The sequence below is a fragment of the Meles meles genome, chromosome 16, assembly GCF_922984935.1.
Source record: "Meles meles chromosome 16, mMelMel3.1 paternal haplotype, whole genome shotgun sequence".
NCBI lineage: Eukaryota > Metazoa > Chordata > Mammalia > Carnivora > Mustelidae > Meles > Meles meles.
The window spans coordinates 77,822,466-77,962,373 of record NC_060081.1 but is presented as its reverse complement, the minus strand read 5'-3'; the positions used below and the strand labels follow the sequence as shown (position 1 = coordinate 77,962,373).

General features: G+C 56.1%; 2 protein-coding genes across 7 annotated transcripts; both read left to right on the top strand.

Annotated features, from left to right (window-relative positions):
• Nucleotides 1-53,597: 53,597 nt before the first annotated feature.
• PMEPA1 (prostate transmembrane protein, androgen induced 1) lies at nt 53,598-108,253 on the top strand. Of its 4 annotated transcripts, none has more exons than XM_045980804.1 (4): nt 53,598-54,195; nt 98,494-98,645; nt 103,617-103,670; nt 104,146-108,253. In XM_045980804.1, exons 1-4 carry the CDS (start codon nt 54,087-54,089, stop codon nt 104,692-104,694), a joined length of 864 nt encoding a protein of 287 aa, XP_045836760.1. In that variant the 5' UTR covers nt 53,598-54,086; the 3' UTR covers nt 104,695-108,253. The 4 variants fall into 4 exon arrangements, with proteins under 4 accessions (XP_045836760.1, XP_045836758.1, XP_045836762.1 ...); XM_045980802.1 differs by having other exon boundaries at nt 53,599-54,195; nt 98,491-98,645; XM_045980806.1 differs by lacking the exon at nt 53,598-54,195 and adding an exon at nt 59,006-59,244 and having other exon boundaries at nt 98,491-98,645.
• Nucleotides 108,254-117,943: 9,690 nt separating this feature from the next.
• Nucleotides 117,944-130,225, top strand: ZBP1 (Z-DNA binding protein 1). 3 transcript variants are annotated; one of them, XM_045981895.1, is made up of 8 exons: nt 117,944-118,172; nt 120,720-120,941; nt 121,475-121,537; nt 121,903-122,076; nt 123,339-123,503; nt 124,697-124,903; nt 125,860-126,093; nt 129,237-130,225. In XM_045981895.1, the coding sequence occupies exons 1-8, from the start codon at nt 118,139-118,141 to the stop codon at nt 129,467-129,469; spliced, it is 1,332 nt and encodes a 443-aa protein (XP_045837851.1). In that variant the 5' UTR covers nt 117,944-118,138; the 3' UTR covers nt 129,470-130,225. The 3 variants fall into 3 exon arrangements, with proteins under 3 accessions (XP_045837851.1, XP_045837852.1, XP_045837850.1); XM_045981896.1 differs by having other exon boundaries at nt 121,472-121,537; nt 125,917-126,093; XM_045981894.1 differs by having other exon boundaries at nt 121,472-121,537.
• The last annotated feature ends 9,683 nt before the right edge of the window (nt 130,226-139,908 follow it).

Here is a 139,908-nt window from a genome sequence, read left to right as displayed (position 1 = left end):
GCAATCCAGGGGCGCCTGGGTGGGCACAGTCGGTTGCTTCTGACTTGATTTCTGCTCAGGTTGTGATCTCTGGGTCGTGAGATCGAGCTCCACAGCGGGCTCTGTGCTCAGTGGGGAGCCTGCTTGGGATTCTCTCTCTCTCTCTCCCCCTTTGCCACTCCCCTGCCCTCTCTCTCTCTAACAATAAGTAAATCTTAAAAAAAAAAAAAAAAAAAAAAAGTACCCAGTCCAGATAAACTCAGAAAGCACAGAATAATCCTCTAGGATGGAAGGTCTGCCCTAGGGTCTCCCAACCAGCTCAGGGACCCAAAGTCAGGGCTCCCGAGAAACAGGCTAAATGGGGCCACCCTAAGGCCAGGCCACCCTGGAACCTATGCTGTTTTTAAAAAAAAACAAAAAACTATTATTAAAGTACAGTGGACATACCATATTGTATTAATTTCCAGTGCACAGCGTAGCGACTCCACAATTCTATACGTTACTCAGTGCTCACCACACTCGGTGGGGTCACCCTCTGTCACCATCCACCATTATTACAACATCATTGGCCAGATTCCCTGTGCGGTACTTTCCTCTCGGTGACGTACGTGTTTTAGAACTGGAACCTTGTACCATCCCTTTTCAAACTGGGTCCTAGGATCTTGATTCCTGCTAGAGAAGACAATGTAGGGTCATACTCCTTGCAGCAATCACACCGCCGTTCAAGTGTTCGGTGGGCAAAGGGAGAAAGATTGATCGCAGGCAGGGCTGGTGACGAGCAGGAGACCGGCCCTCCCATCCACTCGTGGTGGACGGCACAGCTGTCCGGGAGGGCACCTGGCCCAAAACCCCAGAAACACACAGCCCTTGCAGACAACATGATCTGTTTGCAGGAATTTATTTTAAGAAATAAAGGAAACAAGTCCATAAATGTGTACAAGGACATTCATTCCCGGCTCTCTCTGTAAGAACAAAAGGCAGAGACTACCTAACTGCCCACGAGTAGGGAAATACAGAACAAAGTAAGATTCATCCAGACCACGGGATGCTGTGACACCGTTAACAATGGCGACGTGGTCAAATTGTGGTAAGCGTGAAAACATGTTCACTGTAGATCGTTAATGCAAAAAAAAAAAAAAAAAAAGTTGACAATGTCATACGGGGTAGAATAAGCCTCTGGCTTAAAATGTGTATGAGGGTATATTTTTGCATGCAAAGGAAAGTATTAGGAAGATGTGTGCAGCCCCACGATGGAAGGTCATCCAGCTGTCATTAAAAATCAGGGAACTTGGGATGCTTGGGTGGCTCCGTGACTTAAACCTCTGCCTTCAGCTCAGGTCATGATCTTGGGGTCCTGGGATTAAGCCCCACATCGGACTCCTTGCTCAGCGGGAAGTCTGCTTGTCTTCTGCCTCTGCCTCTCCCCCCTGCTTGTGTGATCTCTTTCTCTCTCTCTCTGACAAATAAAATCTTAAAAAAAAAACAAGGAAACGCTAACATGCCCACGTAGGAAAGTCTCTAGGACTCATTGTTGGTGTAGCCCCGAGGTAGAGAACGTTATGCAAATATGACTCCTTTGTGTAAAAAATGGGATTAAATATGTATTTGCATTTGTCTGTAACTACAGAGAGATCCTTGCCGTAAAAATAAAAAAGAGACATGCTCGGCTGGGTGTAAATAATGGGCCGGGGGGATCAGAGATGGGAACGAGACTTCACACCACTTGCCTCTCATTCGGTTTGGTTTTGAACCATGTGACTACATCTCCTCTTCGAAACTTTTTTCTTCTTGATTAAGATATCATGAAATAATTCTGTAAAGACATACGCTAAAATTATGCTAGTGGTCCTTTCCAATTAATAAGATTCCCAGTAATTTTCATTTTGTCTTTCATGGCTTTTTAAACATCAGATTTTTTTTTTTACAATGAGCATGAATTACTTTTATATCTAAAAATTTTTCAGAAGTTTCCATCCTGAAATAAAATTACGAAAGCAGCCACGCTTGCTTTTTTCCTTCTCCATTTCCCAGTCCGAGCATGCTCTCCCCCTTCCGCTCAACAGACCCTCCCTCGGGTCTCCCTCTACAAACACACTCACACACCCATATTCACACACTCATCCATGTACCACACACACTCACATCTACACACTCACATAGACACACACAACCCACTCACATCTATACATTCACTTATCTCCACGCTCTCGCTCACACGCTCACATCCACACACGTACACACTCACACACACACGTGCTCCACTGACAGCTCCCCATCTCAGGTCCCCTCGTTTTTTTGCAGGATTTCACCCGCACCTTCCTCCCTGAGCAAGCAGCGGGGGGCCCACTCACCCAGGGACAAAGCAGAACCCTTTCTCAGGGCACAGGGACGCGGGCCAGACTAGACGGTCCCAAGCCTGCAAAGTAAATAGGAAATGATCACCTCCAGACAGAAAGCAAAGCGAGTCCCAAACCATGTCGGCCGCGTTCCCAAAACTAATCATGGTGACCAGGTACTTTCAAAATAGGAAAACACTTTTTCCAGGTCAAAGTAAAGTGCAGCTTCCCCTCAACCCTCAACCGTGAGAGACGGAGGCAGAGAGACAGACAGACAGACGTGCAGCTTCTTCTCTCGTCCAATGAGCACACACAAGTACACGCTAGAACCGGACAACAATAATAATAGCTAACTCGAATACGGGGCTTACTCTGTGCCAGGCTCCCGTCCGGTGTCTCTAGGTAGAAAACGGTGCCATCCACCTGCAAAGGAAGGGCACAGTGGCCCGAGGTTGGACCACCCAGACCTTCCTGCGAAGGTCTTTTCCCGCCAGGCCTTGAAGGGGCCATGACCGGCCGTGCCATTCCCCGGATGACAGATAGGACTCAGCCCCGGGTCAGTCCCTGTCCGTGCCCAGTCTCAGCCTAAGTGAGAATCCCGCAGTAGTTCCCCAGACCCGGTCACTTCCTTGGAGCCGCGGCCTCGGCAGGTACAGGTACACACAGATCGGGTGACCCTGTTCCCTCTTTACGTCCCCGATGCGTGTGTCCTGCGCACAGTGGCGTCCGTGGGGCCCAGCCTGGGGACTGGCACATAGAAGATGCTGGATTAATACGAGCGAGACTAAATGAACAGAATAAGGAGGATTTCGAATCTCCGCTATGCAGAGAGTGAGTGAAATAGCAAACAAATCGGGCCCCCCCCCCCCCCCGTGGGGCTGATGGCCGTGGCGGCTCGGGAGCACACCCAGCCCTGCTGCCGACCCCGCTGTGCGCGAGGTCCTCCTGGCCCCGCCACTCGCAGGGAGTCAGCACGCGAGTGCCCGCGCACCAGCGCCTTCCCGGCAGACGGGAGGTGTGCGACTGACTTTGAAATCACTTTGGCCTTTGAGTTTTGAAAGAGGCTGATGCTCATAAACCACCTGAATGTTAACGGCGTGGAAGTTTAATTTGTATTCAGAAGGGAAGCACCTCAGCCGCTCTGAGGAGATGATGCTGTTTAATTAGGTTCTGTAGTTAACTCCGAATAAAGGCGACGTGCTGCTGGGAACCGGGAAGGGAAGCGAAATCCCCTGGGACCACACAGACTTCACAGGAGCGCAGAATAAGAAGCCAGTGGGTTAGAAATGGTGAATTCCCCTCCTGAAAGAAGCAGACCCAAGCCTTCCAGTCAGGCGCAGTGAGCAATCACTCTCCAGGCCCCTGAAAAGTCAAGGCTGAGGAGGAGGAAGAGTCGAGAATGGGCCAGAGAGGATACCGGCACCCGTGAGTGTACATGACATGCGCGTGCACAGGGGACGAGCCCGCTTTTAATACGAGCAGCACAGACCTCCCGACTGGGTTGCTAGCGGCCAGAGATGCAGAAACACCTGGAATAGCCACCCGCAGCAGACTGTTGGACCCGCTGTGACCTAACCACGTGATGGAATATTACGCAGCAAGGAACAAGAGTGCATTCCCACAATGCACCAGACCCGGAAGCAACGTAGAAAAATAACGATGAGTGGCTTTAAAAAGATGGCGAAGACCCCATGTCCTACCACTCCCTTGGTACAAAGTTCAAGAGCAAGAAAAACTCATCTGCAAGGACAGAAGGCAGGAGAAATGCCCCATGTCTTAATCACAGTGAGGGTCACATAGGCATGCATAGATACAAAATACAAAATGTATATGGGCCAGGTGCAAAAATGCATCAGGGGGCATGCATTCTCCGTATTTAAATCCATGTGCATTTCCAGAAAACCCTATTCCAAGTGGCACGGCAGCGAGGCGTGCTTCTCTGCCGGGCGTCACACTCCTGACACGTGCAAGCTCGGCACCCCGCCGCCCTCCCCACGCAGCAGACAACCACCGCTCAGTAATGGGAGTGATTATCCTCACAATTATAGGTTGGATTCTTTGCGGTTGTCTTTCCAGTTCAGCAAATAAATTATACATCTTCCCTGCACTCCTTTGCCCCCACGGTTTAGTAAAGTGGGGAGACTTGGCATTTCTTGCTTTTATTTAAGGGCTCAGAGGGGTGCAGAGTCCCGGAGACGCTGCGGATGACTGATTTGTTCCTCGGGAAAGACACCGCAAAGGCAAAGCCGTCCCATCTCCACGCAAGCACAAGGCGGAGAGGTGAATTACGCTTCGAAGTTAGAGGGTGTGAAAATTGATTCAGGAATGCTAGCTGTTTTCAATTTTATATTGCCATTTAGTTCAAGAATACCCAAGCTCTTGCAAACAGGAGAGTATAGGCAGACAGGGAAATATATTGAACAAGGACAGCGGTGCTCACGGTCCTGGGGAGGCAGCTTTGACCCACGCAGCCAAGGCAAACGGATCCAAGCCAGGCTGAGGCAAGGGCACAACGGAAGACTAATGATAAATAAACCATGAAAAGCTGTCGCTTCTTTTCAACCTCTCCTCCCCTTCCTGTAGCTTTCTGAACTTTTATGTGACACTTCTCTGAGTTGGTGACAGGATGCCAGGGCCTTCTGGAAGCAAAGTCTGAGAAGAAAGAGATCTTGCAAAGCAAAGAGCCCACGTGACGGAATTTTGTTTGCCCATCTGCAAAATGGGACGACAGGGCAGGAGGGAATGACTGGGGTTTCGGGACGGATATGCATGTCCGCTTGTCCCCTACCGGCCGGCGCAAGCCATTCTACCTCTAGAGCCTCACTTTCTTCATCTGTAAATTGGGGATAACAGCAGCTCCCACTTCCTGGTGCTCTTGGGAATGTTCAGTGACGTGATTCTTTTTTTTTTTTTTAAGATTTTATTTATTTGACAGACAGAGATCACAAGTAGGCAGAGAGGCAGGCAGGGGGCAATGGGGGAAGCAGGCTCCCTGCCGAGCAGAGACCCCAATGTGGGGCTCCATCCCGGGACCATGAGATTGTGACCTGAGCTGAAGGCAGAGGCTTTAACCCACTGAGCCACCCAGGCGCCCCCAGTGACGTGATTCTTGCCAAACACATGCCATGGCCCCGGGGCTCGCAGTGAGAGCTGGTTCTTCATCCTTACCCGCCAGTGCCTGGTTTCCAACAGCAAACAGGGCAGGGGTCTGGTCACAGAAGAAGCAGTTCCCTGCTTTGCCTGGAAGCAGGGCAGCTACACAATTTGTGGGAGCCTGCGTGAGATGGAAATGTGGGGCACCCCGTTCCAAAGGCAGAGACAAGCGCCAGGAAAACAGCCACACCGCAGTGCTCACTCCTCTTCTGGGCAGCCTTCCCCTCGCCTCGCCTCTCCATGGTTCTTTCCATTTGCCGTTCAAAGCAGGCCTAAGTAAGGAAAATTCCTCCACGTACTGCCATGAATTTTATCATTCATCTTTCTATTAGCCAACGACAGCTTTAAATACAAATACAAGGGGCGCCTGGGTGGCTCAGTGGGTTAAGCCACTGCCTTCGGCTCAGGTCATGATCTCGGGGTCCTGGGATCGAGTCCCACATCGGGCTCTCTGCTCGGCGGGGAGCCTGCTTCCCTCTCTCTCTCTCTCTACCTGCCTCTCTGTCTACTTGTGATCTCTGTCAAATAAATAAATAAAATCTTTAAAAAAAATAAATAAATAAATAAATACAAATACAAGAACACTGAACTCGTGTGCGGATTCACCAGAATCACACAGTTTGCAGGTCCCGCCCGAAGCCGCGCGTGTGTTTTGTTCTTCCCAGAACACGAGAAACGCGACGCAGAACTCAGAGGCTGTAATGTTGCCTCTCGACGGGCTCACCTTCTACCCCCGCTCTGTCTCCGGCTCCCTGGTGAGCCTGGGAGGACAGGAGGGGAAGACGCGGGGCTGCCTGGTCTCAACCTTTCCTTCCACCGTGTTCTTTTCAGCAAAACGGTTGGCGGGCACAGGGAAGTCACAGAGGAAAGGCAGGACAGGGTTCCTCGGTTGTCAGCTTCTCTTAGAACAACACTGCCTTCTTTCTGTGTTAGAAGTGTGTTCTGACTCGGGGGGAAGCATGGCCTCTTGCAGTGTCCACGCTGCTACTTACGCGGTCAGAGACAGAACACACTCACCTTGTCCTTGCCACAGATTTGTCGAGGTCCCTTTCACATGGGTCCCCAGAATCCTGTGTTCCTGGGGCCTCGTGAGCGCCTTCAAGCAGGGCGGCAGGGAAAGGACACATTCCCCAGTGGGGAGGCCGAGCCTGGAGCCTTGATCCAGCCATCACTGACCTCCCACTCATACAAGTTGTGCCCTGGGAGGCTCCCAGCCTTATTGCTCCCAGGGACTCACAGAGGAAGGTGGCAGGGGCAGGCAAGTGACCCAGGATGGGGCTGGCCCATGCTCGAGCTACCTCAGAGCCCAAGGCTCATGCCTTGATTTGGGGAACATGGTGGAGAACCACAGAGAAGGCCAGAGCAGGGGGTCTGACGCTGGCCCAATCAGGATTTGCCTCTAGACTCTAGCACTTAACTCTGTGACCTACCCTCTCTGAGTCGCAGCTTCCTTACCTGTAAAATGGGCTAGGATGTGCCTTGTGGAGCCTTTGGGAGAATGGAAAAAGCAAGAACAAAACTCTCAGCTAGTGTCAGCCAACACTGATCACTCAGAGAAATGTGTCCGTGGTGACCACCCAGAGCCTCAGGCCGGGCGGGGGAGCCACGCTGTTCCCAGAGAAGCCAGCAGCGGTCAGGGGCACCAACACGCCTGGATGACACACTCCCTCCCCAGCGACTGACAGCGCTTCTCAGCTCATCAGGAGATCATTTCAAGCTCTGGAGGCTGGCTCCTCGCTCCTCATGGTTCCCGTGCTTTTTTCTCTGATGAGGAATGTTTTGCTTTCCCTTCTCTCTCCTGGGGACAAACCCATTTCCCTCTCCACGTTGCAGGCAGCAAACCGGGAGGGAAGAGAAAAAGCCTGCCTGGCCCTGAGGAGGCTGTTGTAAACTCATGATTTAATTATCTCCAGTTGATAACTGGGAAGCTGTCCACAGTTTTCCTGCAAAGGCGGCCCGATGGTTTCCCTTTGTTGAGCGTTAATGATGTTTTGGGAAACCTTTGAACTGGACTCTTAATGAAAAAATGGCTCTTTGTGTTGCAGAGATGGGAAAGGGGGGCTGTCTGGGAAACGGGCTGGAGGCACCATTGTGGGAGCCCAGGATGACCCTGGCTGGCCAGTCACTGCCTGCCAGACCCTCTCCCATCTCCTTGTGAGTTTCAGAGCTTTTGCACACGCTGTTCCCACTGATAAGAACACTGTTCCCAGATGTCCTCAGAGCTGCTCACCTTCACCTCCTCAGGAAACCCTTCCCAGACTCTGCTCTCTAAAGACGGACTCCTCCGCACACATTTGCTTGTTTCCTGCAAAGCACCCACTTCAACCTGCAAGTATCGTACATGTCGCCTCGTTATTTGTCTCATCGGCTACAGTGTAAGTCTACAAGGTCGGGCAGGGCTTTCACCTCACTCCATGCTCTCAATGCCTAGCACAATGCCTGGGGGCTGGGGGGACAGGTCCCCAGTGAGTGAATGGATGAATGGCCACGGTATTTAAGAAAGAAAGAAAGGGAACAAAGAAAGAATCTGTCCCCTTCCCTAACCTCAGCTTCCCCCGGGAACACCTACTTTGATCAAGTGACTAGACCAAGTGCCACCTTCTCTACTCCCACAACAAGCATCCTGACTCACTTTTCCCCAGAGTATGGATGATGGGGGGATAGATGGACACATGGCTGGCCGGGTAGATACACAGATAGATGGATGGGCGGATGAGAGGATGGATGGACGGACGGACGGATGGATGGATGGATGGATGGACGGATGGTAGGAAGGAAAGAAGGATGGATGGATGGATGGATGGACAGATGAGAGGATGGATGAATGGATGGATGGATGGAGGGACGGATGGATGGATGGACGGATGGATGGATGGACAGATGAGAGGATGGATGGATGGAGGGACGGACGGATGGATGGATGGATGGATGGATGGATGGATGGACGGATGGTAGGAAGGAAAGAAGGATGGATGGATGGATGGATGGACAGATGAGAGGATGGATGGATGGATGGAGGGACGGATGGATGGATGGACGGATGGATGGATGGACAGATGAGAGGATGGATGGATGGATGGATGGATGGATGGATGGATGGATGGATGGACGGACGTTTGGATGGGAAGGTGTGGGACTACACGGATGAACAGACGAGTAGAGACCGACGTAAGTTTTCTGATTTGGTCTCCTCTGGTGGAAACGAGCACTCCCTGTGCAGGGATAGTCCCACAGCAATTGTGTCCTGTGCCCTCTGTTGCCTGTGCCCCTCCCCCCACCGTGGCACACTCACCCCCCTTGCTGCGCTGCAGGACACACTTATCCGCCTATTGCCTTCTTGCTGTGATTTAATGTCAATATTTCCTTTTAGGGCCTTTTCTGCTAAGTAAGTGGTTGCTGCCCCATGAGCCTTGTCTTGCCAGCTGAGCCCCAGACAGCGTGTCTGAGGCCTTCACCTGCGCTGTAGGTGCGGGGAAGAGGGGAAAGGGCACCTAGAGGGAAGCTGAAGCCGTCCCGGGGACAGTTCTCACTGGTCTCAGGCCAGAAACCTGGAGAGGGTCTCCCCATCCCGGCGGCAGCCCAATCTCGAGAGGGCAGAGCCGTCTTGAGGTGGGTGTTGGTGCGTCGCCCGTGGTGCGTGGGGCACTTCACGGGCACTTACGACTGGAGCTACCTGTCAACCGAGTTCTGCTAAAGTCCTCATTGTTTCCCAAGGTTCTGCGCCCCACCTCCATGGAAAGGTGGAGACTTTGTCTTTCCCACAGCAGATCGAGCAGAACCTTGACTTCCGCTTCACATTTGCCGAGGCTGAGCTCAAGTGCGAACATCAGCGGCAGGAGCACCGGGGCGAGGCGCAGACGTTGTCCCGACGCCCTCCCCCGTGGTGCCCGCTGGTCGTCCCTGCAGCCCAGGGAAGAGGAGAGGGACTGAACCCTGCCAATGGCACGTGGGGGGCGTGGGGCTCAGATGGTTGAGCAAAAAGCAACTACCTGTTCTCCTGAGCTGGCACACTGTGACCGGGGCCATCCATCCCCAGTCCCTCATTCGTCCCGTTACTCTTCTGTTCACCAAGCACTCATTAAGCACCAGCTGTTGCCCCGGCCGCCTGCTAGATGAACAGAAGAGAGCCCTGCCGTGTGGGCTTGCCGCCATCCGTGAGCAAGGGGAAACAATCCCCATCTCGGAGCTGATGGTCTGTTGGGGAAAATACTACACGCACAGGCAGAAATCCCCAGCCGTGAACCCTCATCGGGGTGACTGGAAGAAACCAAAACAGGGCCCCAAGTTCCATGGTGCTGGTGGGAACACGGGGTCCTTTATACAGAGGGATGAAATCGTGTTTCTGGCTGACTGCACACAGGTGTGCTCCGGGCAAAATGAAGACCCAGACGTGGAAGGAAAGCCGGCGTGAGAGGAGGGAGCCTTGGGATGGGGCAAAGTCCTGGGCAAGGGACACCACGTGAGGGTCCAGCCAAGCTGCGTCCAGCCCTATCTGGCTGAGCGAACATCCCACCTTCCTATCTCTCTGAACACTTGGCTCTCCGGGTTCGGGCACTGAGCCCTCCAGCTCCAGTGTTCTCAGTAACATGAACTCCCTTCTTTACATGGAGGTGTTCTTGCCAGTGTAGACAGGTCCCTCAAGGATGCTCCCATGCCCTACACTTTGGCTCCAGGTGGGGACACAGTGTGTAAGGGGCTCCTCACAACACCTGGCACAGGGCAGCTCCCCAAACCTCCAGAGCAAATAACAGAAATCAGGAGAAAAGTCAGCAAAACTCAAAAAGGCGCCTCTATACCACCAGTCAGCAACTGGAAACCAGAAAGGTATCTTTTACAAGAGCAATTGAAACCAGAAAGTGGGGCACCTGGATAGCTTGGTTGGTTGAGCATCTGCGTTGGGCTCAGGTCATGATCTCAGGGTCCTGGGATGGAGTTCCAGATCTGGTCTAGGTCCCTGCTCAGCCAGGAGTCTGCTTCTCCCTCTCCTGCTGCCCCTCCCCTCTGTTCATGTGCTCTCTCTCTCTCTCTCTCCCCTTCTCTCTCTTCTGCTCTCAAATAAATAAAATCTAAACAAACAAACAAAACACTCAAAAGTATCTAGGAATTGATTCCACCAGGAACTTGCAAGAGCTGTTGCGAAAAACTTTCGTATGTGACAAAGAATGATCTGAACGGAAACACGTCATGCTCTGAGAAGGGACATTGTCGCCTTGTGGAGACTCCTGGGCTCACCAGTCCCAGAGGTCGGGAGAACTGGGGTCCCTGTCAGCAAGGGCCCAGAGGGGTGGGTGCAGGCTGGCCAGCGTCACCTGGTACGAGCAGAGCTACAGTCAAGTGACATTAATGAGCACCTGCTGTATCCCAAGCCTCTCTCAGTTCGTCCTCCAGCGGCCCCCAAAGGAGGCACTATTATCATCCCTGTTTTATAAGCAAGAAAACTAGGTTTCAAAAAGATGAGATAATCAGATGCCAAGAGTGAGAACTCACACACGGGACTGTCTGGCTCAGGGGCCTTTGGGTCTCTTGTACTTGAACGAACTGACATACAGACAGAAGGCTGGTTCTGAACCCCCCAGCCTCGGAGACCCCCACCGCCTCCCTCCTCCCAGCCACACTCCCTCACCTCCCAGCCACCACCGCCCCTCCCGCCATCACCCTCCCCACTCCCAGCCATCACCACCTCCCGGCCTCCCAGCCTCGGCAAAAGCCCTGGGCACACTCTTGCCTGGAGTGGGTGACTCATTTTTGAATCACAAAAGCAAACAGAGTGTAAGATGTTTGTCTGGGCCGAGATGCCATGCAGGGTGACGGCTCCTGGGGACACAAAGCAAGGGTGACGGCTCCTGGGGTCACGAAGCAAGGGTCGTGGCCCAGCTGCTTCGTCATCACTGCATCCCATCCCGACACCCGGTGAGTAACGGCCTCCTCACCCAGCGCGGCCTCCCGTCCAAACAACTGGTGGGGAAAAGCAGACATGGCAGTACTTTCTGGTCCCTGGAGCAGAGTTGGCCAGGACATGCTACCAGAACACAGCAGCGCCTGGCTTTTCCTCCGAGAGCCTCAGGTGCCAGGCAGGGTCCCGCCTGGGCACTGCAACAGCTCCGTCCTGGCCACCTGCTGCCCCCTGGCCGCTCCCGTCCCTTCTCCCTCCGCTGGCAGCTGACCGGCTCAAAATGCCACCCAGCTCATGCTGCTCCTGGCTGACATCCTGCCTTCGCTCATGGTTCGGGAACAAGTTCCTTGCCTGACCTGCAAGGTCTTGCCCATAACTTTGCCAGAAAAAAATTCAGGACACCCAGTTCAGCTGGAATTTCAAACAAACAACAAATAATTATTTTTAGTATAAGTATATCCTCTCCAATACTCCAATACTTGGGATATACTTATACCAAGAACATTTCTTCGGTGCTTACCTAAAATTCAAATTGAACTGGGCATCCTGTATTTTCACTTGCTAAATCCGGCAGCTCAACTGCACACCTCTATGGCTTCACCTCCCCTGCCCATCTCCCCAGAGCATTGGCCCCCACCAACCCCACATCTGTTCTGGAACTTACCATGCCCCACCCACCACAGGTCCAGTGCCTCATCCTTGTTAAATTCCACTCATCCTCCAGACCTCAGCTCAAATGTCACTTCCCCAGGGCATCCCACCAGCCTCCCAGGCAAATCAAGTTCCCGCCTTAGACACACACACTGCCATGCCCACCCCCCAGAACCCACCACCTCCTTAGTACATCTGTGGCTTTACACCGGGGTGGGGGGGTGCCACAGTGGGGCTCACATCCAGACCTCTGAACGGGCGCCCACTCTGTAAAGGCAGGACCTGTCTGTCTTGTTTACTCCTGTGGCCCCAGCAAGTGTCCAATAGAGAAATGAGCCAGTCTCCGAAGCAAGGGAGTGCAGCTGCTGCGGGAGCCTGCCTGGGTCCCGGGCCCGAGTCTCTGGCATCTTGCATGGCTTCCAGAGCTTTGCCCACACCCCGGATGGCACTCTGGGTCCCTCCTTGTCTGCGTGGCCGTGGCTTAGGAGCAGAGCCCACTTAGCAGAGCCGGACTGGGGAAATCTAACGTGAAGATTCCCAGTAACACCTTGTGTCCCAGCAGTGCACTGGGTTTTAAAGTTCCTTTTCCTAGCAGGAAATGAAAAGATGCCTTTGCCACTTGGAGGAACTGCTGGGCTGAAAACCCGGCCAGCATCAGCTTTAAGTTTCTTCTTCCACGAGCACCAACGAGATCCCTGTGAAAGCAGTGATGAGACTAAGCTTGGACCCAGCACTGTCCAAAATGCATGCCTTTGGTCCTTTTTCTGGTGCTCCTATGGCACCAGGCTCCAAAGGCAGGAAAACTGAGCTGACAGGGGTCACCTGCCCAAGGACATGCAGCTGGTAAGGAAGAGAACCAGCCGGAACCCAGTGCTGGAAAAGTCCTCCTCTCTTCCCTTCTCCTTCCAAGAACCAGTTAGGAGATAAAGGGACACTCAAAGGACCTGGGATTCAACCAGAGGACTTCCACATCTAGCAATTAGGGACTGATTCCCTTGCAGGATAGGATAACAAAACCTGACCATAATGTTAAAAGAGAACACCTGAAGTTTCTGGACAGTGAGCAGAAGCGGATCTGCAGGGGAGGGGCAGGAGGGGACTGGACAAAGCAGCCTCTGGCTGGGGCTAGGTGCAGGGGGCACAGCATGGGGCACAAGACAACAGAGACCCCGGGGGGAGGGGGGGAGCTTGGTCTCTCTGGCCCTCAGGACGGGGAATACAGAAGCTGGTGAACCATAGCAGTTGAAGACGGCAGGGCATCCTGGATGGGAAAGATCCAGAAGGGAGAGCCCCAAATTCTGTTCATGCACGTCTCTGATGGAGCCCTGGGCACACCTGGAGCAAACCCAAGGCAGCCCAGGTAAGACAAAGAGGCGAACTGACACTGCAGCTGCCCCTAGAAACATAGTTTGAAGTTCAAATTCAGCCGCATCCCTGCCTGCTGACACACAAGAACAGCACTCATCAGAGGAAAATAACAAAATCCCAGAATCTTCACAACTCTGCGTTCGTTATAGCCAGCCGTGTTCTGAGCTATTGGCGATGCAACAAACCTTCCACAAATGTAGTGACTTAAAAACCACTGTTACTATGCCACGGTTCCACAGGTCAGAAGTCAAAAGTGGGTCAGCAGAACTACTCCTTCTGGAGGGCCCGCGTCATCAGCTTTTTTTTCTTTTTCCAAGAATTCATTTATTATATCTAAATTTGTTTCTAAAAATGTTTGAAGCTAAGCTATATTGTTTATTACAACACAAAAACAAATGTTCAGAAGTAGATCTTAAGACAAATAAAATAACTCCCATAATAATGGATTTTTTTTTTTTTAAGACATTCAGGACCCCTTCCTGCCATCACTCAGACTTCTGCTTCCACTGGTACATCTCCCCATTGTGAAGACCCTTGTCATTACACTGAGGGCACTAGGAGAATCCAGAAAAATCTCCCCATCTCAAAACCCTCAATCACATCTGCAAAGTCCTTTTGTTATGCAAGGTAACATACACACAGTTTCCTGGGAGGAGGAAGTGGACACCTTTGAGGCTAGAAGGGGATTTATTCTTATTATCACAACAGAATACAATCCAAAAATTACACAATTTATTAAAAAAAAAAAAAGAAAGAAAACGGGGATGCCTGGGTGGCTCAGTCATTTAAGCGTCTGCCTTTGGCTCAGGTCATGATCCCAGGGTCCTGGGTTCAAGCCCTTCATCAGGTTCCCAGCTCAACAGGGAGTCTGCTTCTCCCTCTCCCTCTTCCCCCTCCCTGCTCATGTTCACTCTCCCTCACTGTCTCTCTCTCTCTGAAATAAATAAATAAAATCTTCAAAAATTTTTTAAAAAATAAGAAATGGAGAAATTCTCCAGACAAAATGAAGTCAACCAAGACAAATCCCAAGATGAACCAGATATTGGAGCTAGAATACCCGGCTTTCATGGCAGCTATTAAAATGGCTCTCATAAAGTTATATGTACTCACAAGTAAAGAAAAGATAGAAAATCTCTGCAGAGAATCAGAAGCAATAGAAAAAGGACGGAATGGGAATTCCAGACCTGAAAAGTACAATATCTGAAATGAAAAATGCAAGGGCTGGACTTTTAACAGCCAAATGGAGAAGTCTGAGCAAAGAGTCGGTGAACTTGAAGATGGGTTCATAGAAATTATTTAATGTGGAGACAACAATGATTTAAAGAAACATGAACAGGGCCTCAGGAACCTGTTTAAATAATGTGAAAGAGTTCCATATACATGCAAACAGAATCCTAGAGGAAGAGAGAGAGAAAACGGAACATAAATAATATTGGGGGCAAAGACAGTCAAAGTTTTTCCAAATTTGGCGAAAAAAAAGAAATGTACTGAATCAAGATGCTCAGTGAACACCAAGCAAAATAAAAATCCCAGAGCCAAGCACATTGTAGTAGAGCTGTTGAAAGCCAGCCACTGCAACCTGAAAGCCACGAGAGACAGTGGCACATTGCATGCAGGAGAATGACGACCCAGTTAACGGCGGACTTCACATCAGAAGTCATGGAGGCCAGAAGGTATGGAACAGCATCTTCCAAGGGATGAAAGTTTAGAAGAAAAACCTGTCAGCCAAGAATTATACATCTAGTGAAAATATCCTTCGAAAATGAAGGCAAAATAAAGACATCCTCAGATAAAAGAAAATGAAAGGCATTTGCTGCCAGCAGGTCTTCACTACACGAAATTCTGAAGGGAGTCCTTCGTCCGGAAGGGAAATGATGCCTGGCTGGGAACTGAGATCCTCAGAAATGAGCAATGATAAATATGTGGGTATCTGCAAAGGATTGTCTTCTTTTCCCTCTTAAAAACCATAGAACCACTTAAAGGAAGAATTATAACATTGTCTTGTGGGTTTTAAGATGTGTATATATGAAAAATAAAAATTAAAATAAAATAACATGTATATATATGGAATACATAAATTGTAACATAAAGGATGTGCACGTATGAACTTACACAATTGCATGATTTCTATACTTTACATGAAGTTGTACAAAATCAAGTGTCAGCATATGAAAAGTCAAAGATGTATATTCTAGCCTCTACAACAACCATTAAAAGATAATGCAGAGGTGACTCAGTCATTAAACATCCACCTTCGGCTCAGGTCATGATCTCAGGATATCCTCCATCAGGGTCCCTACTCCCTGCTCAGTGGGAAGCCTGCTTCTCCCTCTCCCACTCCCCCTGCTGTGTTCCCCCTCTCAGTGTGTCTCAGTATGTCTCTCTCTGTCAAATAAATAAAATCTTTTTAAAAATGCAAAGAGGGACACCTGAGTGACTCCATTGGTTAAACATCTGACTTAATTTTGGCTCAGATCATGATCTCAGGGTCGTAAGATTGAGCCCTACATCTGGCTCTGCGCTGAGCATGGAGTCTGCTTAAGATTCTCTCTCTCGGGCACCTGGGTGGCTCAGTTGGTTAAGCAACTGTCTTCAGCTCAGGTCAGGATCCTGGAGTCGCAGGATCAAGTCCCACATTGGGCTCCCAGCTCCATGGGGAGTCTGCTTCTCCCTCTGACCTTCTCACTTCCCATGCTCTCTCTCACCGTCTCTCTCTCTCAAATAAATAAATAAAATCTTTAAAAAAAAAAAAAAGATTCTCTCTCTCCCTCTGCTCTGCCCCCCTTCCCCCCACTTGCACACTCTCTAGCTCTAAAAATAAATAAATAAATAAATAAATAAGAGTTTAAAAAAATAATGCAAAGAAGTATAGCTTTAAAAATCAACAGGAAAATTGAAATGGAATTCTAATCAAAACTTCAGAAAATCCAGGGGCACCTGGCTGGTTGTCAGGGGTGGGTGTGACTCTTGATCTTGGGGTCATGAGTTTGAGCCCTGTGTAGTGTGTAGAGATTACTTAAATAAATAAAACTTCAACCAAACAAAGAAACAAACCTCAGATAATCCAAACACCAAAAAGTAAAAAGGAAGAAGCAAAGAAACAATGACAAAAGCAAATTTTAAAAAACGGAGGAAGCAAATAGAACAGAAAAATGATAAAATGTGTGATCCCAAATCTAACTCTATCAGTACTTACTTACATTAAATATTAATGTAATACACACTTGAATTAAAAGACAGAGACCATCAGAGGCACATGGGTGGTTCAATCAGTTCAATGTCTGACTCTTGATCTCGGCTCAGATCTTGATCTCAGGGTCTTGAGTGCGAACCCCGTGTTGGGCTCCACACTGGGCATGAAGCCTACTTAAAAAGAAAAAAAAAAAAAAAAAAGACAGAGATCATTGGAATGGATTGGGGGTGGGGGGGAAAGGATGAAACGCTATACTGTCCTCAAGAAACCCAATATGCCAGAGGTGACTGATAGCAAATGGACACCAAAAATATGTACCACACAAGTAGTAACCATTAGGGCACAGCTATAGTAATATCAGATAAAATAGGCTCTGAGATGAAAAGTATTGTCAGAGAGAAACATTTCCCAAGAATTTTTCTCATTTCTTGTGCTCTACTCTGTGCCAGGCCCACTACCCGGAGCTTCCCTTTACTATAACAAGCCTATGAGGCAAATGCTGTTATTTTTTTTCCCCATTTCATAGCTGAGAAAAATTTTCTCAAAAAAATTAAGTGACTGGCCAAAGATGACACAACTAAGCCCAGACTGCTGGACGTTAGAACCTTAATTCTCGGTCACCCTGCTGTCCAACCCACGGCGCTATGGGGGGCTGCCCAGGCACAAGACTTGGCCAGAAGAGAATTCTTGGCTCCCCTCCTCAGAATAACCTGCTTTCTCCCAATCTCGCCCATCTCGGAAATGGCACCAACATCCACTGAGCTGCATGGCTCAGACCTCGCAGCCATGCTTACCCCTCCGTGTGCCTGGGAGCCATTGGCCAGTCCTAGTGGCTGCACCCCCAAATTATGATCTAAATCTGACCACGTCTCACCACCTCCATTGCAACCACCACAGTCCGGGCCACCCCACTCTATCCTGCCTCCGACAGACCAGACTCCCTGCAGCCACTCCTGCCTGCGTCCCAGTCATCCTCCACACAGCAGCCCCCGACCTTTAGAAGGTGTGAATCATATCTCCCCCACCTCCAGTCCCCACTAAAAGCCCTTTAAAGGCCTCACATCACACTGAACAAAATCCTCTCCTCTGACCCTATCTGACAAGCTGCTCTGACGCCTCTCTGCACCTCCACTTGGCCCTCCTCCTCTAATTCACTGTCTCCTGCCGCAAGCCTGCTCCTGCCTCAGGACCCTTGCATAGACGGTTTCCTCTGCTTAGATCACTTTCCCCCCAGGATGGTCCCACAAACACAGAGGTGTCAACTCCAGGATCACCTTCTCAGAGGGGCTCTCCCTGGCCACTCCAGCCAAGGCATCCTCTCCAACCCACAGTCACATAAACCCTTTTTAAAGGTTTTGCCATAGTCCTTCAGTGCAGAGGTGGTTTATTTCTTTGTGCAACTTTCACAGGGAACAAGCGCAGCTCGAGATGTACTCATAAATTGTATTATTTTTGTCACCCAGTCTCTGTGAAAATTGATTCAGTGTCACCATTTTTCACCCTGGATGAAAACTTGGACAGACCCCGTGACTTTCTGGTCCTCTTATGTGACCAGATACAAGATCCTGCCGCCAATAATTCAAGCATCAGGACCCACGTAAGAATCAAAACTCTGGCCTTGCTTTCCCGTGAAGCTTCGCCCCCTCCCTTGCCCTGGGTTTGCTGCAGATGGAGACTCAGCACACTTAAGTGGGTCTCCCTTCATGGCTCTTCCCGACCTGGGGTCTTATCTCCTCCTACATCTTGCCCAACAGGCTTTGCCCCCCAGGACAGGGATGCAGGGAGGAGAGACAAGAGTGTACAGTCCTCACTCCCCTGGGAGCCCAGCACCCCTGCCCTCTTGGACAGACAGAGGTTTAACCTGATTCTGCCTGGTGGCCCTTTGGAGTCACCACCCTCCAATGGCTGGGGGGGTCTAACCTGCGGTTCTGCAGAGGGTCTGGTTATCTTCGTTCTAATGGGGGCCTCCTCCTATGAGAAAGCCCAACAGACCCCGGGCTTACTTCTTGGGAAGCCTGTGCACTGACCTCCACCCGAGTGGTGTTTTGTTATGGACATAAAATGGCCCGCTCCAGTTCTCATGTGTGTGTGGGGGGGGGTCACTGTCAAGGCCCCGGGACACGCTCCAACAGGACAGGTTCAGAAGCGTGGTTTACACTGACATCAGGCAGGGCAGGACCTCTGCTGGGAGCACACCTTCACTCCCCGCGGTGCTTCTCTTCCCTGCCTGCCCCCTCCCGGGAGTGCTTCCCTAATAAATCCCATTCTGCGTACTCTTGCCTTTGGGCAGAAAGCAAGAAAGTTGAGAACGAAGGTGTAGAGCACGGCTCTCCAACACAGAAGCCACTTGGGCGGGCAGCTGTGTCCGGTTTCGTGTAGATTACGTAACAACATATGTAAAACTGAAAATTCGGTTCTCAGCCGCACTGTTGCAAGCACTCAGTAGCCCCCGGTGGCCGGTAGCTACAGCTTTAGAGGGGAAAGAGCATTTTCATTAACCGAAGATCCAGGGGACTGGGCTTGTCCAGTGCTCAGGAAAGAGGGCAGGGCTGGGGGCTGGAGGAGGTGGTCATCAGGGTCTGCGGAACAGGATGAAGGCATAAGGGCAGCCTGGCCACCCCATGCATGCATCACGGCCCTGTGGTGTCTGGCCATGCTCCCTCCGGCCCCGCTCAGAGAGCACGAGAGTTCCAGAAGCCCAGTCCAGCCGCAGCACGCCCACCTCTGCGTGAGCTGGGAACCCCTGCCTTCTGCCAAGATGAAATAGATCACGGGCGATGAATGAAACCCTCGAAGGAAAGATGTATAATTTCCCCCTCTGGCCTGTCAGTCACATGATTAATATAGATGTGGTTTAGGAAGGCAACCTTTTTCTCATTCCTGAGAGCTGATGGAGCGCGGGCGCAAGCTGACAGCCGCCGCTCCCCACCGACCGCATCGGCATCAGGCTGAGGCTGTCCGCGGGCATCGGCCATGGCCTCGGGATGAGGTACTGCGTGCTGTGGTCTCCGCGGCCATGGACCTGCTTATGGGGCAGCCGTCGGGAGCTCGCCTGGGGCCCGGATCCAAGGTGACCTGGACAAATGCCCTGGCTGGGCCACTCGGTGGCGGCGACGCTGTGGGCAACCTGCTGGACATCTCTGGGACTCAGACACCGCCCCTCTGGTGAGGGGTTCTCGAAAGCCCTTCCTCAGCAACCCCTGGTGTGGGGACTAGATGAGACCACTCAGGACCGACCAGCCATCCCACCAAGGATAGCCCTAGTCCCACAGAGACAGTGGCCGTCACCCACACTGTTCCGGCAAAAGAGGGGTTTGTGTACCACCTGTCCCCTCCCGCCCAGAAGTCCAGATATGACATGGCTACTTTGAGCAGAATTCAATTCTTCTAGGGTATTTCCCCCTAAACACAGACCTTCCCCCTGGAGAAAGAGATGTTGGGGAGAGGACGTGGGTTTGGCATCACACAGCCCAAAAACTCTGGGTGGACCACCTGGCCTGTGTCCCAGTCTCTTCAGGGACGATGACCGTGCACCCCCTAAGGGCAGGGGGGAGTGCGGGGGGGATCAGTGTGCAAACCACCAGGCCCATGACGGCACTTCCTTATTGAATTTCCTCAGAGCTTTCCTGAGAGAACAGAAAGCTGGCCTTTGGCAAATGGACACAAGAAAGTCCCCAGGAAGAGCCCCATGGAAACGTCTGTGGTTTCCAGCGGCAAAGCTTGAGGGAAACGTGCTACATAACACTAGATAACTAACGCGGGCCCTTGAGTGAATGCAAGAATGTTGGTTTTATTCTTACACATTAACAAGAGACGTAATGTGAAGAGTAACAGAGTGGGTGTTATCAGCTGCCTACGAGTTACCACTGCCCTCTCCTCTTTCCCAACACCTTCATTTTGTTCAAGTCTCTACTGTTCCCAGGCACCTCTGTTTTGGGGGAAAGCTGACTCCCTTCAATATAGTAATTGGCCTAGCTAAGGCAGTCAAGGTCATCCCTTGCTCGGAGTTGGTTCACTGACAGCACCCTGGGTGTAAGGGGAGCCTTCGAACAAAGCCAACATGTGGAAGAGGGCAAATCCAAGAAGCTCGCAGCATAATGGAGGCAGAACCTTGATCACAACATGCCTGAAGCCCTCCTTCTCAGCTTCCCATGATGTCAGATACCAAGTCTCTTTTATCACTTGGATCTTGTTCAGGTTTTCTATTTCTATGCAGGTTGCTAACTGATTTCTTTCCTTCATTTGCTCAAAACAAAACTTTATTGAGCAACCACTCTGTGCCTGCTCCCTGGGGAAGAAAGACTTAGGGCCTGACCTCAAGACTTACAGTCTATGGGGCCCGAAATGACCCTTGACCTTTTCCAATATGATAGAGGGTGAGAGACCAAAGTCATCTCAGTGAACTTGACCACAGTCATGACCAAAGGCTATGAGGATGACCTAATATCAGAAGCACCCTTACTGCCTAGTGAGCTGTGCTGTGTTGGAGTTGGAGACACAGATCCAGGTCAGCCCCTAGGATCCCCAAAGGGGAGGTTGACAAGAGGTACCAAGAGGCCTCCAGGCCTAAGTCTCTGGCTCAAGCTTTGGAGCCAGAAAGTCCTGGGTCCACTGGCCGCTTCTACCACCGGACAATTTGTGACCCTGAGCAGACAGCCTAACCCTACCGAGCCTCAGTCTTGTCATCTGTCAGATGGAGCCAATATTGGGCTTCACCCCAGCACAACCCTATGAAAAGTCAATAACCACAATGCAGCCACCAGGGAGGCTAGGGAAGTAAGGATCTTGTCTGCAGAGCATGAAAGTTGGAGGAGCAATCTGCCTCCCGCCAAGATTTCTAATGTGGGGGCCTCTCCAAGATAAGGGAAGGGTTCAGACTCTGGGCAGTCAAAAGATGACCCACGTCCACAGCCCCCTGTCAGGACTCAGGGCTCTGGGACAAGAAGCTTGCACATCTGAAAGGTACCTATGGCATCACCCATGCACATGGCCAAAATTTAAAAGATAGACAATAGCAAGTGTTGGCAAGTGTGGGGTAGCCAGACCCGCATCCGAGCTCTGAGTGTGACCGGTCCGGGCACCTGGGAGGACGGGGCAGCAGGATGTGTTGAAGCTCCGTGCTGTCCAGCCAAGCATCCAATCCCAGGAATGTGCTCGAGAGAACGGCACACGGGTGCGCCCAGAGGTGTGTGCGAGGGTACTCATGGCACGCCCCACGTGATAGCCGGACATGGCCCCCGTGCCCCTCAGCAGCAGGTAGGATGAACACATCATCGTCTCTTCATACAGGGAAATGCTGCAGATAAGAACTTCTCGGCCTCGGGGCTGCTGGTACTGGGCCAGGTCATTCTCCGCTGGGAGCCGTCCTGGGCACTGGAGGGTGTGAGCAGTGTTCCCGACCTCTGCCCACTAGATGCCAGAGGCACCCACCCAGTCCTGATGATTGGAAATGTCTCTGGAGGTTACCCAATGTCCCCTAGGCAGGGACCACCAACCCCCCAGAAGCAGCGCAGCAGAACTATGGAAAGAGAAGAAAGGCAATGCTGCAGGCAAGCCCGGGGATAAATCTCAGAAACGAGAAGCCGGACCCAGAACAGGACCCCGGGCGGCGTGCACAGACCTGCATATGAAGTTTGAGAACAGGCAAAACTGACCCGCGGTGATTCAGTAGGACCATGGTTATCTGGGGAGGGCCCGCTGCCTGGGAATGGGCGTGAGGTCTTCTGGGGTCTGGGACATGCTTACGTGGTGCGCACATGCGTAAAAATTCATCAAACTGTGCAAATAAAATTAATTAAGTTTACTCTAGGTTTGTTAGACCTCAATTAAAAAGTGCTTAAAGAAGAGATGGTGGCAGGTGCCAGCCGTCTGGCTCCTGGGGCTGCCTCTTCATCCCGGAGCCCGCCTGCTGGCAGGGACCCGGCCCTCCCTACCGCAGAAACTGTCTCCGCCTCCTCTCCCCTCACGCCCATCTTGGGGCAGCCCCCCACTCGTACCCGCACACAGCAGCCCAGGGCTCCCACCTGACATTGATGCGGCTCAGGGGGTCTCAGCTCGGGCTGTGGTTCCCTCCCAGGGATGCCCACAAGCTCTGTGGAGCCCATTTGGGCCCTTGGCTCTGGGCCATCCTCTTGGCAGCCAGGGGATGGGGGAGGAGAGGCGGGGAGGATGTCCCGTCTTGTTTTCAACAGTCCCAGACCAAACCACAACCGACCCTGGTGGGATCCAGTGTTGGCAGAGCCCTAAGCGACAGGGGTGCACCAGCAAAGGGGACTCTCTTGCCCCAGCGGGGTGCCTTGGAAGAATGCAGGAGGACCAGCACATGGTAGTGGAACAGAGGCTCCAACCGCTTCTATGGACTCCTGGAGCCACAGGGAGCACGGCGTGGACAGGAAGTCTGGAAGAACCCCTTGCTTCTGCTTCCTCCCTTTCGTCCCACGAGGGGCATGGAGCCCGAGTCCCTACCAGGTCAGGTAACATCACTCTGGCCAAATGCCATTGGCAGAAACATTCCTAAGAACACAGACATTCAAGAGAGGGAACAGGCACCTGGCCTCTTCGTGGGAGCCACGGCAGAGAATTTAGGGATGTGTGTTAAAATCTCCGCGCCCATCCCTGGGGCCTGAATAGCTCTTGGCCCCTGGGTACCACGGAATAGTACGCATCCAGCGGAAGGAAGGAGACTGCTGTGTGGTCAGTGATGGCTGGTGTTCCGAGGTGCAGGTTTCAGTGGGGCAAGCGAGGGCAGAGCACTGTGTATGACATGTCCCAGCACGGATGTGCCAAGGAAAGAGGCCAGAGATTGAACCCACATTTGTGTGTGCCGACAATCTCTGCAAGGTTGCGGGGGAGAAGGGCAGGGAGCCCCAGTGGGGCTGGGGCTACAGACCAAGGACAGGCTCTTCATTTGCACTTTCAATCCTGGTGCACGACTTTTCTGTACCATGTGTCTGTATCATAGTTTGCAGGAAAATATTTATAAAAATTAAAAATAAGAGAATAATTAGATTAGCAGTGCGGGGGAGAGATGCCAAGACATCGTCTTGAAGCTCACTTGCTTTGCTAAATGTGCGTGTACGTGCACATTACAACCACACCTACAGACGAAGCACCGTAGCACACACGCGGGCTCACCATCTCCCTCCTGCAGGTCGGGAAGGACACACAGCAGACTGGGTGAGACCTCCTCATTTACCCCCATGCTTCTGGATTAAAAAAAAAAAAATTTTTTTTTTATAATGAGAATCTTTGCAAAAATGCTTATGAAACTGTTTTGAGTAAGAAAACTTAAAACAAGAGACATCATCATACTGTGATTTGCTAAGCGGGAGCCGAGGGTGGCAGGAAGTTAGAAGAGGGCAGCTGAAGTTGCTGGTGGTCAGGGAAGGCTTCCTGGAGAAGGAGGCATCTGAGCTCTCAGAGGATGTCTCTCCTTGAGTCATGGACCTCTCTGCTTTGTCTCACCTGCTTCTCTGACCTCCTGGGACGACCACCTCTCCTCCCCCCACTGACACTTCCTGGGCCAAGAGGAATGAAGGAGCCATTTGTTTGCAGTGGAGCCCTTGCCTCACTTTTCTGCCTCCTTTATAATAATAAATTCAGATGAATTAATAACCATCACTTTGTTCCAAGTGCTGCTGGAGCATTTTGTCTTAACTGAGAGAGGAGTACTGCTGTGATCAATGTTCCAATTTTCCAGGTAAGGAAATGGAGGCACAGAGAGGTTGGGTGACCTGCCCAAGGTCACACAGCCACTGAAGAGTGGCACAGCCAGGATTCTGAACCCACACAGACACTTACCCTCTTCCCGGGCTGCAAGTCCTGCCAGGTGCTCACCCACACCTCCCCCCGTGAGCCCCAGTCCTCCCCCAACCTGTTACATTTCTCGCTGCCTCCCCACCCTCCTCCCTCATGGCAGGCCTGACATCGAAGAAGGCCAGCTTCTTTTGGCCAACAAAGCACATTCCAGCTCCTCGAGCTCCTGAAGGCGATTCACCTCTCAAAGCCTTTGGAATTTATTTATCTAATTCAAATGTCTAGGGAGCCCCGCATGCTGGAAGCGTTCCTATTTAACCAAAACCACGGCCGCCCCAGCCCATCCAGGCAGGACAGCCCCATCCCCGGGCGCCTCACCCTGCGGGGCACCAGGGACCCAGGTGACCACCAGAGCAGCCATCCATCCCCTCGGAGTCAGGCCCAGCCAGCTGCGCTTCCGGCCAATGAACCTGCCGCTCCGAGCCTCCTTTTAATTAATTCCATGTCTCAGGCGGCCGGAGCACGTGGGCAAACTTCTGTCTGACTTCACTGCGAAGCCCGAGCACATCCCAGTTTGCTTTCTAAGAATAGAAGCGGGAGATGGGGGAGGGCGGAGGCCGGGATCTAAAAATGAATTTGCAGCCCAGAGCAAAACAACCCAGCGAGGAGAGGGGAGAGAAAGCAGCGCCCGCCAGCGGCCCAGCCCGGCGGGGGCTGTCTGCTGCCCTCCCGGGTGTGAGTCACAGACCTGGCAGTCTGCCCAACTGTCTGGCGGGGATGGGGGAGGGGTGGCGCTGCTCATGTCAGGAGCAGGCAGCTGGGGACGCCCATGGGAGTCTGGATTTTTTTCTGGGCTGGTAGGTTCTCCCCAGTAGACAGAAGTGACTCATGGGTTTGGGGGGCTGGGCCCCGGGGTGCGGGAGAGCCCCAGATGTGGCACGCAGTTTCGGGAACTGGGGACCCAAATGTTTGGGGGGCCAGTGGCAAGGTTCTCCACCAGTGAACCTCCACCCCCACCAGGAAAGGAGAGAGAAGAGGAAGTCTGAGGCCCACTGCTCGGGGGCGGGCGCACTAAGGAGTTGATCAGGCTGGTTATTTAGCTGCTAATGCTAACAAGACCAGCTACAATGACAACAAGAAAGTAAGAGATTTCGCTCCGTCCTTCGCTGCTCTAGATACTGTACCTAAAATAGCTCACTTGAGCCTCACCACAGCCACGTGTGGTGCTGTTCTTGCCCCCATCCCACCGGCAAAGAAACTGAGGCCCGAGAGTTTCTCCCACATCCAAGTCCCATGTTTAGGGAGGAACCCAGCAGCATCGGGAGGCGGGTGGGGCTCCTGTGTGGCCCAGGCGCGCCTCCGTACCAGTATCTCCCCAACATCCTCATCTCTGCTTGTCTGACATCATCCCCGTCTCTGTTTGTCCGACGGCATCCCTGTCTCTGCTTGTCCGACGGCATCCCTGTCTCTGCTTGTCCGATGGCATCCCCGTCTCTGCTTGTCCGATGGCATCCCCGTCTCTGCTTGTCCGTTGCAGAGACAGTGACATCTAGGTGTGTCCCGTGTCACCCGGGACAGGGGACTGGGCAGGTGTGAGGTGATGAGGGGTCCTTGGACCCAGCAGCAACTAACAAGCTGCACAGAGAAGGTTTTTCCCTTTGCATTCGCTGTTAACCTTTCCAGGGAGATCTGTCATGGAGAAAGTCTCCGCTGGGGGCTAACTTGCCCTTAACGCCCCCACCCCCCCAGCAGCACTCGCTAGTCCCCCTTTTGAGCCAAGAGAGGAGGCAAGCGCCCGCCTGGAAGTCAATAACACCGTTTTGTTCTCTTTGTGTTTATTTTTCCTTCTTTATAGAAAGTGACCCAGATTTTCCTTTTAACATAGTGATACAGAGTTCACTTTTAAGATAAACTCAGTTTTAAAAGTAAGCTGAACCCTTTAGAGACAAATACTGAAATATTTATGGATGAAATGACATGATGTCTAGGATTTGCTTCCAAATAATCTGGAGAGGGGGCAGGGGATCGATATATAGAAGAAGTGAGATTGGCCACGAGCTGAGATTTTTTGGAGCTGGTTGATGGGGATTACATCATACTGCATTATATTATAAATAATTTTAATATAATCTTATATATAATTTTGTGTATCATATTATAAATTATATATAATGAAGTGTTACATTATATATTACATATTTTTTATATTTAAGTGATTATATATAATATGTATTGGAATATATTTTACATCATACATTATATCACATAGATACTTTGCCTTATATTACTCCAGTTACTCTCATTGAAATTCTCCCTCATGAAAAGGATTTTTTAATGCTGTATAAAAAATTCTTAAGTAAGTTATTTAAAAAAATGGAAGGTGAGGTAATTGTATGAGTGGCGTCCGGATACGACAAAAACCATGACGATGAAATACAAAGGAGCAAGGCAGGCAGAACGCTGGTAGACCACGTGTTTCCCACATTTACAAGTTTATTTTCCTTCCTTGGGGAGGGGAGAGCCCCCTATCCTCTTCCAGGACCTCCTCCCTCCGGCTGTACGGTGGGCCCCTGAGGAGGTCAGCGGTTGGCTTCATCCTTATCGACCTTGAGAGGGAGGGCGGGAGGAAAGCAGTGCCTTTTTGTCTTTGCCTTCAGCGATTATAAAAGCACAGTATTGCAGGAATGACTGCCGTCCGGGAATCTAACCGCATCAGGAGTAAGCAGGCCTGGGTCAGGGGAGGGGGTCTTGCGGGGCTCTGTGCTGGGGTCACCCCCGGGCCAGGCTGCAGGCTCTGCCCACAGCCCCTTGTGTTCAGAGCCTGTGAGAGCCAGGACCGGATGGGCCCGCAGGTCGACCCAGAGCCCAGCTCTGGAAAGGATGCGCCCTCTCGGAGTAGCTTGGGGGAGACCCTGAGATGCATTGGGCTTTGGTAATTGGCCGGAAGGTATGTCACGAGAAGAGACCCTGAGCCCATCAAAGGCATGAGGGGCTTCAAAGTCCCCGCTCAGAGTCCCACACCTGCACCGCTCCCCAGCTGGGCCTCACCCAAGCAGGGCTCCAACTGTAACTTCAAACCACAAACAACAGCAGAACGCCTCCCTTCTTGGGGCCTTCGTGTATGCATGCACTCGTTGGTTAAGTTATTTACCTAACACTTATGAAGTGCCTACTGCATACTAGGGATAGTTCTAGAAGCTGAAAATACAAGAGGGATAATGACACTTCCCAAGAGGCCTAACACTGCCAGGTTAGAACACTTTCATAACCTCCACTTGCAGATGGGGAGTCTGGGGCATTCACAGAAGGGGACAGGGAAAGGGTATAGACAGAAGAAAACACAGATGTCCAAACCACAGTAGGTGACCTTTACTGAGCACCGACTGCATACCGTGCCGTATCCTTCCTCTATGAAGCTGTACAGTTGGTAGACAGCCTCCACTCACTGAGCTAGAGACTTGCCCGAGGTCACCCAGCTGGCACGCGGCCAGGCAGCCATTCCAGCCCGAGGGCAGTGGTGGACGGACTCCCGGACACTGGGCCACACACATCGTGCGTCACACATCAGGGAGCTGAAAATGGTCCTGCCGACTCTTGTTACAGGAAGACTGCTTGGTAACTGAGAAAACCGAGACACAGAAAGAAATGAACAGGACTCCGAAGTTAATGAGTGCCTGCATGTCACAGACACGGTGCTTTATGTGACGTGTGTTGCCCAAGATGACGGCTACTAGCCGCGTGTGGCTGTCAAGCACCTGGGTGGTCCCAAAGGAGATGCGTCATACGTGTCAAACGCGTGCTGTTTTACATGAAGTTACATGAAAAACAAAAGGTAAAATATTTCCATGGTAATTTTTTTTATTTGATTACATGCCAGAATGATGGTATTTTGGATGTATTCCGTCAAACATAACTTTTAAATACATTGTTAAAATTAGTATCACCTGTTCCTACTTTTTCTCGAGTGTTTACTAGAAATTTTTAAATCACATACATGTCTGAGTCCATTTTACAGACATGGAAGCTAAGGACGCAGAAGGGGCAGCCTCATGGGAGTGCAACCACGCCCTCACACGGGGCGGCTCCAGAGGCCCAGCACCAGGTTCAAGGCCATGGGCCCGCCATCTCGCCGTCTTGGCATCTCGGAATTCTCAACTTCCCAACAAGGGGCCAAGCATTTGATTCCTCACTGGTGCACACAGAGGAATGGAAGCTCCCTCTCTCATTCGGGGAGAAGGTAGCAGCCTGGGTGCTGGGCCCGGAAGCCCCACCTCTGCTGTGTGGGTTTTGTGGCTGAGCGGCCCCTGCAGACCCAGCTCTGAGCGGCCCCTCGGACGCGGGGCCACACAGGCGCCCCCTCTACCAAGTCCTTACGGTTGCCCCGCCAGGTTCCTCTTTCTGAAAAGCCTGAAGTGAGCTCTCGTCTCAAACGCACGGGCACATTTCCCCAGGCTTGCTGTTCAATCTTCTGGAACTGGGCGCCGCTCCCCTCTGTTCCAGAAGGCTCCGTCCAGCCTTCCGGCCTTCCAGCCACCTCCTCACTCATTCCTTGGGTAAAGAGAAGTGGAGAGGCCTAATTGGGGCGTTTATGATAGGCGGGAATATTACTGAGGCACTTAAGAGGTTATTAACACCTTTTATGAACCTCATTGTTTAAAAGCCTGCCATGCTTAATCATTTTAGCACCATTAAATCAGTATTAACAACAACCCCGCGACTTGCACTCCAGAATGTCACCATTTGATAACACTCATGAAATGCGGTGCCTTCTGGGCAGAACAGGTGAGTTCCCAGCTTCCCCCACAAACACGTGTCCTCAGCTTGGTAGGCCCCCAATTAAAAGGAGGTGATCCTCCTCCCTGGGGGCGCAGGATCTGCCCCCTGTTCTCCTACTTCCCACCCATTCACCCATCACTAGAACTGGTCTGGGATCCTGCTCAAGACCTTCCTGAGAAATTACCTGTCAGTCCCCTCTCCTACCTCCCAGTGTGTTCTTCCAAGTGCGGCTCACAGCTAACGGTGCAAATCAAGGCAAGTTTCATCTTTTTCACGCTTGCCCAACCATAGAGACATTTGTAAGGTAAGAAGCGCTGTCCTTCTCCCCCCGCTTGAATCCCAGCTTCACCCCTTGAAAGCTGTGTGACCTTGGGCAAGTGACTTCACCTCTCTGTGCCTTCATCTTCCCACTTGTAAAAGGGGCCTCAGAATAGCACCTACCTTTCGTTGTAAGATTAAGTGAGAAAACATGTGTATTCAGCATAGTGTTTAGCACCTAGCTAATGCTCAGTAAAATATATTACCTCTTAAATTCCAGAGGAAACAGTCTTAAAAGATTGGGGTATAACCTTGTAGAGTTGGTGTACCTATAAAATGCATCTGTGGGCATGTTTCTCCAGTTTTGCTTTTCATTGTTCTTAACAAAACTGAAACTACCCTATTTATACCATTGTGCCTCCCCTCCCCACTTTCTGGTGTTTCCGCATGAGCCAGTAAGTCACGGAGAGCCTTTTATCCCAGTGTTTGTTGATGGAGCAACATTCCTCTGAAAAGGGTCAAATAAATATTTTGGGCTCTGCAGGCCATCTGGTCTCTCTTGAACCTACTCAACTCTGGCATTATAGCTTGAAAGCAGCCATAGACAGTATGTAAACAAATGGCTGTGTTCCAATAAAACTTTATTTGCAAAGCAAGCAGTGGGCCACAGTGGGCCAGAGTGCTATTCGAGCCCCACCCTTGTGAATAGCTCCCTGGTACGTCCGTACAGCTGTGCTGCCACTCACTCAGTTTCCTGTTACAGGGCATTAAGGCGGTTTCCCAGGTTTGACTTATTAGACAATGTTTTCAGGTCTCACACCCAGATCCCTGGCACCAATGCCAGGAGGCCAAGGGGATGCATTCCTCCCACGGGGATTGCCCAGTGACAGGAGAGGAGCCCCTTGAATGTTACCACGTTGTATTTTTAATGCACAAAGGTTAAAAGGCTCATCCAGGGAGGAACTGGTTGTTTTCTGAGCAAAGGCAGAGAAGATTCTAGGAACGTAACCTCAAGGTCACTGAGCAAGGTGGAAGGGAGCAAGGAGATAGGAGCCGTATTTCATGAGCGGGTGCTCAGCCCGGGACTGACGGACACAGACCCCTTGGGTCCACTATGGCCCGGTTCTAATGATGCTCCCCTGGAGTGTGGTCTACACTGCCAGATGAGGGGACCCTGGTTCAGCAAGGGGATGGTGCGCTAAGTCATGGCCCACACGTGTATTCATATCTCCATATCACTTACTTTAATTCACTTCTTAATTGGTTGCCAAAATGTAAACATCAGGAACTTGCCCATAAAAATCAGGATTTCGCTCCTCTTGAACCCTCAGAAGGCTGAGTGAAGGCGGCCCACGTCCCCCAGTCAGGGCACAGACTTGGGCACAGGACCATCCCGGTTGGCATCCCGGCCCCCGGAGCTTGGGCTTCAAGCTACTGACCTCTTCGTCCTCCGCAGCAGTGTGGGGACACTGAGAGCACACAATTCCCCCTTCTTGGGCTCCAGAACAGGCTCCTTCGGGCTCCTCAGACTCACCCGGGTCCTGCCCAGCTCAGGCCCTGCCTGGGCCGGATGCACCTCGCACCTAGCTCCTTCCCCAACGGGGCTGCTCGGCTCCTCTCTGGTCTCAGCACAGAGGTCTCGTCCGTGGGAAGGTCCTCCCAGGCCTGCACACCTAAAGCCCCCGCCCACCCTTTCTCAGCTCCTCTCCTGTCCTCCCCAGATCAAGATCTACAATTGTTTGACACTATTTGTGTAATTGCTCCTTGACTGTCTGTCTCCTCCCCACCGCACCCCTCACTGCCCGCAACGGCCTCATTCAGTCTGTGAGCAGGTGGAGTCGGGATCTGAACCCCGTTCCTCCGCCCAAAGGGTTCTTTCCTCTGCCCGCGTATTTCACCTTCCTCTGCAGGGAGCGCGGTGACCATGCCCCGCTCCTGGGCCTGTCCAAGCATTAGCGGAGTCTGTGAGGTCAGAACAGTGCCCTGTGCCGGCGAGACAGACACATGTGTTAGCCGTTGGCTATATCATTGCAATCTCCCACTTCCCAGCTCATGACTCCTCCTTGAAGCCCCAGGAGACACGTGGGTTATAATTCCCATTTTAGAGATGAGCAGACTGAGGCACAGAGAGGTTAAGGAGCATGTTCCAGATAAAACAGCTGGTGAGGGGAAGAGGCCAGATTCGCCCTCATGCCCGTGAATCCAGGGCCCGCCATCACAGCCTCGTGAGGCACTGTCCTTTGGGTACCCCCTTGGAGGCAGCAATCCCTCCGATGACAAACTTATCTCTAGACAAGAATCAGATGGTTACACAACGGGCGATGTGCAGAGACGTTCTCCGCAGCATCACGTACTGGGGATGAAACCCAGCAACAACCTCGGGTGTCCATCCCCAGGGGATTGCTCAGCCAGGGAAGGAGGCGACTAGCGTGGATGCGACCAGGAACGGTGAGGATAGATCTACGTTCATTAGCATGGAAGGCACGACAGCCACGTGGAGAAAGGCAAACCACTAAACAGCGTTCCTAGTGTGAGTCTATTTTTGCTTCAATATATTGAAATATGTGTGTGTGTATTTTATATATACATATATATGTGTGTGTGTGTGTATATATATCCCCGTGTGTGCAAATATGCATAGAAATGAGGCTAGAAGAAAAGGCATCAAAATGTTAAAAGTAGTGTTTCTGGGCAGTCGGAGTCTGGATACTTTCCACTTTCTTTCTCCTTATAATTTTCTGTTTTCTCTATTTTTTTCCCATGAGCATGTATTGCTTTTATAATTGGGGGCGAGTAGAGATGTAAAAAATGATTTAGCTATTTTCATTTTGAAAAATGTACAACTCGCCTTCTGTACTTAAAGATAAGTCCTGGGCACCTCTCTCCATCCCCGGATCAGTCACAGCCTTCTTCACAGTCGCTGTACTTTCTCTCCAGTATGGAGGCATCGTTACTGAGCCGGCTGCGCCTCTGGGGACGGTCAAGGGGATGGGAGGTCACTCCTGTGATTCCTTGTGGCTGTGGCCACGCTGATGGCCATCATTCCCCTGTTTGCCTTCTGCGGTCAGGCCCGGTCCCGCGGCTCTAGACTCTGGCTCTTCCCACTGTCTTTAAAGAAGGGAACGGCCCAAAGTCCCGCAGCTCCAAGCTTAATAGATTCGACCAACCGCCCGAGGGAACTTGGGAGCTCGTTCTTTTCCAGCCCTGTACCTTGATTTCAGATGAGACCGCAGCCCAGCCCACACTGGCCAGCTGAGCCATGCCCCTGGCCCACAGACACTGTGAGCTACTGAATGTGTGTGTGTGTGTGTGTGTGTGTGTGTGTGTGTTTAAGATTTATTTATTTCAGAAAGAGGGTGCATACACGCATGCATGGGAGGAGAGGTAGAGAGGGATAGAGAGAGGGAGAGAGCTTTTTTTAAAAGATTTTATTTATTTATTTGACAGAGAGAGATTGAGAGAGACAGAGAGAGCACAAGCAGGAGGAAAGTCAGAGGGAGAGGGAGAAGCAGGTTCCCCGCTGAGCAAGGAGCCTGATGTAGGGCTTGATCCCAGGACCCCGGGATCATGACCCGAGCCAAAAGCAGACGCTTCACCGACTGATCCCCCCAGGTGCCCTGAGATGGAGCGAGTCTTAACCGGACTCCCATCGGGTGATGTGGGGGCTGAGCCCGTGACCCTGAGATCACAACCTAAGCCAAAGCCGAGAGTCAGATGCCTAACTTACTGAGCCACCCAGCTGCCACTGAACGTGTGTTGTTTTCAGCTGCTAAGTTTATAGTAATCTCGTGGACGAGGACAAAAAATCAAAAGAAATTCATTAATTCGTTCCTCCAACTCAGTTCTGCTAGATAGAGCTGCTGGGTACAGCAGACGAAAATGCAGGATTCCCAGTCAAATCTGGGTCTCAGTTAAACCACGAAGCATGCTTTAGGATAAGTGTGTCTTATGTAATATTGGGGATATATTTATACTAAAAATCTCCATTGTTTACCTGAAATTCAAATTTAACTAGGCATCCTTTATTTTATCTGGCAATCCTACCGCTGGGCGTCACGGAGAAGATACAGAGCAGAGAGCCACAAATACCCTAGGCTCTGCAGGAAAGGTCCGTACAGCAAACCCAGGGGGCACCCCAGAAACAAATCCACAAGGCCTGTTTGGCAAACATAAGAACTAAGTCCCACGGTCCTTCTTTGTAACCCCAGACTTCCACACCATTCGCTGCCCCTAAATTGAAGGGTCCCTTCATTTTGCCCGTCCTGGGCCTGCACCTGCCCAGGACACGCCTCCAGGATTCCCAGCAAAGGACAGTGGAGGGCTGGAGCTCTTCACACTCATGGAGAGAAGCCGCCCTTCCCAGCAGCCTGGTTGAGGGCTGGAGTCTCCGGTTCTTGGCACCAAGTTACAAAGGTAAGAAAGAGGTTATGGCCTAGTAGGAGACAGGGATGAAGGAAGGAAGGAAAGAAGGAAGGAAGGAAGAGAGGGAGGAAGGGAGAGAGGGAGGGGACAGGGAGGGCAGGAAGGGAGGAAAGAAGGACCGGACACAGTGAGGAAGAAAGGAAAGGATTTCGTACATGCGCAAGAGTCCGTGAAAGCGTGGTTCATAATGGCCAAATGCCGGGAACAGCGCAGATGTCCCTGGACAGGAGATGGGGAAACACCGGCATGCGTCTGCACAACGGAATGCCACCCCGCAGAGAAGGAACAAGGTACGACACGCCCAAGAACAGAAGCGAGAGTAGTCATCGCAGTGTTGAGTGAAGAAGCTGGACACACAGACAGGACGTGTCGTACGATCCATTCAGCTCCAGTTGCAGAGGCACCAGGGTGATCTCTGCATTAGAAAACAGGCTGGGGGCTTCCCTGAAGGGGAGCGGTGACCTGCGGGGGCACAGGGGTTTCTGAGGTGCTGGTCATGTCCTGTTTCTCGCCCTGGGGGCTAGTGTGCTCACCTGGTGAAAATTCCCTCGCCATGTACGGTTTGTGCGCTCTTCTGAATGTGTGTGATACCCCGATAAATAACCACTTTGTTAAAAAAGGGGGAAAAGCTCTACTAACAGGTGAGCGGGTAACTGAGCGGGGCACCTTCACGAGGAGGAGAGCTACCCAGAAATGAAAAGCAGTCAACTATTGCTACTCACAACAACATGCACAAATCTCAAAATAATTATGTCGGGTGAAAAAAGCAAGACCAAAAAAAGCACATACTGTATGATTCCATTTATACAAAACTCTAGAAAATGCAAAGTAATCTATAGTGACAGAAGCAGATCAGCGGCTGCCGGGGGGGTGGGGGCAGCAGAGAGGTTACCAGGGGGCACGGGAAGCTTCTGCGGGGACGGAGCGTCCAGTATCATGATTGCGACGAGGGTTTCATGAGGGTGTGCAAAGGTCAAAATTGATCAAACTGTACGTTTTAAATATGTGCGTGTCATTTCATGTACGTCAACCCCTTCATAAAGCTGTTTTTTAAAACAGATGGGATGTGGGGGTTAGGGACAGGAGGGGGGGTGTCAGGGGGACCCCAGACTCACGGACCAAGGAAGTGAGGAGGTGGAGCCTTCCGGCACTGCCCCTGCGCCACCCCAGCTCCTGGAAGGCGGGGCATGTGTCTGTGTTTGGGCTCCATTGGCCCCTGGCACTCAGCACAGGGCCAGACCCAGGGAGAACCCGCACTGGGTGATGTGTGCTGACCCCCCGGGAGAGGGCGATCTCTTCTAAAGATGCGTGTCCGTTGCGAGGCCTGGCCCCTCCTGCCCATCCCTGGGGGTGCATTCGCCCTTGTGTGTTTCCTTGGTTAAAGAGACACCCAGGGGAGACAGGGACAGAGAACAGAAGAAAGTCGGGAAGCTGGCATCATGAACCCCCACCGTGTCTAAAAGAACAGCAGTGGACATTGGCTGGGTGACTCCGCCCTCCCGTGCGACCACGCTGCCTGCCTCTGCTCCCTTAGCGCCAAACACCCTGACAAGTTCTGCGCTGCTCGTCTACACATTGTCCAGGTGAGGAAACAGGTGTGGGGGTCACGAACCCAGGCTCCAGAGTGCTGGTTCCCAACCTGGGCTGATTTTGCCCCCAAGTGAGGGTTGGCCGAGTTACTGGATAAAAATACAGCACAGCCAGTTAAAAGTGAACAAATAACTTTTTAATAGAAGTGTGTCCTAAACATCGAATGGACGCACTCACGCTAAAAATAATTCATCATTCGCCTGAAATCCAAACATAACTGGGTCCTGTGTTTTGTCAGGCAATCCTATCCTGAGCAGATACGTGGCGATGTCTGGGGGCACTCTGGAGTGTCCCAACAAGGGGAGAGGGCCGCTGGCATCTGGTAGGTAGACACCTGCTACACATGGGGAAAGACCCTGCCACAGTTTCATGGCCCCAGACGCCCATAGTGACAACACTGAGCCGCCTTGATCAAGAGCCAGACCCCGGGGGGTGGGAAGGGGTTTGAAGTTCCGGATCTGCCCTGTGGGCCAAGAAGAGGCCGGGGGTGGGGTGGAGACCGACGCCAGATCGCGCCTCCCATGGGAAGCTTGCAAACGAGAAGCAGGAGCTAACCTCCCCCAGAAAAGAACAGGCCGATCGTCGTGTGCCTTGGACACGTGTGTCACACGGTCGCATTTGTGGGGAGAGGGTGTAAAACGATCCACGGGGGTCTAAAAATAAATAAATAACTAGAGAAGCCCGAATTAGCCGTCTGATGGTTTTAGCATGGAGAGTGGGTACAGCTTGCTCCTAGCATCCCGGTTTCCTTGGATACGTTGGCCGAGCATTAGCTGTCTCAGGCCAAAAATAAAAGATTTTCGAGAAAGAAGCCACAGGACGTTGCCGCCACGGGCTCTAGCGCTCGCCTGGGCTCCGGGACAGAGAAGTGCTGCATTCTTCTCCCGTTGCAACACAGCGCCCTGGGTCTGAGTTCAAATTCTGCCCCATGTAGTCCCAAGGCGGTTTTGAGCACCTTTCTGAACTTCCCCAAGCCTCAGAGGGGTTGCCGTCTCTGTTCAGCTAAAGGCAAAACGCTCCCGGCCTCGTAGGATGGTACAAGGTATTGGACACACGACAAGCAGAGCGGGACCCGGCACCTGAGAGCCACCTCCAATGCTGCTAGAGGGGATGGGGCCCAGGCGGTCAGCCTGCACCCCGAGACCCACAAAGATGGCCGTTGGCCAGTAAAGGAGACTCACCGCAGTGCCCCATCCTCCCAAGCCCACCCTGGCTGGAGCTGAGGGGTATGGAATGGTAGACAGGCCTGGACCGCCTCACCTGTGCACTTGACCCATTTCTGCCCCCTCCTGCCCCCCACGCCAGCCCGAGTCTGCAAGCCTAGCCTCAGGCTCTCCTGGGGGAGCTGGCACTGGTCTCCCCAGGCCTCTGATGCTCTGCACGCACTCCGTGCCAAAATGGCAGCAAAAAGGAGGAGTCATAATTAATAGCCAGCCCCTAAAGCAGTGTTCTCAGCCCTGGCCGCCCATCGGAACCTTCTGCGGGCTCTCCAAGCACCCAGGTCTGGGCGGCCTTGTGGACCAGTCAGAATCTGAGACTAGACCCTGGGCATGGGATTTTTCAAGCTCCGCAGGTGACTCCAGTGTGCCGTCTGGATTGGGACCCACTGTCCTGGGTTGGGGGGGGGGGGGTGGAGGGTTGGTCAGCCGACTTTGTCTTAAAGGGTCAGGGAGGGAATATTGCCGGTTGCTTGGGCCATAAGGTCCCTTGCAACTACTCATGTCTGCTGTAGCCAGAAAGCCGCTGCAGAATATAAGTGAACATGTCTGGGTTCGAATAAAACTTTATTTATGGACACAGAATGTGAATTTCATATAATTTTCAGGTGTCATGGGTTATTATTCCTTTGGTCTTTTTCCAACCACGTAAAAAATATAAATACCCCTCTCAGCAGGGTATTTATATTTTTTAAGCGGTGTTGGGCTGGGTTTGGCCATGGGCTGTCCTGCTGCCATCAGCCACGCCCTGGTCTGGAAAACCAGGTTTAATCTTTAACTCCAGTTTCTTCATTGAGCATCTACTGTGCGCTGCAAACTGCCAGACCCTGGGGATGCAGCAGGAGGCACCACAAAGTTTCTCTCTCTCTCTCTCTTTTTTTTTTTAAAAGATTTATTTATTTATTTGACAGACAGAGATCACAAGTAGGCAGAGAGGCAGGCAGAGATTGAGAGAGGAGGAAGCAGGCTCTCCGCTGAGCAGAGAGCCTAATGCGGGGCTTAATCCCAGGACCCTGGGATCATGACCTGAGCCGAAGACAGAGGCTTTAACCCACTGAGCCACCCAGGCGCCCCCAAAGTCTTATTTATAAGTAAGAAGGGATCACATTTTCAGCTCTGAACAACGCAGGGAGGGGGTGTCAGAGCCTCCAGCGATGAGCGGTGCGGCGGCAGTCAGTCCAAGACTAAACGGATACCAGAGCTCGGATTTTGTGAACTGGTCTCAGAAGCTCCCCTCTCCACTGACCCCTGTGTGCCCGGCCCTGTGCGGGGTGCTGGGATGGGACACACAGGGAACGCGATCCAGCTCCTTCCCTCCTGTGGAGGAGAATCAGCCCTGACCCCTGGCTTTGAACTTCTCAGCATTGCCTGAGAAGTCATTTTTCTTCTTTCACCCACTTTATAGAGGAGACCACTGAGCCCAGAAACATGAAGTCATCTGCCTAAGGGCCTCACCTAGATGGGTCCCTGCTCTCAGGAAACCAACCCCACCGAAGGAGCTGAAATGATCCAGTTTCCAAATAAGCGAAACCGGCCCAGGAAGCCCACAAGGCGCCCCCAACCTTGGGGCTGGGCCTGCCCCCCTCCCACCCCTGCAGCCCTCGCTTCACCCAGCCCAGAGGTGCTTGTCCAGAGCCCAGCACAGAGCCCCCTTGTATTCTTATTTATTTTCAGCGTTGGGACTTTCGATGACAAATCGTGCATGTACGTACGTCAGTATTTTTTGTTTTGTTTTGTTGTTGCCAGACGTGTAAGCCCTCTGCGTCTCCGTCTCCGTTTGTCTCCAGTTCCCACCCCACAGGCATTCCTTCTGGGCAAACACACTGGCTTCTTCTCCCTCCCTCTCCACTTCTCTATGGGTCAGCTTGGGGGCGTTTCTAAGCCCCCTCACACACACACACGGGTTCTGGGATTGCAGGAGCGTGAAGCCAGGAGAGGGCTTTTTCCAAGCTCGTCTCATCCAGCTTCTCAATAACTCCTCAGGGTGGGTCCTGGCGATCCCCAGCATGGCTGGGGAGGCTGAGACAGGTGGGGACCCTGAGGTGACCCGTCTTTTGTGTCCGGGGACTGGCGTCAGAGCGTGTGTGGATGCTCACCCAGACCTGGGCTCTTGCTCTAGGGGTGCGGGAGGTGTGACCTTGGAAGCGACTCCGACCCGTGCGGTGTTGATGGACTGGCACAATTCGTTTCTGGGAGTGGGAGGAGACCCCCCTCCCCCGGCGCCGTTAGTAACTTCCAACCAGCCAACCAGCCGGGAACATCTTGAAAATTACTCTCTGCGACGGGCATTGTTTCATACCCGAAAGAACTGCTTAATGCCAGCAAAATGGGAAACCGTATCTATCCTTGCAAAAAGTTCACGCCCCCTCCCTGTGGGCCTTTCACGGTGGCCTGATGGCAATGTCACCCCTGACCTGAGGCAGCGCCAATCCTGAGTGGGACAGTCACCAGGGAAACTTGCTTCCTGGACCTCAGTCTTCCCATCTGAAGAATGGAAGGAAACAGAAGGACCATCCAGAGCAGTTTAGCGAGTTGACAAACATGTGACTAACACCATGGGGCCTCCCATGTGACAGCGGCCACAGGGCATGGCCGGGGGAGTGAGATAGTGCGGACACGCAGCTCTTGAGACAGGCTCACAAGTGGCCATTACCACGGCTGGGGGTATTTGTAGCGTCTGTGTTACTATTACTGCTGCCTTTGCTATTGTTGTCATGATCATTATCCCCTTGCCCCAGTCTCGACTTCTGATTCCAAATCCAAGTCCTTCCATTAATGGGTGAGAGAGCATCAGTCTCTGCCCACTGGGCCTATGACCTACCCATTCTGGGCATCAGATTCGACGTCTCTACAATGGGGACAACAGTGAGGTCATAGGATTCTGATAAGGATCTTGTGAAATAACTCAGGGAAGGACCTCAGAACAGCACCCAGCACGTAGGAGGCGCCAGATCCTGTGATTGTTGAACGCCTCTGGCCGACTGCAGACCCTGTACTCTTCCCAGGACGCCCCTCGGCTCTCCCCACCCTCCTCCTCACCCCTCCCCCCCAGGCTTTGATGGAGTGATTTCAGGACCGGCATGTCAGAGGGACAGGCTGTCCTCGGCCATGAACACAAGGGTGTGGACCGGCTTCTACAATGGCCAATTGAGACTTTTCCCAAAAGGAACCAGACCTTCCAGGAAACAAAGGAAGCCCTGTCCATCTGCCCTGCAGGACAAGGAAAGAAGCCCCAAATATCAAGCCAGGAAAGCAGTTTGGCTGCTGGCTGGATCCTCGGAGACCAACGGGGCAAGGGTGGTTCCAGCCAGAGAGGCGGACACGGCCCTCCCAACTTCGGACAGCTGTTTCCTGTCTCCACCCGCCGTCTGCCTCAGTCACTTTGAAGGCTGAGACCGCGCGGAAGAGGGTCAAAGAAATGGTGCTCTAAACTGCGGGCCAGCAGAAGGCCTATTTCCCTCCCTGGGGAGGAGGGCTCTGTTTGGCGGACGCATTCACGCAGTAGCTCCACGGGCTTTCCCTGAGCTGCAGGGTCCCACAGCAGACAAGCCAGACAGGTCCCTGTCGTCACGCGGCTTACAGCTGAGGGAGGCAAAGCTGGCCACAGGTCAACAAGGACACACACAGATACAGTGCTTGCTGGTGACCCAAGGGAAGAAACAGGGCGTTGGAGCAGGACAAGGCAGGGGCGGGGTGGGGAGGAAGTCTTCCGAGGGGAGGGAACATTTGTGCTGAGCCCTGAATGGCAGAGAGTACAGCAAGAGCAAAGGCCCTGGGGTGGGGTGGTCATGTCCAAGGCGGCATGGCTTTGGGTCTAGAGAAGGAGAAGCAGGAAGAAACCGGGCTGGCCAGGTGGCAGGTGGGTTTGGGGCAGCCCGTGCGGGCCTGTGGACTTTAGTCCAAAGCCGGGGGAGGTGTGTAAAGATTTCAACTGCCTCTCCCAGGTGACTCCTCACCTGGTTCACCTGGAGGCGTTTGGTGGACGGGATGTCTCCTCTGATTTGTCTGTCAGTGGGAGAGAGGTGATCTTCCCATCCAGGGTCAACAAGTTTGGAACTTCAGGGTGCTTTGTCAGGCTTTGGGAAAGAAGAAAGGTGTGAGATTTGCAATTCAGTCCAGAGTGAGCATTTTGTGTTTTTGCCTGTTTCCCTGACAACTTCTGCTCAGAGGGATGAGCAAAGAATCAGAGCCGGGGGGACTCGGGAGTCTGTTGTGATCGCCAGACTCCGTGCTTCCAGCGGTCAGGGGCTGCTTCTGTCCCACTCCAGACCAAATCAGCAGAGGCCCAAACACTGAAAGAGCTCGGGGAATGAATGGTAGAATTCTAGTGGACCTCGTGGCTGTACCTTCTTCAGAGAAAACTTGCATAGCCCTTCCGAGATTCTAAGAAGCAATCAAAGTGCCACGGATTCAGTAACTTTTCCAGGAAAGGGAGCAAGCCCTGAATTAAATGTACCTGCCCGCTGTAGCTTAAGGCCCGGTTTCGGAAACCTAAGACTGCTCACTTCTGGGAACAGGAGGTACCGGGTTGAATTGTGTCCCCCCAAATTCAGGTTCACCCGTAACCTCAGAATGTGACCGTATTTGGAAGCAGTCTTTTCGGGTATCATTAGTTAAGATGAGGTCGGACAGGATTTTGGCAGGCCTTCAGTCCAATGGGCTGGTGTCTTTATAAGGAGGTCACGTGAGGACAGAGGCAGAGATTAGCTGTATCTATAGCCAAGGGACGCCAAGGATGGCCAGCAACCCCAGAAATGGGAGAGAGGCTTGGAGCCCCAGAAGGAACCGGCCCTGCTAACATCGGGCTGCGAGACCTCTGGCCTGCTGAGCTCTGTTGCTTGAAGCTGCCCCAAAGACGAGATGCTTGATTTTCCAGACGCCTCATGGTTGCTGAAACTGGGAACCAGCCCTGCTAGCCAAGCATCAGAGAAAGAGAGTCCCAGACCTTTTGCAAATGCTCACCTTGGTGGCTTGGAACAACAGAAATACTTTCCCTCACAGTTCTGGAGGCCAGAGCCTGAAATCAGTATCCCAGAGCTGAAATCACAGTGTCTCCAGGGCCATGTCCTTCCAGAGGCTCTGGGAGAACAGCTGGGGGCGGGGGGGGGCTGTCGCCGCTCCCTGACTTTTTCCGAATCACTCCAGTGTCTGCCTCCCCGCGCAGTCACACGGCCTTCTCTGTGTCCATCTCCCTCTGACTGACGCAACCATGTGCATCAGGCCTGCCTGGATAATCCAGCAACTGCCCAACTCAAGACCCCAACTTCATCACACCTGCGAGGAGTAAATGAGCTCCACGATTTCCAAAACAAGTCCATGGTTCGCTTCCTCAATCACTTGACCATCCTAGAGTCTCTCCAGCGACATTTGAGAACAGATCCACCACAGGCCCTGTCCCCAGGGCCCAGAAAGGAAAGAGGTGAGTTCCAGGAGCCAGCAAAGGGTCACAAAGAATAATTGGCCCTTCCCCTTCCTATCACGAGACCCACCTCGCAGGCCATGTCAGTGCTCTCAGGACAGGCAAAGACAGTTAATGAAGGGAGTGGGCGATGGGGTAAGAGTTCCTCTCCTGGGGCGGACAGCACCTGCTCAGCTCCCCCTGGGTATGGTCTGATCTTTGGATTTACCAGGAACAGCCAGAAATGAAGGTCCATCCATGTGAAATAGCCTCATTATTAAATAAGCAACTACTTCTAAAAATTTGCAGTGTTCTATAAATCAAGCAAGACACAACCAATGGGCTGCCAGCTCCCAGCGTCTGCTGTGGACAGAGGCTATCAGAACTCAGCCAGTATCTGGGAGGGTGTTCTCTGGAGCAGAATGGGAGGAAGGTGAACAGCTGAGACTCTGGGGACAATGGACTTGGGTTCGAATCCGCCCCTCACCAGCTGTGGGACCTCAAGCACACTGAAACCTCCAAGTCCCAGTTTCCTTATGTGCTAATGGGGCCATAACGCCAGCCTCCTGTGGCTATTGATAATTGAGATGCTCGGGGCAGGAAGCCCAGAGCACGGGGCCTCCCAAAGGGAATGTGTTATAAGGATTGCGCTGTATTATGGCTGTGTTTCTGAAATGCATTTTTTCCTATTTTAATCATTTAGACATTTGGATGCAAACTGCAATCCCCACGTAAAATTAACCCGGTCAAACAACCGTTCTGCCGCCTTTCTCCCCGCAAGGTTGTTTTTCAACAGATTGCTTGACTTTAAAAAGATCAGATAGCTTCCTGTTCAAGGTGTGGAAATATAAGGTACACGGCACTCATGTTGGGAAAGGAGGTTAATGAGAGGCCAGACACCCCATTTGAAAGGGGATTTTCCAAGAGGAGGCCCCCGAGCTCTGCCGGTGCTGGGTCTGCCCTGTTTGCGGCTTTTCCCCAAGCACTTACAGGAAGTCTGAGAACCCACGCTTGTGACATCGGCAAGTGACCCCCAAGAGGGAGGGGCAGCTCTAGGCCGGTTGGTGAAGAAGGTCCAGGGTCTGAGGAGGTCTTGCCGGTGCTGCCTAACAGAGCAAGTGCGAGTCTCAGCGCTTGGCTTCCTTACGTCAGTTTCCAAAGTCAAGGGTGACGCCCACCATAACAGCTGCAATTAAAGGAGTGGTTATGTCAAGAGTTGGTGAGGGTGTGAAGCTAGGAGGGCTCAGATGACTGCAGGGCGGGGTGGGGGGGTCAGGGGGGCAGATAAGGGGGAGTGGGGGGGCGGGGTACAACCTCTCAGGATACTGCATGGCCAGGTATGCTGGAGCCCGAACCTCTGACCCGGCATTCCCACTCCGGCCACCAACCCAGGAGAGATGAGTGCCCACGAGTGCGTGAGCTCACAGAGACAGGCCCCAGGATGCTCGCCACAGCCCCAGCCGAAGCAGTCAACCGCTGGGAAATAAACAACGCGAACCCAAGAATCGGCAGGAGAGTGGCTAAACTGTGGTGTGTCCTGACTGCCCCAGGGCAATGAAAAGAAGTGAACCTCAAGACCACACCAAGGAGCTCATCTCCCGGACCCATGGCCTGTGAAGAAGTCACACAAAAGAGCACACACTACGGTTCTGTTTCTCTGAACTTCAAGAAGAGGCAAAGCAAACCCACAGGGCTGGTTACCTCCGCAACGGGGTGGGGGAGGCAGTCAGGGGAAGGAATGGGCGGGAACTTTCTAGAGTGATGGAAATGTTCTCTAGCTCAATGCGGGTGGGGGTTACTTGGGTGCATGCCATGGAAAAACTCATCCAGCTCTGTACTCTGGGTTTGTGTACTTTATTTAATTTTTTAAAAAGGTTTTATTTATTTGACAGAGACCAACAGTAGGCAGAGAAGCAGTGGGGGGGGGGGGGAAGCAGGCTGAGCAGAGATCCCGACATGGGGCTTGATCCCAGGACCCTGAGATCATGACCTGAGCCAACGGCAGAGACTTAGCCCACTGAGCCCCCCAGGCACCCTGTTTTGTGCACTTTAGGTAGATATTCTATCACGATGACAAACAAACAGTAAAACAAGGGCAGAGGGAGCAGCTATGGCAGGTGCGGGATAGGCTCTGTGAGCCAGGACTCCCGAGGGGAGCCGCAGAGAAACAGACCGTGCCTGCAGGTGCCTCTCCTTGGGCCCAGCTGGAAACTCTCTGGACTGGATCTGTTCTACCCTGTGCCAAACCACCCCCCCAAAGAAACACACAAGATGTGTGTGCTCCTGGAGGACATTGCAGGCCACTGGGGACCACCAGTGAGAAGCAGGGCCCCCTTCATGGACTGGGACATGTGTCAGTCACAGGGGAGTCTGCCCTCAGAAGGAGCTCTGAGCTCTGCCGTTATCACCAGGACATTATAAATAACTTTTGGACAAGCAACCCTACATTTTTGGTTTGCTCAGGCTCCATAAATTATGTAGCAGGTCTACGTCTGGGAAGCCGGGATCTTTGGCGAGGTCCGCCATTTCTCAGCACTGTGCTATGGAAAGAGGAGCACATTTATGTTGCCAGGCCCATGAATTTACGGACGTTCCAAACAGGCAGACCTCTGCTTGATGTAAGGCAGAACTACAGCCGCTTCCCGAAGAAACGCCCCCAGCCCATGAGATGAGCACCTACTTTGTGGCAGGCATCTTCCACCTTTCATCTGACTCTTGCTAAGAGCTCCATGTGGGGCAGGAGGGTGGGAGGGGGTGGGAGGAGGGACTACTACTGTCCCTATTTTGCAGAGGAGGAAACTGACGCAGGCTGAGTGATGCTTGGCAATAAAAGCTGTGATTTATGTGATTTAGGCTGAGCACTGGATGAATACTGGGATAGTGCTCTGGTTAAGACCAAGGCCTGCGGAAACAAGCAGACCTGGTTTGACTCCAGCCCTACCACGTCCCAGCCACCAGATCTTGCAACGTTACCTGGCCATTCCCTCTGCCTCAGTTTCCATGCCTGTGAAATGGTAATAAAGGCAGTAGCTAACTTGGGTTTTCTGTGAATCTTAAATCAGGTCATACATGTAAAACCGTCAGAACGCCTTGCCCGTGATCCCTGTGAGCGGCCCTTCTTCAGGACAGGAACATTACCGTCTCTCAAATTCCAGCCCTGCGCTAGTGACTGGCCTCGAAATAGTCACGCAACAAGTACGCGCTGGACGTAGGCCTCGGTGCAGACCCTCCAGGAGGCACGGGTACCTGCCCTTACCACCCCTCGCCCCATGGAGCTCATGTCCTTGCAGAGGAGACGGGGTGGGGGCTGTGACAGAGCAGAGCAGCGGGGACGCAGGGGACGCCGCCTGCCCACACGACACGCACGGACGGTGGGATTCGCCGCGTGTCCCTGGTGGGCTCCGCGCCCCGCCTGGCATGAGTAGATGCTCAGTAAACTCTCTCCCAGGGATGCATGCCCCTGGCCCCGCGCATCACCCGAAGGCACCTGCTGATACCCCAGGAGCGCGGTGAGGTGTGTACCCCACGGCGGGGGAGGTGTGGAGGGTGACACCGGCGACCGCTTCTCCGGGGAGGGGACCCTAGTCCCGGGACTCCGCCCCACCCTCCGCTCAACACGTGGATTTAAAACCCACGCGGCAGCCAGGCTCCTGCCCCTCCTCCGCCATTGGGCGAGGCCGCCCGCACTTGTGTCCAATCAAATGGCTGCTCCCGGAATCCGAACTTCGGATTGGCCCGGCCGCTGTGTCATTTCGGTCTGCTCGTGACGGCTGCCAGGCCTGGCGCCCCGCCTCCTCCGTGTCGGCTCGGAGTTAAAGGAGCCGCCGCGGAAGACCTGCGAGCTGCTTCGGGGGCAATTTGAAGTAACCTTTAATTTTTTTTTTTTTAATTAACGTTCTTTGTAGAAAATGCAGCAAATAATGTAAAGATGAAGTAAATTTCATTCAACCCATTCCACAAAGCCAACCACTGTTAACGTTTTAGCATATATCATTCCAGTCTTTTTTCTAATAACGTTATTTTATTTGTACAAAATTGGGATCAGTTCTGCAGCCTATTTTTAAATTTATTTTATGAAGGACTTTCAGATTTCCATCAAATAATCTGGAAAACACTTTTAACTAATGCATTTTCTTAGGTCTTCTTCGCCTTATTTAACCAATCCCCTCCCCCACCCCGTTTTTCCCTTAATTTAGTTACATTATTGGTATTAAAAATGAAGATACAATCAATGTTCCTGTCCTTTAATAACCAGGAACTGAGGATACCCTGTACCTTAAGGGCCTAATACACATCGCAGAATTGTTTCGCATTCATGCATTCCGTGGATCTGTCTTCCTTGTGTGGACTGATGCTGGGAGCCGTGGATGCAGCAAAGAACGGGGCAGGTGTAGACAGTGCCCCTTATAAAAATGCAGTGCCCCTCCCCCCCACTTTGGAGCCAGCTCCTGGACACCTGTTCCGAAGCCCCTATATGAGAACAGGGCTCCTTGTGCAGAGGGGAAAGGGCCCTATCTCCCATGCTAGACAGGGGGCTGCAGGGGGAGGGCCCAGGGAGTTTTCTGAGCGTCGCTCCCTTGTGGGAACTATTGGGCCCCCATGGTGCTCCATTCCTCTGGATTCCAGCAGTGCCTGTCTGGTGCTCTAGAGGCCCTGGGGACATCTGAGCATCTGTTCCCAGAACTAGACATTGAGAACACACAGGGCACAGCCCAGCTGGGGTGAAAGACGCGGAACAAAGCAACTAAAAAGTCATGAGAAATATCACTGCGGGTAATTCTCCAAAGGAAAGAAGGGACTCTAGGGTTTGTTCATATTTTATATGAGACTGGGAGTTGCCGGAGCCCGGAGCGTGCAGTAATAATGGGTTATTTTTTTTCCAGAGCTTATTCCTGTCCATGCCTGATGCTGAGTGCCAGCCAGCATGTCTCCCATTTAATCTTGCCTGTAGCCCTCTGAGTAAGTACCTTTGTGAGCCACCTTTTAAAGATGGGGAAATTGAGGTGGCCTGGGGTCAGTCATGAACTTTCCCAGTCAAGAAGTGGGGGTGTGTACTCATTTGACCTCAGTTTTGGGCATGCAGAGTTCCGTGTTTGGGGAGTAGGTCAGTGACTCAGTGAGTTCCCCAGAGGGCAAACTCTGTGAAGGCCCAGCTTGTCATGGTCACCATGAGTCCCAGGGCCTGGTGCTCAGTTATCATAGGGAACAGTCTGTGTGAACCAGGTGTGATGCCCTTGGCCGGCCCATCCCCCAGCCAGGCAGACAGCCCTCCCTCACAAACAGCCCGCTTGCATCAGCGCCCCCTCAAAACCAGCAGCAGAGCTCAGCAGCCCAGCCTGCCCCAATGCCTTTCATGCCGCCGAGAATCACAGTTTTACATTATTAATCACTCCTGACAACGGACTGTAGACTGTATCCTTTCGTGAGCACAGAGACACAGAACATTTCTGCTCTGATGTGTCTGGTCCGTGAAATCAGGTTGAACGACGCACAGTTCTTTCTGGAAGTGTTTCAGACAGGAGTTGAACATGTCTGAATGAGTGGAACCTTCTTCTCAGCCTGTGCGAGAAAGGTCTGTATATTAAGCTATTTACGGTAACCAAAGACCCCGTGGACCCCAGCCTGGAGTCTGGAACAGGATCCTGGCTCCCCTGTGCCTTTCACCAGCAGCTTGACCTTGGCCAGGTCTTGTCCTTCTCTGGGCCTCAGCTTACCCATCCACCAGAAGACAGGATTTGGCTCTAATGTTTCCTTCTGTCCTTTCCTTCTGCCCACCTTCATCTCCCTGCCTTGGTCCCAAAGTCCTATAGAAGCCAGTTCCAGGCTGGAAATAAGAAACTGGATAGGAGAAGAGGTGTCCTCCCTGCTGGAGGGTGCATCTATGACCAGTTTCGCCAGCTTTCTTTGGCTTGCTGCTGGAGAGCTCAATTGTGTGACATTTGTCCAGGAGCTAAGCTCCTTCATCAGTGAACACATGACACACAGCACACGCACACACACACTCCCGCGGCATGAGTGTGCACCAGTGCATACCACGCACACCCACAAACCCCCAGCACACAGAACACACACACACACACCCGTGCATCTTTATGGTTAAGATTTTTGGCTCTGGTCTGGTACCAGGCAAGTAGTTACTCTTATTCGTAGGTTCTGGCCCAGGCTTCTGGCTTCCAGATACTTGGTTAGAAGCTTGTCCTTAGACGGGCATCCAGGGGACTGAACACAAGAGGTGTGGGTGTGGAGGGCGTGCGTGAGCAGGGAAGAGACAATTGTCAACACGTAGCAAAGTCAGCCCAAGTGTGACTTGTACGTTATTATGTGTGGGTGCCAGGCATGTACGCCAGAGGTTTGCCAAGTGCCCGCTGCGTGCCAGACCCCGTGTGTACGCCCACCAGGGGTGTATCCAGGGACAAGCCCACCTACCCGCCTCTCTAGGGTTGCCGTGGATGTGCCAACATACGTGTTGGCTGCCGCTGGTCACTGTGCCAAGGACTTGACACTCAGGCCGCCGTGCACTGTGAAATCCTGCTCCCAGTCCCCACTTAGGGGTGGAGATGCAGGTTCAGCAAGGTGAAACCACCGGCCAAGGTCACCCCTATGGGATTCCGGCAGAGGTGCTCTCTGAGTTTCATCTTGACCTCCTCTCCTCCCAGCCCACTTCCAGGCCCCCCTGCAGAAGTCAGAGGCTCTTCCTCTTCTGAGGTGAGATGGAGCCCAGGGAGCCTCCAGGAAGCCCAGGGAAGGTACTGCCCAAGCCTAGCCGTGAAGGTCCAGGGGACTCAGGTGGAGGAGGTAAGGATGGAGGAAGGGAGCAGAAAGCACCCTTTGTCGAGGTCTGCCTATGGGTTCTGGGGCCCAAGCACCTGCATTCACATCCTGTCCCCCCTCCCTTGTGGGTCCCTGAGCCTCAGTGTCCCTGTCTGTCAAAAGGGAATAGCATTAGCTCAGACCTCATAGGGCTGTTGTAACGATCCAATGAATTCACTGTAGACCCCGATGCATTAAGTGAGTGAACATGAAGTGTCTAGAACAGGGCCCGGTATACAGGCAGTGACCAAAAATCATTAGCTGTTATTAGTGTTTGGAAACAAAACAGGATCCCCCTCCCCCCAAAATGGAAAAACACGAAGTCCAAAGATGCTAACCCGGGAATGTTGGCAGACCGATGAATCCACGGTGTTGGATTTGGGGACAGATGGACCCAGCTGGAAGGAGCTTCCAAAGGCGGTCCGTTGAGGGCAGAAGTGGTTAAACCAGCCCATGGCTGCCGAGAGCTGCGTCTGAAGAGGCAGGTCTGTGCGGCAGGCCTGGGGTGGCAGTGGGGTGAGGGGCAGGGCTGGACCTGGGGAGGCTGAGGTCTGCCACATCGCCACTGCAGGCGGCCAGCTGGGGCGGGCCCTCTGTTGACTCAGCCCGGCACTTTCCACAATGCCCAGCGGACACAGTCAGGACGCGGCCAGCCACCCTTGGCCCAGCCAAAACCCACACAGGGTGCCCTGGGTTCCCAACCAGCTGCCAACACAGGCCTGGCACCTGAGCAGCTATGGGATACGCAGGGCCCCTCGTTTCAAAATCAGTCGTTATTAAGAGTTTCAAGATGGTGGGGCACCCGGGTGGCTCAGTGGGTTAAAGCCTCTGCCTTTGGCTCGGGTCATGACCCCAGGGTCCTGGGATCGAGCCCCACGTCGGGCTCTCTGCTCAGCGGGGAGCCTGCTTCCTCCTCTCTCTGCCTGCCTCTCTGCCTGCTTGTGATCTCTGTCTGTCAAATAAAGAAATAAAATCTTTAAAAAAACAAAAGAGTTTCAAGATGCTGACAGTAGAGGATTCACCCAAGTTTGAGGCCCTTTGGGGGGAGGATCCCTGGCACCTGCATGGTCACACGCTCGTGAAGCTGGCCTTGTACCCAAACCCAGCCAGCAGGGATGTACCGTGGGGGGCCAGCCCTCCCTACTGGCACGGACAGGACCTCTTCTCTCTGAAGATCCCTGTGGTAGAGCCAACCCATGCTCAGGGCGGACAGGAGCACTATACCGTCTGGACACCCTGAAAGACCTGTCCTGGCAGTCACCTGAGGACATGCACCCGTTTCACAATCCCGTGCCCTATAACCAGGTTGGGAAATGTGTCCCGAATCCCAGACTTCCTGGGACCGTGAAAATCCCTTTGCTCTTCTTCCCTCCACCCCAACTCCAAGGGCTTTCCTTGGGCACCTGCTGTGTCTGGCCTAGGACTCCCACCCCACTGTCCCCCTTGCCCATAGAGGCCACTTCTTGGCTCCAGCTGCTTCGAGACCATGTCCCTTGGTACTGTTTCTGGCTCTATACTCGGCGCCTCTCTGAAACCATCACCTGGATTTAGATGTTTGCACATTTGCCGTCTGTTTCCCCCGCAAGCACAGGAGCCCCAGGAGGGAAGGGGCTTGTAAGCGGCTCTAGGTTGATGCCCAGCACATAGGAATGGGACAAAATGCCACCTTCTCAGGGTGGGCTCCGCTGATCGCCAACCTTGCCTCAGACCACATCTGAAGTCACCTAGTTTAACTATGGGTTTGCATGCGAGTCTCCAGTCTCTCCTGCCCCCTATCCCATGTGACCCTCCTCCCCATGTCACATGAGGATGGAGATTTTGTTTGTTGCCCTGTGCCCGGTACCCAGCACAAAGCCGGCACTGAATAGGTACACAATATTTACTGAATGAAGGAAGGAAATTTCCTTCCCTGACTTGTGGCCTCCCTCCCAGGGACTTGAGCTGGTCCAGCAGAGGTGACCTACCCGCTAGCACCCACACTCCCAGTCGGGTGAGGGCTCCCACACTGCACCGTTCACACGTTGGCCCTGTTGCATGGCCGAAGACCGAATCAGGGAGCTATGAACTCTTGTTCCTGTGCCTGGCCTGACCGCAGGCTCTGTCTTCCCCCTCCCTGAATTACCCGCACCACAGCGCAGGGTACACAGAGGACACTCAGATTCAGCAAATAAAAATGCAGGGCATCCAGTTAAATTTGGATTTCAGAGAAGAAAAGCATAATTTTTTAGTATAAGTATATTCCAAATATTGCATGGGATATACTTATACTAAAATTTGTCTGTGATATATCTGAAATTCACATTGATCTGGCAGCCCCAGGCACACACGAAGCCTCCCATGACTGTGGGTTCTTAAGCGTATGCTTCTCCCAGAGCAATTCTGTCCTTGCCTGCTACCCACCTTAGCCGGGGACACTGTCATGGGGTGACGCCTTCCCAATTGCCAGTCCTCTCATCTATAAAGCGATGCTAGTTCCTCCCTCCCCGGGTTGCGGTGAGGATTACACAACATAACCACTAGCACGTATTCAGCCTCTTACTCAGCCCTGACTCCTTCCCTACTGACTGTCACCCAGTCAAGGACACCACGAGAAGTGCCATTTGCAGAGGAGGTAGCTGCTGTGGGACAGACGAAGGGACTTGCCAAGGTCACGTGTCCCGCCCATCTTTAGAGCTGCAGTTGTGGCCACCATGCCCGACAGCCCGCTTCAGGCCTCTGGGCAGAGCCAACTTTGGAACCAGGGTCCAGACCACGCATCAGTGGCAGGTGCTGCCATTAGAGCGGTGATGTCACACCGTGGGCCTTCCGTGAGTGCGGCCAGCGCTGCTGCCCCAGGCCCATCAACCCGAGGCCAACGTTGTGGCTTAGGTGTATTTTTTTTCCTTCTTTCGTTTTTCTTTATCCATTGAATTCACTGGTTATTTTTGCCTGCTGGCCGTTCGACCTCGATTGAGTAAATGCTGCTTCATTTCCAAGGCAATCGAAGTGCGGGGTTTTTCACTGTCAGACATCCAGAGCCTCTGCCAGAGAGTCAAAGCGCAGGGGTTGTTCCTGGACTCCTGAGTTCCCGGCACACAGCGCTGGAGCTCCTGAGAGTTTGTTGATTGAGTGAAAGAAGGGATCGCTGAAAGGAGGGGCTACGAATGGTGGTCTTCTTTGGCCCAGGCGATGAGTGGGACGCACGGTCATCCCCAGGTCCAACCTACATTGTTAGGGTCCCCCAAGCAACAATCAGGAACCCCCAGGCTTTTCCTCCAAGCTGTGGGGGCCAAATGGCAGGGAGACCTCCCCCACCCCAGACCTGCAGGTAGATCAGTCCCTTCTCAAGCTAGGGTCTGAGACTGTCCTGGCCATGCCATCCCTGAGAGCTCCCCACCTCCGAGTCCCTGGGGTTGGGGACAGCTCTGAGAGTGAGCCTCTCTTCCCAAACAAAGGATGGTCAGTACCTTCGAAACTCCCTCTGTGTTGGGCACCCCCTAGGGCTCCTCCATAAACCCACCTGGAACACCCAGTCACCCCTGAGCTGGAGTCCTCCTACAGAGTTCTGGGCCTGCACTCTTAAGAGAGCAAGAGGCATGGCTGTGCCCAGCTGCCCGGAGAGGTCACATCCCCTTCCTGAGCTGGCTTCCTCTGGGTTCTGCTAGTCTCTGGTGTGGTCACCCTCTCTGAAAAGGAAATAATTTTTAAACACTTCTATGTGCCCCCGCCACCATACGAAAGGAATCTGCTCCTTACTAAGCCTCATTAACTTCCAGGACATGTTGGTATTTAAAGGAGAAAACTATGTGAGGGTGCAGAAACCCCCTGGACCTTCCTTGTGTGAGGACCAGGGTCCTCCATTGCGTGACCCTAAGCAACCAGCTCCCAGGCCAGTTCCCACGTCTGTGAAATGGGGATAACAATACTTCTGCCTCTGGGAGTAGGTATGAGGTTGAGCTAATATTTGGTAAGTTTCTGGCCCAAGGTAGTCCTCCACTAGCGCAGGGGAAACGCGTAGTTTTAGGCAAGGGTCTAGGAGGGGGCACACCAAATCGCTGAAGAGTTTGGAGGTGTGCCAGGGAGAGATCCCCTGACGTAACATTTCCATTTCTTTTTAAACCAGGAGAATGTGCTTTATAGCACTTGTGGTGTAATTAAGACTTAATGAAATAAAAGTACACCCCCGCACTTCCTGCCCCCTCTTTCCAACTCCGGAGGCGCGCCCCCCCAGCCGGTGGCCCCTCCGGCAGCAGACAAAGGGAGTGGATTCGCCCCGGGCCCCGCCGGCTGCGACAGTACACAAGTTCCCGACACGTATTTACATGACAAGGGCTCCCGGGCGTTTCTCCGAGCGGTCTGGGGCGTGTCTACCCGAATTCCAGTCTGACCCAGTCCACCTCGTCGGGGTCGGGTTAAAGGGCGGAGGGGGCGCCGGGCACTAGAAGCTTCCTGGGATTGTAGAAATGGGGGCGGCGGAGAGTTTCCCGCGAAATCAGGCGTTGGGCGATCGGGAGGACTTCCCTCATCTCCAATTCCCTCTCCTTCGGGAAGGGACAGGTTTCGCCTAAACCGGGGTCAAGGATTCCGGGGTCCCGCGACGCACCCGCACCCGAACGAGTCCCACTTCTCCCGACCCGCGTGTTCAGGTCAGGGGTTCCAGACTGACCCCCGTAGGGGCGGGGACGCAGCACCCTTCCTCCGCCCCGCTGGTCCCGGGTCTACGCGGGCCGCCTCGCTCTGGCCCTTTAAGAGCCCGCCCCCTTCCCTGTCACCCCGCCCCGCGGCCCGGGAAGGGGGTGCGGGGGAACCTCGGCGGGGATTGGCGCAGCGCGCGCCCCCTCCCCGGCCCCCGCGCGGTGGGAACCGGCAGCCCCGTCTAGCGCTGACGTCAGACCGTCTGCCTGCCTCCGACCGCGGTCTCGGAGCGAAACCCGATCTCCTTGGACTTGAATGAGGAGAAGGCGGCGGCGGCGGAGGCGCTCGGCTGCGGGAAGCCAGCAGCAGAGGCTCAGCCCCGGCGGCAGCGCGCGCCCCGGCTGCCAGCCCATTTCCCGGACGCCACCCGCGGGCACTGCCGACGCCCCCGGGGCTGCCGAGGGGCGGCCGGGGGGCGCAGGGGAGCGCGGCCCCGCGCACTGAGTCCCGCAGCGCCCCGGGAACTTGGCGGCGCCCCGAGCCCGGCGAGCCGGGGTGCGCCTTCCCTGCCGCGCGCCTCCTGCATGCGGGGCCCCAGCGCCGGGCGCCGGCCGGAACCCCCCCCGGCCGCCCCCGTGCCCCTTGCGCCCCGCGCCGAGCCGCCGCGCCGTCCATGCACCGCTTGATGGGGGTCAACAGCACCGCCGCCCTCGCCGCCGGGCAGCCCAATGTCTCCTGCACGTGCAACTGCAAACGCTCTTTGTTCCAGAGCATGGAGATCAGTGAGTGACCCCCGCACCCCCCTCCCCTGAGGCCCCGTCGGGCTCAGACCCCGAGTCCCCGCGCAGCTGCGGGCGGGGGCCCGGGCCGTGCGCGCCCCCTCGGGCCGTGCGCCCTGCGCCCCGGGCGCGCCCTCCTGGCTCGCGGCAGCTGGCGGCCGGCCCGGCTTTGTCCCGCGGCGCGGCGAGCCTGGCACGGCCCCCGCTGCCCGCGCCCCGCCCGCTGGGACTCGGACCCGGGGCCGAGCGGCGCGGAGGGCGGCGGGGCGCCCGGCGCGGGAGGGCTGGGGCGGTCGAAACCGTGAAGTTTCCATTTTATTTCCCTAAGGGGCAGTCTCGATGGAGCAATTAGGCCGGCTCTTTATCAACTTCGGCTGGGGGAAGGGGGGGTGGCGGGCGTGTGAGACACTGTCTGGCCTGCGGGGTGTCTGCGGCCCGGGGTGTGTGTCTGGAGTGTGCGTGGCGCTTCTGTCTCGGTCTGTGTGAGTGGGTCTCCTTGCGTCTGTGGAGTGTGCGTGTCTGTGTGTCTCTGTCTGGGTCTGGCGCGTCTCCGTGTCTCTCTGTGTCTGTGTGTCTGGGTCGCAGTCTGTCCCGGGAGTATGTAGTCTTCCTGCGTCTTGCTGTGTCCGCGTCTGGTGCCTCTTTAGACTGTGTGCATTGCTCTGGAGGTTGGGGGACCATTGGTGTCCGGTGTCTGCATTTAGGGCTCAGCGCTGGTGGGTCTGGCTGAAGGTGGATCCCGAGTGTGTGTCTCATTGTGTGAGTGTCTGTGTCCCCGACGCACCTATAAATAGCCTCTGTCTGGACAGCTTGGCTCAGCCTGGCTGGGACCTTGGTTACAAATGAGTCAAAGTTTGGGGCTGTCTGTGTTTGGGACTGCCTTGCCCTGAAAGGAGGAGGTAGATGGAGGGTGGGGAGGGGGTGTTGGAAGCTTGCACCAAGTCGCCCTGTACATCCAGAACTTGAGACAAATCAGCCTCGACTTCTGCCATGCATTGCCCACTCAGGTGGAGGTTGGGTTGTGTAGACGGCCTTCTGGCCTGTTATCCCTTCCCCCAGCCCATCCTTTTGGGGACCTCTTGCCTCTCGGGGCTTCAGTTTCCCTACCCTCGCCTCTAAGCACCGGAGGCACGGGAGCACACAGCCCTTCTTGCAAGGGCCAGCCTTCTTCCAGCTGGGACCAGGAGTCAGAGGCGGCCACCACGGAGCAGGGCAGTCACTGGGTGACTCATAAGCCAGTTTCCGCAGGCGGCAGCCACAGTTTGTGGCCCTTGAGCTTGTACAGTGAGGCACAGGAGGTAAAAATAACCCATGACTGGTCCTGCTGGGGCAGGCTGGCCCGCTTTGGTGGTGGGTCCTTCCATCCATGAGTGCCCCCTCCTTCCAGTCCCGGAATTGAAAGTCCGGTTCCCCCCACCGCCAACCCCCACCCCCCAGACCGCCCCATGCCAAGCCAGCGAGGTGCCAGGAGAGCCTGCCCAGAGTCACCTTTTGTGGAACTGAGTTGCATTAAACCAGATTGCTTCCCAAAGGCCCTTTGTGAACTCAGGAGGCTGATGAAATGCACGAGGATATTATTAAAATATGTTCGCACATGTTTGGAGAGGGCCACCTCAGTGCCGAGTGGATTGCTGGTGAAGGACCCTCGGTGCCTCATTTCCCCCCTTCTGTAAAGCTGCCTCAGGGGAACCCCCCACCCCAGGGTTCCACGCTGTTGTGTCGAACTTACCAGTGTGAGGACTGGGCATGGGCATTTTGCTCTTGTCCTTCCTTTGTGTTCAGGATGTTGAAAAAAAGAAAAATCATTCTTATTTCTGTCCCTTCAGCCCTGATGATGTTCTGGCTGACACCAGGGTGTTGTTAAACCCATTGCCTTCGACCTGTGTGCTTCCCCTGCCCGTGGCGCGTCTGAGCAGGACCCTCGAGGTTAGCACCTGGAACCCTGGCCTGCTCCAGCCGGCCCCGGCGTGGTACGTGACTCACCATGCACAGTGTATTTTTTACACACGGCCCCCTGCTTACTGGAAGAAAGCCCAGGGCAGGAAGGGAAGCGATCTTTAAAATGCAGGTATAATGTAACAGTTTGTTGCAAGTGCTAATCAGATTTCCGCGAAAGGCTCTGGTGAGGAAGCCTGAAGGCCTGGAGTTTCTTTGTACAAAAAGATGGGGAGGAAAATTGGAAGTGCGGAAGGAAGGCCACATTTCACGTGATGCAGACTGGGGGTTGTCTGCATGCGGAACGTCAAAGATGGATTTGGAGCTGGGCTGCAGGGTCGTGTCCCAGTGGCCCTTGGTAGTAGGTTCCTTAAGCTGTCTTAGTTTCCTCATCTGAAGGGTGAGACCCTGACGGTTGAAATCGAAAATGCTACCAGCTTTCAAGATGGGGCCTCTGCCCTCCGAAGTCTGGCTGGAGGCTCCAGGACCAGAAGTGGTTCTCCTCCCCTCCCCCCAGCAGCACTGGGTCCCTAGTGTGGCGTTCAGGTGCCCCAGATCTGGGAGCTGGGTGGAGCCTTGGCCAGCTCAGGCTTTATACGTGAAGGAAGGTGGTGATGGAAAGCTTTGCCCCCGGTCCCCAGCACACCCTGGACCCAGACCCAGAGTTATTTCTCAGGAAGCGCACACTCTATCTCTTTAATTTGGAACTTGGGCCCCACAGTAGGCCCATCTTGAACCCGAGGGCTGGAAATCAGCAGCATCCCCCAGCTTCGCACTTGGAAGTGTGGGAACCGGGCTCTCTCCAAGGAAGCCAGGTTCAAGATATTCCCCGCACCCTCTGCACCCTCCCGGGGCGCCAGTGTCTCTGAGAGTCAAGGGGTGGGGGATGCTCTCTGACGGGGGTTCACTGTTCCCCAGATCCCCCCACAGAAAAATAAGCTATTCTTTAAACAAGCCGGGGGTCCTGGGGTGAAAGACAGCCGGCTCCAGGGACCGCTCACCAGGCTGACAGTAGGGAGTTGGCCAGACTTTTCAGAACGGGGTTCCTGCTGGCCTGCGTGTTTCTTGGCATTCTTGTTGACCTCTTTGGAGGTCTGTCTCTCTCAGAAATTAGCCCCTGCCTTTCTCCAGCTTCGGCTTGAGGCTTTTGGGCGGCAGGCAGGTGGATGCCGCCTCTGCCTGGACAGACCGACTTGGGCCATTCGGCTGTCAGGCTGCGTATCTGGAGGACCCCGGACAGCACCCTGCCCGGCCCCACCCTGGACCCCCGTGGCCAGTATCTCTGGTGGCTGTTCTGTTTCTGACCACCGCTGATGTCACTGAGCCACCGATTCCTCTTCGCCACCCAATTCCAGACAGATACTCCAAACAGACTGAGCTTGCAGAAATGCCCAGGACACCCGGTGCCCCATGTCTCAAATCCGGGCATTTCACCCAAGGGACAAGGATTGTCGGGGGGAGGGGGAGGCTGTGGGGGTTCCTGGACGCTTAGGAGCATCCCCTGGCCTCTGCCTACTGGATGCCCATTGGAGTAGGCTTCTGCTCCTCTGCCAAGTCGTAACACCCCAAAATGCCTCCGGACCTCGCCTGATGTTCTTGGCCTGGCTGAGAACTGTTTTAATCGGCTGCTTCTCCGGGGGCCTGAGGGCGGAAGGGAGTTGGGCAGTCAGTCTCCTTCAGAGATCAGCCCCAGCGAAGGCCGGTAGTTGTGCTCAGGTAGTTGTGCTCAGGGTTGGCGCCTGCCTGTCATTCACTCCCTTGGCCTTTCTTGAGCTCCTGCTGTGTGCCGAGCAGGAAGGATGGGTGCTCCGTCTTGAGGAACTTCCCGGTTTTCATCTTGGATTTGCATTTATTAGGAGGAGAGACTCAGGCGCTGTGCAAGCTTGTATTTCAGGATTTGGTTGAAACTAGGGCCGTCTAGCTTGAGCTATTTCCCCTGTGGGCCCTTGGAGCGCGGACTTTTAACCCACATGTTTTCTGACTGTCTGGGTTTTAGGTTGAGGTGCAAATCCTGGACTGGATCTCAGGTCAGACAGTTGGCCACAGCTCCCCAGGAGGTCTGGGGTAAGCCAGCCACACCACCCAGCGTGGCCCAGGGTCAGGGCCAAGCTTAGTGCTTGTCAAGGCAAAGAGTAAGTCATTGTTCCTGCGTGGGCACGCACAACCTGCCCTTTACGTTGTGCAAATTGATACACTCACTCTCCCTTGGAAGGAGGAGGGAAACGGAGTGGTGTGTGCAATTGCCCCAGAGTGGAGGCCGTTGGGGAGGGTCAGGGTGGCTGCCACTTTGACAGGACAGCAAGGTGCACGTGTCCCACAGCAGCCCCAGACCTGCCTGCTCAGGTGCGCTGGTACCTGCTCGCGCCGCATCCGGGCCCCAGGACACGTCAGCCTTCTGGTTTGCGCAGTGGTTAACATGTAAAACCGTGTCGGAGAGGAGCTTACGAGGGATAAGGGCCAAACTGGAGGGGCCGCGTGGCTTTTCCTCTTCGGGTTCTTACCACCCAGAGACCAAGTTTGTGGGCTACTCATGGTCTGGGGTCCTGCCCGCAGAGAAGAAACTCTTAACAAATGGGAGTTGGAGGCCGAGCTCCCGCCAGCCAGGGCGCTTGTGTGATGCACATGCTGAGGAGGCGACCAAAGCCCAGGGCCTTGCTTTGTGCTTCTTAAAAGGTGTCACGTGCCCACGTGCATGCACACGTGTGTGTGCACACACATGTGCGTGCGAGCGCGTGGTTAGGCCCTGTGTGCTTGCCTGCCCGCCCCACTCTGTGCGCCAGGGAGCCAGGAGGATGACACTGTGCTGCGGCCGGGAAGGTGCGCCTCAGGGTGGGTGGGCTGCGGAGATCCGGGGCCGTGAGTCCTGCCTGAGGGGGTGGCTGCCACGCGGGCCCTGTGTGGCCAGACCTGTCCACTTCAGGGATCCGGATGTCTGGATGTTGATACAAAACTCTTGGCGTTTAAGGGCTGGCAATTCTTTTCTCCTTTTGCTTCGAGGGCCCCACGACACCTGTCCCCAGACGTGATCTCTCCGAGGGTTGCCGTGGGTCAGGCGTGTGATGGGAGGTGGGGAGATGGAGGCTCAGCCCGGCTCCAGAACATCCTGGCTGTCTTGGGGTAAGAGTGGAAAGTTGGGTAATGGCAGTTCCTGGGTGCTGGGGGTGGGTATAACCCACTGCCAAGGTTATTCTCGTGGAGTGTGGCCTGGTGTCTCTACAGCTCTGTGATCATGGGGCTTGGTGGTGACAGTGGGGAGAGGACTGGTCTCAACTGTCCGCTTTGTCCTGTCCCCTGGCAGTCACTGCCTGATGAGGAGAAAGGTTTCCCCGTCCCGGGGCTGGGGTACTGGCGGTAGAGGGGATATTGGAATAAGCAGGCATGTGTGGGAACCGTGACCTTGAAGGTAGAGGGACTTGAATATTTTCCTTCCCTTGTCCCTGCCAGGCCCACCTCAGAGCTGGCCGGAGGGACCCCCTTGGGTTCCCGCAGTCCTCTGCCAGCTTTGGAGGCCGGGGGGGGGCTGGGTGGGCCTGGCAGGCACAAAGGCAGTAGCACCCTGACATCCAGACACCCCACTAGGTCCCCTGCCGAGGAAGACGCAGAGCACAAAGCCCAGAAACGAGGGATGGTCTGAGGCTCCCATTTTTTGAAAATTAATTTCTGTTTTTAACAAGTGAGTCTATACCGGCTGTGACCCACCATAAGACAGTGATCTTTGTTTTCCCGGCGGGTGGGGTGGGGTACGGCAGGGTGCAGTGCATGTCTTCTACGTGGCTTCTCCGAGCACCTTCTTCTTAACGGGCTGGCCTAACCTCCTCCCCGAGATGGGCTGCACCCCTTCCTGTAGTCATGACAACTTGGAGCATTGACAGTCAACCTCACTTTCCCTTCGAGTGACACGACAGAGCCAAACTGTGATGCCTCTGGGTCTCCGTCGGGGCCTTGTCGGGTGCTGGTGGAAGCTTCTGTCACCGAGCGGGGAGGGAAAGTCCCAGAACAGTTTTCGGACAAGAGCGGGGGCTTCAGTGTCCCGGGATGGGCCTGGAAAGCGTTGGGGTATCCCCAGGCCTTCCCAGAGCCCCAGCATGGCTTTTCTCTTCTGTTTCCAGGGTGACTGATGGATTTTAGCTGCCACTCCCTTTCTTGGTTGGATATGGAGAACTTATTATGTGCCAGGGGTATAGTGACGCATTTTTCTCAGTCTCCAAAACAGCCCTGTGAGAGAGCTGTTGCTATCACCGATCTGCAGATTGGCGGGGGGGGGGGGGGGGGGGGGGGGGGGTCGAGGGGGTAAGAAACCTGCCCCAGGTGGCACAGCCAGGAACCAAAGCTCCCTGGTCCCACACTTGTGCTCCCAAGATTTCCTCTCCTTGACACCACATCAAGTCCCCGAGTCCCAGCTTTATCTTTTTTTTTTTTTTAAGATTTTATTTATTTGACAGACAGAGATCACAAGTAGGCAGAGAGGCAGAGAGAGAGAGAGGAGGAAGCAGGCTCCCTGCAGAGCAGAGAGCCCGATGCGGGACTCGATCCCAGGACCCTGAGATCATGACCTGAGCCGAAGGCAGAGGCTTAACCCACTGAGCCACCCAGGCGCCCCCCAGCTTTATCTTTACAAGACTCAACATGGCCATGGTCGTTTAGTTTTCGCCCCAGGACGGCAAGCCCACGTTGCGCCGTTTGCAAGGGAAGAATGCTCGTGGATCTCGCAGTCGGGGCCTTTGCGCTCTGGCAGCACGACGGCTGTCTTCTGTTCGCACGGTGTCCCCCAGACAGGTGTCCCTTACAGGCCGTGCGAGGAGCTGGCATCTCTCTCTGCAGCCCCAGTACCCCACCTTCAGATGCTGGGGTAGGAGGTTGCTGAACGGCCCATGGCGCTTCCCAGAGGGACCAGATTTGTCTGCCTTACACTGATGTCCCCCTGGCTGTCTGGGCCAAAAGGGGGCACCCAGCCACTTAGTCGGGACTGTGCTGCAGAATGCCAGGACCCCACAGACAGAACCCTGCCCTCGGGAAGCTGCCCTTCTAGGGACCAGAGACAAAAAGTTTATTCCAGGGAGGGGGCGGGGGGCGGGACAGGGGGAAGGAAACGAAGCCACTTTCAAAGCCTCCCTCGGGGAGGCTCCTAAGCCCGTCATCCTGTTTGGGCTCCAGGAGCACTGCGGGGGGGAGGGGGGTCTCTCCTGTCACACCCGTCAGGTTGTGTTGGGTATTATGTAATTCACTGTCGCTTGTGCTTCTGATCATGAGACACGGAAGCGTTAGGTACCGTGCCCGTTTTGCTCGGTATGTCCCCCGAGCCCTTAGAGACCCCGCACGTGGATGAGGCAGGAAGGAAGGGGGCCTGGGCAGGGCGCATGGGCAGGCTGGAAGAAGAGTCCAGATGGGAAAAGACACAGTCAAGATACAGACTCTGAAAACCATCTTTTCAGGACATGGGCTGCCCCCTTCCCGAGCCTCCAGCAGCACCCCCATAAAATGGAGGGAAGACCAGCAGCCGCTTCGTAGGTGGGCTGGACCGAGGCCTGGACACTGAAAGGCACCCCTGGCATAAACTCATACTTGCAAGGGATCAAGGAAGTTTCCAATGTCTGGGGAGCAGGAATGGTGCCTTCGTCTCAGGCCACCATCGCTTCTGGAAACGTCCAAGACCAGATATGCCTTTCCTGGTTCAGCCGGACTGGGAGGCCAAGGTCTCCCTTCCAATTCCCTTAGTGCACAGAGTTTGGAAACTACAAGAAGGGATAGCCACCGCCAGGTCCCAACCCCACAAGGAGAATTTGTAGGGCCGTTCTTTTCTGCACACACCTGCTTCAGGCCTGGAGTGTTTTGGGGGCTTGTCCCCCACCCGGTGTCACCCCCGAGTGGAACTGGCGTTCACTCCGAGGCGACGGTGAGATGCCATGTGTTGACAGGAGCTGGGGTGGCTTCCGTGACTCACCGGGGAGGTATCGGGTAATGGGATCTTCTGTGGTTCTGCAGATTCTGATACATGTGTGTTTTCCAGTGGGTTGGGGGGCGGGAAGGGGGAGGGGTGGGTCACTTGGCCTCGAGTCAGCGCCCTCGGTGCCTAACGAGCATGTCCCGAGCCTCGGGGAACGTGGAGGCTGAGTTTCTTTCCCTTCAGACGTACTGTAACTAAAATCAATGAATATCGTTTCAGCGGGTTTAGGAAATAGCTCTACTAGCTGAGGAGTTTTAATTATTTGGTAGCAAGCATAAAGTCCCCAGTGGCCCTGGGATCTGGATGCTGGATGAAGTTTGCTTCTGGCTTCTAGGCGCTGGCTCTCCAAGCTCTGAAGGCTGCTCCGTCCCCTAGAAGCACCTGCCCGTTCCAGTTCTCCAAGACTGTAGGCAGTGCGGGGGCCCCTGGCTGGACAGACAGACACAACCTACACCTCCGAACAGTCGCACAGGTTCAAGACCTCACCTTGCCTTTAAGTTTGGAGAAGTTGTCCCGTATCTTCTGTCCCCCACGGGGGACTTTGGTGGAGATGGGGACGGGGGCAGCCTTGCCGAGTCCTGGAGAGGGCTGGTCCAGCTTTTTTTGTGTGCTCTTGGCCCAGAGTAGATGCTTAGTACACCGTGAAGCGGTTGGCGGATGAGCGGATCGACATGTTCCTCACCTGCCCCGAGACCGACGGAGCCCTCCATCCCAGGCACAGAGGCTTCGGGCCAGGAGAGTCTCTGCTGCTCCTTCGTTCTCCAGGAGCGGATGTTTCCATCCCTGGCTTCGGGGGATGGTGAAAGTGGCGGCCGTGGATTTGTTTGATGTCCGTGGTTAGGATACAGAAATATGTGCTTTAAAATACAACCAGGGCGCCTGGGTGGCTTTACTGGGTTATATGTCTGCCTTCGGCTCAGGTCATGATCTCAGGGTTCTGGGATCGAGTCCCACGTCAGGCTCTCCCCCACCCTCCGTGTGCTCTCTCTCTCTCTCAAATAAATAAATAAATCTTGAAAAAGTAAAATGTGAAGCCATATATTTTTGGATATTTGAAAGATACATAGACACTTTATGATGTAAAATATGTAGAATGTTTTAAAACGCTTGCATTCCACCCACCAAGCTAGGGTGGCTTCTTTAAGGTCCTTTGACTGGAGGCCACTGTGGGGACCTCCCTCCCACCAGGTGTGCCCAGGACTGAGCCCTGAGCCTTCCCTTGCCTTTGCCCAGGGTTCCAGAAAGAGAAGCGGGGAGCTGAATCAGATTTCCAGGAAATTTGGGGGGAAAGCAGACTGCCCTTTCCCAAAAGAGGTATTCCATCCCAGTGGCCCTCATTACCTGGTCACTGCCAGGGGCTGGCTTTACCCGTGACGGTCCAGGCAGCTGCTGGTAAGAGGGGCTGCCGCCTGAGAGCCCAAGCCTGGTGTCAGCTCAGTTTTATTCTCTCCATCTACCCACAAGGATCTGATATCCCTGATGGGGAAGCTTCCCCCTTTGTAGAAGCTTGTCCAGGAAGCCTGGCCAGCAAGCTTCAACCCGAGCCTATGGGGATGATTCATCTCAGAGGTCACACTTCGTTAGAGAGGCTCAGAATTTGCATGTGACCACCGTGAAAGCTCTTTCTTCATCACCCTAAGTTTTATAGCAGGTAACAGCTTTGATCTGAACTACCTGCCGTTGCTGTGCGTGGAGAAATTGTGGGAGCATTTGGTTATGGTAGACGATGGGTTTCAAAACCCTGGTCGCAGCTCTGTGTTCTGCTATGGACGCTACAATTCAAGAAGGAAAAATAAAAGTGAATACCAAGATTTTTACTGAAACGATGTGCATATATGTGCCTCCTTCTTCTGCATGGCTTCTGAGGCTGCATGTTTTAAGGATTTCACAAACGTCTTAAGGAACCCGCCAGGAGACGGTAGGAATTGAGGTCCCCGGAGCCCGGTAAGACTTTGGTGGCCGCCCCACCCCATTTTGCAAATTCCCACATCGATAGGCTGGTGCTGGGCTGGAGCTGGTCATAGCTCTAATTGCCTTCCTAAAAACAATTTAGTCGGTAATAATTCTGTAAACCTATGAATCAACTTTGCGCAAACACCCTGAGTAACTTCTTTGTTCTTTTCTCTCTACTTTGTAATTGGTGTCTGTGAAAGCCAAAGGTTTGGTCTTGCGGAAGGCATGATTCATTTATTGGTGTCTGTGGCGCCCCGTTATCATTCAGTCATTGGAGAACGCCGTCGCGGTGAGCCCCAAGTGATTCATACCAGGCTGAGCTTGGCAGCCCATGGGGTCACGGCCATAGCTGGAAACTATTCTTTCTCATCTGTTTATGGTATGGGAGGGAGAGGTTGGTCTATCGCGATGATGGAGAGAGTGTCGATTACGTTGGTGAATGTAACTGATTAAGTAACACCCACAGGCCCTCTAAACGCCACTCCGTTTGCTGCTGGTGATCATTATGATAGCTCCCGGCTAAATATGCTCCTGTCTCCGGTGCATCTTGCCCGTGTTTCGGGATCCCGGTTCCTGAGCAGGCTGGCACGAAGGGACGCCCCCGCTGGCGTCTTGGAGCAGAGTTTCTAGTTGAAAAGCACAGGTGCAGAAAATGTTGCCTTCTAGAACAGCAACAACAGGGGCGCCGGGGTGGCTCAGTGGGTTAAAGCCTCTGCCTTCGGCTCAGGTCATGATCTCAGGGACCTGGGATTGAGCCCCACATCGGTCTGTCTGCTCCGCGGGGGGCCTGCTCCCCCCCCCCCACCTGCCTCTCTGCCTGCTTGTGATCTCTGTCAAATAAATAAAATCCTTAAAAACAACAACGGCAACAACAAGCTCCGTTGACTGGGGGTCCATCACGGAACGGTTTCAATGTCCGGGTTTAAGAGTCAGCAGCCGTTCACCACCAGCCCCTGGATTTTCCCGACGATGACCATCATTAGATGTTTGCAGTTGCCAAGCCTTTCATTACTCCGCCAAGGGTGGGGACTCACACGTGGAGCAGCTCATTTCGCCTAATTTTATTACTTACTTGTGGCCCTAAATAAAATTGTCGCTGCCCTCCCATCTCGAGGCTGAGTAGACTTGCTTGCTGCGTGGTGCAGAGGTGGGTGGTGAGTCCAGCTCGCAGCCGTCCGTGTAAAGCCAGGCCCTGCCTGCACGTGTGTAGCCCCGCACTTGCCTCTGTAGTTGACCAGTGTTTCTCCCCGAAGTCCGCTTCTCCGGTGACTCGCCGTCTGTCTAACTCACTCCGCCGGATCCTGTCATCTGCGTCACGGAGTGAGGACCGGTTCGCGAACATGTGACTTCCCAGCTCCTGGGACCCCTCACCTAATTAGAGGAGAACCCAGCCCGTGTTTATTGATCGGTTTTGCACAATTCCGAGCGGGGGTCCGGGACGAGCGGTCCTGCGCTGCCCTTCCTGCCCGGGCCAGACACTGCTCATCTGTCGCAAGCGTCCACTCTTGCTGGGGTCAGACCGTCCCCAAGGTGGTGCTCCGTGCCCACTGCCAGTCCGGGGCTCTGAGGAGGCTCACCCAGGTATAGATGATCCTCGGGACGGAAGCAGAGCGCCGTCTTCACGGGGCAGCCCAGTGGGGAGAGGCGTGAGGGCTGTGGGTCTCCCCCCGAGCGAGTCAGGGCAGTCCCTTCTGGGAGTTTTAGGAATGTGCCACCACTCGACCAGCCACCTGCCTTCAGCTCTCAGGCTTGGGTCCCTCCCAGACCTCCAGGCTTCTGCAAGGGAAGATCCGCAGGAAGATCCGTCCCGTTCCTTAACAGCATTTCCTTTGTCTTTAAAATCACGGTCAGGAGCCTACGGGTCACCAGAGCCTCCACTTACCTCCGCAGCCTCTTTGCCCTGGATCTTGTGAGCCCTACCCTAAGCACACTGCAGCATTCCTTTACACTCTAGCGAGAATGAGCTCTGGACCCTTTCCCCAGAGTAGACTCAGGCCAGTGGGGCATGGGGCTTGGGAAGAACAAGGAAGGGGAGAGGCTAGGAGGCAGGCAGTGTCCAGAGAGTGGGCAGCCGGCATCCGGCAACTTCGTCTAGCTGGTCGTTTCCTTGGTGTTTGCCCACAGCGAGGTTGTGGCTTTCCACACCCCGGCTCGAAGAGGCGGGGCTAGGCCATATGCCATGGTGTGGGAGGTCACGCGGAGCAAAGCACCTGTGCTCTGCCCACCATCCCCTACACTTCAGAACCACCTGTCCTCCCCTGCAAGGGTGTGGTCTCCCTGGCATGTGCAGCTGCCTCCTTCAGCCGTCTCCGCACCCCTCCTTGGAAGGGTCACCTGGTGGCGGTGCCTGGGGCTCAAGCCTGAGAGAGTGGGAATTTGTCCAGCACCGGCCTTGAGCTGCAGCTGAACGGAGAGAGGGTTTGCCATGGTCGGTGGGGTGCCGGGCGGGCCTGGGCTCCTGGGAGCAGGTGGAGAAGGCGTTCCTCCAGCCCCTCTGCACTCAGTGGGTCCTGGTGCCGGCTCCCCGGAGAGGCCACCTGGGGGCTCGGAAGCCCGATGCTCAGAGGCACCCCGAGCCAATTGCTGGGGACAGGGCAGGATGCTGGGACGCTGAACCCTCCGGGTGATTCCGTGTGGCCACAGCTCAGCTGAGGTGCAGGGGGTGAGATGAGAAAATCAGGGCCAGCCTTCAGCCCAGAGCCCTTCTGTTACTGGTGGAGGCCTGCTTCCGATACTGTTGTAATCCCCAGGAGACCTCACACCGGGAGGACTCTGGGTGGACTGGGATGGTGCTCCCACTCATGGGCATCCCTCCTGGAGGCAGCAGCGGGAAGCCGGGTGGTCTTGTCTTCGATCGTGGGGCTCCTCTGTGTGCTGTGTGCCAGACCAGGCGCTCGGAACGGCCGAGTGACCCCTGAGGCCTCCGGCCAGCCTTGGAGTTGGAGGGATTCCCTGGGGTTCGGTGGGCACCATGATCATGGTGGGTGCTCAGCATTGTGGCTGCTTTTTCTGCTCCTGGTGTCTGCCTTCTGGGTTTTCGGCGACCCGTGCAAGGCTCTCCTTCAACGGAAGTGGCACCTTGCTTTTTTGCAAAGGTTTCTTGGCGCAGGAGGCAGAGAGGGGAGACAACAGGCGGAGACGGCCCCCGGTTGAAGGCAGAATGTTCTTTCTGGACGGGAAGTTTTCTTGTCCATGATGCCCTGGAGGAGCCCACACTGCGCCTTCTGCTCCGCCGTCTCCTCTGGTCAGTTTTCTTCTCTGCCAAATGGGCATCATCAAACCTAGGGCTTTGTGAGAAGGAAGAGCCCGCCATACCTCACCCGCTGTCCCTTCTCTTCCCTTGAATTGTTCGCCTTCCCCTGGCACCCGTGTTGTCCCAGCTCCAATGTGTCGAATTGAGGTGTCATTTACAGACACAAAGCACATGGGTGTGGCGTCTACTGTGATGAGTTTTGGCAAACGTGTATATGGGACACCTGTTCAGACTGAGACGTAGAACCTTCCGTCCTCGGACGGGTCCCTGTGCCTCTTTGGCCTGTGCCCGCCCGCTGGAGCAGGCAGAGCCAGCCCTTCCTAGTGGAGGGCTCGGCGTGGGTGAAATCACGCTCTGTGTTCCCTCTTGTTTGGCCTTTCTCACTCAGTCTGCCGACTCAGAGACCCATCGTGTGCTGAGGCCTCTCTGTTTGTTTGTAGTGTTCCCCAGCGGGGAGGAGCCTGGGGGGTGGGCACGCTGGACCCAGAGGAATCACTGTCCCCAGGTGGAATGCCAGCTGCCTCCCTGGGGAAAAGCTTTTGCAGCCCGGATCTGGGCCTCAGACATGGGGACGTGAGACCCAGATGTCTCTCTGTAAGCTGCGGCCGGGGGGCACTCAGCGCGGCCGCAGAGTCCTCGGAGGCACAGCGGGCCACGCCTCTACCGCCGCCTGGCACGGCCCTGCCAGCCGCTGCTGCCAGCCCGCCCGCTCGCCTCCCCTGGCACGCATTCCTTCGCAGGGAAGAAGGATGTGGGTGACCCCAGACAGGTATGAATCATGTCTGGGGGAGGCGGTTACTCAGAGGCGGCAGCAACGAGGCCGCGTTCCTGCCGGCTGACGGGTGGCTCGGGCCTCCGAGTGGAGCTGTGGGTCGGGGGTCAGAGCAGGCCTCCCTGGGGGAGTGTGGGGCTGGCACACGGGTCCCCGGCCAGCCTTCTCCGCCGAAGGAGTAGAAACCGCAGACCGGCTCCAGGATCGTGGCGGCGTGGCTCTTGGGGGCCTTTTTGTCCCTGGTCCTCGCTTTGTCTGTCACATGGTTGTGTTGGTGCGTGTTCAGACTCCCCGGGGCTGTAATGTGGCAACTCGGTTCCCTCCTGCTGTCACCCATGCCTGCCGTGGGTGGGCCACCAGGTCACGTGGACGCCGTGCATAGCCGTTGTCCCTAGACCTGTTTCTCAGACGGGCACACTGAGGTGCGGTGGACAGAAGTCGCTTGCCCAAGAGCACGCTTGCCCACAGTTAATTGACCTGCGTCTGATTTTATTGAAGCCACCTGTGTCCTAACTGTCCCACCGTGTAAGTGCGGAGAGATCAACAGGCCTGCGGCACGCCGGTGCCTGTGACAAGCTGTTCGATGGCGTGAGGAAGGGCATTTTAAATTTCACAGTTAGGTGCTTAGGCTGATGTACACACGGAACAAGCACGTCCCCGATTTCCTGAGGGTTATTGTTTGAGACAAGAGGAGGTGATAAAAGAGAGTCAATTGAATAGGATGTAAATTTTGAAATTAAAATCTTTAGGAATCTTAATTCCTTTAATGGGTACTTGGAAATGGCAAACATCGGGAAGGCTAGTTGGACTTATGTTCTAAGAGGCTCCTTCTGCCAAGGACTTCTCGGGGTCCCCAGTAGCACCTGAAGACTGATGGCAGCTCCCGCAGAAGGGGAGCACCTTGCTTTTTGGTCTGCCAAGGTCACCCAGCCGTCTTGAAGGTCAGGGTCAGCTCGATTCTAATGAGAACAGGATCACGGGGTTCTCTGAAGGAAGGGAACCCAAGGTTCCCTCCGCAGCAGCGGGAGGTTAGGGATGAAGGGGGGCTCTTCCATCCTTCTTCCACACTTAGAGCTGGGAGCAGCACCAGGCAGGTGCCGGGGGCCCCACGCTCGTTCTCGGGACAGTGCCGACCGTGGGAAGCCAAGCCTCGGCCCCTCCGGACTCTTGGGGCGCCCCACGCAGTTTGCAGGAGGGTGCCTGTCACAGCTGTGTGTCATCTGTATCTCTGTGTGTGTTTTAACCAAGATCTCAGAGTTCTTTTTTGGTCATGGGGGAAAAAACCTCCCATATTTAATTGCCCTGCAGCGCCTGAAACGGTTTGTTGCTTCGCAGGTTAGATCTGTGATTTCCTGCGTAGCCTTCCTAAGGCGCAGTTTTGGCTCTGGGGGTAGGGGGACACGGGGTCGCAAGGGAAGCACAGGACTTTGGTGTGTCCCAGTTCTGGGCCTCGCGGGGGGTCTCGGGACGCGCCGTCCAGGCTGCTCCTCCCTGCTGCCGCAGGGCCACTGCTGGGAAAGGCTCCGGCCTCAGGGGCATGGGGAGACGTCCTGCCACGTCTGCCTTGGGGTTTCACAGAACCCATGCTTTATTTCAAGTATTTTCAAAGAGCTTGGCATGTGGCAGGGGGTGGAGGGAGCTGTTTGAAGACCCCACAATGACAAGAGCATCGAACCTCCTTTATGGGATCAGAGTCCCTCGAGGGGATGGGTCTGGCTGGGGTGAGGCAGGCTCCTCCCCAAGGAGCTCCCGACTGACTCCAAGACCTTCCTGCACCTGGAGCCCAGGTCTTAGGTCCCGGGTCTGGGTCCGGCCCTCGGGGACCCAGAGGAAAAGGCAAGGAGGCTATCACTCACCCCACTGGCCTCATTGGCCGGCAGGGGGTTGCTCAGGGCCCTTCCCCCCTTGCCCTCTCGCTGCTCGTCCCGGGGCCGGCCTCCTACCTGACTACCTGTCTAGGAATTTTTATTGCAAACCCGCAGAGGCACGGTAGCTTGGCTGGAATGTGAGAGGTCCCGGCCGCACGGGTGGGAATGCAGAGGCGGAGGCCCCTGGCCTGCTCCCAAATTGTGTGGATGGTGTGCCTCTCTTGCTTCTGGGCCTGTCCGGGCTTTGTGCTCTTTGTGTCCTCATTCTGCCTAAGGTTGGTCCTGGCCCAATCTGACCGTGTCCCCTGCGACCTGGGGCCCATGGCAGGGTCTGGAGTAGCAGCTGATTATGACGAGGTGTGAAAGCCAGGGAAGTAGTCTTCAGAGTTAAAAAGGTCCTGGGCAGCCCCGCTGTGCCCCTAAGAACATTGCTGTGGAATCCTCCCAGCCTCCTGGCAGCAGTTCCTGTCCTTAGACTCATTGCACAGATGGGCATACTGAGGCACGCGCACTTGCCTTAGGTCCCATGACTGGCGAGTGGCAGAGTCAGGCCCTGAACCCCAGCAGCCCTGGCTCCCGTGCCCATGAATTGGGCTGAGTGTGGGCTGTGGGCTCTGCCAAGGGATCGTCATGGCGCCTCACGGACCTGAACTGCCTCGCCAGTCACGGGGGGAGAGGGTCACTCAGGGCTTCTGGGGCAGGAAGACCGCCCGCGTGCGGTCCAATGGACCGTGGAGGGTGTCCGGGTGAGGCCGGGGGCTCCAGGTCGACTCCAGATACCATATGCCGCTCTGCCTCTTCTCCATCTGGCAGCGTCGGCCCTCAAGGAATTCATCCTGGGGCCAAGAGCGGTCTTGGCCGTGCCTCCACGGGCTATCGGCCGGGTATAGGCTCCTCTGGCCAGAGAAGGGTCTTCTGGAGGAGGACCAGGCCCGGGGACACTGGGCACCAGGAATGCCGAGGTTGGGGAGCTCCGTCCTTCTTTCTTGGCTGTCTGTGGTTTCCTACCCCTGACCCTATTATCTGCCCCTGCGCCCCACGATTTCACAGGTACACCCTGATGCCTTGAAGCCTGGTGAGGTCCTCGAAAAGGCCAGACCCAGTGTGTCTGGAGTGAGCGGGCACCGAGGACCCAGACACGAGGAGGGGAATGTGGCGGGGGCCGCCGTAGTCCCCTGGGGTTGCTTCCCTGTTCTGAGCCTTTGTTTCCTCATCAGTAGAATGGGGATCCTAGGAGGCAGTCACTTCACAGGATCATCGTGGGGATCAAATGAGGGATACATGCTTAGCTCAGTGCTCCGGGCCTTGTAAATGCTCAGGAGTTGAAGGGTGTTCTGTTATTGAGTCATGGTCTCTCCGGCAGCGCCTTCGACCTTGCCACAACCTGCCCGGGGACCCTTTGTGACTCAGCACTGGCTCACAGCCCCTTCCCTTTCAGAGCCTTGCGGGGGACGCCAGCCCAGCCCCCTGCTGAAGGCACCTCATGGATGTGCTTATGAGGAAGAAGAGGGAGGGATGAAGGGTCATGTCCCCTCGTGGCATCCTGATGGGGGACGGTGCCCGAGGTAGGGACCCGGTGTGGCATCTGTAATTTTGTGCTTGTGTAGGAACCTTTCTGGTGGGTAACTTCCTTTGTTCTGCTCCTTCATTCAGCTCATTTATTGAGTACCTACTGTGTCTTGGGCGGAATGTTCTAGAAGTATACCGCCACGAGAAAGACGAACTCGAGTATGGCCGACAGAAAACCAGGGGTTGCAGAGCACCGGTTGTCGGAAGTCTTGCACGACGCATCGAGGGGCAGAGGTGGGCCCAGTGCAGTGGGACCCTCTTTCTCTCATGATCTTGCTTTTCCGTCAAGTTAAATTGGTGGGGGGAGGGAGGTGGGGAGGCGGAACGGGCCTGGGTCCCCTGGTGTGGATGCTTCCTAATTTATCAATGCAGTGGTTCGCTTAGATAAGGAACTCAAAAGGAGAGGTTTCCCGACTTTCCCGCCGGGGTGCTAATCCAGAAACTTGGAATGGACCGGGAACCTGCATTTTTGGCCATTTTCTTGTAGGAGATAGGGATTCAGGAACGCAGGTCCCAGATCCCAATCAGCTGGGGCAGGAGCAGACACTGCTCGTTCTGGGGATGGCGGCATCCTTGAGACGTTGATTCCTTCTCTGGGTGCTTCCTAGGACAGATGCCAGGCAGGGGATCACAGGCCTAGCCCACACGCCTGCTTCTCCAGCACCCGCCCCGTATTTCCAGCCAGGACCCCCGAGGATGCCCCGAGCCTGGTGCACCACCCTGCCAGGGACAATGGGCCGGTCTCCTTTTGTGTTGCCGTGAATATAACATGGTTCTTCTGATGGTAAAAGGTGATCGGTGCTCCTTATTTAACAAAAATTCCAAGAATTTGATAAATGACCAAGACAAAAGTCAAGATGCCTGTAATCCCGTCACGTGGAGACGGGTTTATTTTGCTGAAAATACTCTGCAGGCCTGTCTCCAGGCATTTGCACCAAAGGCTGATAAAAGAGCTCAGAGCAGTGGCTGGGAGATGGGTGCAGGAACCCCCCCCCCCCAACCCAGCAGTTTTGGGAGGGGGAAGGACCGGTCGCCACCAGGCGGTCTGTGCTCTGTCCCAGCTGCGTAGCATCTGTTCCCTGGGACGAGTGGGGTGGGAGGCCCACGGTGGGGAGCTTCTCCAGCCTAGCTTTCTGCTGGCAGGCGGCCCAGATAGGGAGCCTGTCCTTCCGCCACTCAGAGCCTCGAGCCCCTCATCTGTCAGATGGGCTGATACCCACAGTTTCTGTCTCAGAGGCAAGGGGAGTAGACCTAGGCATTAGGAGAGGCCCAGCCAGCACTGGGCACGTAGTAAGAGTTCAGGAAACAATCAGCCAACGGCGTGCAGCCTCACACCCCTGCCGCGTGTCCCCACTGGCCACCATGCTGTTTCGGGTCTTTCTGATGCCTCCGGGCCCCAGGTCTGACCTTCATTCATGACAGTTTCTGCTGGTTTTCTGCTTCTGCTGGTGAGATAATCCTGAAAAACCGCACGTCTGAGCCGAGCCTCTCTTTATATTATACAAACTCAGAGAGGGAGACTAGGGGTCTGGGGTCACACAGCCAGCAGCCGTGGCCCAAGTGTCCAGGAAGGGATCCCCTCCCCCGCTTGGAGCAGGGCCTTCCAGGCTCAAGGAAGACGCTAGGGCCCCACATTCCCCCAGCCGGAACACACATGAGGTCTCTGAACCGGCCATCCCGGTAAGCGGCTTGTGTTTAAGGCTGCGGCCGGGTCGCAGGCGCCATCCTGAGGGGTCCCGTGGCTTCGCTTCCTCAGCGATGAGCCTGGGGGTCCCCACTCTCCACGTGGAGACAGTGTGTCCAGCCTTGGCAGCAGCCCAGGCCGGTTTCCCTGAGGCAGAGCTCTGGCCACCTTGCTTTTCCAGGAGGGACAGGCAGTGTGTGGGACCCGAGAGGTGGCCCCTTGACGGCCACCGTCTCCTCGCCTCCGCGCCCCGACCTTTCCGCCTGGGAGGCCCGGCCTCCGGCCCGGGCACACAATGCCCTCTTCTCACGTTCAGACGGGCGGTCTAGACACTCCCGCTCCCTTTTGTTCTGTGGGGTCAGGGGCTGGCGAGTGGCCCCACAGAGTGGTATTTGGGCCGAGGCAGGAAGAAATCTTCCTGGAACGAAGAAGGGGGTGGGAGTGAGTTTCGGAGGAGGCAGCCTGCTGTCCCTGCCTGCCCGTCGGGTGACCAGCCATCCCGGCAGAGAGCGCTGCATCCTAATGATGGAGGCAGCTGCCCGCAGGCGCCTCGTGGAACCCAGTGCTCCCGGAGCCGCCTCGTGGACTTCGTCCAAATAAAACCCTACAGTCCAGGCCCCTCCGGTGTGTGCCGGGCTGCTGGTGGGAACCCAGGGCCAGAGGCGGTGCCTGGCCAGGTGGGAGCCCAGGACACTGTGGGAAGAGCTGCCAAGCCGCGTCCCCCCCACCTCCACCCGCTTCGGGGACATCTGGTTGCTTCATCGAGGGCAGGGCAGACAGAAACCTCCCCGAGATGTGACCCACGAAGCCATCTCGCTTAGTGGCCGTGTGACAGGACGTTTGGGGCAGCGCTGGGCTGGCCAAGCAGACACACAATCTCCAGTGTGATCTGCTTCCAGACCCATTCTTAACTGGTCAGGTCTGTGACCTCATGGCGTCTCATCTGTAAAATGGGGCCGCGAGCGGCCACAGGAACTCGTCACAGGGTGAACCGGCGCCGGGGTGTCGTGGGGTAATCCGCGTTCTCTGCCTGGTGCGGAGTGAGTGCCGTCACTCTTGATGGCAAAGTGTTCCTGCATGGGCTGCGGGGGACATGCAGGCGCCCCATTCCCTGGTCGCCATCAGAGCCTGTTAGAGAGCATGGCGGAGGCCACGGAGGGGTGCTGATGGCGGGGGCGGCCATGGGAGCCTTTGGCCAGGGCGGGGGCACACGCGCAGGACGCGGCTTGTGTGATGGGCCCGATCACTGCCTCTTTGAATGGTCTGTTCACACCAGAACACCCCCTGCCCCAGCTCTGTGCTGGTGGGAGGAGCCCTCAGAATTGGGGTGGCATGTGGTGCTCATTCCCCAGTACCTGGTGGTCCAGCTGTGGGGAGGGAGAAGCAGGAAGGGCCGCTCGCAGGAGCCGTTCAGGGAAGGCAGAGCGGGGTCGGGAAGGGCAGGCAGCGCGGGGGGCCCGTGGGAGCAGAGGTGCTGAGAGGCACCAGACCCCAGTGGCTGCGGTGACCCCCGGTGCCTGGCCCCTCCCATGCCATCCCGACGGCCCCGATCCGGCCCTTCAGGACTTGTCTCGTCCCCACTCAGGGCACGGACTCTCCCCGACTGTGTTGGGGGAAGTGTTGGCAAAACCGTTTCACGTGCTGGCTTAGCCAGCATCGGGGTGGCTGGGGAGAGGGAGGTCCAGGCTGGGCTCCAGGGGACGTGGGGTCACTGACTCCCGTCTGCCCTGGTTGCAGTAGAGTGGCAGCAGGTGTCCGGGGGAGTCACACGTGCGGGAGGGAACCGGGTTCTTTCTAGGCCTGACCGAGTCACCTGGGGGAGTCTCGGCCCTGCCCGGACTCAGGGACCGTAAGGACCCCTCTCTCCCGCCGCTCTGCCTGAACCCCCTTGAGCGACGAGATCGCCGTCCTGACTCGCCGAGTCCGATCCCCGGCGGCGCCGACGTCTCCCGGCATCTCTGCTCCGCGTGTCTGGGTGAAACCAGAGGTTCTGCCCACAGACCGGGAGCCGTGGGCCGTTCCGTGGGAGGAGCGGAGATGAGCAGCCGCTTTTTATTAAAAATGAGCGTGTGGAAGGGGGCGCACACAGCCTGTCCCGCCCCCCTTTATGCGAGCGGTCTTCTGTCGCTGTAACCCTCTGGGGGGGTCTCAGGATTTCAGTCGCCAGCAAGGTGACCTCACCGTGGACCGGCACAGATAGCTTTTCTGCGTAGGAACCCTCGTCTTGACGGGCTTTGTTGGGAGTGTTCGCCGTGTGTGCGGCCCTGGGCTCTGCTCGGCTGTGTGGACACCGGCCCCCCTGCTCTGTGTAAGCTGGGCGGCCCCCGCTTCCCGCCTCCCGGGGACAGAATAAGACCTGGGCCAGCGGCAAGTCGCAGGGAGGGGATCATGCCCACAATGGCCCTTCGGGACGGGCAGATGGCTGGGCCCTGTTCCCCGGCTGGGGAAACTGAGGCTCGGGCCCCGCAGCCTGACAGGACCTCAGGAGAGTTTGGTCTGTGCCTGTCTGGTTCCGGTGTCCGGACGCCACCACATTTGAGGGTGGGAGGGAGGGACCCAGGAAGGGAGGTCAGGCCGGTCTCAGAACTAGAAGCTGCCTCCGGCCCGGGCACATGCAGGAAGTGGCAGTTCGGCCAGCACCCTGGCGGGGAGGGCAGGGGATGCTGACAGAAGGACCCCGGTGGGCACCTGGTGGGCACCAAGCTTTGCTCCAGAAGCTGGCAATCCTGAACAGAAGAGACCAGAGACCCACATCTAGGGGACCCAGCCCCATCGGGCCGCCCCTCATGGTGGGCTGGCCAAGGGGGTCTACACACGCCCTGTGCGTGGCCCACCACCGGCCCTGGAGTGCGGGTCCTCCTCCCTTTGACCTGGCCTAGCTGGGGAAGGGTACAGCCCCTGGTTTAGGATATGTTAGGGTCACAGTGTGTGTGTCCCAGGGAGGCACCCTGAGACCAGCCCACCCCTGACCGTGTCCTTTCCTGGGAAGGGGCGAGCATGCCCCCATTTGGCAGACTCCCTTTGTAAACAGAGGCCAGAGTCTCCCGCAAAACCCAAAGTTGGACGTGACCCCAGATTCCTGCTCTCCCGTGTTTTCTTCTGTGGAGCCCCAGAGGCGGGGGGGGGCACACAAGTTCTTGCCCCCTCCCCCACCAGGCATGTTCATTTAACCCTTTTGCCACCACCCCTTTGAAGTGAACAGAGCTGCCGAGAAAACGCCCACACGGGGTGTCGGGGACATGCTAGCGGTCGGCGTCTCAGAACAAGAGCGAGACGGATTTGCCGGCCGGCCACGTAGGGCCCCGGAGCAGCCCGGAGCGTGGCCCAATCAGAGAGGATCCGTTTTCCGCCTCTCAGCGCAGCCGGCCCCCCAACGTCCCCCCACCCAGCCCCCACCCCCGCCCCCCTGCAGACCCCAAACCAGACCGATAACTTAGCATTTTCATTTAAGTCCATCTGACAAATCGTTCTAGACGGAGAAAGCAGCGCTGCATCTTTAACTGGCCACTTTGTCAGCGCGTCTCTGGGCGCTGTAAAAAGTCCTTTGTTATCTGTGTCTAGACAGCGCGCCAGCGGGGTATTTGGTCTGCGTGAGGGAGAGAGATCTGACAAGGTTGAATTCATTTACCGGCTTATTTAAAGCAGAATTTCAAAACACTTGCTCATAAACTGTTTTCGACCCAGACGGCCCCAGCCTCCCCCTGGCCCACACTGGCTCTTCTTGTTTCATATCATTTTTTCGCCTGTTTGGGCAGTTCGCGCGGGTTGCAGCCGGTGCCCCGGCGAGGAGGAGACGCGGGGTGACCGGCGGCTTGCGGCTTTTTTTTTTTTTTCCGTCTTTAATTGTCCTCTTTAGGACTGTCTAGACGCCCTGCAGGTGGACATTCGCAGGGACATGGCTTTTCCCTCTGGTTACGGGACACGACGTGGGAAGGTCGCGGCCGCCACCCCCTCTAACCATTTGACCGCCGGCCCCTTCCCCAGACTGTCCCCAAACTGTTCTCGGGGGCGACTCTTCCCTCCCTGAAATGAAGCCACTTTGCCTCCCGGCAGCGTCTTCGTGTTTATAACACATTTTCTGGACTGTGCTAATTTTATACCATCACCAACAAAAAGAGAGAAAGTGACATTCCAGCCGTCGTCTCCTGGGCGGGTGGGCAGAAGCCCCCTGCACCCCTTCCCACAACTTTCTCCACTTCTTACCACTTATGCATCCCCCCCCCCTTTTTTTGGTGGTATCCATAGAACAGCAGAGGTTGGCTTTTGAAGGATGGAAACATCAGGGCATCTTGAATTGGGCCCAGGGTTATAGTTACACCAAACAGATGCATTAATTCACTTCTTTGCCATAGAGACTGGATGATCGTCGTGGGGTGGAAAGGGGGCAGGCGGTGGGGCCCGGGGACTGCCGCCATCACCCCCTCTCCCCCCGCAGCCCCCCTTTGCCGTCCCTACAGGAACTGAACCTGCAAATGGCATTGCCCTGGCCGCCACCGGGAAAGTGGGCCACTCCGGCTTTCTCCTGCCTCTGTGATATGGGGGGGATGCTTCTCCATTCCTTCCCCTGGAGGTGGCCACAAAGTCTGTGGATTTAGGAAATCAAGTTGAATTACGGCCCGGCTGTGTTAGGGCCACGGGCAGGGGGCCGACGTCAGAGCTGCCTTCTGAAGCGGGGGCTGCAGGACGGAGAGGCGGAGAGATGGTGTGTCCCCCTCCCCCCAGCTCCTTGAAAACTATTGTTGCTGCTGTTGACCCGGCCTCAGAGCCATAAATTTCCACCCTCTACCCAGCAGTCATCAATCTGCCTCCGGGTTCTTCGTGGTAGGGGACACAGAAGGTAGGAGAGGGTTGGGGGCGGGCAGCCGACCAGATGTCCCCTGGGATCCTGGAACCGCATCTCATTTCTGCCAGGCCACGCAAATCCAGGGTATCAGTCTGTTTCCTTGGGGGCCGGTGGGGAGGGATTGGGAGTTTCATCGGCAGGAGAGGGGACACGGAGAAAACACGTCTCAGCGTGCTGGGCTTCTTGGCCCGATCCTTTTATTGCTTTATTCCACCCCCCACCCCAAAACAGATCGAACCCACAAGTCGGAGCAGTGTCTTAGGCTGCCGTTCCCATCGTGCCTGCATGGGTGTGTTACCATTACGGGCTTTGTTTGGGTCCCTAAACGAGCTGTGGGCTCTTCCTCATCTTGGCCTGAAAACCTGGAAGGCGGAAAGCTTGGAAGGCGGAGGCCGGGGGGCCGAGCACGTCACGCCTTGTGTCACACTCTGAGCTCTGCTGTCACGGGGGCTTCCTTCCACTCCCCCGGACCATAATGTCCATCTTCATGGAGAAACATCCAAAATGAAGAAAAGAGGGCCTTTCCGGAGGAGAGAGAGACAGCAAAACAGCATCACCAAGTTGGGCGTGTGGGGGGACACGCTGATGGCCCCACTCCGTCCACGAGGTGCCCCGCGAGAAAGGGCCTTAGGAAGGATGGGCTCTTCAGGATTGGAATTGGGTCTGTCTGGGAGTAATTAAGGGAAAAATGATTCCGTTAATCCAGTCACCAAGCTCCTGTGGCCTGGAGAGATGAGGGGGTCCGCGTCGGTACTCCCTCCAGAACTTGTCCTTTCTCCGCACATTGGGAGTGTGCTCTTGGCTTGCTTTTTTGAGGGCCCTTTTTTGTTTTGTTTTTAAGTCATTGATCTTGTCTCCTGGTCTTTTTTAAAGACCAGCGGAAAACCCCCCTCCCCTTAATCAGAGCAGCTTTGGCATGTGCAGGGAGCCTTGACCCTGGCCGGCCCCCCAAAGCATGTGCCTGGCCCGGGTGCCCCAAGAGCCCGCCACTTGGGGAATGAGATTTCAAAGTCTGCTTTTCCGAGCGCAAATCTGGGAGGCCTGATTCTTCCCTTCTCTGAAGAGCTGGAGAGGCCGGGGTTTCAAGGCGGCCTGGGTGCGCAGCTTCTATAGGAGGCGAACTGCTGCTCATTTGTCAGGCAAAACAGATGTGGCGGGGAGACAACATCTATTTTCATAATTCGAAACAAATCTGGTGAGCCGCCTTCCTTTTCAGTGGGGCCCGCTCATGCAGAAAGCCCCACTCCCGGCAGCATTTAGCAGAAATATTTATAGCTCGTTGGTTGAACTTGCTTTCCTCCGGGATGAGCTCGTTTTTTGCCGGCGGCTGGGACCGGGACCATGGACTCTCCATAGGTAGTAGGTGCCCTTGCAGGAATTCAGGGATTTGGTTTTCGGTTTTGTTTTCATTTTAGAAAGGGAGGAGTAGGGGGGGCGGTCCCAGCCAGTCAGAGCTCATCATTGGGTCCTCTCGTCTTCCAAGCCTGGGGGCTGTTGGCTGAGGGGCTCTGTTTCCCGTCATTGGTGGGGGGGTGGGGGCAGATGGTGGCTGGGCTTGGAGAGACACCCCCCTGTCCCTCAAGCAAGCAGCTGGCTCCTCCCACACTCAGGAAGACCCAGGACCTGGGTTCCCAGTCGGTAGGGGCTTTGCTTTTGCAAGGGAATTTGGGGGTCATCCCCCATTTTATGGAGAACACTGAGGCTCAGAGAGCAGCAGCGTGCCTGAAGCCATGCAGTGAATTGATGGCAGAGGGGGTCCCCCGCCTTGGAGACAAGGTCCAGAAATGACTCGGACTGTCCAGATCCTGCTCGAGCCTTCGTCCCTGAGTGGAGCTGTTGTAACCTCCGGCTGAATGCAGCTGCGTGAACGTGAATGTGCAGGTTACACCCGGACAGAGGGCAGGCCTGGGTGCGGGGGAGAGGCCGTTACCTGCTCACCCATTAGCTAGTGGAGCTCCTTGACTGGAGGGGCTGGGGGCGAGTGGAGATGCTTGCCCTCGAGGAGCTCAGACTCCAGTGGGGAGAGGACGGAGACGTGGTTTCAGATGCTGGTAGTGCCAGGGAGGAGGAGGAACGGGGTCATATCAGTGTGCCTGGGGGTCGGGGGTTCTGGAGGCTCTCAGAGGCTGACACATACCCAGGACGTGAGGGGAGGGATGCAGACAGTGGGAGGCCCTGGGGCGGAGGGTCTCGGAGAGGGGAGTTGAGAGGGGCACCTCTTGGCTGGCTGCAGATCCTGGGGGAGGTGCTGCCCAGACTTAGTCCCCTGATCTATAAGACGACGGTTGATGCAACAGTGTGGAAGTTTCTGGGACAGCTGTAAACGATACAGTTACGCAAGATGCTTGCATCGGGGACCTGGGTGCAGAGTGTTTGGAGATCTTCCTATTCAATTTCTTGTAACTTACGTAAATCTACAGTTATCTAGAAGAACGTTCCTTAAAAAGAAAATGAGGTCCGGGAGGGTCCTTCTGCTTCTCATTGCTGGGACCACCCTTGTTGTCCTGTCACTCCAGTCAGGAAAACCTCGGATCACTTCTCTCTCCTTGTCACCTGCGGCTTGTACGAGTGGAGTCCGGGGGCTCTATTGCCCTGGCAGCAAGGAGGCCCAGGTGGGGGGCCGGGGTCCCTCGGGGTCTGGGGCAGGCCACTGGCCTGGAGGGCGTGGGGGATCCCGGTGGCAGCGGAGACCTCTGGAGGCTACGGTTTCTCATGACCCCTGCGGGGGTTTCTCTCTACCCCCTGAGCTGGAGGGTACATCCTGGGGAGTTGGCGGCAAGTGCGCCTCCTCGGCCCTGCTGGCACCTGGGCGGATAGGACTGACCCGTGGCAGCCCACATCGTGGGCCCGTCTGCGGTAGAACCTGGGGTGGACAGGGGAGCCCCGGCGCGGGGCTAGCAGGAAGCCTTTTAGCCAGAGGACTGGCAGGGAAGGTAACCCCGCAGAGTTCCCCAGCCAGTCGAGCGTTGCCATCAGGGGCTCACTGGTGCCACCGCAGCTCTCCCAGAGACGGAAGGCACTTGGTCCCCAGGAGGCCCCTGAGCTTATGGCCTCCCGTGTATGTGGGTGAACGGGCTCCTGGATAGTGACTGCCCTTGGCACCAGACGCAGCAGCTGGGGGTGTCACAAAACCTGGATTTCCTACAGGTGGACCGTCCCATCTCAGAAACCCTCTCCCCCTTCTCATGGGTCGGAACCCCACAGATGGTTAGTTTCTTCTCCTTTCTGCGGGGGTGGGGGGGAGCGTGGGCACGGGGCCTGCTGTTCCTCCTCGCTCACTCGTACTCTTCCCATGAGCATCCATGAGGCGCCTGCTGTGTGCCAGGTGTTTCTGCCGAGATCGGGCGCAGTTTGACGGCTCCAACCCGCGGAAAGGTACAGTTAGTGCCTTTCCCCAGAGTCTGTGCTTTCAAATCCGGTTTTTAGGCTGAGTGGTTTTATTATTCTTCAGACCAGTCGCGTGTGATGGAAGTCTTTGCCACTGTCTCTAGACGGGGGCCAAATCTGGACTCTCTTAGCGCCTGATGTTGCTTCTCAAGCGGGCCCTGGGCACTGGGCACCGTCTGCCCTCCTTAGTCTCAGCACTATTGACATTTGGGTGGGACCATTCCGTCCCGCGGAGTGTCCTGGGCACTCTGGGTGTTCAGCAGCATCCCAGGCCCCGGACCCCCGAGATGCAGGCAGCACGCCCTCCCTGTTGGGACATCTCCAGATGTCTCAGGACCTGCCCTTGAAGTCGCTGAGCGAGGGTGGGCAGGCCTGGTGTCTCTTCGCCTATCAGATCCAGGTGACGACAGGACACCCCACCGTGGCTGGTTGGGGACCTTGGGTGATAGAACGCATCAAGAGCTCTTCACGGAGGCCGGCAAAGCTGTGGCAGCTGAAACTGCCCGCTGGTGCGTCTGATGGGCAGAAGTCCCTCTGTGCGCTCCTCTGACCAGGTTCCTGGGGTGTCGGGGGGCTCTGCCCTGCCTGCTAGCACCCCCTTGTGAAGACGGGCAAGGCCCTGGTGCCCACTCTCTGGGGGGACGCCTCTCACTGACCCTGCTCAGGTACAGTGGTGCACCAGACCCACGCCCAGGGGACCAGGAGGCTGCCCCCTGCTCCTGGCTTTGCCAGAGTCGCTCTCTCTCCTCTCTGGTTTGTCCTTATTGCATGCAGCCCGCACTGGGACTTCAGGCTGCCCCCGCAGAGATGGCTTCGGGGGTTCTACACTGCTCAGTGTGCCCGGCGTCCCCCCTCTTCCTCCCTCTTGCACTTACTCAGTTAAATACTAGGCTCCAGCGGTTTGCTTTTGCATCCGGGAGTGCAGCTACGAGTTTGCTAGAACAAGCGACCTGTCCGCTCAAGGAGGGAAAGCCTGACAGAGATGGGTCGGTCCGAAGCAGGGCGCTTCTAAGAAATACGGAATCCTGCAGGTCGGGGACCCACTCCTGAAAGACTGATTCAGTCTGGTGGACGTGGGGGACGCAGGGCTCAGGGGCTCACGCTCGCGAAGCTCCCACGACAGCTCTGACGCGCGGCCTAGTTCGGAACATCACATTGGACAGTGGTACCTGAATCATTTGCACACTCCTTTTCTGCCTTGCCCGTGAACATGACACACATTCCTACCTCAGGCCATTTGCATTGGTCATTTGTTCAGCCAGGTGTGTTCTTCCCCCAGCCCTCCCCACCTGGCAGGTCTCAGGTCACCCCAATACCCCATTCAGGTGACCGTCCTTCCTGGGCACTCTGCTCACCACCCTCTCGTACACCCTGCTTAGTGCTGGGAGCGGTTGGTGCTTATTTGCGTGTTTGCTCGCCCATCCTTGGGCCCTGTCGGCGGCACAAGCCCTGTGGGACCAGACGTGTGCTTCTGGCCAGCTGGCACAGGGCTGATGCGGCCCTAGATGTGGAGGGACAGGCCCCAGCGTTCCCGGTAGGCGGACTCCAGCTCAGTCCAGGTTTCCTGAGAAGACAGGTGAGCGGTCAAGCGGCCTTTCAGAAGACACTCAGGTGTCTTCGGAGACGCCTGTACAGTTGGAAGGTCCCTGCAGCCCCTGATGCCTCCGTGCCTGAAGCAGCCCCTTGCAGCAGTCACTGTCGCTGGCCATACATTGACACTTGACTTGGGGATGCGGTGACCCACTGAGACGTTGTATTGGGGATATTTGATGATATTGGGGTGCCATAGTATTTTACGTTGGGAGAACCCAAGCTGTTCTCCTTCCCCTTGGCCAAGAAGCCAGAACATCTTTGCCCTTCGCTAGGGGGAGCCACTAGCAGCCGGTGCTTAGAGGTTATTTAAATTCTTTTTTCTTCGTTTCTAAATTTTAAATGGCATGTTTAGAATTTAATCTTCAAACCTGGGAGCCAGACCTGCAAGTTGAGAGATGACAGCGAGAGATGGTTTCGTGTGGCTGGTTGCAGCCGCCAGATGGCAGATGCTGTGAGCGGGAGACGGGAGGGAGGCCGGCAGAGGGGAGGCGGCTTCTGTTTCGGCTCTTCCTCACCCCCCCAACCCCCCAGTGCAGCAAAGCCCCCTCCTAGTGCCAGGCCTGGGCCAAGCCCTGGGGAATCCCTTGGGGCTGCCGGCCTTGCCCTCCGCCAGGGCAATGCTAGGGCCCCAAAGGACAGGGTTCCCCTCCCCCCTTGTACTTTTCCCTTTTTAAGAAAACTTTCCGTTTTGATACAATTGTGGATTTGCAGCATTTGCAAGACAAAATCTGGAGAACAATCGTGAACGTGGCACGCGGCTTCCCCCCCCCCCCCGGTGGTAAGGGTGTGCGGAGCTGAGGTACAGTATCGCAGCCCGCAGAGCGGCATTCGGTACGCTCCGCCGACCTCACGGTCCCGTGCCCAGCTGACCTGCGCTCATCAGAGCGAGTGTGTTCAGCTCTGTGCCGTGTCATCACACGTGTAGGTTCCAGCGAGCCTGCCCCATCACGAGGACCCCCTCCCGCCTCCCTCTGTGGCCACACCCACCTCCCACCCGTTCCGTCGCTAACCCCTGGTGGCACCCTGTCATCTCTTCGTCTCTGTAACGTGCTTCTGAAACGTTACATAAAGGGAACCGTGCAGCGTGCGGCGTTTCTTGGCTCGGATGGTTCTCCGCAGATCCCTCTGGTTGTCTCATGGATCCACAGTTCGCCCCTTTTCTTGGCCAGTGGCGTCCTTTGAGGTGGGGACGCCACAGTCAGGGGAGGGCGTCACCTGTTGAAGAGCAGCTGGGTGGGTCGCACTTTGGGGCCGTTACAAGGGCGACTTCTGCAAACACTCAGGCATGGGTCTTTGAGCAAGCGCAAGTCTTCCTTCTTGGGATCCAAGCCCAGGAGTGTGCAGCTGCGTGGTCGGTAGTTGCACATGTAGGTGTGAAAGACCCTACTTTCCGTCCACACCCGCGTACCCTCTGGCCTCTGCGGAGAGATGAGACTCCCGCAGGAGGACCTCGGTCGTGAACGCCTTCCTGCTGCAGGTGGTCACTGTGAGCCGTGTCCTGGGCCAGGCAGGGTGGTCGCCCCTGGGGAGACTGCAAGACCAGCATCAGCAAGGGCCTTCTCCTGGAGCTCACTTGCTGGTGAGTTGAAGTCAGTGATGAGCAGGCAGGCACGTTCCTGAAGGAGGGAGTCGCTCGTAGTAGCCAACACTCACCTGGCGTTTCTACATGCCACGGGCTTTCTGGTACCTTACGATCCTCGAACAGGCCAGTTTGGTGGGGCTGTCATTCACCGCATGGTGCAGATGAAGAAGCAGAGGCACAGAGAGCTAGAACGAGACAGAACTAGGAAAATCCAGGCCCTGTCGGTACACTGCATTGCCCCTTGTGGCCGACACAGGCCATCAGAGGATGCAGAGGTAAGAGGAGTCATGTATTTGGAATGGGGGCATTTGGGAGGCCTCCTTGACATGGTAACATGGAAGGCCATGTGAAGATTCCAGGACAAAACTGCACGTGCAAAGGTCCTGGGGTAGGAACAGGAAAGAGGCCCGTGTGGCTGGAGTATGGTGAATAAGGGAAGAAGGTGGGAGGTACAGAAAGGAAGTTGAGCAGGCCTCCGTAGGGTTCTAATCTGAGCGTGAGTCAGTACTTTGATCGATATTTTTAAAAATTGCTCTGGCTGCTGTATGCAGAATAGACTGGAGGAGGGGAGTCCGTGTGCCATGGAGGAAGTGGGATACGGGGAGGACACATGGGTGAAGTGAACCCTTTGGTCTTGAGGGATGACCCCTGGGTGTCCTGCAGCTGTTCCCTGAGAGGACAGAACCCCCCGCCAGCCACCCACCTTGGGTGTTTGCAGCCAGACCTTGGGCTGCCGTGTAGGTCTGTCTCCCAGGGGATTTTTCTTGTTGTTTCTCTTCCCCCTGTCTCCACACTAGCTGTCATCATACAAATTGAATTTACGTGCTCAGTATCAGCCACTCCAGATCACTTAGTAAATGAGCACTGACATCTTCGTAGCCCTCATGCCTTGCCCGGTCAGGTGAGTGGCCTGCTTTTTAATCTAATGGGGGCCACCGTTTATTATGCTCTTGCTGGGTACCGGCTAGTGTTGGTAGAACTCATATACCTCTGCTCGCTCGGTTAGTCTCCACAAGCCTGGCCAAGTTATGCGTTATCCATCTTTCTGATGGGGGAAACTAAGGCACTGGACCAAGTGACTGCTCGAGGGCCCCCGCAGAGGGTGTGGCAGCGTCCGATTTGAATCCAGAGCTGGACCACTCGCCTCCCACCGTGTTGCCACGTCCCTGCCTCAGAGGGCAGAAAAGGCACCTCTGGGAGCTCCTTGGTCGTACCTCAGTGTTCCCAGCTGTTGGGATCTTCCTGCTTCTGGAAGGTGCTGTTTCAGAAGGAAATGATACTGAGGTGAGAACGGCCTCACCTGTGGGGTGGGGACGGAAAGAGGCGGCTGGTGCCTGGGAGGCTTGTAACTGCCCCCTGGGAATGTGTTTTGACTATCGCCTGAAAAAGAAAGAGGAAGAGCTTGTCCAGTCACAGAGAGAGTTCTGGCAGATTTAGACCCCAGACTGTCTCCCTCCCTCTCTCACGTGTGCACGCACGTGCGCGCACACACACGCACACACGGGAAACACCCAGAAACACAGACACCCGAGACAAGCACAGAGGTGACCACAGATGGGAGACAGGTCCATGGATAATCTCAGACACCCAGCCTCCCAGACCCTCAGAGAGAAGCAGGGCCTGACATTTGCCCTCCCACCTGCTTGGGGCGGGCTGGGGGGTGGGGTGGCCCTGCGTGGGTGACATCACTCTCCCCACGTGAGCTCCTCCCAGGCTCAGGCCCTGTCCAGCCGTGTGGTCCGTGCAGCAGACCACGGTCAGCGTGTCCAGCCTTGTTTCCTAGAACCGCCCCGCAGGGCCACGTGAAGTTGTGGGAGTGAGTGAGCTGGGCGTCTGGTTCTGCCCCGCCCAGCCTCAGCTCCCTTGTCCTTAGTTTACGGGGACACAGGACCAGGGCGGTCCTGGAGAGCTGCGGGAGGGGGCGGTGAGGCCCCAGAGACCGGACACGGGGCAGGCGACGCAGCAGGTGCACCCTGGGCTGCCGTCCCCTCCTGGTTAGAAGGCAGTAGGAGGCTTTCGCTTCATCACCCGTCTGTCCCACATAGAAGTCCAGCCAGGTTTACCGGGAGCACGGATTCGAACTGTTCTGCCTCGGAAAGGACAAGGCAAGGTAGGATTTCAGGTGCCTCCTGCCTGGGAGCAGCTCGGCTCTGGGGTGGGCCTGGCACATGGCAGGGGTACAGGACGTACGTGTCACTGGAGCGAACGAATGGGAAGAGCCCCTGGTGTCCTGCATAGAGGTCGAGGCCCGCCTGCTGACTGTCCTGTGCTGAAGGGGTGCCTGAGGGACAATGTCTCCCTCGGTCCGTCCCCAGCCCCCACCGCCGGACAGCTGCCGTCCACAGCTGGTAGCAGAATTCGCCCCACTTGGCTCCTCTACCTGGTGTCCTCTAGTCAGCCGGACTTGGTCTGACAAAATAACCACCGTCTGGGGGCTTGAACAGAAATATATTTTCTTTCTGTCTTGGAGGCAAGAAGTCCAAGTTCACGTTGCCAGCAAGTTCAGGTTCTGGGGGGAGCTCTCTTGCTGGCTGGGAGGCGGCCGCCTCCTGTGTGTCTCCACACGGCCTCGTCCTTGTGTGCCACACAGGGAGGAAAAAGGAGCTCTCTGGTGCCCCTTCTTACGAGGACACTGACCCTGTGAACCCGGGCCCCTCCCCCCACGACTTCCTGTAACCTTCCCTCCTTAGAGACCATCTCCAAACACAGCCACACTGGGAGTTAAGGCGTGGCCCTAGGAATTAGGGGGAGAGGGGATGGGGCACAGATACCCAGTCCGTAGCCCGAGGCCTCCTTCTGGGCCAAACAAAGGATTTGGGAAGCTGCTGGACAGGCTCTCGTGCTAGGAGCAGTCTCCTGGCAGGGTTCACCGGGAGCCATTTTTCCAGGGAGTTCAGTTCCCAGGTTAACTCCAGGAAGGAGGTCCCAGATGGCCATGAGGGCTGGAGGTGGAGGAAAGAGAGAGGCGCGTGATGCATCCGGGTCTACGCCCGGAGCCCCCGCCCGGCTCTGGAGGTCAAGCTCCTTGGTGCTTGGGTCCTAGATTCTTCGCTGCCTGAGAACCATGGTGGCCCTGACACCATCAGTCAGGGGGACCCATGGTCCCAGGACAGTGGCCTAGACTTGGCGGCACAGTAGTAGGAAGCGGACGTTGTTCTGGGGCAGCCAGGGCCGGGCTTGACCTTGGCCATTGGGCTCCCTCCCTGCCCTCGCCCTGGGTGAGACCCAGAATAGCTGGGCTCCTCTAGTCTTGCCGGGAGGGAGCCGTTGACAAGTGGCCACAGACCAGTCGCAGTGTGGCCCCCGGTCCCGAGAGGCTTGGAAAGGGCGCCTGGGCTTCCGTCCCCTCCCCTGGGGCTGCCATCCCTGCTCCCGTCGGGAAACACCGGGCTCTCGAAAATTGGTCATTGAGAGGAACATCTGCTGGTTTTCAAGGAGCACACGGTGCCCTGTGAGGGGCCAGGGCGAGCGGGAGTGACGCTGTCAGCCGCACGCGGGAACACAGACGGGCGCGCGCCTGCCTGAGTTGTTCCTGTGTGTTAGGATTCTAAGAGTTAAAATGATCAACGTTGGCCATAAACACACAAACGTATGGAAACACAAAGAAAAGAGCATGGTCTCCCTTTTTCAGAAGGAGTCATGTTAAACGATTTGATGATCATCCTCATTTTTTTTTTAAATATTTTATTTATTTGACAAAGATCACAACTAGGCAGAGAGGCAGGCAGAGAGAGAGGAGGAAGCAGGCTCCCCGTGGAGCAGAGAGCCCGACGGGGCTCGATCCCAGGACCCTGGGATCATGACCTGAGCCGAAGGCAGAGGCCTTAACCCACTGAGCCACCCAGGCGCCCCGATCATCCTCATTTTTGATGTGGAAGTGGGTCCGTGTCGTATTTGCTGCTCCTGTTTCAGGATTTCTCCTTGAGAAACTGCCAACGTCCTTCCAGCAGCAAACTTAGATCAGTGGTTTTCGGCCCGTTTTCTGCCCCTGCCCCCACCTCCCAGGGGACGTTGGGTGATGTCTGGAGGCATCTTTCATTGCCACAGCTTAGGGGTGATGGTGTTACTTGCTTCCAGTGGGGAGAGGGTGCTGCGAACACCCCCTGGGGCCCAGGACGGCCCCCACAGCAGACGGTGTCCAGCTCGAGACGTCAGTCATGCCAAGGCTGAGAAGCGCAATGGTAGATTTATGTGTGTTCTGAGTGGCCCCATGGGGTCCCGTAATGTGATGTCCCAAGGTTTGTTTGGTCTCTGATTGTTTACTTTTTTAAAAAGGAAAAAAACAAAACCCTCCTGAGATATCCTCCTACATACTTGCTCTCCAGCCTTTGTGCCTGTTTCCGCTGGATGCAGTCCTGAAGGTTGAACTTGCTGGGTTGCAGGGTAGCGTGCGTCCTCCAAGAAGACCGTGGCCATCAGCACTCCCGCCGGCGGACGGACTCACTCACCCGTGCGGCCCACTCCCCGTTTGCTTCCTGTTCTCCTCAATTAACAGAACGCGTTTGATTTATTCTAAATCACTTTCCATGGCACTTCCAGCATGTCCAGTGGCAGAAACCATTCTCTCGCCGTGAATTCACTCCATTCTGCCAATAACTCTCCAACGGTGATTGATATTTTGCTGACAGTGGGTGTTTAAAGATGTTCGATGTCAGTGACAATAGAAAAAAAATCTCATTAGTTCTCTCCATTTGGATAATAGCGAAGAAAGATAAAAGGCATGGCTTTGTCTTTTCTGAGTGAAGGAGCTGGGGGTCAGGAGGCTTTGCTGTCCCCGGGGTTCTCATGCGTGCTCTTAGCCCTGGGGCCCCCCATTGGGCAGCTGCAGGCTGTCCGAGGCCACCCCCAGAGGGTGACCTCGGGGCATGGGGGGTGAAGCCCCAGAAACACAGAAACAGATGAGGCTCTGCATTCCCCTGCCCTCTGGGGCAAGGGGCGCTTTACCCCCTGGCCTGAGTGATCCTTCTGCCACTAGGACAAGACCCCATACCAGTTAATAGGAGACCTCCCCCCAGCAGGATATGTGGCTGGATTGGCAGCCACTCCAGGGACAAGGGTGTCCTTTTGGCATGTGTATTGCCGAGGACAAGGGAGGTGGACCAGGCTCACACCTTTCCCTTGTGCTGGAGGCCACTTCAGCCTTTCCATCACCTGGCTGACTCTCTCCCTTCCTCCCTGGTCACAGGGACATCTGCATACAGCACTTCCCTGCTGGGCATGTCCCCCTGCCCCCCCAACCCCCACCCCACTGCCGGGCTCCAGAGCACACCACTGTCTCCCCCTGATTCTCCCTTGTCTGGCTGCCCTCTGGCCAAGTGTGTCTCAGGATGGGCATCCAGGACTCTGCCCTAGACTCCCTCTCGCCCCCTCTGTGGGTCCTCCGCAGGGCAGCCATGCCTGACCATCTTGTTTCGCAGGTGTCTTGCTGGTCCCCGGTCCGGGCAGACACAGCTGTCGCCCACAGACATACCTATGCGTCCTGAGTTTCACTTTTATTTTAAAACATACATGTTTGCTCTCTTTCAAACAAAAACGGACACATCCTATCCGGTGGCTTCTCTTTCATCTGGCCGTCTTTGATGCCAGTGTACACAGATCGGGGGCTGTGGCTTCCTGGGGTTGTGTCGGCCCCCTGGGAGGACATGTAAGTGGTTCCTGGTGATTTTTGCCCTTCTGTGCAAACCGGCGGTGCCGTCTTGACACTCACCTTTGCCCACGAGAACAAATATGATCAGCGTATTTCTTGTGTACTGCATCACGGGAAGGTTCTAGGTGCCGGGGACGGGGGTAAGCCGTCCTCTTGGGTGACAGTGACCTAGTAGGGAGAGGCCGAAAGGAAATGGTTAGATCACAGATAGCATTGCAGAGTAATGTTCTGATGAAAAGGAAAGCAGGCACAGGGCATAGGGTCCTGGGGCTTGGGCAGAGCCCTGTTCCAGACAGGGTGCCCGGGGATGCTCCCGGAGGAGAGGACATAGCAACGGAGGCTGGAAGGTAAGGAAGGGAGCCAGTGTGTGCATGGTAGCACTTTCCCAGGTAGCAGTAAGGGCGCATGCAAAGGCCCTGAGATGGGGCTGTGCTTGCTGGTTTTATTGACCATGTGGCTAGAGCACTGTGAGCACGAGGGAGAGTCCCAGGAAAAGTGTACGTGGAGATGAGTGCTCAGAGTTGATATGCCAGGTCGAGTGTCCATGCTTGAAAGTTCCGAGAGCTTGTTGGTTTCCCTCTACATCCGTGCTCCCCATTCCTGCTATCCGTGAGCGACAGTGCTAGCCGGGGCGACCCACGTTGGTGAGCCTTCGCCAGCCACAGTGGAGTCAGACTGCCCCAGCCCGGGGTGTGCGAGGAGTGGGGGCAGGCGTTCCCCGGGCCCGCAGGCCTTGGTTCGAGGGGTTCTCTCCCGGAAACGTTGGCTTCAGGTTAGCGGATGGAGTTCTTGCCACGGCCATGGGAAAAAGGGCCAAGGTGGTCCCTCTGTTTTTCTCCCAGATGAGGACATTGAGTGATTTGCCTGGAGTCACGGTAAATGCCAAGACTGGGATTCGAACCCAGGAGTCGTTGGGTCAGACACGCTCGGAACCAGTCTGGGATTTTATCATGACCAGGAGTGCAGGGATCCCCAGCCTGCTCGCCCTCACTAGCCAGCATGTGACTTTCCTTGAGGCCACCAGACAGCACCAGACAGTATCACAAGGCTACGCGTTGGGCTAACGGGTGCCAGACGCCCGACTGCACGCTTGGCACAGAGGAAGCACTTAGGAGCGGTTCGGTCTGTTTTTAAAAACGAGAATACTGGCCGAGATTTGCTGCCCACCTCTCAAACCTCAAAAGAAAGATTCATTTTTTCCCTCCTATAAACGGTCTTACCCTAAGAAACAAATGTGCCGTTGGGGGGTGTTTGAAATGGCACCAGGAGCGATCAGAAAGTTACTCCTTTGACGTCTGGTTCAATTTTATTTGACATTCTAGGTAGGGAGGGAGCTGGGTCCTTATTCAAATGCAGGGGGGGTCGTTGGGGGAGGGGGGCAGTAATGATGTGGCTGGAACCCCAGGCAGGCCGGGGCTCTGCTGAATGACAATGAAGCCCGCCCCAGTGGGTCTCATCCAGGCAGGTCTAACAAGATTAGATTTTCATAAATTTCAGACAGTGCCAATTCCTAATTCCTTGGTGTGCGGCCGGGAGGCCAGACAGGGCCGCCTGCACCGGCTGCTTGTTAACCAGGAAGCAAACTGGGTCCCCTCCACTGGGAGCAGACACGAGGGGGGGAAGGGGGGTGGCGGGGGGTCGTCTGATCTGGAAACCTCCTGTGGGCTGGCGGGAGCCAGGTGGGCTCTGGCCCAGCTCTCCGGCTGAGGGAAGAGAAATGAGGTCCAGCTCCCAACTGCTACTCCGAAGATTAATCAATCGAAAACTCGGTGACAGTCACACTCACTTACTAGGACCTGTGCGGGGGGGCGCGGGGGGGGCGTGTCCTCTTGCAGTGCAGTGTGTAGGAATAGCACGTTTCCGCCCGGTTCTGCACGCTGTCTGCAGCTGGGAAGTGGCCTAGGCTCCTGGGCTTTGTCCCGGTCAAGGCTCTGTGCACCGAGAACACAGGGCCATAAACTTGGTTGCAAAAGAATTCATCTTTACCTTAAGTAACCGGGTCAGGAGCACAGGCTCCAAACTACAGAGGCCTCAGCGGCCCCTGCCACGTGGTCATCGGTGGAAACCACGGATGTCCTATCGCACTGAAATCTGCCAGGTCCTGCTTAATGCCGTACTGTCCCCGCGTCACAAAAATAATTCCGTATGGTCTCGCCGTATCGCCAGTCTGGTCGAGAGTTTGATAACTGTTTCTAATATAATTGGCTTCCTTCTTAAGCCACAGTTTTATTTAATTTTAATTGGATTTTAATTTAAAGGCCATATTCTGAGAGAGCATCCTGGCTTCCCCGGTGGCCGGCACTCCAGCTCAGGGAAGAGGAGAATCGGGCGCGGCGTGGATTCAGGGCCCTTCTCCCACCCGGCTTGCGGCGGGGCAGGTGCTGCAGCCCGGAGGGTTGTTGTGGGAATTGAGAGAGGAAGTCCCGTCCTGGCTGGCGCTTGGCGAGCGTATAGCAGCGGAAGAGATGGGAGCTGTTAGGGTCTGTACTTGGCGCCATGAGAGGTGCCCAGAGCTCCCCTGAGTGCCTGGTGTGACCTTCCTGACTATCCTGTGATTTTCCTCCACTTTAGGGAGGGAACGGGGGTGGGGATGGGCACCACCTGCCGTAGATATTGGCCGCGTGGACCGCTTGGTGGGTGACGCTCTGGGCTGTCCCGCCCCTGCCTGGCGACCCGATCCATTCCCCATGAGCCCTTTGCCGGATCCGGGGCGTTTCTGAGCTGAAGGTCGTGTTCTGCACCGCGGGGTGTGGGGCCGCTGGCTGAACCGAGCCGTGAAGGCCCGGCCTGGGAGTGCAGTCCTGGGGCCGTGGGTTGTGTGGCCTCTGGCCAGCCGTCTCCTGCGTCAGCCTCCTTCTCGTGGTCTGTAGAGCAGGTGTGGAGTGTGAGCGTGTTTGTATCTGCTTCACAGAAGGATGGTGAGGCTTCACCAAGGCACTGCCCGTGGGTGCATCGAGGGGGCACTGGTGCAAGCTGCCTCCGGCCGGGGTCAGGCGGGCTGAAGAGGACCTGAGATGGGCGTGCGGACATCTCAAAGTGACTGTGTCTGTCTCTGGAGGAGAAGACAAAAGGGAGGGTCAGGCTACTCGGAGGAGGCAGACGAGCCTGTTAATTTGAAATTATTCACCAGGAAAGAAGACGCCAAATTAAATTAGAGTGACCTTACTTTGCATGCAGAAGATGGGCTTGGCCACCCCCGAGAGCCTGCCGTGTCTGTCACGCACCCCAAGGGGGAAATTAGGAAGAAAAATGGCAGAGCCGCTCTCCCTGCCCTCCCCACAGCAAGCAGGCCCGACGCCCAGAACACAGTGAGGGAAATGTGTTTCTTTCCCGACGACTCCTGTTGGCGGCCAGGCCCTTGGAGCAGGAGCAGGAGCAGGACAGGTGCTCCTGAGTCCCTTGTGGCCCAGTGTCTGGCTGTCCCCTGGGGTGACCATATTGGACTGACCTTGCTTCCAACCCCCACCCTGCAGCAGAGGCCAGTCGGGCGCACCCGGCCGGGCAGTCGGCTGGGCAAACCTCTCAGCATCTCTAGCGCATCGGCCTGATTGAGGGGTGTCGGCAGTTGTGATGTGGGGACAGGGGAGCCCGCTGTTTCCTGTCCCTTCAGAGCTCTTACGTTGACTGCATCTCCCCAACACCGGGTCATCCCTGGGGCTCTCGGAGGTCCGCACGCCCAGGATCACAGCGGGAGCTGGCAGGTGCTCGGGGTGTGCGGAGGGGAAACTGAGGAATGCTTTGGGAGAGCCGCAGGAATTTAGTCGAACGAGACGGCCACGGAGGCTCGGGATTGAAGGCCCAGCTCGGCTCTCCTAGGTCTGGGCATCCCTCCTCCCTGCGTCTCCATGTGCTCGTCCGTGTGGGGAGGCGGGTCCGTGCGGCCGTCGTCGCCGTCGGGATCATAGGAAGGTTCCAGTGACTGTGCTGAGGTCGGGGACCAGCCCGTTCGCCCCCTCTTGCTCCGTCCTCCTCTGTCTGTGACCTGGCTTTGGCCGTGACTCCTGCGGTTACAAGAGACCTGAAAGCCAGGGAGGAGGGCGGCCAGCGGTAGGAGCCACCCCTCTGAGCTCGGCGCTGGGCCTCTGGTCTGTGTGCAGGCAGAGGGGACATCTGTCAGACTGAAGGAGCTGAGGCGGCATCAGTGTGGCCCCCTGTCTGCCCTTAGCAACCGGGTCCCTCGGGCTCCTCGAGTGACTGGAAATCCCCAGGCCACCGCCCTGCAGGCTTCAGCCTGCCCAGGGCTTTCAGACTCTTCTAAAAAAACAAAAAACAAAACTCCTGAATGTGTTGCCAGTTAAAGGCCAGGGAGCTTCACAGACGGTTCCTGGTTCTGGAGAGATCGGGAGGTGTGATGCTTGGGGCACCGACCTGTTCATGGCTGGGGTTTCTGCGAGTCGCGCCTGCCTAGGGAGAGGAGGCCGCGGCAGAGGGGCAGAAGCCTGAGCTGCGCAGCGGGGCCCAGCAGACAGCCCAAGCCGGTAGAAAGGAGGCAGCCGCCGCCCGCAGCTCTGTTCTTGGTGGGGGGATGAGGATAACCGGGGGGGCGGGGGGCACATATGGCCCGCAGTTGGCCACCTCTGCAACAGCTGCTTTCCTGAGACCTTTGCTGGAGAAGCGGGTTCTGTCCCCCAAAGGTGGTGCCTCCTGGAAGAAGCCCCCTGAGGGAAAGTGCACGGAGGTGCTGTCAGCGGGACCAGATCCCCCCACCCCACGGCCAAGGCCAACACAGCCAGCCCAGAGGTGTGCCCTGCCTTACGGGTTGTGTGAACCAGCGGCTGGCTGGGGGCCTCTTCTGGACCCCTCCGCGCCCCCCACCCGCCCATGCCGCTGGGCCTGGGGCTGGGCTGGGCCTGGAAGATCCGGCCCAGCCCCGCTTAGCGCGCTCTGTGTGGGCTTACAGGTTTGGGCTTTCCTTGTTTCGCTGTCCAGGGGTGATGGGAGCCCCCCATTAATCCCAGTCACGGAAGGAGTGCTGAGTGCCGAGCGTCGCATCTACACACCACCAGCCGGGCCCGTAGCCTCCTTCGACCTGGGGAGGCTGGGACGGACCGGGAGGCGAGGTCCCGGCCGACACCCAGTGGGCCCAGGACCGCTGATGCTGCTGGGGCAGGGCTTAGGGGCCCTCGGGGTGCCCCTCCTCTTCTGGGCCTACACCCAGGCCTTTGGCTTCCCGAATGTAGCCTAGAAATCAGTCATGGTTTCTCTTTTTCTGAGTTTTCCTGCCCCTTCAGCCTTGTGGGTTTCCTGGGGTTTGTGGCCCAGGGCCCCGGGGTGGTCACATTCGTGTTTTTGGGAGTGTTGTGCTCTTCTCTGGGGGTGATTCTCTCCCAGGAATGTGCTCTCCTGCCCTTTTGGCCAGGGCTGGTGGGATCAGGAGGGCCGTGGAGGGCTTGTCCACCCCCATGGGCATGCCCGGGCCGCGCCCGCTGCCCCTTTGCCATCTGGCTGCCTCAGCTGCTGTCTCCCTGCTCCCTCCTGGGTCCTGGAAAACACCAGGGGAGGGCCGGGGCCTGGGGCTGGGACAGACAGCCGGCCGCACACCTCCCTTGTCCAGGCTGCTGTGGACAGGGCCCTGGAGACAGCGGGGGGAGGGGCCGAGGGGAACCCACCACCCTGATCCTGGTTGGGGTGAAGAGTGCATGGGGCTGAGGGAGGGGCCTCGTCGGCCCCTCTGAGGAGGGAGGGCGTAGGGGTTGCACAAAGCAGGCCTGTGTGTCCCCTGAATGGACAGCTTTATCCAGGGCCCTAACAGACAGGGCCCTGCCCTAGGGAGCCAGACCAGACTGCCCAGGCGCCGGACCAGCCTGTCTGGGGAGGCAGGGGGTGTGGCCGCTGTGGCCGGGTCCGAGGGCCTGCCCGCGCTCCTGCAGGAAAGTGCGAGTGTCCCCCAGCGGCTCCATCCAGGCCGGCCCGATCCGCTGCTGGCCAGGGCCCAGCCTTCTCAGATCCCAGGATCCGTCTCCCCGGAGTCCCTGGCCAGGCCGCCCTCCCTCCTGGGCTCTCCAGGGCAAGATGGGACGAGGTCCCACCTGGGAACCAGAGACAAGGCCTGGGCTCCAGGTTGAATTCCTGGGTGCACAGGAGGTCGTCCAGTGGACAGTTGCGTGGGGGGAGCCAGCAGCCCAGGACCGTTGGGCTGAGAGCCTGTCACTGGACCTCTGCACCTTGCTGTCCTCGCCTGTGAGATAGGATGATGGAAGTGTCCCAGATGCACACGCAGCCCTGGACAGGGATTCTCAATGCTGCGGCGTTGAGCCGTCGTTCTTCGTCGTGAGGTGCCCTGGGCACTGTAGGAGGCCCCAGCCACCAGATGCCCGGAGTGCCCGGTGTGACAGTCGGCAGTGTGCCCAAAAATTGCCACATGTCCCCTGGTGGGCACTCAGGCAGCTTGATGACAGCAGTGGGTGTGAGCCGGTCACAGGCCAACTCTGGTGCGGTTGGGCCAACACAGAACGTGGCTTGAGAAGGTGGTGCCCCGGGGACCTTCGTGGGAGGAACAGGGTGGCCAGGGCTTTGGAGAGGATGTTGGGGTGGGGGGTTCTGTGTGGAGAAGCTTCCGCTGTCTTGAGAACAGTAACGTTCGCACATAGGACGCACTGCTTCTCCTGCCGGAAGCCGCAGGGAAACCGAAGCAGGAAGGGCTGGCCCTGCAGGGCTGGAGTTTGGGTGGGCCCAGCGGGGCGGCCAGAGCCCTTGACGCAGCCGGACCTCATGCTGCCTGTTGCTTTCCACTCCGCACCCGCCGCTAGCCCGACTCCCCAGCCCTCTGCTGCCTGCCCCCGCTCCCCCGCCCCCACCCGCCCCCAACCCCCAGCTGCAGTTTGTCTGTCTCGGAGGAGGAAGAGCTGAGTCAGTGGCCCTGAGCTTGAACCTGTGCCCTGGGGAGCCCTCAGCTAATTGCTTGTTAGCAGTGGGTGTTGGGGGGTGGTGCCCCGGTGGGCAGCCGTGGGTTGGGGGAGGCTGGCGGGGCTTGGTCCCGGCACTGCTGGCTGCTGCCCTGTGCGTCGTGTCACCACCCAGATCCGCGGCGGGACCTGGTGATTGGCGTCGCGCCCGCTGCTGGGGGGCCCTGCTGGCACCGACCGCGGCCAGCTGCGGAGCCGCCTCGACAGGGACCCGCACGAGTCAGCAGAAACCGCCCCGGCTCTGGCAGGATCAAAATAACCTTCTTCCTTTTCCAGCACTTGAGGGTTTTTCCGCCTTCGAGGGGAAAAACAAAACAACACCAAAAAAAAAAAAGGAAAAGAAAGAGAAAAAGAAGGGAGAATGGCAACACATGCAACCCCAGGACGGGGTTTTTCTGAAGCGTCTCTCTGGAGGGCTGGGGCGTCTGCGCGCTGTCCTGTCCTGTTGTGGGTGTGGGGTGTGTGTGGTAAACGTGTCCGTGCGTGGGTATGTGAGGTGTGGGGGGGTGGGTTATCTGTTTGTATGTATTTTGGGGAAGGTGTGTGTGTTGGGGTGTGAGTGTGTGTGTCTGTGTGTGTTGGGGTGTGAGTGTGTGTCTGTGTGTGTCGGGGTGTGAGTGTGTGTGTCTGTGTGTGTTGGGGTGTGAGTGTGTGTCTGTGTGTGTTGGGGTGTGAGTGTGTGTGTCTGTGTGTATTGGGGTGTGTGTGTCTGTGTGTTGGGGTGTGGGGGTGTGTGTCTGTGTGTGTTGGGTGTGGGGGTGTGTGTCTGTGTGTGTTGGGGTGTGAGTGTGTGTGTCTGTGTGTATTGGGGTGTGAGTGTGTGTCTGTGTGTGTTGGGGTGTGAGTGTGTGTGTCTGTGTGTGTTGGGGTGTGTGTGTCTGTGTGTTGGGGTGTGGGGGTGTGTGTCTGTGTGTGTTGGGTGTGGGGGTGTGTGTCTGTGTGTGTTGGGTGTGGGGGTGTGTGTCTGTGTGTTGGGGTGTGGGGGTGTGTGTCTGTGTGTGTTGGGGTGTGTGTGTCTGTGTGTGTTGGGGTGTGTGTGTCTGTGTGTTGGGGGTGGGGGTTGTGTCTGTGTGTGTTGGGGTGTGGGGGCGTGCATGTGTTGGGATGTGTGTGTATGTGATTTGGTGTGTATGTTTGAAGGTGTGTGTGAGATAATGTTCAGGTGTGTGAGTGTTGGGGTGTGTGTTTGGGTGTGTTTGTGTTTCAGTGTCCGTGTGTGAGTGTTGGGGTGTGCGTGTGTCCGTGTGGGTGCTGGGAGTGTCGGGGTGTGCGCGTTGGGGTGAGTGAGCGTTCTGAAGGGCCGGGCCCTGCGCCGGTGGCCGCGTCGGGGTCCCACGAGGCTCACGTGTCCCCCGTCTTGCAGCAGAGCTCGAGTTCGTGGAGATCACCGTCATCGTGGTGGTGGTGATGGTGATGGTCGTGGTGATCACATGCTTGCTGAGCCACTACAAGCTGTCCGCGCGCTCCTTCATCGGCCGCCACAGCCAGGGCCGGAGAAGAGAAGATGCCCTCTCGTCGGTAAGCGCCCAGGCCCTCCCGTCCGCACCCCGAGCTCCAGGTCAGCGGGATGCCCCTCAGGGCAGCGCCCTGGGCTTCTGGGTCCGGGCGCTTGCAGGAACAGGAGAACGAACAGGAGAACGGCCGTCGGCGGCTGCCGGGGAAGCTGCCGGGCAGATGATGGATGAGGCCGTTCGGGGTCCAAGCCCGGTGGGACCTCAGCCCACAGCCCTGCCGCCTCGGCCCTTCCCTTCCACACCCTGCAGGCATCCGGGCGGGGGGCTCACGGTGTCTCGACACGACTGGTCACCCTGGAAAGGCCCTTCCTTCCCAGCTGCACTGGGCCTGGCCATGTGCCCTCGGACCAGTCCCCAGTCCGTGAAGTGGGGCATCCGTTGCCCTTCACTGTGAGAGAGACGCACGAGTCTGTCACTCGCTGGGGGACTCGGGGCTTAGCACGGAGCCAGCGGCGGGCACTGCTGGCCACGGGCAGGTGCTTCCCGGCACTCAGTCGCTTGGCCGTCTGTGCAGCACCCGCCTGTCCATTCGTGTATCACCGGACAGATGCTTAGGGAGCAGAGGACCTAGAACTCTCGCAGACGCTGGCAGGAAGGGCTGCGACCAAGCTCCAGGGGGCGGCCGCCTGGGGGCCAGGTCCAGACAGACAGAAGCAGACAACATCGAGGGTTCTGAAGGGAGCCCAAGTGACTGTCGCCAAGAACGCCAGAGCGCTGTGTTTGGCCGGGACAAGCCTCTCAGGCCGGGCTCTGAAGGAGGAAGGGATGGTGGTTGGGTCCAGGCAGGGGAGGACAGATGCTGCGCTGGAAAGGGGTCCTCGCTGTCAACGTAATGCTGCATTTTGACGTGTTACTAGAATTGCGAGCTAAGTTGGGCTCCTGGAAGCCCCAGAATGATCACCTCGAGACCACAAAGTGGGGGCCCGGCCGGGTGGGAACTTGGCTTTCTGCCGCTGGGAGTGCGGGGGCCCCTCACTCACCGCCCCCCGTCATTCAGCAGGTGGAGCGATGCAGGTGCAGGGTTCCCCCCCAAGGGGTTTCTGCCCCCACACAGGCGGTGCGTGATTTCACCAGCTGGCAGCTGTCTGAAGGGCAGGCTGGGATTCGCAGGGAGAAGGTGACACGTGGGTGGCCCCGGGGCTGTGGGCCCGACCCCATCTCCCAGCCTGTGAGGACAGCGACAGAGCAGGGAGCTGGCATTGGGCCTGGCTTCCAGGGTCTGGGGGACACCTGGGCTGGGTGGCGGGGCCCGGAGTCTGGGCCTGAGCCGCGTCCTCAGCAGGCTCGGGCGGCTCCGCCTGCAGCAGGTCGTGGGCCGCGGTGCATCGGGCCGGAGCTTCTGCTTGTCCTCTCCTCCCTGATGGGGACACGGCGGGGCCCCGAACCTGAGGCTCAGCATGGGTCCGGAGGGCACTCGGTGCCGCTTCTCTGAAGGAATCTGTCGCTTCCAAGGCCGGGGCTCACGGCGTTTGTTGGCGGTGACTGTTGCCGAGTGACGGCACCACCTGCTGTTCCCGCACACACCGGGGCCTCCCAGCTCCCGGCCGCCCGGAAACCCCGCCCCGCGGGGGGAGACCGGGGCCCAGACAGGTGGGCGCGTCTGCCCGAAGCCCCGCAGCTTGTGAGCAGCAGTGTGCACGGCCTGGGCCGCTCCGTTCGGCCTCAGATGCTAGGGCAAGGGGGATACTGGGAGCCAAGGAGAAGAGCTCGCCGGGTGGCTCACACCCAGCTTGGGCCTCTTGCCCCGCCGAGCCTCAGCCCGTCAGACGGGTGGACTTGGCCTTTCTGCGGCCTCCCCCAGGGGCGTGGTCACGGGGAGGACGATGCTCGCCCGGAGGGCTGGGGCATTGGCACAAGTTCCAGTGTGCGGGATCCTGGCTGCCGCCGGGGCCGGGGAGACAGCCCTGTGGGCCGCACCTGGTGCCCAGACGGGGGTTCCGGTTCCAGCCCTGGTTCCCGGACACCTGGAGCCAAAGGAGAGTCCCCACCCCCATCTACCAGCCACCTGCCGGGGCCCGCGGGGATGCCCGGCTGGGTAAACACGGAGCCTCGTTAGGCCTGAAGGAAGTGTGGCAGCTCCCTTGGGGACCCCCCGCCAGACAGGGTGCATCAGAGGACTAGTCTCAGGGCCCTGTGACCTCCCGCAGAGACCCAGACCTGGCCGCTGTCAGCTTGGGGCCCGGCCTGTCCCCGGCATGACTGTCCTGCTTCGGTTCCTTCTCAGGGTGTCCCCATTTTTTCATCTGTCGGAGAATGAGGCTCAGGTGCAGGTACGCCACCGGGCCTAGCGTGTCACTCTCCCGCCCGCCACACTGTACTGCGTAATGGTGATCTTGCCACCACAGTGGCGCAGAAGCTGGGCCCGAAGGGGCTTGTCCTGGGGTTGGCGGGGGAGGGGAATGTCCCGTTCCACCCGGACACAGGGAAGCAGGTAGCCAGGTGCCGCCAAGCCCCACCCAGGAAGCCTCCTGCTCGTTTCTGGGCTGCTCCGGGGTCCCTGAGTTTTACTTTCAAACATGAAAGGTGAGTTCCTCACCTTCGCAGCTGTAATTATTCCCCCAAAGCTTATGCATCTTGAGCAGCAATGACCGCTTCACCAGTAGCGCTCTCGGAAGATGGTTCGTGTGTGAGGCCTGCTCAGCGTGGGGCAGGGATGGATTCGGACTGGAGGCTGAGTCAGGGTCTTAGATGGGGGTAACCCTCTGTTCTCTTTGTCCCCAAATAGCCCTGGCATGGGTCTCCCGCTTCGCACATGGTTTCTGTGTGCGCACACAAGGCTTCTAAATCGGGTCCCGGGCAGCCAGTTGGACATTGGATTACTATACAGCGGGCCAGGCCCATGCAGGAGCTGAGACACCATGAGAGTCTGGGAGGCAGGGTGGTGGTGGGTGGTTCCCGGAGGGCTCCCTGGAGGAGGAAGTGTGACGAGGCTGGTGGATGGTTTGGGGCTCCACAGTGGGGCTCCTGGGGCATCCATTGATGTTTTCTTAAGCTTCCTGTGTGGTGCCAGGTAGATAACCGCTCTGTTAGGGCTGGGAGTGGGGGCTGTGGTGGGAAGGGGTTGTTGGCCACGTCATGCAGACCCTGGGACAGAGGGACTCGTAGGCAGGAGTGTATCTGGGTCACACTTCGTCCAAGCTGGCCTTGGCTTTGTGCATCCCACCCCAGGGCTCCTGACCCTGGTGAGGAGCAGGTGGGTGTCCCCATCTGCTTTCCTGGCCCACACATGGACTGTGCCAGTGGCCCGACTGGGGGCTACGGAGCCTGCCAGGACCGGCCTGAGCCCGAGTGGGTCAGGAGGCAGGCAGGTGAGGGTTTGAATCCCAGCACTGCCTCTTACCGGCTGGGCCCACTCAGCTCTCAGCTAACCGACCTCAGCCTGCCTTGGGGGTTTCTTGGGAGAAATGAGATGGCGCTTTAAAGAGTGCTTAGTGCAGTGTCTGGCACCTGGGCAGTGACTGAAACATTACCAATACCAGTAACGAAACGGCCTTCGATGAGCACCTGAGCAGCGAGGGTGCCTGTCTGCTTGCTAAGACCTAACGCTGGAACGGACTAGACTCCCGTGAGTCTTTATGGGGTGAAGTGCATGCTTTCCGGGTGGGGCAGTTTGGAGAGCCCCAGAGCCCCCTAGTGGCCGTTTAGGTAACGGCCGTTCTCTGGGCAACCCGTGCGCCCCACACCCCCCATTCACCTTTGGGCCCCACACTGTAGGTGAGAATGTCTTACCTGGGAACTCCCAAGAAAGCAAGCCCCCAAGGAAGCGTTTAGGGTGATAGATACGTTATTTTGATTGGAGCGATGGATCTCTGGTGTAGACCCATGCCAAAACTTAACCAAATTCCGTACTTAGAGGATGTACAGTTTATTGTATCTGTTACATCGGTGGAAAGCTGTGAAATTCAAAGACATCCCCCTCCCCCAACCAGGGCGATCTATCACCACATAACCCACATTGTGTGGGCTTCCCTCTCAGACAAACTGATCCTGGCTTGGGGGTCCCCCTTCCCTGACCCTTGGGGCTCTCCCCAAGGCCTGAAATCTACATGGTGTGCCGGCGTGTCCCCGACCCTGAGCCCATGTAGCAAGCTTCACGAGGCCCGGCGCAGCAGTCCTGGCGCATTCCACCTTTGCCGACCGATGGAATCATTATTTGGGGGCAGAGCAGGCACGTGAGGGCACTTGGCTTGTCTCATTAACCAGCTTTGTCCATATTTCTTCCACCTGTGAACGGGACTCCTGATACACAGGTGGGACTGAAAAGAGATAAATACAGAGACAAGTTGATTACAGATAGAAGGGCTGCTGGGAAGGAAGTTAGCCCACGGCGGGGTTGTTACTGGGGGGGCGCTCTTTAAACAGTGGTGTCAGGGGAAGTCTGCGGGGCTGGCCGGGCAGCAGCATGGCCCGTGCAAAGGCCCTCGGGGGCATGCATAGCCCGTAGCTGGAGAGCACGTCCACATGGCCCCCAGCACTTCCATAAAGTCACAGAGGGCTGCGTGCACTCCAGGCATATTCTACCTTGTGAAAGTTCTGGAAGTTAAGTAACTTTCCAAGGTCGCATTGCAAGCACGTGGGCCAGGTCACGGCCAGGAGGGCTAGATCATGCCAGGCTTCCTCATCAGCCACTTCACGAGCTCATTCGGACCTATTCGAAGGTGCAGGGGAAACTCCTGGAGGGTTTTGAGGAGGGGCCCACAAATCAAATGTCTGTTCTGGAAAGTGTGGGTGGGGGGATGAATTTTCAGGGGACAGTGCGGAGGACTGAGAGATCAGTGACAAGGCCGTTGTGGTCCTGTTTGAGAAATGGTGGGGACCCAGGCCAGGGTGGACGGGTGGACAGGTGGGGTTGAAGAGGAGTGGTTAGCTGCCAGCTCTGTTTGCCAGTAGAAGCCCTCAGGGTCAAAGCCAGTTTAACCCTTTGGCGCCCTCCTCTGTTCCTCCCACTGACCCTGCTGCTCTCCCCCCCACACAGGAAGGATGCCTCTGGCCCTCAGAGAGCACAGTGTCGGGCAACGGAATCCCAGAGGTGAGACCCTGCGCCGCCTCGGTCCCCTCCCTGCCTGTCCCCCAAGGTGCTGTAGTGGATGCCTGAGGCCATCTGCCCACGGGGTCCCCTTTCCAAGCCAGAGGTGCTCCTGTGGCTGCTGGGCTCACACCTGTGCCCTTCTCTGAAGAAAGGCCCTTGGCGGCCGGATCCTCCGCAGGAGGATGTTACCTGCGCTCTGCCCGCAGGGAGCGGCCCCTGGTGTCTGCAACCTGGAGGACAAAAGTTGCCCCTGTTTGAGCTCGGTCACGATGTTCGTAGCCGGGGCTCCCCAGCGGCGGGCCAGGGCTGGACTCCCCACTCAGCGGAGCCCACTGCTGCTGGTTGCCGGTTCCCGGTTCCCGCTTCCCTTGGAGAGCAGAGAGTCAGGGGCAGCCGCAAACCCCGCCTCCACCCCACCCCACCCCCGCCTCGGTCCCGCTTCCGTGGGGCCCTCACTCTGCTCTGCCCCCTGCAGCCGCAGGTCTATGCCCCTCCGAGGACCGCCGATCGTCTGGCCGTGCCCCCCTTCACCCAGCGGGACCGCTTCCACCGCTTCCAGCCCACGTACCCCTACCTGCAGCACGAGATCGACCTGCCGCCCACCATCTCGCTGTCGGACGGGGAGGAGCCCCCGCCCTACCAGGGCCCCTGCACCCTCCAGCTGCGGGACCCCGAGCAGCAGCTGGAGCTGAACCGGGAGTCGGTGCGCGCGCCCCCGAACAGAACCATCTTCGACAGCGACCTGATGGACAGTGCCATGTTGGGCGGCCCCTGTCCCCCCAGCAGTAACTCGGGCATCAGCGCCACATGCTATGGGGGCGGCGGGCGCATGGAGGGGCCACCCCCCACCTACAGCGAGGTCATCGGGCACTATTCTGGGTCCCCCGCCTTCCAGCACCAGCAGAGCAGCGGGCCGCCCTCCTTGCTGGAGGGGACCCGGCTCCACCACGCGCACATCGCCCCCCTGGAGAGCACAGCTGCCTGGAGCAAAGAGAAGGAGAAACAGAAAGGGCACCCTCTCTAGGAATCCCGGGGCCGGGGCCGGGGCAGCAGGAGGTAAAAGGCGAAACACTCCGCACCTCTTAAACGAGAAGACAGAGGAGGACTGGGCGGCACCCACAACGTTCGGCGCGTCACCATCCTCTCCCCCTCTCTCTGTGTATAAATATTTACATGTTCTGTCTGGTCTGAATGCACAAGCTAAGAAAGCTTGCAAAAAACCACGTTTCTTCGTTGAGCTGTGTCTTGAAGGCAAAAGAGAAAAAAAAAACCCCACAAAATCTACCCTAGTCTTACGTTTCTAGTTGAGCTGCGTGCGTGAATGCTTCTTTTCTTTTGTTTATGATGATTTCACTTAACTTTAAAGACATATTTGCACAAAACCTTTGTTTAAAGATCTGCAATATTATATATATATAAATATATATAAAATAAACTGTATTGTGAGGGCAGGAGTATTTTTGTATTAGAAGAGGCCTATTAAAAAAAAAAAGTTGTTTTCTGAACTAGAAGAGGAAAAAAAAATGGCAATTTTGGAGTGCCGACTCAGAAAGCATGTATTACCTTGTAAAGAAAAAGTACAAAGCAGGGGTTTAGAGTTATTTATATAAATGTTGAGCTTTTGCACTATTTTTTAATATAAATATGTCAGTGCTTGTTTGCTGGAAACTTCTATCATGTCTGTCGAGACTTTTAAGGGAGAAATGTCAAAATTTCACAGTCTACGTCAGGCAGAGGGCGGGCTCTACACGGAGTTTGGAGAAGCTTCCAGAGGAGGCTGCTTTCCTGGGACGTGGAAGCTTCTGGCTAGCGATAGGTTATTACCTCGTTATACATTGCCCCATCGGAGGAGACCTGTTGTCCCCCTCCGGTCCAGAACAGCCTTCGGACGGCAGATGAGATAGGGAAGTTACTCTTCGGCACCAAATTCCAGGTGGTGGCTTTGCATTTCCTGGGATGAAAATAAACATGCTGAAGAATTTAGTTTTTCCTCCTGTTTCTTTAAGCATGAAGCCCCACCCCCAGCCCACCCCGGGAAGGGGCAAAGGTGCCCCTCTCCAGCTCCAAGAGGGGCTCTGGTGGCTGCTTTGCGTGGAGTGCTTTGGGGTGATCGGGTTGGCTCCAGGATTTTTCCACTGAGGTAGGTGGAGCCCTCCCCAGCAGATCAGAAAGGCCCAAAGTATTAGGAACTTGACCTCATCCCTGTCTTTCTCTTTACGTAGCCATTCTCACTCAACGGGCCACCAAACGGAACACCAGAGGTGAGAAAGCGACATGCCCGGATTTCTCCCGGGACATGAAAAAAGGTTAACACAAAAGAAACAGTCAAACCTGTGCTTTATGTTTTTCAAAGCAGAATTCTTGACCTTCTGCTTTCCTGCATTTTCATCCCCTCTCCCCGTGGAAACAGTCACGTTTGCTGTGTTTATCTGTCTGTGTTTTCATAGCCTCTCTAGCAGATACCAGGATTTTACTGAGTAGATTTTGGTGTGGCAGGACCCCTTGGTGGTGGTGTGCTGGTGAGGACGCGTGAGTAGCCACACGTGTGCGCGGTGGTGACAGGCGGGACGGTGGAGTGGGGGGGTCCCTTGGGCTCTACCAGGGACAGTGGCTGGAGCTGCAGCCCCTTCCTCCCACTGAGGACTTGTTCACATTCCATGGGGATGATGGAAGAGCAGCACCCTGTCCAACCCCTTTCGAAAGACAGCACAGAGCTAGCCATCTCTTCGTTTTGGCAGACTGCTAACTAGCGGACTAACATCAGAGGAGGCTTAAGGGCAATAACTCTTGTTTTTAAGCAACTTTTTTATGACTTAAAAACCCTGAGAACCGTTTTTGAAGTTCTGACCCTTTGAACTCTATTTATATATACATTTTCAGAAACATGGTGACCAGCAGATAAATACGGAGAGTCTGAGCGTCTGTTGACCAGCTTGGCAGAAAGTTCTTATACTTTGACAATGAAACCTGCCTCTCCGTGGGGGTCTTCAGCCTAAACTTGGCTTCTCAAAGAGGATTGTTTTCAGAAGTCGTGCAGAGAAATCGGTATAATTTGTCCTAAAAGGTACAGGGACACATTTATAGAAAAAATTTTTAAAAACTGTATCTTTATGTGAAGAGTCTGCCTAGTGCCTTAATGAGGAAGCAGGGCTCTCTTGCCCCCAGTTGGGGGCATCCCCGGGCAGTGACACGATCACCCAGGGACTGGCCTTCCCACTCGAGGTCAACAAAGGGTTGCTGCTGCTTCTCAAATGTCCCCGTTGCCCTCTTGTGTCCCGCCCCGCCTGCCCTCCACGGGGGATGTGCCTGGCTCCGTCGGGCGATCGTGTTCTGCCCTCCACCCTCTTGTCCAATACTGTGTTTGACTCCCGTGGGAGCTGTCAGCCCAGAAGTGGCTCTCGGTCGTTTGGGCAGCGGCAGCCCCAAGCGTTCCCGAGGTCCTCTTGAGCCAAACTCTGAATCCTGTCGCTTGGAGGTGTGTTCGGAAGGAGGCGGGGGAGTGGCTTCCTGACCTCAGCTGGCTTGAGGGCAGAACACGCCCCTCCGATTGTACCCCAGGAATCAGGGCTCAATGCTGCGGCGCCCCTGCTCTCTGGGCCGCGCAGATGCCAGTTGCAGGGGTTCATGGCAGAGCAGCTCGTCAAAGTCAGGGTGCATCCCAAGAAAACCAGTGGGATGTGTTTCTGGAAACAACTGTTGGAGCTAAGCTCTCGGTTTCTCTGCTGGACCCCAGAGCTGTGGCTGCACTCATTCCTCTAGATGTTGACTGTCATATGCCATTATCTTTAAGAAGGCTTTGAGCACCCCTGAGGAGACCTTTTTCCAGTAAAAAGTTTGGGGTCCTGGCAGTAGCTGGTTGGAGGGGGACCAGGTTGGGCTTCCTCTACTCGTTTCCCTGCTTGTCAATCATGCTTCCTCCCAAGGAAGAGCATTTCCCTCGACAAAGGCCGGGTCTCCGCTGACCCTGAGAGCCATCCCTGTCCCAGCCCTGCCCCGAAGCCCAGTGTTCTTTGCAAAGAGCTAAAACTCCCCCCCACCTCCACCCCCAACGTCTAGCGAACACAAGGGCAGGGCGAGAACCGAGTCCAGGCCCTGTCCTCGTCTCCGAGCATTGTATGTTTCACAAATTGCTTTCTACATGCACACAAAGCTTCCAGATCCACAAAACATCCTAGTGATAAGGAAAAATAAACGTGTTTTTTGTTTTGTTTTGTCTTTTTTTTTTTTTTCTGGAAACTGCTTCAAATCTTGCTGTATCTATAGAGCCCAGAAGGACATGTTCTCGTTTGCCTGCCTGATTCATGGTGGTGTGCTGATGGCACGCTTTTACGTTGCGTTCTTGGCGTTCGAGCCGCTCTCCTTTGCAGCCCTGTTTCCCAAGTTCTGTTCAAGTTCAACTCATGTAAATTCTCCGTGGCACGCTGGGTGCTGCGCCCACGTTGCTGCTGCATAAGACTCTGTACTTGGATGCCAATCCACAGGCCTGATGAAATCGCTTGTTGTGTATCAATAATCATTAGTGGCAATGATGACATTCTGAAAAGCTGCAATACTTATACAATAAATTTTACAATTCTTTGGAATGAGGCTTTTTTACTTCTTTGGCCATCATGACTTCCCCTGTCCCCCACCGCTCTCAGCAACGCTCGCGGGGTCCATTTAGTGGGATGGAAGAAACCTGATGAGTTGCTGGGGGCCTTGAGCAATTCCCTAGACCTCTGTCCCAGTTCAGGCAGCATCTGAGGAGCCCAGCGAAAACACTAGCTCAGGCAGGTGGTTCTAATAAACGGGGTTAAAATCAACCCACCCCTTTTATTAATTAGGGTTAAGAGAACTTGCAAGACATTACCTATTTTTCCTTGCTCTTGGAAAAATCATTCTCTATAGCATGCCAAAAGCTCTGATAAGGTCTGCAAGAAACTGCCCAAGGTGGGTCGCTTCCAGAAGTAAACATTGAAGCGGGAATTTGTATGAAGGGATACATCAAGGGTGTGCTCCCAGAGAAAACGGGAATTGGGAAGAGGAAAAACGAAGCAGGATAGAGATGATTCTAGGCAAAGTCCCTGCCTCAGCCAGCTCCCAAAGATCCCAAAGGGACCTGTGGGGACCTCTGGCATGTAAAGCGCTTCTGGGTGAGAAGTAGACTCACGTTCCTGGCTCATGCGTGTCAGAGTGTAGCAGCGGGGGAGCGTCACAAGCCCCAGGGGTGTTCCCAGAGGATGTTCCCAGTTACCGGCCATTAGCGATGCCCGTGGATGCCGGGGAAGGGGGGACAGGAACCTAAAAGGGTCCCGGGGGATCTGAGTGGGCTACCCACAGTGCCCCCTACAGTAACTCATATTTAGAACCATCTGACACCTGGTTAAGGTTTAAAAACAAAAAAAAAAAACAAAAAAAAAAAAGCCCAAACAGTTAATTCCCCAGGAATGCCCAGTGTTTGGCCTCATCCCCCACAGTTCTGCAAGCTTCCAGAGCACAGAGTCCTACAATCAGGGACTTGAGGCACACATCTGTCTTACTTGTTCCCTCTCTGGTGGGGGAAAATCTCGGAGAGAGAGAGAGAGAAAGGAAGAGATAGAAAGAAAAGGAAAGGAAAGAAGAAAAGGAAAAAAAGGAAAATTGAAGAAAAACAAAGAACTCACTACTCTTCGGTATTGGCAGTGGGACACCGTGGTGCTGTTCCCCAGCCCGGCTCCACAGCCCAACTCCCTCTCCTTAGCAGTCACTGTCCTTGCTGGCCCTCAGTCACCTCGTCTGTAGAAAGGGTTGATGGCAGTGCCTGTGAGGTAGTTGTGAAGGATGTCTTGGGTTGAAAAGGAGACCCTCCCCACACCTTCGACTTCAGCTCAAGCAGATATAACTGAATGAGTCCAGAATAAAGGTGGAACTCAGAATGCCTAATATTTGTTGAGCACCTCCTAGGTGTCCAGCACCGTTTCAAGTTCTTGACTGAAGTCGGCCTTGTGTTTGGGGAGGTCCCGTCTCTTATTCATCTGATTTTTTTTTTTTTTTTTTTTTAAGCACAGCATCACGCTGGGCACTGCTCAAGGCTGTCAGCGTACAGTGCCTAACCTCTGACCCCAAGGAGCCCACCTTCTGGTTTTCAAGAGAGACTCTCAGACTGGCATCACAACACAATACTGCAAGGGTGGGAGACTGTGCTGTTACAGTGAGGAGAGGCCGGATTTCAAGTCCAGAGATGTTAGGGAGAAAGGGAGGGGAGAGAGTGAACCAGGTGCCCGCGTGAGCAGAAGCCAGCAGGAGACTCGGCAGCACCGCGGCACAGACCCGCAGAGCCATGCCCTGGAATCTGCTATTCCTTCCCCTGATAAGTGAGCCAAGCCCAACTGAGGCTGGTGTTAGCAGAAAAGGGAATTGTTGACTCTTGCAACTGCTAAGCAACAGGTAGAGCAGGGCTAGACCACTTGCTGCCAGGTCCAGATGGGCCCACCGTGACATCACGAAGATGTCTGTCTCCACCACCAAGCTGCTCTGCCCCTCACCGATCTCCATTTCAAACAGATTCTCTTCTCCTGACACCCACCATCTCTCCACCTTCCTTCTCTCTGCCCTCAACCAAGTGGGAAGAAATTAGCTTCCTGTCCTTCCAGCAAAAGTCCCAGAATTGAATTCCATTGGCCTGGCCTGGATCACGTGCCCATCTCCGGGCCAATCCCTGCAGCCACGGGGAAAACCGGGCTCTGATTGGCCAGGTTTCGGTCACTTGCCCCACCCTGCACCTGGAGGCGGGGCCATCTCCCTGCGATTCTCTAAAGGAAAGTGAGGGGGACTCACCAGAAGAAGGGGTTCGGAGCCTTGGCAGCTGGAAGCAGCAGCTGCCATTACGCCGGCCCCGTGAGTGCGTGGAAGCTGAAAGAAGGAGGCCCTCGCGGAGCCCGCCGGGCCTCTCGGGCGTGCACACCCTGCAGGCTCGCTTTGCACGGGGCTGGGAAGGCAGCCCTGACATTTTTGGCTACTTCAAGTCGGCTTTGAGTTGATATTTGTTGAAATTACTTCAGCATGGGTGTCTGGCTTCCTGTCTCCGCCGCAGGCAGAGACGGAACGTTCGCCGCGAGGAAGACTAGCGCCAACAGGGGAGACAGAACACACAGCGAGCCGTGCCAGCTCGGCGTCGCGTTTCCTTTAGCACTTGGTGCAGTCGTACCGAAGCAAAAGAACGGCTTCTAAAAATAAAACAAAACATTGTAAGCTCCGCAAATAATTTGGAACAAATGATGGATTTAAATGTGCGAATAGATTTTTTAAAATAAATATCCCTCCCGGGTAGGGGTGCACGCGCCTGCGTGCCGCTCGCTCGCACCACCTCTCCCTCCCTGCCCTCGCCCCTGCTTCCCTCCCCTCCTTTGGGTCCCCACCTCGCTGGGACTGATAAGCCTGAAAGTGGAGGCCTGAAATCATGCTGTTCATCTTATTAAAAGGCTTTTATTGAACTCAAAATAATTAAATTTGTCTTTAAAAGCATCCAACTTAATTGAGCGAACAAGTTTTGAAATGAATTTTTTTAAATTCATCTTTAGGCTCCTGCCTGCTCTTTACAGACACGGGCAGGTGCCGGGAAAGAGGCAAAGCGTGGGGTCAGGGCTCTGTGGTCGTTTGATCTGGATTCAAATCCTCCCCAGTCACCTTTCCAGCCAGTTCACCCCCCTTGCCACCCCGCACCGCCCCCACCCTGCCTCAGTTCCCAGGAGGAGTAAGGTGTGCAGAGAGCTGTAGCAAATGTCATCCAGGCCTCACCCGTCTCCCCTTAGTTCTTTTCGGGTCTGTCCACGTGGGCTCAACTTCTAGCTAGAAGAACTTGCAACCCACCACCCGAGGCTTCCTCTGTCTTCCGAAAGCTTTTCTGCCCAACCCGCAGCAGACCAGAACTGCTGGGAATCGACATCATTGCAAGAAGCCTGCCCGGGTGATGGGAGTAGGAGGATAAACACCCCAGCTCCTTCGCCCTCCGGCAGTGAGGCGGGGCCTGGAAGATTCTCCACATGTTCCCAGTGTTTCCAACGATCTTGATGCCCTGAGCACTAGCCCAGTGAGGTCATTTGCTTGATGACACACTCTTGGTGAGGTTCCATCTTTCCTTAGGCCCACTTCCCACTGCCGTCCAGCGTTTCCCGGTGTCACCTTCCAAGTAAACAAGCGCTTACACTCCAGCCTCTGCTTTCTGGGGCACCAGGCCTCAGACCACAAACTGTAAAGCGGGGGTCAGCCAAATGAGAGGATCAGAGCACCTCGGAGAAAAAGGGCTCAAGGAGCAGAAGGCACAGAGCGGCCTGTGTGTGTGTGTCTGTGTGTGTCTGTGTAAGTACACACATGCACACGTACATCTGTGTTCAGGGCTGCGTGAGACTGTTACTTGTCTTTTTTTTTTTTTTTTTTTTACCCCAGTATATCCCAGATACGATTTCAACATGGAATCAATACAAAAATTGTTAATGAGAAAAAAAATATCTTTAAGTGTTGGACTTTCTTACAACTTGTTAGATTTCTGGGCCTCTGAGTACTCAGCACAGCACTCTGCTCATAGGGGGCCCTGGTGTGGACTGAGTGCTTGTGGCCCCTAAATCCATATCCTGAAATCCTATTCCCCCCAACACGGTGGTCTGAGGAGGTGGAGCCCTGCAATGGGATTAGGCCTTTGTAAGAATCACAGAGTTTTCTCAGCGCGCTCCCCTACCATGTGGGGACACAGCGAGAAGATGGCCATTGAGGAACTAGGAAGCAGGTCTCACCGGATGTGGAGTCTGCTGGCACCTTGACCTTGGACTTCCCAGCCTCCAGGACAGTGTGTGTTGTTTAAGCTCTCCCCACCCCCACTCCCATCTGTGCTGTTTGGTTATAGCCTCCGAGCTGATGAAGGCAGGCATACTCTGTCAAACCAAACTTTACAAAACAAATATCAACTTTCCTTTTGCGGACAGGCTTGAAAAGTCATGCTCGGTGGCACAGAGGTGTTTAGCAGAGAAAGGACCGATCCTTCCCCGGGCGGTGCTATGGCACACATACCTGTTCATGGCGAGGGAAACAGTTGCCAAGAGCTTGGGTGCTAGAGCCCGACAGTCTGGGCTTGAGCCCCATTCGTTCCGCTCCCAGCTCCGTGACCTTGACCAGCCATCTGCCTCGGGTTTCTTGTCTGCAAAACGCAGATTTAATATTGCTTAGCAACCTTACAGGTTACTAGAAGGAGTCAGTGAAATCATGGAAACAGAGTCCATAGTAATTTCTAACTAAATACAGTTGAACCTTGGACAACACAGGGCTTGCAGCACCGAACATCCTGTGAGGTCCAAAATCCATGTGCAGCTTTGACTCCCTAAAAACATAACAAGTGACCAGAAGCCTTATTGATAACATAAATCGCCGGTTTACACATTTTGTATGTTCTGTGTAGTACATACTGTATTCTTACAATAAAGTAAGCCCGAGAAAAATGTTAAGAAAACCATAAGGAAGAGAAAATACATCTACAGTATCATACCACGTTTACCGAAAAAAATCCGAGTGTAAGTGCACCTGCGCGGTCAAAGCCGGCGCATTCAAGGGCTGGCAGCAGGTCCTTACTCAGCCCCCGTCTCTTCAGAAACATCACTGGGTCAAATTTTACAGGAGGATATCCATTTAAAAGGAAAAGAAGTTACCAACTGGTATGTAAAAGTGTTCCGCTCTCAGTCCATCCCCTACCGCACAGTCGGCAACACCCACCCACAGCTCAGAGGAGCCGCAGCCCGCAGAAGAGCAGGAACCCTGGCCCTTGGGATGCGCGTCCCTGCGTTTCCCCATCCTACCTTCCGGGCATAGAAGTCTTAGCACCCCAGGCCAACGGATACTTCAAAAGGCTTTGAAAATGTTTGAGCTCCAAAATAGAGGATGAGGGGCAAAACATTGCGAATTCAGAATCAACAAAGGTTTAATGAAACGTCGAGGAAACCTAACATTATGTCACGTTCATGATTCCATCTAGTCATTATGGAAATGTCACTACACTTCATTGTATTTGGAACGAGCTTATAGGTGAGATCTTCTCATTTTGCCAGAATCCCCCAGAATACTGTGTGCTCCGTGAAGAACTCGTGGCCAGTGGTAATGAATGAATTTCTTGGAGGCAAATAATTTTGGTTGCAGCAACATCAAAACATCTTTGACCATAAAAATAAAACTTAGATGGAAATTCATTTCAAGTCATCCATTGGGATGTGGGGAAGGGCTTTCTACAGGGTGTCAATGGTGGGGAAGGAAGAGAAAGAGCCTGGTGCTGGCCAACTTCCCCACCCCTTGCCCACCTCTTGCCACAGGCCCCAGCTCAGGGCTTGGGATAAAGAAAGCATGAAATGTTCTTTGGTGAAAGACCAGATGAAATGGGACTGCTTTGTCATGTCAGAGGGGAGCAGCTGCGGATCCCGCAGTGATGATGACTAGCTCCTGCTTATTGAGCACATACTACGTGCTCATCCTAGGTGCATGATCTCATTTAACTTTTGCAGTCACCCCAGAAGTAGGTGCTGCTTTGATCTCCTTTTCCAAAGGGAGAAACTGAGGCTCAAAAAGACTAAGGACCTGCTCCCAGGCCTGCAGCTTATACCTAGGGGTGCTAGACCAGAACCCCAGGTCCGCCCAGCTGCAGTGGACACAGACGGCCAAGGGAAGCCCTCTGAGCTCTGCCTTGAAGGGCAGTGAACAGAGCCAAGGCAGGTCCCTGCAGGGGCTGGGGAGGGCTGCCACAGTGGGTCCTGCTGCCTTTGACAAAACAGCTTTCCCTGGTCTTTGTTCCTCGCTCACTGTTGATAGCTCTTGAGACAGCGTGCACTCCTTCTCCTCGGGCCACCTCTCATTCTCTGATCTTTGCCCCTGACCGAAGACACATTATTACCCACATTTGGTGCCTTCAGACCTTTCCACTCCCTCCCCCGAGGTGACTTCACAGAGAAAATGTGAAAATAATATCCAGGCTGCTTGGTAGGAAGGAGACTGGGTTTTGCCAACACAATGCGCAGTAAAAATATCTCTTCTTTAAAAGGGAGAGAGAGTTATAAAGACTGGAGATCAGTAACATGTAATTATCATCTGGTTTGGGTGGCGAGTTCTAATAGTTTCCAGAAAAACACAAACCATGAAAAAGGAATGTGCTTTCCAAGGCAAAAAGAGATCTGGGCTTGAGCAGGCAGTGGCCCCACTTGGAACTACTGTGGCCTTTGGGGTCTTTCCCCGGCAGAGTAGGGAACCACCCACTCCCTCCCTCTCCTGTTTTGCCTTCCACACTGGACAGGAGGCTCTGAGAGTGTGGACACTGGTTCACACACAGCCTCGAAGCTGCTCAATCAACAGGCACCCGTGAGTTGACATACTGGCATGCTCCTTCCTTGGCGGAGCAACAGATTCTCAAGATGGAGAAAGCAGATTCTTGAGAATCTCAAAACAGGTTCTCGAAACAGAGTCTCGAAATGCTCGACAGCTTGGTATCCTCTGATACCTATTGTCTCCTATTTCAAAGTAATAAAACCCCCATTTTAGCTCAGTGCATTGTAGCCCAGGATACATCTTTCCCCACCCTCCTTGCTGGCTATGGTACGACTGGCCATGGTACGACTGGGATGTCAGTAAAATGTGTGTGCAACTGACAAGTGTTCTTAAAGGGGACCTACCTGCCCTTCTCTTTCCTCCTTCCTGCTGGAAGGAATGCAGATGTGATGGCTGGAGCTTGAGCTGTCATCCTAGAACATAAGGCCAACCTGGAAATGAAGGCCACAAATGACAGAGAACAAGATAGAAGGGGCCAGGGTCTCAACACCACATTGGGCCACACCAAATCTGGACAGCCTACCCCACTGTTATGGGAGAAAGAAAAAGGCATCTGCATTGTTTAAGCCACTGATATTTGGGTCAAAGATAATCCTTAAAGTCAAAATTACCTTCAAAATCTCTTAAATTGAAAAATGAAATATAAGAGAATCTTTAAAAGTGGGAATCCCGGGGCACCTCCGTGGCTCAGTAGGTTAAAGCCTCTGCTTTCCGCTCAGGTCATGATCTCAGGGTCCTGGGATTGAGTCCCACGTTGGGCTCTCTGTTCAGCAGGGAGCCTGCTTCCTCCTCCTCCTCTCTCTCTCTCTCTCTCTGCTTGCCTCTCTGCCTACTTGTGATCTGTCAAATAAAAAAATAAAAATCTTTTAAAAAAATAATAAAATAAAGTGGGAATCCCACTCGGCGAGGTGAGACCCTCCCAGCAGGTGTGCGGCTGCCATTAACTCCAGACCTGGGACGGAATGCTATGGAACGCTTCAGGGTTTTGCTTGTTTGTCTCTAGCGTCTAAACTTATTTTGTACGGATGCACTGTGTCACATTTTCCAAGTTTTGCCACTTTCATGAGCGCCGATTAAGGCAGGCTTTTTCTTGTTTATTATCTCTGTTTTATAGTTCAAGAAAACCGGGCCCAGAGAGATGGTACCACACAGGTAGGGAGGGGCAGGTCTGCAGCTGGGACCTGCCTGGAGAAGAAGGCGAAGCAGAACCCTGTCCAGGTGGCCGGTCCCAGGGGCACTTGGCCTTCCCAACCTAGTTGCTGCAGGCTCCCAAGCCAGTGTGTGAGCCCCACGTGGCTTCAGGATGGGGGCGGGGAAGTGGGGATGGGGAAGCTGCGGGAGAGGGGCATGAAGGGACAGAAAGGGGCCATCCAAAACTGTCCAGACACAGGCCACGAGGGTGCCGGCCACCACCACGGAAGCACGAGCGGCCCTTCCAGAAATGAATTTGACCCTCAGGATTAAGCCCGAGTCTCAGCCTAACCTGCAAGCCTACGGGACACCTGGGTCAAAGCCAGAGCCTCAGGCCTCCACACGAAGAGGTCGGCAGCGAGCTGAGTACGAGAGGCCAGGGAGGATGGGGAGCAGCCCGGGGATGGGGCCAGATGGAGTCAGGGGTTTCCCAAAGAGGGTGGTGATGGGTGAGGGGTCCCTCGGCATCACAGAGACCCCAGCCGCCCAGGGGTCCAGGTTGATGAGCGAGCGCCACCTGGTGGCCAGTCCCGGGACGCCGCCCCCACCCCAGCCTCCCACTGGGGGCTCAGCCGGAGCCCCCCTCCCTGGGTGCCCCTCCACTGTCTCCCTCAACAGCTCCGGCACGTTTTAAATGGATATTGACAATGCACAGAAGAAGCACGTTTTCTCGCTTTTTACATTAAACAGAAACAAAACACCCTTGCGGTTTCCTGTTGCTTCTGAGCTCTCAGATGTGGCAGCGGGGGTGGGGGGGGCGCATGCGCGTCAGCTCACCTGCGATGCGCGCCCCGCCCCCAGACTCCAGGCTGAAAGTGGCCTGGGTGGGGACTGAGCATCAGGACTGCCCATTCTGCAAACACTGCTCCAGATGGGCGAGCCCCTCCCTTTGCAGAAGTGCTGGGGCAAAGTCCTCCGAGGTGGAGATCCTCCCCAGGCACCTGAGGCTGGAACCTTGAGCCTAGGGACTTCCAGGGCTGAGTTAGTGACCCTCCTGGCTGCTTGGCCCCAAGCCCTTCACCACCATAGACTCCGGTTTCCCCTTCTATTACCTGGTAAAGAACAGTGGCTCTGACCTACTTGGGTGTCAGGAGCCCCTTGAAACTACACGGAAGGGATAGGATAGGTCCTTTTTCCAGGTACGTGGGTGCCCACTGTGGTCATGGCTAGAGATGGCCCTGCAGGGCGTGGTCTAGTCAGACTGTTCAACTGGATGATCCCCTTCAGTCCTCTTCCGGACCACCTCATGTAGCTATATCTTTATTAGTCCCATTTCACAGATGAGGAAACTGAGGCACAAATATGTTTACAAACTTGCCCAAAGTCACACAACCAGTAAATTGTGGGCTGAGTTAGAACCCAGCCTTGGCCAAGTGACCTCATGACTTAAGCCTCAGTTTCCCCTCTGAGAAAAGACATCAGTACCAGCCCCTGCGCTGAAGGGGGGTCAGAGGGGTATGCACGATTGGAAAGCACATAGCAGGTGCTCACTAAAAAGACCTCTGATTTTGACACGCGCAGACGATCGCAGCAGCCCAGCCACCCCCAACCAGGGGCCTCAGCCTACAGGTGGGGATCAGGGTGGGCAGCGGCGAGAGCCCAGAAAGTCAGGGAAGCCTCACGCTTCCAGAGAATGCTCTGGTCTTGCCAAGCTCAGCCTCTTTCTACCCACACGTACTCAGAGGCCCTCGCTCATCACTTCTGCTTTCAGTTTTTTTTTCTGAGGCCACACACAGAAGTTTCGTTTTCTTTTCCCCAGAAAGCTGGTCAGGTCAGGCTGACTAGGCTTATTTCTGGAGTGTGAACAGCAAACACCCACCCAGCTGACGCGTCCCCTCACAGCTGTGGGAGCACCACATCCAGCCAAGCAAGGACACCCAGCCTCCTCCCAGCCTGTCCTCTCCAAGCCACCTTGCCGACGCCTGCACGGTCCCCACGTCTCCAGGCTCCCAGCCTCTTCAACCAGGATGGCCCAGGCCCCTGGGGACCCTGATGAAACAGGTACTTTTTCCCTTCTAAGGGACCGTAGGCGCTCCCAGTGGGATTTGCCCTTTTCTTTCCAGCTCCTTTCCTCAGTTAGACGACAGCAATGATAGCTGACTGCGTCCCAAAGCACAGTGGCCGCGGGAGCCGAGGGGAACCCAGGGTCTGGTCAGGGAGGCCGCCTCTGCCCTGGGCACCTCGCACACCTTTCAGGAGCCCTCGGGGGGCAAGCGCAGCGCTGAGGCCCTACAAGGTGGGCCCTGGGCGGCACCGCGGACACTGGGGTCTGAGGACCTGACCTCACACTCATTTTAAGAACAACAGAAGTTGCTTTGAGGAGAGGCAGATATGCGAGCCTGCGTTCCCCCCCCCCGTACCACAGATAACACTTGGCTCCTGGAAGAAAACCCAACAAAAGCGAGCTACGTATTCTAGAGAGCCTGGGGGCTGTGGTTGAGGGTGGTTTTGGTTTTTGTCTTCTTGTTTCGTTCGTCACCATTGGCTGGTGTATTCCTCACTACAATCATCGAGGTAGCTCCCATCCCCAGTTCACAGGTGGGGAAAGTGAGGCACAGAGAGACCCCACGGATGGCAGAGTAGGGGCTCAAACCCGGAAACCAGCTGCCAGAGAACAGAAAAGAGGCCAAGTGGGGGGTTGGGGAAGGGTGCCAGCAGGGTGCCCCCAGGGCCCGGGATCACCCCCGGTTTCTGTTGTACTTCCACGAGGGGGACACGAAAGTACTCGTCACTAGGCAGGTGAATTTAACTTCTCCCTCCCAGGTGTGCCTTGCCAACCGGTCACACCTCGTCCGTTTTACAAATGCCCGTTTACAGACGCACGAGCCTGAAGACTCAGCCCGCCTGCCCTGTGGGCTCGGCCCTCATTCTGATCTCCGACCCCACGACCCCTCGGCTCCTTTAGGGTCAGGTGGGTGGCGGAGGAGGGAGGGGAAAGCGCTCACCCAGAGGCAGGCTTTTCAAGAATCGAAACTCTTTTCAAGACAAGGCAAAGTCAGGCTCGCTGTTGATGGGAGGGGGATGCCTGGCCGCTGGAGGCTGACCTCGGTGGGCGAAGGGGTAGAGGCCCCCAGGTGGTCTAACTGAGCCTCACCTGCACCCAGCAAGGACGAACACGTCCCGGTCACAGGGCGAGCCTCAGAGCCCAGCTGCTGGGCCAGACAGTGGATTGCCCCTTCCCCCACTAGGGGAAGCCCAGAAGGTGAGAAGTCCGGCTGCTGCCCTGCCAAGGGGCCCCAGGTCTTTCCCAGAAGGACCCTGCTTTACATTTCCCTCGTGTTCTTGGGAGCAGATGTTTCCTGTCAAGAGGCTGGGCTGCCACCCACGGGGCTCCCTCCAGCTCCCCAGGCACTGTGTGTGCCCTGTTTGCGGCTCCCCAAAGAGCCACTGGCTTGGGTTTGTGGGAGCCTGTCTGAGAGGAACAGGGATCGTTCAGGAGCTCCTTCTCCAGCCTCTGGGATTCGACTTAGGGTCATTAACCTCAGGTGGGGATATAATGACCCAGAAGGAGCTGCCCAGGCCCTGCCCTGGGTCATCCGGACAGACACCTGTCCCTGTGCTGGGCAGACCCACTCAGACACTTGTTCAAATGCTATTTCCTGAGCATTTACTGTGTGCCCAGCACTGTGCTAGACACCAAAGGTAATACAAGGAACCCGGCAATCACAGAAGGGGGTCCTTGGGGACCTTCTGCAGGGAACTTCCCCCCCCACACACACACTCAGGGGCACCCAGGATGACTCCCCAAAAGAGATGGTGTTTGAGTGAGACCGGGAGGTTGAGTAGATGTTGGGCAGGTGGAGAGGGGGGAGAGTGTTCCTGACAGAGGCAGCAGTGTGTGCAAAGGCCCGGGGGTGAACTGGCTGGAAGGAGCATGGCAGGCTGGCACTCGGAGGCAAGCTCTGGCTGCCGAGTAGAGGGTGGGCCGGAGGGATCCCGACCGTCATCTGGGAAACGGTGATGAAGAATTTGAAGGTGGACACACGGAGGGGAGAAGAAAAGGTTCAAGAGAGCCAGGAATAAGGTTTCCAAGGCTCTCTTGTACCTGGGCATCAGGGAGAAAGATCCGTTTCTGCGTGTCCTTAGCTTCCTGGCTTGGCTGAGCTGATGCGCCCCTGATGTGGATGGAGAGCCCACGAGGAGGGGAAGGCACCGGGGGAGGCGGGGACAGAGGGCCTCCCAGGCAGGCACTTCGCCTCCCCCTACCTCTTGCTCTCTGCCCTCAATCTAGCCCACCCTGCCACCCTCCATGCCCCTCTGTTCTGGGGAGGTCTGACGGCTGAGCCTCCCCTGCTCTTCCTCAGGGGCTCACACCAGGCAAGGGATACTCAGAAGGCTGGGGTACCTCCTCTGGTCCCTGGGCTGTGCGGCCAAGGTCATTTGGGCGCAGGGCTCCCTCCCCGAGCCGTGGTGTCATTGCTCGGGCCCTGCCCCTCCCTCTGCCCTGGACCCCACACCCGGGGGTCCCTCCCCTGCCCCGGGGCTTCCAGCCCAGCCTCCATCCCGGAAAGAGTCAGTTCCCTCTCTGCCCCTCTCTCCTCCTCCCAGACCTCGAGCAGAGGATCCTGCAGGTGCTGAGGGACGCTGGCTCCCCCATGAAGTCCACCCAGTTGGCAAAGGAATGCCAAGTGCCCAAGAAGAAACTCAACCAAGTCCTCTACCGGATGAAGAATGAGTCCAAAGTCTCCCTGGAAGGCCTGGCGACGTGGGTCCTGGGCCAGGGTGGGACCGGAGAAGTGGTGCCCGCAGAGCCGGCCCGGCCCAGCCAGGGTAACCTGCCCTCCAGGAGGGAGCGGGGTGGGGGGCCCAGCACGGGCAGTCCTCGCAGCGGACACGCGGGGTCCGGGCCTGGGTTCGGATATGGTCTCCCCGAATATGGGCTCTGCCTCTCAAGGGTGCGTGGCACCCTGTGGCCACGCCTTGTAGATCTGGGGTGGCGAGGAGGGGGGGGCCTCATGCCCGCACCCAGCAGGTCCTCAGCAGAGCATGAGCAGGAGGAGTGCCACGGACAACGGCCACGTGGGGATGGGAGTAGGACAGACTAGGCTTCGCGCAGGGTCCCAGAGCTGGTGTGCGGGGGGACGGCCCTCTTCCTCTCGGTGCAGAGGCGTGAGTTATCAATGAAGCTGGGGGGCGTGGAGAGCAGCAGGGCAGGCTGGAAGGCAGGTTTGTTTAACTCTAGACTCTGAGTCCCCATCGCTGGCGCACCGGGGCCACCGTGGAGCAGCCCACCTCTGCCCTGTGGGGTCCCCGTCCCCTCTGCCGCCCCTCATGCCCCGGGCTGCTTTCTCCTCCTCCAGCAGAACGGCCCCAGCAGGACGTGACTGCAGTTCCAGGGGAACCCGGCCGTCAGCTCACTAAACAGCGTAAGCAGCCCGCTCGCCCCAACAACCCTCTTTGGCCACTTGCGATGTTACTCTTGTCCCGTCCCCCCAGAGGTGCCCACAAAGAGGCAGGGCTCAGTCAGCACAGTGGAAGCGGCTAGAAGGCTGGGTGGGCTCCCTGCTCCGTGGTTGCCCTTGCCGCAGGCGCCTGCCCCGTGCCTGGAACAGCGAAAGTCTTTTCCGCCCCCAAGAATAGCCGCTGAGCAGCACTGTTCTTACAGCCAAACATTTCATGGCCATGGGGCATAGGGAGGGGGTCTGGGTCGCCCAAGTTCACACAGCTAGGGAGCAGCGGAGGAGAGTCAAACCCGGGCTCCTTCTCCTCCACCCACCGCCCTGCCTCCCAGAGGAAGACATCTACAGGATTCTGGAAACCCATGGGCCCTGTAAGGCCCTGACCATCTCCCAGGAGCTGGGAAAGAAGACAGCAAAAGAAGTCAACCCAGACTTGTATGCTATGAGGAGGAAGCACCTTCTGGACTTGGATGAGAAGACAAGTACATGGGCAATTTATCGGCCAGGTAGGTGCTCACCTGCCGCCCGTGCCTGGATGGGGCAGGGCGGGAAGAGAAACCATAGCATCCAAGGGTTGTGGGCGCCCTGCCCGGCACTTTGCCAGCCCCAGGTTCCTTGGCAGACCCTCACAAAAGCTTGCGGTGACCTTGCTGATGGGTCCCTAGAAGGAGGTACCAGGAAGGTGGGTGTGCTGGTGAGAGTATCCAGGGAGGGCTTCCTGGAGGAGGGACCTGAGGCTGCAGTTGCCGAAGGCAAGGGGCGGAGAGCAGAGGTGTCCCACTCCTAACTACAGCAGCCCTGGGATGCGGGGCTCAGCCCGAGTTTGCTAACACTTTTTGTCAGCACTCTGCCCAACTTGGAATTTTGAAGCTGCCGACAGAGAAGGCTGGGCCCAGACATCCATGGGGGGGGGGGGGGGCGGCAGGTGACGTCTCCCTCAGCTGCGCAGGCACAGGCCCTAGCATTAGGGTCCACGACCCTGTTCTAATTCCTCTTAAAATCAGGAAAGAAAAAGATGAGTTAATCATGACTCCGGCGTCGATGACATTTGCCTTTATCCAACCCTGTCAAAAACGGTAATTTTGAGTGTTTTTTATGGAGGAAGGCACCCAACAAGGCACAAGAGCTGAGGTCCCACAAAGGTGGGGCGTGGCCCTGCGGTGGAGCCGGCGGAGCCCCAGGCAGGTGCTCACGTGGCCTACAGGATGATGTACAAGTTCACGGCGCTCAAGGCGGGGGGGGGGGGGGGGGGGGGGGTGTGGAGGGGCTCGCATCGCGGCTGCGATAACACGGCAGCCGCCAGGTTTTAAACACTGGTGGAAAGTCCCCATTCTTCAAAGTGCCACGTGAGCCAAACAGAGCTTATCCCGTGGCCAGAAACAGGCCATGGTCGACCCCCTCGCAGTCCTCGTGAAGGGGACAGGAGTCCTGGAGCCGAGTGGTCAGGGGATGCCTCGCAGTGACAGGGACAGAGGATGAGGTGGGCGGTGAGGCTCCCACAGACCTCCCGGGGGTGGCAGAGGACACACAGGTAGGGTAACCGCCCCCAGAACATCTAAGCAAGTCTCCCCTGGGATACCCGGGGGGCTTGTGACACACATCGGCTCCTGGGTCCCGCCTTGGACCTCCTGACAGAGGACGCTCAGGGTGGACATGGGGGTGTCTGGGTTTTAACACTCTCCGCCGGAGATTTGGCTGCTGCTCCCTGGTATTTGGAACCCCCGATCCCCGGGAGGGCAGAGGGCTTGAGCGGAGTATGACTTTACAGACTTGGGAGGAAGAAATCCGGGCCCTGCAGTAATTTACCAGAAAAATCCAATCAACATGATCTGTCAGAATGGACCCAATAATCACATTTCCATTGGCAATTCTGAAAGCATCCAGATTGGACATGGGAATGTCATCGTGAGACCGACGGCCTCTGGGGAGAACGGTGAGTCCTTGGAGAGACACTTGCTCCCTGTAGGTAGGGGTCCCTGCTCCATCTGGGTGGAAGCGGAGAAGGGGACGTTCAAGCTCTGAGGAGAAAGGGCGGCTCTCAGATCTCCAAGGTCCTCCTTTGTGGCCTTCCTGAGAGGGAGGAAGTCTTCCTGCATGCCTGGATCAAACCTCTCCTGCTTTCCCTTCATTCTGATACCTTCTGCCTTGGTTTCAGTGGGACCTGATATTTTGCCATGAGAAACGACTCGGTGTTCATGCTCCCTCAGTAGAATGTCCCAAGGCGTCACTGTAGTATTTCGTTTGTTCTGAGACACACTCCCCCCTACCCCCCAACACACATACATTTTAACATCTTAGAAACTGGGATGCATCTTACCAGCGACATCCTACTTTTGTTAAAATACTGTCTTGCAAAGGAGTGCCTCCTCTCTGACGGGCACTGGGCCAAGAGGGCACAGGGCGCCTATCAGAGCAGCCGCGGAACACAAGTGGCAGGGCCAGCCCAGAAGCTGCCATCCTCCCTGTGACCCCGAGAGCGCCGACTCCTCCCCCACACACCCCCGACTCTGAGTTTCAGTTTCCTCCGCGGTGGAATGAGGAACTTTGTTTTAGAATCTGGGTCAATGTCTCCCCAGCCTTAGTCCTCTGGCCTCTGCCCCCCGCCCAATTTGGGCCAGGACCATGTCTGATTATTTACGTAATGTAGTTAAATGGCTTATCTATTCTACTCAAATTTATTTTAAAGTGAGCTTTTATAGCCTGCCCTGAAGTTTAAAACCAGGAAGTTTACCATAAAGATAAATACCGAGAAGAGAAAATGTCAAAGCTCTGAATGCTCCAGCGGTGGAGAGGGGGTGGGGGGGGCGGGGGGGGGTTAAAGATACGCCAACACCCAAGGAGACTCGCCCTGGGGGGTTCAGAGGACTGAGAACGTGAGGGAGCAGAGGCTGTGTTCACCGACTGGGTTTTCCCAGTTTGCCCCAGGGACACCCCAGGGAACCCCATACTAACTGTGCTACTGGGTCCGCCTGCCGTCCATCAATAGCTGAAACACTCATTCCCATCCGACAGAACCACCAAGAATTGAGGCCAGTCTCCTCTGCCCAGCCCGGACTTTGCGTTTGTAGGGGGGAGGGGGCTTCAGAGGCTGGGGGTCTGAGGTCATGTTGCTGTGTCCCCTGCTAGGCTCCATGGCTCCCCTCCGCCTCCCCCCAGTGGCACCAGCTGACCCCTCATCTCAGACATCTCCGGCTGCAGCCGGGGGACCCCAGGACATCTGCTTGGAGAATTCTGTGCTCAGACGGGTGCAGATGGGACACGGCAACAAGATGAACCTCAACAGTGCCCCGGCCAAGGGCCCTGCAGCCTGCAGCCTCTCAGTCAGCCCCCCAGGTAACCCAGCCTGCCCCCACCGCACCCCACCCATCTCCCCACGGGACAGAACTTGAGCCATTTTTTGCCAGGAGAGAGGCATGATGGGAAATTCCTTTCCTTCCACCGGGAGGCTGACTACACAGTGGAGCAGGTGGGGCTCCAGAGCGGGCACTTGGGGTCCTGCTCCCTGCCACCCACCCTCCCCAGGGAAACTGTGTCCTCTGTACAACAGGCATGGACCAGGGGAAGCAGGGTCAGAGGAGACGGCCAGCCTGGAATGGCATCTAAGGAGGGGGCAGGAGCCATCTGAGTACCTGGTGTCCTACTCAGTGCTGTCCACAGGGACCAGAGAGCCCAGGCTAAGTCCTCTGGTAACCCAGAGACAGGCTGGGGCACACCAGCAGCGAGGCAGGGACGCCCAGAGGAGAGTTTCCAGGAAGGAGAAAGGGAATGAGTTCAGGGAGTTCCGTGGGGGTTCCATGGGGGTTCCATGGGGTCTGTGGGGCCCTGAGGTGACAGAGGAGCGACAGGAGGAGGGGGACTGTGTGCAACTCGTGTCCGAAGTTTGGATGGGAAAGGAGCCAGGTGGCAGGGGCTGGGGACTGGCCGCGACCACGAGGAGGCTCGAAGCACAGGTTGGAGATGGTGTTCCGGAGCTGCGGGGAAGCCGGCAGCAGAGACGGGAGCGGGCGGGGGCGGGAGGGCGGAGGTGCTCGAGCCCGGGGGAAGGGCACAGAAGGAGGTGGCGTCCGTGCCAGCAGACCTGGGCGGCAGAGAGAGCCGGCAGCCCGGCTGTGTGCAAGAGGTGCTGAGGGAGGCAGGCTCTCGGCTGTGGACTGAGCCTGGCCTGGCTTCAGGGAGGAGAACCGGCCGGGGGGAACTTGAAAGCTGGGCCGGGGGGCGTCAGGGCTCAGGGCCACCATCCAGCTGCTCTTGTAGCCCTCCTGATATCGCTATCTTTGGCTGACCCACAGTCTCTGCCACCACGGATGGCCCGGAAGCTTTGTTCGAAATTCGAATGTCCAAACCAGGACCTTCTGCTGAGGAGGACGTGGCCCAGCGAGTCCATATCAGATCATGCTTCCTTGAGGACACCGCCATCGGCAACAGCAACAGAATGACCGTCAGCTCAGAGACAGCTGATCCAGAAGGAGTTGTAAGGCCTGAGGACAGCAGGAGGGACCCTGGGGAGCCAGGCAAGGATGCAGGTGAGCCTGGGGCAAAGTGGGCCCTGTGTTCTCTCTCTCTCTCATCCGTCCACCTATCCATCCATCCATCCATCCATCCATCCAGCCATCCATCCATCCATCCATCTGTGCATCCATCCATCCATCCATCCATCCATCCATCCATCCATCCATCTGTGCATCCATCCATCCATCCACCCACCCATCCCTCCATCCTCTCATCCGTCCATCCATCCATCCATCCATCCATCCATCCACCTATCCATCCATCCATCCATCCATCCATCCATCCATCTGTGCATCCATCCATCCATCCATCCATCCATCCATCCATCTGTGCATCCATCCATCCATCCATCCATCCATCCATCCATCCATCCATCCATCTGTGCATCCATCAATCCATCCATCCATCCATCCATCCATCCATCCATCCACCCAACCATCTACCCAACCATCCATCCACCCACCCACCCATCCACCCACGTACCCATCCATCCATCCATCCACTCATCAACAGTCATTCTCGAATCTCCCATTTCCAAGAGTCTGGAAAGCAACAGAGGGTCATAGTAGAGAACAGCCCTGGAGGTAATGTGTGGGGTCAAATATTTTTAGCCAAGTGGCCTAGCCCAGCATTTAGCTCTGAGCCTCTGTTTCCCCATCGTGACAGAAGGATGATAATTGCCTGTGGCTCCTGGTTGTGGTGAGGACTGGGGGAGCTCTGCAGGCAAAACTTGGCCCTGTGCCCGGCCCACACATGCCTCTAGGCATCGAGAAGTATTTTTACCACTGGTGTTGTTTTAGGCGTCATGGCAGGCTCTGGGGTGCCACAGTGAGTGACGGTCAGTCTCGGAGAGAGGATACTTTGTTGCAGCAAAGAGACCCTCTAACCAGAGTGGCTCCCACCTGCGGGAGGCTCAGCACACAGGCGAGGGGGCCGTCCAGGCTGGTGGGAGGCACAGAACCCGGGCTGTCCCAGGGATCTGCACACATCTGTGGGCATAGACGCTACAGAGGCCCAGCCATGCCCCTTCAACCGAGCACACGCACACTCCTGGCCTCAATCCATGGACTTGCTCTTGGCCTCAAGAGGGGCTGGGAAATGGCACCTGAGCCCAACTGAGACTCAGGGGAGGGGGGCTCTATGGCCAACAGGACGTCACTGGTGCAGCTGGTCACCTGGCCCCAGCTCCTAACCCCTGGTTGTAGAGCCAGGCGACTCCTGGCAGGTGACACAGGCAGGAAAAGGTGGCGGTGGCCGAGGGAAGGTGCACCCAGTGGGCGGAGGAGTGTGGGCAGCAGGCGAGAACACGATAGTGGGTGAACAGAAGCGTGAGTGTGAGTGCATGCTTCGGGGATGGCAGAGACCAGAGCATGGTGCCACACCATGGCGGGGACTTTCGCCTCTATCCCAAGGCTGTCAAGAGCCACAGAGGGGATCTGAGCAGGAGAGGGTATGATGGGACTTCTGCCTTCAGAGTGAAGGAAGGATCGGGAAGAGGACCGCAGCTCCCGAATCTGGGATTTGGATGAAGGAGTCGTGCCATTGCCCCCCATGGTTAGAAAACCTAGACTAGACCTTGCCAGCACCCACCAGCCGGCACCCCAGGCCCGTGGGCATTTGTGCTGGACGCCAAGAGTGTCTTCCCATCGTGATGACCATGTCCTTGAACTTCCAACAGCGCGAGGAGTCAGTAGAGAGAAGGTGCCCTCTTCCCCACTTCCCAGAAACCTCTACGGAAGCCCACAGGGACCCTGGGGGTGGTAAGCCCCCACCCGGTCTTAGGTGGGACCAGCCAAGGCTCCTCTTTGGGGGAAGGAAACACAGCCCTCTGGTTCTGAAAGACAGCGAATGCCCCCTCCTTTGTCCCTCCCCAAGGAATCAGCAGGGGCACTGACAAGGCCTTTTTCACTCTGCACCCTACCCACCCTCCTCACTGGCCCGAGGAACACCTAACTTCTTACTCAGGTGACGGGCAGGATCCCGTCCTAGGACGTGTAAGGCCCGGCAGCTTTTCCTCTTGGGGGAAATGGGTGGTCAGGGTCTGCCAGTGCTGTGCAGGGCGGCACCCTCTCTGGGGTCTCTGTGAGCTGAGGCTCCTGGACAGGCTGTCAGCAGGGGAGCCGGCAGCTCTCGCCCCCCCACCCCTCCGCTCGGCCCGCTGTGGTGACACCCTGATGGGATCGGGAACATGACTTTGGGGGCCCAGTGCAACACGGAAATGTGGGGCCCCTGATTCAGCTTCATCAGAATTTCAAGACAGAGCAGAGATTTGAACTGAGCCCAGGGACCCTCTGAACATGGGTCCAGGCCACGTGTCCGTGAAGCTGGCCCTCCTGGGAGTCTTCTGGAACAGGACCCCTCCTCAGGTCCGTACCCACCCCCAGTCACTCAGACTCTTGAGTCTTCCCAGAAATAATGCTGTAGCCGCCTTAGAGCTTCTTCTGTCTTTCCTGTATTGGGAAGAAGAAGTTCATTTGCTTCCCAGTTCTGGCCCTGCCCTTGCCCTACACCGCTCCTCCACCTGGACGCACAGCCATGAACAAGTCAGAGAAACCATCCGGGGGCAAAGACAGGCAGCTCACAAAGCAGTCAAGCCATTTGAAGAAAGCCGAGCACCGTAAAACAAACAAACAGAAACCATAAAACCGGGGAGGGGTGGGCAAGGCCATGATAGGTGAGGCGCTGCCTTGACGGGGCAATCAGGGAAGGCTCCAGGAGGAGGTGGCCTCTGAGGGGGAAGCAGCCAGCCAAGCAAAGATCGGGGAAGGCACTGCGGGTGGAGGGGACAGCATGTGCAAGGGTCCTGTCCAGAGTCCTGCAGGGACCCAGGGAGCAACAGGGAGGGCGTTCCGCCAGCCAGGGCTGGGTGTCTCCGAGCTGAGAAGCCCAGAAGAAGGTCTGGATCTTCTTTTAAGTGCGCTGGGGAGTGCCTGGCGGGTTTTGAGCAGGAGCAAGTGTTAAAGTCTCACCGAAGACAGCCAGGGGACAGAACCAAGGGGGGCCTGGGGGAAGACGGGAGCTTCTGCACCGTCCAGGTGAGAGCGGGCGGGTCTCAGAGATGGGTCCCCGGTGAGCCAGATGGCTTTGGTTATTTGAGACAAGGGGCCCCTGTGTCCCTTTGGCAACAGCTTCTCTTCCCGGGATCTTCTCTCCAAAGGTGCAGAGCCTAGAAGCCAGTTCCCTCGTGACCGCGGCCAGGCTCCCCCCGGCAACAGCGATGTCTTGACCTTCATCTCCCACCTTGAAGCCGTGACTCTTGAAAGCGGGGATCCCCAAACTACAGAGGACAGCGGCCAGCTGGACAGAACCCCAGACATGGACTCCCGGGGGCAGGTGGAGACCAGAACAAACAGCCAGGCTCTCTCAGGAAGAGCAGGCAGACATCAGTGAACCCTTGGTCCTGTGCCTTCTGAGTTTCATAAACGCTGTTGTCCACCTTCTTGCCTCCTGACACGTGGCTAGCGAGAGTCAGTATTTGGGCCGGGCCTGGCCTGGGGCTGGGCAAAGGCGCATCTGTCCACTGCCTCCCTGTCCCCCTTCCATCATGGCTGTCCATTCTCCCCTCACTCAAGACCTGACTTCCTCAAGGCCCATTATGGCCGCCAGATCTCTTTCCCACCTGATCTTTCTAGAACCTTCCTCCCTCCACTTTGATCTCTCAGGATTTCTTAGATGAACTTCCAGAGAACAAATCCCTCCCTTCAAGGCCCCAGTGGAAATCGCTGGCTAGCCCGGGGTCAGGTGACCTCTGCTGGCCAATTTTTAGGGACTGTTTGTCATACACCAATATGGCGCTTGTGGTGGGCTGAGTTCCCTTGGAAGGCTTGTGGTCACAGTGACATTTCTAGAACAAAGAAGTGGGGTGGGGTCTGGGGGACACTTGGGAAGGAAGATAGAGAAGGATAGAGGGAGATGGTGGTCAGCCAGGCAGGACCACCGTGGAAGGGGACTTACATCCTCCACTTGTTACGTCCATATCACACACAGCTACGTGTCCACCGCCCTTCCCAATGCCACGCCTGTACTTCACTCTCTTCTGTGTTTCCTCCTCTGGACCATGCATTTCCAATGCCCAGGAGCCATGTCCTTTTGTGGAAGGAAGGGATGGCTCATCACAGAGCCTCAGTAAAGAATGTCATCAAACAACGCTTTTTCTCTTTTCAGTGTGACTGGGGAGGGTGTTGAGATCCTTGACACACTGATCAGTGCCTGGGCCAACACACAGCATTTATGGTATGTCCCTTAAAGGGGAGTCCTAAGGCAATGTTGGAGCCCCTGGATCCAGTGATTCCTGAAGCAGGCTCTATCTTTGCACTTGTCCATTAGATGAGCTGATGTGTCTGTCCCCCTAGTGTGGAAGTCAGCTCCAGTCGATTTCCCTTTTCTAGCATGGTCTGTCCGTCTCACCTCTGCCTCCCCTTTCCTTAGCTCGATGCTACTCAGCCCTCAGGTCTCTGCTGACCTATGACTTCATCCAGGACAGCTTCCCAGGCTCTTGTTCCGGCCTGTCTCTTCTCCACTTCTGAGGCTCCTGTGTTCCCCCAACAAACCCGTGTTCTTACTGCCCTGCCATTGCCTGGTTACTCGCCCGCTTCTCCATATTCACCAAGGCTCATTTGGCTGTAGATGACAGAAAGCTGGAACCCACTTCATACAAAAGGGGGTGTGCTGGCTCTTCTAACAGACACAGGTCCAAGCATAAACCTTGCTTCAGGAACGTCTCCGTCCGGGAAGTCAGTGTCTTAGGACTCAGTCTCCCTCTTTCCATCTCTCTGCTCTGCTCTCCTCTTTTGCAAGCATGGGGGAGCCTCCAGGCCCCCCGGCCACCCACTTAAGAGCCCAGTGGTAGGACAGTACTTCTTTCCGAAGGCAAAAGCCAGGCTGGATGGCTTTGGTCACATGACCCCTTCTCAGCTGGTGACTGGCCGACTGCCATCACGTGATCTATCCCTGGCTCCAGGATGGGGGTCAGCCACCCCCTCACCTGGCTGAAGGACAAGGGATGGGCAGTTCTCAAAAGTTACAGAAAAGGGATGCGGCCCAACCGCAAGAAGCCCAGAAGTCCACTGTGTTTCCCCCAGCACCAGCCAGCGAAGTCACCAGGCACAGGATCCTTGTCTCTTCACCCTGCCTGTACCCCCAGTGTGTGCCTGACAGGCCCCTTCCCGGACAAGACTCTGGGGCTCCCGGCGGAGGGAGACAAAGCCCCGGCCCGAGGTGCGCTGCTCAGAGTCAGCGGGAGAGGTGGCCATCGCCACGGTCCTGACCAGCACTAGTCACAGGGAATTAAGGGAGGATGGAACAGGGGCCCACACGCTGCCTGGAGGGTCCAGGAGGCTCCGGGGGGAGGAGAAAACCCCAGAGCTCATTCTCCCCCATCAGGCAGAGGGAAGTGGGGGGGAGGGGAAGGGGACGGGGTTGTAGGCAGGGGCGCAGCCCAGGCAAACACATAATGATCAGAGCAAGAGGACGGATTCAGAGCACCGGAGCCGAACGCCTGGGTGCCGGTGGAAAGCGCACGCAGAGAAAACCGGGGCGAGGCCGGCTGGCGGGAAGCAGGTGCCGCCCACGTGCCCGGGAGCTTGGACTTGACACTGTTCTGTAGGAGCCCCACCTGCACACACGTCTTCCAGGGAGGACTGGGCAGGTGTGCCAGACAAGGACGCTGGACTCATTAGGAGGGGGCGTCTTGTTCCCTGGGCTGGAATTGCCTTCCTACTGGGGGCAAAGTTATTTCTGCCAACATGTCGACTTGGGGCCCCCAAATCATTCCCTCAGGGGTATCCAGTTTGCAACTCGCCAGCAGGTATGAGGGATTTGAAATGGGGTTTGGCTCACTCCTCCTGGCATTGTCTTTCCTCTGCGGCGAGCTGAAGGCGGCTCGCCTCGAAGTTTTCCCGCGGTCTGTGGTTAACCAGGCCCTGTCAGTGGAGAATTGAAAATGCAGCTCCGAACTCAGACTCAGCCCACATCTCCTGCCCCAGCCAGAATCCTCATCTTTGTGCGAGACTTCCCCTCTCTGTATAGTTAATTTGTCGTAAACACGCTGACAGAGCGTTGCCAGCAGTAAATGGGGGCTGGAGGTGAAGGTCCGCGCTGGTCTCTTCAGGAAGGAAATTAACTAGCTACCATTAGCTGGCAGGGGATGATGAAGTCCGTCCACCCCCAGCCCTTTGTTCTCCCTAGCTCCCCAGTCACCCTCCCTTCCTTCTGCCATGATGCATGCAAACACAGCCTGCCGCTCCCCGGAGTTGAATGGGGATAGTTTGCTGCGTGACAGTTAGAGGTGATTTTCCCAAGCCACCAGGACCTACTCACAAATGCAATTCTGTTTTCTCCTCCCAGCCTCTCTGCTAGTCTCAGGGTGAGCCCAGGTGGGACTCTTCCCCTGTGGGGCTTTAGCAGGCAGCCAAGATTAGAGGCTTTGAGCAAGAAAGGGTCTAGAGGATAATTCAGGAGCGTTTGGGCTGCAAGTGACAGAAACTTAGCTCACCTAGGCTTAAGGAAAGAATCTATTTGCTCATGCAACTGGGAAATCCAGAGATGGCTTCAGGAATGGCTGGCTCCAGGGGCTCAAGCATTACCTTTCAGGCCTCTCTCTTTCCATCTCTCTGAGAAACTCTTCTCTTGCCGCAAGCTGCACAAGGCTTAGGGCCTGCCAATTTAGCAACCCCAGCAGAAGAGGAATTCTTCATGCCAAATAATGCTGGTAGAATGTCCCGGGGAGGGTTCTCATTGCTTGAGCATGGGTCACATGCTTGCCCAAACTTGTAAGTGGAGCCCATCCCCGGGGCCAAGCCTTCCAGGTTCTGAATCAGATTTCTCCAGCCCTGATGATACACCCATGATCTAGAGGCACATCCAGCCCCACCAGCCCCTCCGCTCTGATGGGTGAGACCAGAACGCCACCCACCCTATGGGCAGCCGTGATGCCGCAGCTGAAAAGAAGGACAGGACCAAAATTTTGTGTTCTGTGGAAAGTTCCTCCTGCAAGAGGAATTCCCTGGGCAAGTAAACTGGAGGAAAATGGTAGCCAGGCCCGGCCGATCCTCAGGAGCCCACCGCCAGAGAGGTAAAGGCTCAGAAAGGTTAGACAATTGCCCAAGGGGTAGAAACAGGATTGGAACCCAGGTCACTGGGCTCCTAAGCCAGTGCTCTGACCCCTGCTGCTGAAGAGAAATTTGGGACTCAAAACCTGGCCAGGCTCTCACCGCCTGGCTTCACGTCTCTGTGCCACATTCACTCGTGCCCTTCCGCACCACGACCTGGGACCCTATGGCTTTTGCTGCCATCAGCGGGGTCTCCACCAGCTGCTGGAGAAGCAACCAAGCCTCTAGACACATTGAAAAGGCCAAGCCCAGAGGGCAGGGATGTAGGACAGCGGATGGAGGCCTGGCTGCCCCCCACTGGGGATTTGAAACCCCAAGAAGCCGCCTTGAGGTGGCACAGCCAGCTCTGCCTCCCGGTGGGACATGCTGGGGTTCAGGGACGCAGCGTCTGAGACAGAGGCCCTCTCTAACTGTGTGACCTCACCGCCCATGTCACCGTGCTGAGCCTCGGCCTTCTCATCTGCAGAATGGGCCAGGGACGCAATCACGGCAGGCTGGCTGGAGGCTCAGAGGAAAAGGGGCGGACGGGGGGCGCAGCTGGCTGGGCCACACGGGTGGAGCACTCAGTGCGGAGTCTGGCCACGTGCTTCCGCCCCGCGGCCCGCTTTACCCACATCCTCCCGCTGCCGGGGCCGTGGGCCAAGTCTGGAGACATTTCTGGTTGTCACAGGGGCAGAGGGTGGGAGAGATTTCCCGCTACTCTTGGAACCAGTTGCCATTAGATGGTTTAAAACCAGCTTATCTCACAGCGCTGGAAGTGACACGCCCCCCACGGGCCTCACTGGCTGAAGCTCGGGGGGTGGCTGGCAGGACTGGCTCCTTCCAGGGGCTCCAGAAGACAATCCGTCTCTCGGCCTCTCCAGCTTCTGGAGGCCACTTGCGTTCCCTGCTCCCAGCCCCCCCTTCACCCTCCGGCTGGCGTCGCTGCATCTTCCCGTCCCCATCTCTTTCTCACTCTCCTTCCTCTTCTAAGGCCCCCTGGGATGCTGTGGGGTCCATCCGGCTAACCGGGACCACCCCCTCCTCAAGATTTCAGGTATGTCTGCGAAGTCCATGTCACTGAGTAAGGTGACGGGGTCCCAGCCTCTGGGGATCGGGACATGGACATCTTCGGGGGACAGCATGCTGCCACCACACTGAAGCAGGACAGCCCCCCACAACAGAGTCAGGAAGCCCAGAACGTCTGCAGAGCCAGGCTGAGTGAGCCCATCATGGGTGATACCTTTTCCACTCTTAGCGTCATGGAGATAAAAGAACAAGTGGGCTGTGGCGTCACAGCCCCAGGTGTAACCTGAGTGTAACCTCAGGCGAGTCCCCACAACTCTGAGCCTCAGTTTCCTCCTCTGTAAAATGGGCAGAAATAGGGGCAGCCCTTCATGCCTGGATCCTCGTGAGGTCTTACATTGTGACTCTTGGTCTGGGGAGCATCTAACAAACGCTGATGTCTGGACCCACCCCAGACCCACTGAGGACAGTCTCTAGGGGAGTGGCCTGGGCACGTGGATTTTTAAAAGCTCCTTCCGTGGGTCCAAGGAGCCCCCTCCTCGCTGAAATGTCCAGAGCGGCCCCCAGCCGGACACCCGGACACCAGTGGACCACAGCCGTAGTTGTAACCCCAGCAGCCCCCAGCGCCAAGCTCCGGCTGGCCTCTGTGGCAGGAGGGCATCTGGGAGGAGAGAAGCCGGAACCCAGCGGTCCTCAGCTCGCCCAGCCATCGGCAGCCTCGAAGCCCGCGCTCAGTTTTCACAGCCTTGGGCCGAGCGCCCTCTGCTGGCCGCGGGCTGGTGGTGGCTCGCACTGAGCTTGGAACTTCCAGGGTCCCATCCTGCCCAGACCAGGCCGGGGTGTGGATGCCGATCCATTCCCTCCCCCAAGAGTGGCCGGACACACAACGTTTTCCTGTGGTTTTGGGTGGTGCCCTAAACCCGTGCACAGATCCCAGCTTAAATTCCTGCTCTGCCTTCTCATCTGGGTCTCCCTTCCCGCGGATGCCAGCGCCCCACGGGCAAAACCTCAGTGCCCTGAAAGGGCTGATCTCTTCCACGGAGAACTCCTCCGTAAGCTGGGCCCTGGGGCCGTCCCGTCCCTGTGGGAGCCCCAAGGCTCTTGCTTGCGACCCCTACTGCAGCTGCCTTATTTCGACACCTGACGTATTAACTCACGGCAACTCCGTGCCGTCCACGAAGAAAGGATTCTTAGCCCTTTCACGTGGACGGAATCCTGGGGCACAGAAGAGGTGGAAATAATGCCCCGAGGTCACACAGCCAGGGAAGAACCTGCTGGGGTTACACCTAGGGGACAGAGCGAGGAAGACGGCCCTGATGGGGCTGGAAGGAAGCCTCCGTACAGAGAAGGCCGCATCACTCTTGGGAGACGCCTCCCGTCTGAGGGGTGGGGAAGCTGGGGGGCGGGGGTGACAGCCTCCGCGAATGCGCAGCCCACGTGTCCTCACACTGATCCCCAAGCAGACGGACACCCACAGGTCTATGTACAGGGTAGGGCCGAAGGGAACAAGGCCACGGCCACTCTGGAGTCAAACTTCAGCCTCCTGCTCTCCAGCCATGTGACCGTGGGATGAAATCAGCATCTGGCTCAGAGCAGACCCCGTATGGCTGGTTTGCCACACCACGTTCTGAGTCACCCACGCCGTGGAGCTCCCTCCCCATCCTCTGCAAATTTTACCTGACCATCAGCTGGGATAGGACAGAATCCGGAGCCACTCGCCTCTGGTGAGGCCCGTCCAGGCCTGGAGGGCAGCGGCCTCCCCCCTGGGCCTGCAGGCAGTGTTTTGCAGAACTTCCCTATTTAACCTCACAGTGGCGCTATGAAATGGACACACCGGGATTTTGCCCATTTCACAGATGAGGACACTGAGGCTCAGGGGCGTAAGCAACTTCGAGCAGATTTGGGGACATTGGGAGGTTGGGGTGGGTGCCATGAGGCTTACTTACAAATGTGGGTTTATCAAGACCCCCTTCGCATCACAGTACCAAAGCCTTTGACGTTTCAACCTTCCTTGAGCGCAGTGAAAACAAAACAAAAAAATTCTGGAAAACTCACTTTGCTCTTCTAAAGGCAACCACTCAGCCGCCCAGAGTCAGCCCGGGGCCGCTCCCCCAGGGTGTGCACTGCCGCTCGGCTTATGTTGTACAAGAACAGTCCCTGACACAGGTGGCCCGCCAGCCAGCGCGTGTGGGGACAGGCCCAGCGGGCCACAGGGCTCTCCGTGGGGCACGATTCACGTTTTGGATGAGAGACTAACTGGACGGTGGGAGGACACCCTGAAGGGAGTCAGTGCACACGGGAGGCTCACTCTGGGTGTGAAATCCCAGGCGGCCGGTTTCTCTCGGCTTTACCCGCGTCTCCGACTTCGTCTGCAGGGCGCTGGAGCTGACTGGGTGACCCCACACGTCTGGGAGAATGGAGATGCCCCTGCAGGCAGGCCACCTGTGCCCTGGACCCGGTGGGTGCGGACCGGGGCCGGAGCCACGGCTGTGGCCACCAGGTGGCGCTCCCGATCTTCTTTTGCAAACTGAGCCCAGGCTTGCCACTAACTGGGCAGTGGGACAGGGGATCCAGGATCCACTTCTCTGCCTCAACTCAGCCCAGGACCCCTGGAGCAGGGGCTAGTTCTTGAGGTCCTTTCCAGGGCTGGAACTTCTCATTTACAGCCCCCTGTCCCCATCCTATCCCTGCGAGCAAGGGTGACCACTCAACACCTGTCACCACCAGCCCAGAGGTGTGTGTCCTCGAAGTCACCTTTGGGAGCCCTTTTGTCCAGTTCCTGCAGGGGTCAGTGGGGTCTATCCGTCCTAGCCCTTTCTGTCCTGGGGAGACCCTTGATCCTGTGGGGCTCCTGCCCCTTCATGCCACCCCGTCACCCCAGGTCCGTGTCTGGAGCCCCGACACCTCTTGTCTCTTGTCTCTTGTCTCTTTACATCTTTCTGATTTTCTCTCTGTCTCTGTGTCTGTGTCTGTGTCTCTGTCTCCCTCACACCATCCCCTCTTAAAAGATGACACATCCATTCCAGCAACGTCGCAAATACCCATGTATCTGTGTAGGCAGATTCTTGGGCCCCACCCCTGCAGAATTCAATCCACTGGGCCAGGCTAGGGCCCAGGAATCTGCATTTCATGTAAATATCCTCAGACTCTCCCCTGCTGAAAACCCTCTGTGGTTAGCTCCTAAGCTGCTACAGAAGCCTGACCTAACCCTGCGGACTCTCTTCATCTCCTGACCTTTCTGCCCCCCTCCCTAGCCCCAGCCTCACCAGTCTTGAACTGACTGAAGTCTTCCTGCCCCGGGACCTTTGCACATGCGCTCCCTCTGGCTTCCTTTCTCCATCTTTTCTGGCTGGCTCATTTTCAGGGTCTCATTTCAAACGTTTCCTCATCAGAGAAGCCCTCCCTGTCACGCAGGGGCTCTCTGTCACCGCCCCTGAGCTATGTCGTGAGCACCCAGAGCCACCTGCTGTCATTTTATTTCCTTCTTCCTTTAATTAGTCTCTGTTCCTGGATGACCCTCAACTCCAGAGGCATGTGTCCTCTGTCAGTCCCTCTGCTGTGTCCTCGGTGACTAGAACAACGTCTGGCCGGCACACAGAGCTACAATGTAGGTTTCATGAATAAATGAATGAATGAGCTCCCATTCGTGCTGACAGATGTCCTGTGGGAGCTGGAGACCTGGACAAGCAGCCTATCATTCAGACCCTTTCAAGGTCTGGCCCCACCACGGGCCTTCATTCCCTTACACCTCGCCTCCCTGGCTGCTCCCAGACCTGATCACCCCAGTCCAGGAAGACCCTCTTCCTGCCCCTGGGCCTTAGTTTGGCCAGTGCCCTTCACTTGGCCGCCCTCCCCTCTCAACTCTACCCATAACTCTCACTGTCAAGGCTCCACCCAACCTCCATCTTCACCCTCAAGCCTTTCTGGTCCCTTCCCCAAATCAACATTTGCCTCTCTGTCCTCTAAATTCCACCCCACCCTCTATGGGTCCCTCGGGGTTCAGCCCAAGGCAGCTGCTGCCCTCTCAAGGGACCTCGCCACACAGGGACCCAGCCCTCACTGACCACCCTCAGCCGCCAGAGCGGACTTCCGGAGACGCCGGCCGGTTCCCCCCATGGCCCAGAGGTGCGGCCCCTGTGGTGCGGGTGTGGCCCGGGAATCAGCATTCCCCAGCCCCGTCCCCCAGAGCTGTTGTAGCGGGCGGGGCCCTGTGACTCCCATCACACTGAGGCCAGGGCCGATGCGGGGTGAGGGGGGGTGGGGGGAGGCCAGAACCCAGGAGTTAGCGGCTCCCCACCCGGTGCTGCGGGGGGAAATCCAGACCTTCCGGTCCGCCTTGTCCTGAGGGCAGAGGCTTGGTCCCAGAGCGGCCTTGGTGGTTCAAACTCTCCCCTGGGCTGTGCAGCTGTGGGCAAGTAGGCCACCTTCTCTGTGCCTGGTTACCCCTCTCCACTGAGCTCGCAGGCTGCCGGGGTGCTCAGGGAGCCTGACACCTGGGCCTGACAGAGGAGAGGTCAGTCCTGGAGCCGAGAGCAGGCGCGGAGTGAGGCTCTGTTTCCCCACAGCCTGGATCAGGCACCCGAAGAGCCGGTGGGCGGGCAGGTGACCCTCCGAGCCTCGGGCTTCCGGTCTGTAACTGGCGATCCTTGTCCATCCTTGACCTCACACCTGGGCAGAAGTGAGGGACTCAGCTCGGGGCTCACTCCTGCCGCTCACCGCTGAGCTCCTGCAGGTAGCGGTCATGCTCTCACCTTTGCAGCTCATGCTGGGACTCCAGGCCGTGGTGCCTGCCTCCTCCTCTCCCGCTCCCTGTGTCTGGTCCCCCGGCCCTGTCCCCTTCCTTGTGTGAGAGCAGACTGTGATTCCTGCCATGGCCACCAGAGCCCAGCTGCCTCTCAGAATCCCTCAGGGCCACAGTCGGGTCCACAAAAGATAGGGGTTCCTGGTGAACTCCTCACTGTCCTCGTCTACTTTCCTTGGGCCCACTGCCAGGCGCCCCCGCGTGGGGTCAGCCCATGGGCTTGCATGTGGACAGCCAGGCAGCTTTGGGCAGGGTCCTCACTCGGGCCTGGGCTATTTACAAAGACCCGGGTCTCAGCCACGTGCTGACATGGGGGCCTGGTGACTGCAGGAGTCACCAGGTGAAGCATTGATTTTTCCAGCTGATTCTGGCTTCTGGGCAGGGGACATCTACGGGAACGGCCAAGTCCAGAGACTTGTCCTGCCTGAGCTGGGGGCTGCCCTCCTGACCCTGCCCCGCCCTCTCCCTTTGCTGACACCTGAGGCCAGACCGAACATCCTGTCTGCCCTCGACCCCCAGAACCCAGACTCAGCCTCGCTGCCTGCACACGCCAAGCACGCCCCCCCTCCGCGCCCCTGGCTGTCCTGAGGTGGTCCCACCCACCCTGGGCGAGAGGGGGACGTCCTCAGAAACGGGAACCAGGTCTGGGTCTTAACCCAGGAGCAGGGGAGGGCCCGGCCAGGTGACTCTGTGTGTCCCCAACGCCTGCTCCCCCTAGTCTCCCCAGGACTCGGCAGATCTCCCTAGAGAAGCCTCCCGGGGTCCCGGCAATGTCACTTGTTAGAGCCTTCACGCCTGCCTGTTCACCGGTTCCCAAAGCTCTCCCGGGTCTGGCCGCGACCATCTTTCTCTGGACACAGCAGCAGCCTCCCCACTGACCCCCGGCCATTCTCCACCCAGCCTCTGGGGCCCCG

What these genes read in the sequence shown, in the direction of transcription:
- ZBP1 (XM_045981894.1), top strand. Translation starts at nt 118,139, where the DNA reads ATGGCCCAGGCCCCTGGGGACCCTGATGAAACAG. An exon ending in CCGTCAGCTCACTAAACAGC is followed by an intron (nt 121,538 to 121,902) that starts GTAAGCAGCCCG and finishes CCTGCCTCCCAG; the next exon opens with AGGAAGACATCTACAGGATT. An exon ending in GACGGCCTCTGGGGAGAACG is followed by an intron (nt 123,504 to 124,696) that starts GTGAGTCCTTGG and finishes GTCCCCTGCTAG; the next exon opens with GCTCCATGGCTCCCCTCCGC.
- PMEPA1 (XM_045980802.1), top strand. Translation starts at nt 54,087, where the DNA reads ATGCACCGCTTGATGGGGGTCAACAGCACCGCCGCCCTCGCCGCCGGG. An exon ending in GAGAAGATGCCCTCTCGTCG is followed by an intron (nt 98,646 to 103,616) that starts GTAAGCGCCCAG and finishes CCCCCCACACAG; the next exon opens with GAAGGATGCCTCTGGCCCTC. An exon ending in CGGGCAACGGAATCCCAGAG is followed by an intron (nt 103,671 to 104,145) that starts GTGAGACCCTGC and finishes TGCCCCCTGCAG; the next exon opens with CCGCAGGTCTATGCCCCTCC.